General features: G+C 41.9%; 3 protein-coding genes across 9 annotated transcripts; 1 reads left to right on the top strand and 2 right to left on the bottom strand.

Annotated features, from left to right (window-relative positions):
* Positions 1 to 7,633: 7,633 nt before the first annotated feature.
* On the bottom strand, positions 7,634 to 56,667 carry atp2c1 (ATPase secretory pathway Ca2+ transporting 1). 3 transcript variants are annotated; one of them, XM_042106685.1, is made up of 27 exons: positions 56,513 to 56,667; positions 41,774 to 41,878; positions 37,667 to 37,783; positions 33,225 to 33,314; positions 33,011 to 33,046; positions 32,378 to 32,439; positions 30,607 to 30,715; positions 30,155 to 30,310; positions 27,663 to 27,731; positions 27,429 to 27,504; positions 26,613 to 26,679; positions 25,809 to 25,933; positions 24,063 to 24,160; positions 23,121 to 23,216; positions 22,889 to 22,978; positions 20,246 to 20,350; positions 18,283 to 18,439; positions 16,490 to 16,660; positions 16,022 to 16,119; positions 15,757 to 15,807; positions 15,379 to 15,545; positions 15,158 to 15,226; positions 14,543 to 14,659; positions 14,152 to 14,299; positions 12,584 to 12,679; positions 9,722 to 9,863; positions 7,634 to 9,259 (listed from the first exon to the last, which is right to left on the bottom strand). In XM_042106685.1, the coding sequence occupies exons 1-27, from the start codon at positions 56,534 to 56,536 to the stop codon at positions 9,123 to 9,125; spliced, it is 2,778 nt and encodes a 925-aa protein (XP_041962619.1). In that variant the 5' UTR covers positions 56,537 to 56,667; the 3' UTR covers positions 7,634 to 9,122. The 3 variants fall into 3 exon arrangements, with proteins under 3 accessions (XP_041962619.1, XP_041962621.1, XP_041962620.1); XM_042106687.1 differs by lacking the exon at positions 56,513 to 56,667 and adding an exon at positions 56,409 to 56,489; XM_042106686.1 differs by lacking the exons at positions 41,774 to 41,878; positions 56,513 to 56,667 and adding an exon at positions 38,993 to 39,250.
* A 103-nt stretch (positions 56,668 to 56,770) lies between these two features.
* On the top strand, positions 56,771 to 74,707 carry pik3r4 (phosphoinositide-3-kinase, regulatory subunit 4). 4 transcript variants are annotated; one of them, XM_042106633.1, is made up of 21 exons: positions 56,771 to 56,907; positions 57,975 to 58,749; positions 58,875 to 59,008; positions 59,409 to 60,024; positions 60,270 to 60,404; positions 60,610 to 60,831; positions 62,716 to 62,889; positions 63,692 to 63,837; positions 65,239 to 65,442; positions 65,619 to 65,820; positions 66,137 to 66,160; positions 67,127 to 67,224; positions 68,967 to 69,183; positions 69,828 to 69,993; positions 70,338 to 70,502; positions 71,901 to 72,112; positions 72,437 to 72,568; positions 72,832 to 72,932; positions 73,096 to 73,184; positions 73,612 to 73,732; positions 73,987 to 74,707. In XM_042106633.1, exons 2-21 carry the CDS (start codon positions 58,032 to 58,034, stop codon positions 74,155 to 74,157), a joined length of 4,047 nt encoding a protein of 1,348 aa, XP_041962567.1. In that variant the 5' UTR covers positions 56,771 to 56,907; positions 57,975 to 58,031; the 3' UTR covers positions 74,158 to 74,707. The 4 variants fall into 4 exon arrangements, with proteins under 4 accessions (XP_041962567.1, XP_041962566.1, XP_041962569.1 ...); XM_042106632.1 differs by lacking the exon at positions 56,771 to 56,907 and adding an exon at positions 57,208 to 57,502; XM_042106634.1 differs by lacking the exon at positions 56,771 to 56,907 and adding an exon at positions 57,247 to 57,270.
* A 144-nt stretch (positions 74,708 to 74,851) lies between these two features.
* On the bottom strand, positions 74,852 to 107,245 carry LOC121720490 (collagen alpha-6(VI) chain-like). 2 transcript variants are annotated; one of them, XM_042106625.1, is made up of 39 exons: positions 106,810 to 107,245; positions 106,044 to 106,137; positions 105,224 to 105,832; positions 104,354 to 104,914; positions 103,509 to 104,201; positions 101,795 to 102,358; positions 101,111 to 101,659; positions 100,187 to 100,768; positions 97,875 to 98,453; positions 96,481 to 96,839; positions 93,393 to 93,471; positions 92,730 to 92,890; positions 92,533 to 92,625; positions 92,344 to 92,397; positions 92,048 to 92,119; positions 91,896 to 91,922; positions 91,495 to 91,539; positions 91,161 to 91,214; positions 90,399 to 90,461; positions 89,666 to 89,731; positions 89,479 to 89,532; positions 89,334 to 89,369; positions 88,875 to 88,937; positions 88,599 to 88,661; positions 87,926 to 87,988; positions 86,006 to 86,068; positions 85,222 to 85,272; positions 85,040 to 85,075; positions 84,442 to 84,504; positions 84,127 to 84,189; positions 83,925 to 83,957; positions 83,770 to 83,806; positions 83,609 to 83,620; positions 82,874 to 83,367; positions 82,625 to 82,721; positions 78,248 to 78,925; positions 75,803 to 75,893; positions 75,552 to 75,652; positions 74,852 to 75,201 (listed from the first exon to the last, which is right to left on the bottom strand). In XM_042106625.1, exons 2-39 carry the CDS (start codon positions 106,114 to 106,116, stop codon positions 75,104 to 75,106), a joined length of 7,479 nt encoding a protein of 2,492 aa, XP_041962559.1. In that variant the 5' UTR covers positions 106,117 to 106,137; positions 106,810 to 107,245; the 3' UTR covers positions 74,852 to 75,103. The 2 variants fall into 2 exon arrangements, with proteins under 2 accessions (XP_041962559.1, XP_041962560.1); XM_042106626.1 differs by having other exon boundaries at positions 74,852 to 75,198.
* Positions 107,246 to 121,896: the final 14,651 nt, after the last annotated feature.

Raw genomic sequence — 121,896 nt, 5'->3', positions numbered from 1 at the left:
TTAAATTGTTTAACAGTGAAATATTGTAGTGAGGACTTTTATTTTGAAACAGCTTTTGGCAGAGGAAGCAGTTGAACAGGATGTGTAGTCTTAATAGGGCCAGTTTGTATGCTTAAAGCCTAAGACTGGCAGTTGGTCCAGGTGGCCCGAACACCTGCCATAGGATTCTAATTGCTTAACGGCCGTATTGTGATGTCATAATCATAATGTTAAGTCAATGGGGAAATTTTGATTAGTTTTTAATTAATAGTTTAAAAAGTATAAAAGTTACAAAGCTGAAAAATACATAGCACCCATGTCCTAAGTAAGACCTACGTAACATAGTTTGAATGAAGTTTCTACGTTAAACGGTTGAAGCTGCATTAAATGCGTTAGAAGAAGAAGAAGAATAAGAAGAAGCCTAGGAAGAACAGTACAGTGCATTTTCATGCACTGTAATAAAATGCCTAGGAAGAACAGTACAGTGCATTTTCATGCACTGTAATAAGAAGAAGAAGAAGAAGAAGAAGAAGCCAGGAGATTTCAAGATAGTGGATTCCATCCACATCAGTTGAGGGCTGCAACTTCACTTTTTAAATGACAATATCCTGGCCGGACTACTGTTGTCAGTGATATAAGTATTTGAAATGAACATGATTTCTTAATGTCTAGTGACATATCAGGGCCATTTTATGATTAATTGAAATATTTTTCTTACATACGGTTCCTTTAATGATAAATCCGCCCTTGTTCTTGGCTTATCAAACAGTTTCGTTTCCTAAACACATGTTTACAGCCTTATATGTGATCTGATGGACTTTAACTTTCGGTTTCCAGTTAGACATTGGATATAAACTAAACAAACAGCGCACCAGGTGGACACTTCAAGAAAGACTGCAAAGGGAACAAAACAGCAGACAAAACATCTTTTGGACTGGGCTACTGATAATTTTCTTGCTCTTCTAATGAGATTGGTGAGGAATTTAATTGTTTTAATTTAAGGCTTGCTCTACCTATATATATATTTTACAATAATGCACAATATATAGACTAGAAATACACTTTGAGCTAAAATAATGATAAAATGTAACTGCATCTAACATTAACATTTTGCATAACGATAATCTCCATACCTTGAAAATCTTTGTTATGAAATTACCTCAAAATAACTTTAGCTTTTTTTGAAGTTTAGATTTCTAAATTATAGTTTTTCAGTGGCTTTGGTGCATTTCTCAGATCAGAATTATAATTTTCAAAACTGCTTGTTCAATATCTAAATGTAAATCTGTAAATCAGGTTGCTCGCCCAAGTATACTTGCGTATACAAGGAATTTAGTCTCTGCATCTATCCCATCTGTGAATTAGTGAACACACAGTGAGGTGAAACACACATTAACCCGGAGAGGTGAGCTGCCTTACTACAGCAAATGCTTTAGTACATCCATGTGCCTGTCTTGATTGTGTACAAATGTCTGTTTTTTACAATTTCATATAGTTGTTACGCTTCAAGATGTCCCAACACATTAACAGTTAGTAAAAGTATTATAATACACCACATATACAGAGTATGGCGATTATTCCATATGCCTGAGGCTAATGAAGATAGAGGTATCTAAACCGATTTCTCTTAAATGGTTCCGACATCTTTGCGGCCCCAAACAGATTTATTTTTATTTCTGGTCAAAGAAATGGCCCTTTTAAGAGAAAAGGTTGCCGACCCCTGGTCTAGCATATACTGTATATATAACAGACAGGAACACCAGGATGTACAGAAAGATTTATAGTAAATCAAGCCTACAGTGCACAGCTCTGACCAAGGGGTGTTTTACTGTATTGATAATTTTTCCTTTGCACAATGCTGGAAAAGCCTTTGTTTTCTAACTCTGGCACAATGTCTGTCGACAGTAAAACGTTTGAAACATATCCATTCTCTTGCAATCAACACCCTCCACAGACAATAATGTATAACTTTGTAGTTTTTAAATAGTTATGCACATAGACAATAGTGTTGCCTTGCACATTGTTCAATAGAAAATACTTACAGAGTACACTCTAATATAATATATACCAATGCTTAATAAATGCTGTACTTATCATAAAATGTTACCCAAAGCAGTTTGACTATCTTGATCATAAACAGTGGCGTAAGGAATTGTCATTTTCATTGCACATTGGCAGTTTCATTGGTATAGATACTTGCTTTTGAGACATAGACTAAGCTTTTTGAGCAAGATACACACTTTTGCAGGTACAGTAATACACTGTGGTGCAGTTTGCACTAATTGTTTTAAGAAGTGCACTTACTGTTGTGCAAACGTTAATGGTGATTTGAGAAATGGACTAAAGCGACTGAGAAAATCTGTAAATTGAATGTGGGTGCAAGCTGCTGGAACATCGTGCACAAGCATGAAAATATAAAATAAACTATACAATGTTTATGTTAAATCTACAATACAGCATAGATCAAATGAAAATATTAAAAAACAGAATCATGGGTGTGAGGAAATTATGTTGCTAATATTTAACGTGAGGCTGTATTTATATCTGATTACCATTGATCACAAATAGGTACAAGGAAATGGGAGACAAAAGAGAACAATTTATATAAATTACATAATTCAGACCTAAAGGTATAAATACAGTTTTTTTGTTTGTTTTCTTCCAGTGTTGCTGAACTTGAACGACAAACATCATGGGAGTCAAAGGATTAAAATCTTACATAGAGGAAAATAATCTCTATTTGAAAGACCATTTTACAGGGAGCAAGTTAATTACCGATGGGTGTAATCTGTGCAGTGCTCTTTATGAAGCCTCATATCATGATTTGAAGCATGGTGGGGATTATTACGTTTATGAGAGTTTGATCAAGAAGTTTTTTGCGGCTCTGAAAAACTGCAACTTAGACCCCTATGTTATCCTTGATGGAGGAAGTGGCCATACTGACAAAAAACTGAGGACCCTCAAGCAACGTGCCTGACAAAGAATTAAAACAGCCAAAGATATGTCATTAGGGCGCAAATGTTATGGTGGAGGTATTAAACCAGCACTCTTGCCAATTGTTTTCAGCCAGATGCTCACTCTTTTGAAGATACCATTTGTCCAGTGCATGGAAGAGGCTGACTGGGAAATTGCTGCTTTGGCCAATCAGTGGAATTGTCCAGTCCTATCAGACAATAGTGACTTCTTTATCTTTGAGCTAAAAGCAGGAGTTTTACCCATTTCACATTTCGAGTGGCGCAAAGTTTCCGCCCAGAAGTTCATTCCAGCCAAGAGATTTTTAGTCTTGAACTTCTGTAAGTGTTTCCACAACCTGAACGAGCAGTTTCTCCCTCTCTTTGCTGCCTTAGCAGGGATTGACTATATAAATGTCCCAAAACACACACTAAGATGGGAGGAATTCTCCAGATATAGTGGAAAACATACCTGTCTTGATTGCATCCTCCATTGGTTGTCTGGCTTCCAGATAGGCTAGTGACAAATGGTCAGAAAGGGCTTTACTTTGTAGCTGCTTTACCAGGAATTATCATAGAAACACATATGATGGCTTGTTGGAAAGGTGGGGTTGTCCTGAATCCAACAATACCAAATATGTAAATATAGTATGACGAATCAGGGTGTTCTGTCACTCAATGTATGAGGTGTCCAAAATGAAAGAAAACGGCAAAACACTGGCAAAATACAGTCTTAAGTCCAAATCACATTATCAGTGGTGAGAAGAATGTTAACAAATTCATTGTTACTGCAAGGTAAGTTACATAAGGCAGTGGTTCTCAAAGTGGGGTCCGGGGACCCCTTGGGGTCTGCGACCCATAGGGTTTTATCATTTTAAAAATGTATATCTATGGATGATGCCCCTTTTCACCCATAAAACAAGCAAATTGTGTCTTTTTTCTCCTACCCACATTTAACTTCACTTAGGTCATGAAGAACCATTACTACTACTGCTTAGCTTGGCTTATTTGTTAGCCAGCTAGCTGATGAATGTGTAGGCCACAACTTCAGAGAATACAAATGATATGCTTAATTGTTACGGTTATAAGGGGGTCCTCGGAAAATGTTCTCCCCCAAAAGGGGTCCTTGAAACCAAAAACATTGAGAACCCCTGACATAAGGTAAGTGCTGCTCTATATTTACATTTAATAATGATACATTTCATATGTCCCAGTATTAAGCAATTCACATGAAACACAGATCCAAATGAATCAGGTTAACATTGGGATGGAACACCTTTATTAAAAGATTTATATTCACTTGAATTTTGTTTTGGTCAAGTCATTACTGAATAATGGAAAATAATATTGTTAGATTTTGTCTGTCCAGACCATCAGTGGACAGTAGAGCCTACACTGCTTACTTCACCCCTAAGTAGCTAAACAGTTAGTTAAACTACTAAACTAAACTACTTAGTAAAAACTACTTTCCCTAGCTAAGAAAGTACTTAGCCCTCTGACCAATGTTGCATGTGCAATTCAACTTGATTTGCATTTCAATGAAAATTCTGAAATGTATATCATTTTTCCTTTTCACTAGTCTTTTGAATTATGGAGAATGTCTTACAGGCATTGGATCCAAAGCTTTGTATCAGTTGTGAGAAACATTTTGAAAAGGGCAAGAAAAAAGATCCCTATGTCCAAAACCCCACAGTAGAAGGCCTACAATGCATACTTACCCTTGCTCAGCAGAGAGATGGTGATGTCCATAAAACTCTGGCTCCATATACAGATGATATTTCATCCAAAAAATCAGTGAGCAGCAGTAAGTTGCAAATGTTGAGAGCAGGGGTGTGCAGAGACCTTTGAAGGGGCAGGGGCTCAAATTTAAAAAAAGGGCACATGGAACAAACGTTTCAGAAAACGTGTTAACTTTATTTAAAACTTATTTTTGATTACAACCCAATAGAGAATACATAGGCTACATGCAAATTATATCAAAATAAAACATCTTCCATCTTATTGATTAAATTCAAAGATAATTTTAATAGCCTAGAAATCTAGACGCACCCTAGCGGCAGCAAATACGTTATTGCCTAGTCTGGCTTGTCAGGCTATAATTTTAATGTTTATCACAGTGAACTACCACCATTAGCAAGCTGGTGTCTTGCAGATTCACGTGCTGTGCGTAAGTGAAATGACGCATAATGTAGCCAAGGCCTACTGTAAACAGAAAACAACGTGTGGAATTGGGTTAGTTAAACAACTACAGTAGCCTATGTCGTCGGCTTATGACGATTTAGAAAAGGTTTGCCTACTCTGTTTTATTAACTAGGTCTGCTAGTAACCTAAACAGAATATGTTATGAACGTTCAGCCTTAGATTTTCGAAGCTGCCAGGTTATTGAAATGGATGGACCATGACATGGTTAAAACGGCTTTGATAGCCTACTTCATTAAACATAAAACAACTTTAAACATTTTATTCTCTATCTCTAAGCTGAATACTATTGCATGTTCAGATAGGCTAACTGCCAAGTGACCTTACTCCCAAACGTCTCCTGCAGCACTGTGCCTGCGTGCACCTTCTGAGAGTTCACTGAATGTATGACGTCACGGATTGGTGGCCGCAAGGCATTTCAATTAAAACAGAAAATTGTTATTTTTGTAAATTTCTAATTTCACAAACTATTAATGAGACATTTTAGGGAATATTCACGTTGGAACTAGCGAAAGTATTACACATTTTAAAAAGTAAAAAACGGGTCTTGTCAAAAGGGCACTTGGACATCAAAGGGGCAAAAGCTAGAGCCCCTGTAGCCCCCCTTCTCTGCAGGTGCCTGGTATTTGTAGGCTAAAGCCTAGTCAAGGGAAGATGGGGACCTGTTCACCACCACTTTCTTCATGCACTCAGCTCTTATATTTTAGATATGGCTTTAGGCCTATTATCTTACCGGTCATGTGTTATTTTGTTTATAAGGTCAGAATGAGTACATTTGCACTTCGTACGGTATTGCCTGCTCTCCGTTACATATTCCTTGTATGTATTCATAATCCAAAGGGTCAGGACCAATGATTAGTTATGCAAATGTCATCCCTTGTCATTGCAGAACAGACGTAGCAATGTCCACACCATGTTAAACACTAAATACAAATTATGTGATACATTGTAAGTGGTCTACTTATGGGGTTTGATGCATGAAATGTCAGGGAGGCTAGTCAAAACACTAAGCCACTGGCATTTGTCATATATGTATTTTTCCAGGAGAGCATGCAATCTCAAACACCTCTCTCTCTCTCTCTCTCTCTCTCTCTCTCTCTCTCTCTCTCTCTCTCTCTCTCTAGCGGACCCTTGGTTCACGAGGCTGCAGCGAGGCTGATGAGAGGCGCCACCCCAGAGTCGTTCCTCAATGGGGGGCCAATCCCCCTGCAGCTCTTCAGAGACCTCGAACGCGCCGTGCTGGACTCCCTGGATGACGACATCAGGGACCGGCTGCAGAAAGAGCCGCAACAACATTACCCAACGAGAAGAGCCCAAACTAGAGGGAACTTGGTAGAATTTGCCAGACAATTCGATCACGAGGATGAAGATGATACAGATTATGGTGAAAGGAGAGGCAAGGCGAAGTCTGAGGATGAGGAAGCCTGTGTCCAAATCATTACCCGACACAAGAAGAAGAGCAGGGCTCTCCGAGCTTGCAGCCCTGGTATTAAACTGATTAAGCGAGACAGAGTGATCTGGGACTGAGAGCCTTATAAATGTGTTGCACTCAAGATGAAAACATAATGGAATGAATATTTGCTTATTCATCTTTTAATATATTTTAATGTTTTTAGACTTGTTACTTTTGTTGTACCAACTATATTCACATGATGTATATATGATGAAATGGTTATATATGGTGTTTTGTTTTGTTTGTGTATTTTCTTTTAAAAGTCTCTGGATATTATAATATTTACCTTATGTTAGTTAAGGAAAGTTAGACTTTTCACCAATCTGCAAAAAAAATCTTATTAATACCTTGAGTTGGATCAATTTTAAACTGATTAAGGAAGTTTTGTTTTGTAATTGTTCAATAAAACCACTTGTTATGGATTTTTTATGGACTTGGAGTCATTTTTACTCAAAACTAATGGCTGGGATAGATTCAGCACCCCAAAAAAACCCCTAGTTAGACATCTCAAAAGCTAATATTGGTAAAAAAATGTTAAATGTTTTCACTATTTTCAACCAAACTCTCTGGGCACCTCAAACTTGATTGGCTCTCCAGGCGTTTCCTTGAGGATTTGCCAGTGGATAAATTGGGAGGTGTTAAGTTACCTATAGGAACACATAGAAAAAAAAAGCTATTGGTAAGAATTTTTTTGCAGATTGGCAAATGCCTAATTTTCCCTAACTATGTGTTGCACTTTAGATGATCTTATTATCTATAATGTTTTTAAATGGTAATATTTATGGTGTTTTTATACTGTACACCATATACTTTCTGCTTTGAAACTCTTTCAGTGCACTGCTCCAGAGTCTAGATGGATGGACTTTGCAGAGTATAAAAACAATAGCTCTACATCATCAAAGACCAAAATTGTAGACAACAATGTGAGTGAGTGCGTGTGTGTGTCATGACTAGAGGTTTCTGTTCTAGGAGGCCATATAATTTGATTTTCAAATTTTAAGATTTAGTAGTTTGTTTTCTGTCTTTGTATTGAAGAATTAATCTCAGCCACCCCATTTTAAGGTTTATTAAAAAATTTGAATATACAAGTTTATTCTCAATTAGCCACACATGTGCAAAACACAATTAAAAATAAATAAAAGATGAAAAAAAAAAAAAAAAAAAAAAACAATCTTTACAATCGTCATTCCTTATTGGGTGTTGGTTTAAGGGAACAAAACTGCAAAGCTGAACTAACCAGTTCACTTTGACAAAACCTAGAGGTTTTGAGTTGTACACAACACAAAAATGTAAGCTAGTGGCAGAAGCAAAAAACGTACCTCATGAACCTTTTCCCCAGAAGTTATAGTTCATGCTTCATACTCTCAAGACATGACCATCTACTCCAGAGAGCAGGTGACGATCTACAGTAGCCAGTACAGTAAAGAGAGTGCACCTACAGTATATAACAGTGTCAACTAATTCAAAGAGAACGAAACACCACGTCTCTGAAATGGGTGCTCAGGGCTTAAGCAAACAGTAACTAAATTGTGGTTAGCCTAGTGAGGGGCATGGCCAGTAAACAAACCGAAGTAATTAAAACAGGACTTGACTTAAAAAGAGTAATAAACCATCTTTGTTGTGTAAAATTATTATTATTTATATCCAAATAAGATGTAAAGAGGCCCAAACTCCCATCTGGGTTACACATATATATTTGCATGATGGAAAAAACTAGTACCACGTCAGGCTCTTTTGAGTTGTTAGTCTGACCCCTTTTATTGGGACCGGAAACCAGACATCCTTTAAACAAACAACAACAACAAAAAAAAAAACAACTCCCAGTATCAATCACCTTTAACTTTGAAAAATATATTATATTCTGCCATGAAAATATTCAGAAAAAAAAAAAACACAGACTATACACACCCTTTCATTTGAAGGCGCAGAAACCTTCCCCTACAAGCACTGCTCTAGCATGGAGAGCCGGAATGCGGAATGCAGATTGTTTTACGTGTTACAAAAAACTATGAACTGTGCTTGCAGTCATTTGATGAGAAATAAAAAGTCAACAGTCACTGTCTGAAGCCTTACAGTATCTCATAAATAAAAATGTTCTTTCAGACGGTGGGGACAAAAAGTCTCAAAAGCAGCACACCAAAGCTTTTTTGTTTTCAAAGAGCCTGGGGGAGGAGGGGCAGGGGCTGGGGTGGGGTTGAGAGAAAGGCTCAGGGAAGGAGAGGTGGTAACCCAATGGGGGACTCAAACCAGTGCACAACCACAGTCTGTCCATGGGGAGGAGTGAGTGCCGTCCCTGCCCTAGACAAGGACAAGATCAACCTGGTCACCCACTTCACTCTCTCTCGCTCGGTTCTTGTAGTCTGCTCAGTCAGCCTGCAGACGAGCACACACACACACACACACACACACACTCACAAACCCGCACACACACACACACACACACACTAACTGAATGACCGACAATCCAGAGGAAGAAAACATGGCGCCCAGAGCCACTGTCCAGTGTCCACCACGATCCTCTGCGTGCAACGCAACGTGCGTCATACTTCATGGAAAGAGTCAGTGTTGTCAGTCCCGTCACGGCCCTTTCTCCTCTCGCCCCTCAACCTCTCCAGCTTCTTGATCATCTCCGAGACAACACACACCGATGAGGTGAGGCCTACAAGAAACAGCAGGTCTGCCCAACCAAACACACACACACAAGGTCACATTTGTATTGGTTAATGCGTCATACATGTTACAAACTCAGTATGTAACAACCACAAGACCACTATAGCAGTTTCTGTATGTAACACCATGTCCTGACAGCAAGTGACATGAGTGACTGTCAGTGACAAAATCAATTAGATTGCCCAACTGTTTTCATCTAGAATATCTTAACTGACTGCAAGTTAAGCCGTGCTGTGAAGTGGAATATGATGGGGAACACTGTTTTGAACAGAACTGTTACCGGATGCCCTGCTCTATTTTCACTCCATCACTCACATTTAAATGGTGAATAAGAGACTGTTGTCAAATGGGCATATTGAATAAATTCAGTATGGACAGAGATGATTGAAGCCTACAGTATGTGAAAGTTAAGCAGCAGCGCTCACAGACTGTTAGGACCAGACGTAAGGAGGAGGCTTGTGCATCTTACCCAGGACGCTGAGGCTCTCTGTCTGGAAGACTTTCTGCAGCGGGGGGAAGTAGATGACCAGCATCTGACCCATGATGGACCCCAGCACGGCGTAGCAGAACATTCGGTTACTGCACAGGCCCATCTCGTGTACCATACGTGTCTGCAGGTGGCCAGGGAAGTGGGGTCAGAGGTCAAAGGACATGAGAGGTCAGGTTTACGGCTATGCCAGGGTGACCGCTGGCAGGCCTGTGCTCTGTATACTACTACAATAGAGTACTGAAGCCATTATGTAGCGTTGTCAAGGCAAGTAATTTCACTGGATCTAAACAAATCAATCTAACCATAGTTGTCAGTATCACCATAGCGGCAGCTTTCTTAATCTATTTAAATAGTTTTGCGTTTCCAAGACCTTACTATATTTTTTACACTGTAGGAATCACATACAACATATATTCATACCAACACAATCAAATTTGTGACTACAGAGTTTTGGTTTCCTCCGTAAAAGAGACCTGTATGTAACTTCACAGCATGTGGTTAAAATCCTTAAATTCACGGACGTTTCTTGGCTTTGTTTTTGAGGCAAAAAACGTCACTCTTAACAGCCACCAGTCTTTAATAAGACATGAAATATCCACTGCAATTTTGTTTCTTTCTATTACACCTGCCAGGGAATCCGTTTTATGTGGCTAAGCTGCTGCCTAGCAGGTAAAATATGTTTAAATGGCTATAGCCTACATTTAAAACAACTAATTAGCTAGATGCCACATGTCTACATTGATGATGCCACATGTCTACATTCAATGCTATTTAAGCCACTTCAAAAGTTTGTTTAGATCCAGTGACACTGCAGTCGTGGAAACGGAACGTCACACTTCGGTACTCTATTAATCTAGGTAGAGATGTAAATACAGTCACTATGATGTACACACATGTTGATGTACAGTATGAGGAATAGATTCCAGATTACAAGTATGTTCAATTCTAATCTGTTAAATAATATTCTAACTGAATTCAGGTATGCTGGTAACAGGGAAGAATGCATCAAATTATACAATAATCTGAACAGGAAATAAAGAACAGAATTACAAATTCACATTGCTGCATGGTGCTTTAACCAGAAACAGGCACTTCCCTTCTCACAAATACTGAACACACAGCAGATTGGAATCTGGATTAATTTGCCATACAGGGTGTGTATCCGAGTGTGTGAATTTGCATTTCTAAATTTAGGCATGTATGTGTGTGTGCGTAAACAACTGAAGTATTTGCATAGGAAGGCATATTTCCAATGCAAAGTGATTATTTGCCATTGAAACCATTTCACCTCTCTAAGGGATTTTTATTGAACTTTTATTATTTGCAACTCATAGGAGACAATCCACATATGTTTACCATGATTCACTTTCATTTTTACGATTACTAGTACCCACACATATATGTATTTTGTCATTTGTGTTGTGTAAAATCATATACACAGAAATTTGGAGCGATTTGTACTCCACACATGTTTGCCAGTCATTTTGTTCCTGATACTTTTGTCTGCTCATGTGAATAGCCACCTGCTGGTGCAGCTAATAACTGCATCTCACATTTGCACTTCTTCATTTTTTTTGAAGCAGATCAGGCGTGGTACAAAGTGCGCATAGATTCCACAAATAAAAGGAGGGAAGTCATATGAACATCTGATTTCTCATATGATTTACAAACACACAGGAAGCCACTCACAATGAGCAAAATGCAATTCACGTGTAGGAACAGAAATAAGTATAAGTAAGTATATATACTCCTTTGATCCCGTTTATCCCAATCTGTGAATTAGTGAAACACACTCAGAACACAGTGAACACACAGTGAGGTAGCCTGGGTGTTCCCATGCTGCCTTGCGCGCGATTTGATTCACGCTGCTAAGGCAGCCTGGAGACCATGGAGCAAATTTTCGCCTGAGATAGGGGACCAATCACAGAAAAAGGGGGAAAGCAAGACGATGATGAGCTATGCACAGACGCATTTGATAGACATCCGTGGCACCCAATAAACGGATCTGGGCATTTTTTTCAAATACGAGAAAATTAACGTTTGGTTCCCAGACTACGTCTCATTGAGAAGTGGTGGCACTAGCCAGGCTAACAGTGAGGTGAAGCACACACTAATCCCGGCGCAGTGAGCTGCCTGCAACAACAGCAGCGCTCGGGGAGCAGTGAGGGGTTAGGTGCCTTGCTCAAGGGCACTTCAGCCGTGCCTACTGGTCGGGGTTCGAACTGGCAACCCCCTGGTTACAAGTCCGAAGTGCTAACCAGTAGACCACGGCTGCCCCCAAATTCACAAATGTGTAAAAATGACTTAACAGGTGAAATTAAACTATATATTTAAAGGGACACCAGGCAACATTTTCGTGTTAATTACTCATCTTCGTAAGTCGGTATATGGTTAAATGACTCATTACAGGGTGAATGAAGACTCTCTCGCCCGCCCCTACTGCCTGTAGGAAGAATATCCTGTTGCAAGTTCAGTGTATCGTACCCGCTGACCGAAGCAGGATCAGTTTACAGCACAGAGGCAGGCTAACAAAACGCTAGCAATTGTTGCAAACGTGTGTATAATGGCAGAGCCGGCGAAGAAGCAGCGAAAACCCTTGACGGAAGATGCAAAGAAAAGGAAAAGAGCTTCAGACCGAGCGAGGGGGAGTTTCGTAGAGAAAAAGCATCAGGCTTGCCTGGTGTCCCTTTAAAGAGTAAATCATGCTTAATGCTGTTTGTTTTTTGTGGATGTGACTGGAAAGGCATATATGTGAATGGTGACATATTTGTGATTCCTTTAAGGATGGCATGCATGGCTAAACAAGTATTTGTTTATATTTGTATTTGTGTGTGCATGTACCTGCGAACGCGAGCTGAGGGCGTTGAACATGTCAAAGAAAACAAAACAGGTGAAGGTCATAGTGGTGTCCCTGGGCGTGATCACATTGTCCTGCAGCTGGTGGGGGAAAAACAAAGTCTCAGGGAGGTGCCAGGGCATTTGGTGACCAATCAACAAACCTCTCAACGTTCACGGCAACTGGACAATACACAGCTAAAATTAAACCACAAGTTTCTTTTAGACACTGCAAAAGATAGACAACAAATAAATATGCACGAGTGACACACTTACAAAGGACCTTTCAATGAACAAAGACAACGGTGGAAATCTTTGAGCGAGCAGAGCAAGCATACAAGGTATATTTGTATGAGTGGTTTGTAAATGAGGCCTAATCTTTCCTCTCTTTAAATGATTCTAAGACAGTACACTTTTGGTCACATTTAGTGAATATATTATTATAATCCACTAGCTGTATATTCTGTGTGCAGAGAAAAAAACATTGGTGATTCGTACACAGCCCTGGCTCTGTGAATAGGTAACAAACACAGGGGTGCACCCACACACACAAAACCGCACGCTAATTCCAGCCAAATAACAACTGGTAGTGGTGTTGTTGGTGCACAGGGCAGTGGGAAGTGGCTGAGGGAAGGAACAACTATTTGCATCGTCAAGAGCACTTGCATTTCAGATGCATTTGTTTGGCTGTGGAGTAAAAATTGTAACAATCTTTTTCCAATATCACCACTTTCGATAACACTTTACTTGACAGTATTGACATAAGAGTGACATGACACTGTCATGAACACATGACACTGTCATGACACATGAATCCTAATCCTAACCCTAACCTCTAACCCTAATTTAATAACAAATGCGTTATGTCAAACATTTATGACTTGTTTATGACACGTTCATGACCGTGTCATGTCACTCTTATGTCGATACTGTCAAGTAAAGTGTAACCCCACTTTCACTTGTTTTATTTTTAACTTCATCTTGCTTTGGTGAAACAAATAAATAGATAAACAAATAAAGTTCATCATGATAATATGCATTCTTAGTATTACTCATTGGCAACACTTAGTATTACTCATTGGCAACACTAGTGCCTAGCAACGGTTGCCTGTTGGAACATTAACATCAACACAGATAGAAGGGCAGTTATGCCCAGGGCTAGAACTAAAGCTGGGCTCAATAAATCACTGAGTTGACATCAAGAGCCGTGAACATGCAGCGCTGGAGGGGGAGGCACGAGGCTTTATTACACCGACATAATAAATATCACAGAGGAGGGTCACGCCATGTTGCTCTCTGCTCTCATACTTCCACAGTTTCATCCTCTGAAATGTCATTTTGCAGTGCATCCTCAGACTTGCAATGGAACGGTTTAAACATGGTTGAGCAGACACGGTTAGGAGGAGGAGATACCTGCTGCACAGATGTGTAATTAGTGGGAGATGGTGAGCATTTGGAATTTATTGGAGGTGTTTCATCTACCTCTCAAACGCAGAACAGGTGGCATACTCTTGTAGGTCCTGAGATAGTGTGTGTGTGTGTGTGTGTGTGGTAGTTCATGAGCGGCCCAGTACCTCTCTCCAGAAGACAAACAGGGTTCCGCACACTATGATGAAGGAGGACACCAGGATCTTGACGATCAGACTGCGGGTGATGATGCTGTCACGAACATTCCGCGGAGGCTTCCTAATGACATCAGGGTCCACTGGCTCCACCCCCAAGCTGAGAGAAGGCATTGTAGTGCATGATATCTGTGGGTCTGTGTTTATACATCTATAAAGCAGGGTCATATTCCCTAATGCACAATTTATACCTGAGCTAAACTACAACAAAAAAGTTAAGGCTTGATGACATTTGTGTGGTCACTGGCTTGCTAAGGCCATGCTAAGTCCTTAGGAGCATCTAGGTGATGATCTAGACAGGAACTAAAAGAGTGGATGGATGGTTCTCTGAGTCCTATGTTACCTCTGCGCGGGCGGTCCATCCATGATGATGTTGATCCAGAGGATCTGCATGGCATTGAGGGGGTTGGGGAAGTTCATGAGCGTGGCCAGGGAGATGAGGGTGAGGGCAGCAATACTCCTGATGAGGTGGATAGAAGACAGTAGCCATTAGGAAGGAATGTCCTCAGTACAGGATTTGACCACTAGGGAGCACTGCGTTACAAAAGTAGTCTATGAATGCACATACTTGAGTTTATTAGACAGTGCAGTGTGTGTGTGTGTACTGGCTTGTCTCCAAGGTACTCAAGAGGTAAACAATCCATTCCAACATTAAGCAACTTTTATAACGTTGGGCATTATTGTACCACATTCAGACCCCATAGGACAAATAATTTATTTTTGTCAATAAAAAATGACATTCAACGCCTTCCTGTTTTATTAGTGTCTCATACTTGTCTTCCTGCACTTTAACCAGTTGTTCCAGGAAATGGTACAACATGACTTGACAGAAAATCCCTTTTTTTGAATATGCAAATCACAGGTGTGATAGTTTTTGCACAAAGAGCTGCAGGTCAACAGGTGACCAGGCCACACACGACAGCACTGTGAGAAGCCCCCCGGAGCCAAAAGCACTCACGTGCTGAGCTGGAACCGCACAAAGTTCTTGATGTTGTTATAAATCCCTTTCCCTTCCTCAATAGCATACCTGAGGGCAAGACAGTGAGAGAGAGAAAACACAGAAAGCAAAAATCAGGGCTACTGTTGCCTTGGAGACCAGTGGACTAGTTCCAACACTGAGGCAATTACAAAAAGAACTTCAGAATAAAAGCCTAAAAATCAGCATTCCAATGTTCTCACATGATGGTCTGGAAGTCATCGTCCACAAGGATCATGTCAGCTGCTTCCTTGCACACGTCGGTGCCCGTCTGGCCCATGGCAACGCCGATGTCGGCCGCCTTCAGTGCCACGGCGTCGTTCACACCATCACCCGTCATGGCTACCACAGCCCCAATGTTCTGTAGTGACTGTGAAGAACATTTACACATCAGCTATAGCCACACAATAAGGAGAGACAAAGCCATAATCCTGAGAAAGGCATGGAAATCACCCTGGATTAGGCAAGTGCTAGTGAAGGCTTAACCGGTTGCCAATTCCTGACTAAGATAGTTATACAGTATGACTGCACCTACGATCTGATGTGTGATGTGAAAAATGCACTTTTGCTTTTGCCCTTACCTTGACTATCTTCAGCTTGTGTCTGGGACTGGCTCTGTAGAACACCACTATCTGTAAGACACAGCATAACAGTCAACCTACCAACCTTTAAGAGCAAAGCATTTCATTACGGATATTTTTTTGTTGCAATTTCAAAACATTTTGCTCTTTTCATAAAGTCAAGCATTCGGCTTCATTTCTTTGCACACTACGGAGGAAATGGTGGTGCATTTTTAACAGTTATGCGTGTTATAAAGTGGGGAGAGGTAAGGGCAAGGCGCAGTACCCTGGGTACTATCTGAGAGAGCTGCTGGAGGTCCATCTGGTCCACCTCTTCCCCAGAAAGGGACTGGGAACCCTTCGTGTACAGACCCAACCGACTCGCTGTGAAGGGGGGCAATTAAAGAAGGCAAATAAATAGAGAAATAGATGAATATTAAGGAAAAATGGGACAGAATTGAAAGAATATATGACTTGTGTGTTGCCATTTTGAAACAACATGGGATTGTGACAAAGAAGCAGACAACTGTAACCAGAGGACGGGGGGAGAGAGAAAGAAAAAAGAAAGAGAGCAAAGGAAAGAGACAGTGAGAGAGAAAGAAAGAAACAGAAAGAAGGAAAGAGAAAGAAGGAGAGAAAGAAAGAAAAAAAGAAAAAGACAGTGAGCGAGGGGGGGAGAAATAAAGAAAGAGATACAAAGGGTTTGGTACAGATACATCTCAGCCAAAGAGAGACTGAAAAGACCAGCCTTTACCAATTGACACAGCTGTCTCCTGGGAGTCGCCTGTAATCATCTTGACAGCGACGCCAGCGTTGAGGAGGGTGCCCACTGCATCCTTCACCCCAGCCCTAGGCGGGTCAATCATGCCCACCAGGCCCAGGAATGTGAGGCTGCCCATCTCAGTGCCTGATGCAAATGCCAACACTGCGAGCAGAAAGAGCGAGGAGACAGTCAGGGACACCCATGAAAATCAGCAGGCAAGTCACATGCTGGAGACAAGTAAAGCCTGCCTCACATTATCAGTCCCACGGGAACTATGCAATGAAAAACTATGAACTCAGTTTGGCCTGTCATTTTCAGGCTGTATAAATTTATAAAGGTTATTTGGCCGTGTTGGGCACTTCTGGGAATACTGGCACAGAAACCTCTTCCAACATTAGTTTGACCTCAAGAGTTGGGTAAATGTCATAGAAACCTAAGCCAGTATAATAATCAGTGATGAAGATAATAGTCTTGTGCATGTTTTTCTGAAGGTAGCTTTTAAAAAGATAATGTACATATTTTTATGCAGCCCATTCACACCTGACACATATGACTTACTGTTTTTGTGCCAAAAAAAATCTTATATTTTAGCATATATCTTCTTTCTTAAAAGAGACATATGTTTAAAGTAGGGATGCACGATATATCGGCGGCCGATATATTATTGGCTGATAAGTGAAAAAAGGAAAATATTATTATCGGTCCGATAACAGAATTCTGGCCGATAATTTGCGCCGATATTTTTTAAAGTCCTAATTTAGGCCTACGTAAGGTCCGTCTGGATACACTGAGCTACTTGAGCTTGGTTGGCTATACTTTTTCCTCAATATAATGTCAGCGTGTGAATGTATTTCACCACAAAAATCTGTGGATATGCGTTCATTTGGGAATCTGTGCATCTCAAAATCGTCTCGTGAATGATCCGCCATTTAACCTTACCAGAGCGGAGCTCAGCCCTATCTAGAGCCGTCTTGTGCTGGTGTGTTTGCACTTTACCGCGCTGATCGGGGAAACAAATAAGCAAACTCGTTAGTGGGACGAGTACATAAGAAGGCCTAGTTCTAAGTTGTGTTTTAGTATTATATTTGCATTACGTTAGCTTGGGTTTTGTATTAGACCTACTACCTAGAAATATGCTAACCATTCCTGCTTCAGTTCCAGACAGGTCATCATAATAAGTTATTAAAACCTTCGGGGCTAACCCCTTTCATTTCTGCTGCAGCAGGTTGTGCGCAACAGAGTAGACGGACATAAGATACAGTCTGAGGAGTTGCAGCTTTATTCAGTTGAAACTAAACATAAGTTTCCCTCACAAACTCTGATTTGGTCACTATACTGTAGCTTATTCCCAGCTGAGCCGTTTATGAGTGTTTAGTCCTAAATTAAAACGATTCTTACTCTCTAGCCACTCACTCGCAATTCACTGACGTCAGGTTCACTTAAAGGAGCCACACATACTGTAGGGCTAGACTACTGTTATGTTGTTGACTGCCGCACTATTGAGGACTATTATGAGTTCTGTCCATCATTTGGTGGTAGGTAAAATTACTGCAATAAAATTATGCTTATTAAATGCTTTCCCCAAATCACTTTTCACATTTTTTTTAAGAGTAATATTATTGGTTATCGTATCGGTATCGGCCACAACAAACTAATAAATATCGGTTATCGTTATCGGCACTAAAATTCCATATCGGTGCATCTCTAGTTTAAAGTTTAAAGAGACAGGCTGTAAGCCTACAGTGTAACTGTGTGTTCGATTAGAGAGGCTGGAGGCCACGTACCTCTCAGGCCAGCTGTGCCCATGTAGCTCTTCTGCTGCTGGAACAGCTCCCTCTGCTGGTTGGTGAGAGGTAGTGTTACTCCTTTACTGTGGTAGCTGCTGCAGCAGCGGATCACCTGCTCGTAGGCCCCCTTCATGAAGTAGGTCCCGGGCTTGTCCTGAATAGCAGGTCATATGACACAAATATATGTTCATCCAGAGTTAAATACGTACTGCATTTCTAAATGTTTTAATGAAATAAAAATACGTAACGTTCAGCAGCACACACACACACCAGCCTTATTCCCCTTATAAGCCAATACCATAAAGTCCCTGCACTGGTCACACACACACACACACACACACACACACCCGTCACCCGTAACTGTTAACAATGCAGTGCTCATGAGAGCATGCTGCTCTGTGACCATGCTGTTTGTGTGTCAGTGCCTGTGGAAGTGGTGTGTGTGGTGGGCTGTGTAAACATGCCCCGTTGCACCATACACTGGCTGTTTGTCAAAGTCGAGGATCCCCGAGGATTCATGCTTGGTAGAGCTGAGCCCTGCCGAGTCAAATCCTACAAAAATGAATCAAGGCTTCTTCTTAGCATTCGGAAAACACACAATAGAACAGACTAGCGAGTGTGCAGGAAGCTGCAGGTGTGCGTTACTGAAAATCAATACCTCCTGCCCGCTTCATTTTGAAAAGCAATGAATGCACTACCGTAATTCTCCCACTTCAAAAAATTGAATTATATATATATATATATATATATATATATATATATATATATATATATACACATACACACACACACACACACACACACACACACACACACACACACACACACACACACACACACACACACACACGTTTGATTTGTTTGCTAAAACAATCCACGGAGCAGCAACCATTAAGCAAAATTGTAAAGAGAAAAAAATAATAATTAGCTCGCAATCACTCTCATTGAATAAGATATAAATAAATACCCTTCCTAATTGCCTTCTTTACACGATTACAGTGTGAGAGTTGAAAGTTGTCAAAATGACCCGAGCCCATACTTCATTTAGGCTATTTTACAATGAAGGCGATGTTTACAAATAAATACATTTGTTTAGTACAGATTTTCTATCCTCCATAAATGTGTGCCCAGGATTGTGGGTGTTCCGAGCACACTTGAAAATTCAGCAAAACGAAAGACTCGGTCCTTGGTAGAATTGTATGGATGCTTGACATTGGAACAGTGGTTCGGTGGTGTTCAATGAGGTAGCATCCTTGAAAAGGCAGCCGTTGAGTATGCTTTCTTGACTTTGGGAAACGGTGACGGTGACAGACAGAGAGAGAGAGAGAGAGAGAGAGAGAGAGAGAGAGAGAGAGAGAGAGAGAGAGAGAGAGAGAGAGAGAGAGAGAGAGAGAGGGAGGGAGGGAGAGAGTAAAAAGAAAAGAATGTGAGAGAGATTGTTTGTTTGTTTAATTTAAGGCCATTTCCGCAACTAAGGCTATTTAATTGCCAGAGCACTGTGTGTTATAGAAACTTAAATATGTTTCTTAAAATCTATGCTAATAAGATATTCTAACCTTCAAAAGGTGGGACCTTTCTAAAAACATCAGCTATAGAATTTTGATGATAAAATTGTTGTCTTCTGGTTTTCAAGGCAGGGCAACAGATCAAAATATGTCTCACTGACAGGGGCGTTTTGCAAATTTGGCATAATGGAGGATGTTCACCACTCAATAGAAAGCTATGAGTAAATCTTGAATGTCCTTATACGGCATCTGGTATAGACTATTTGATCGTGTCTGGATTGAAAAGAAAAAAATAGTCTCTTCCTTACAGTAGGATGGATTTCGTATAGCTTGTTGTTGGTACATTGGTCCCATTCAGATTGCCACTTATCTGTGATGTAGAGGAGAGAGAGAGAGAGAGAGAGAGCAAGACACATGCTGCAGCGCTGCCACGCAGAGGCCAGCGGCCAGCTCACCTGCTGGGTACGGTGGACACAGCGGACAGCCATCCACTTCTGCTCCGAGGTGAAGGGCTTCTCCTCCAGCCGGACGTACTCCTGATGAACCCCCTCCAGACCCATCTACAGAACACACACAAACACATTAGACATGCAAACTTCTGACCTAACTGACATGCTAACTAGCTAGCTTATGTACTTGTATGTGTCTACTCCCTGTGAGTACACAGACCCCAATATGGTTGGAGATGGGATGCTGTTGCTTGTGGCGCAGGTCCCCCCAATAGATAGTTCTAGAACTTGCCCAGCCCCACTCTCACTGGCCCGGCCCCACCACTACCACCACCTCCATGGATGTTTCTGCCAGCTTGCCTTAGCGCCACTAGTGCCACCAGCGCCAGTCCTCCCCACAGTGACCGTGCTGGCACCTCCACTGGCACTGCCCGTCTGCTAGCCAGCTGCTTCCTTTCCCTCCCTCCTCCTGTTCTATAGCCTAGTCTCCTCTCCTCCCTCCTCCTCTTCAGTAGCCTACTCTCCTCCCTCCTCCTCTTCTCTAGCCTACTCTCCTCTCCTCACTCCTCCTCTTTTCTAGCCTACTCTCCTCTCTTCCCTCCTCCTCTTCTCTAGCCTACTCTCCTCTCCTCCCTCCTCCTCTTCTCTAGCCTAGTCTCCTCTCCTCCCTCCTCCTCCTCTTCTCTACTCTCCTCTCCTCCCTCCTCCTCTTCTCTACTCTCCTCTCCTCTCCTCCATCCTCCTCTTCTCTAGCCTACTCTCCTCTCCTCCCTCCTCCTCTTCTCTAGCCTACTCTCCTCTCCTCTCTCCTCCTCTTCTCTACTCTCCTCTCCTCCCTCCTCCTCTTCACTAGTCTCCTCTCCTCTCCTCTCCTCTCTCCTCCTCTTCACTAGCCTACTCTCCTCTCCTCTCTCCTCCAGTAGCTGCTGCTGCTACCGCTGCTGACTCACTACGTCTGGAGTGCCACTGTGCGTTGCTCCTCTGGGGCCGGTGCCCATCACTCTGCATCAGCCGAGCCAGAAACACCCCCAGCCCCACTCACCACACCTGCCCGCTAGTCAGCTCCTTACCAGCTGCCTGCCACTGCCGGCACTCAAACAATCTATCGGTCACCAGGGGACCAGTCTAAAGGGTACACCAGAGGGGTGTGTGTGTGTGTAGGTCTGTGTAATGAGGCCTTTGTCTTCTCCTGATGTAAGGGGAATTTGTTTTTGCATTTATTTTTTTTTTGCATGTTTTTGCCTCCGTGCCACAACACTGCAGGGGATTAAGTGAGCAGAATATTCTATTAACTAAAAGATAAACTGCGTAAGAAACGGAAGTCTGTAGACCTATGAAAACAGCCCTAGATCTGTGGATGTATAACCATGACAACCACTTGCATTTATTTTGGACATGAACTCAACTCAAAACATAAATATAGAAATATTACTAATACTAATCATATACAGTAGGAGTTTGGTTCCAAAACACTATATTCTTCATTTTAATGATTTTTTATAAACCATTTTTTACATTGTTTACAAGTAATTTCAGTGGAACTGTAGTTGGGTATTGTTGTTTGATTTATCTTAACTCAATCAAAACAACACAACTGCAATTCAATTTTATTGATATAACCTGAAATACGCAATTAAATTACATGACTTTTTAACGTTTTTGAAAATGGAGATATAGTGTTTTAGAACCAAACTCTTCACAATGCCATGTGTTATACCATTTGCCTACTCTATGTAGAAAGGAAACAACCTGTACTCCAGAGCTCCATCAGCTCTGCTATGCTGATAGATGCTCATGTCTGCACTGCTGCGCCTGCAGCACTAACACTCCTACACCAGCAGCAGTGGCAGCAGGAGCCGAGAGCCCTGGGCTCAGCTCCCAATGTGATCATGACAGGCCCCTTTATCAAGCAAATATTATTTTTTCTAGCATCTCTCAATGTGGCTGTAAGTGTATGTGCGTGTTTGTCTGTAAATATGTAAAGGAGGCTCCCAAAGAACATCTCTCTGTGTGTGTGTGTGTGTGTGTGTGTGTGTGTGTGTGTGTGTGTGTGTGTGTGAGAGAGTGAGTGAGTGAGAGAGTGAGAGTCTGTGTTGTGGGTTGGAAAGATGAGGATGTACTGTATGTATGTATGTTTAGTTTATAGCGTGTTTTATTGCATGACAAAATGAGGGTCATCAACATAGTGTATTTGATTCTAGATAGATAGATAGATAGATAGATAGATACTTTATTGATCCCCAGGGGAAATTCTATGGGGTTGCTCCCTAAGCAAATGTCTACATTTTTTCCAGCATGTTTCACTGTGTCTTTGTGTGTGTGTGTGCCAATATTTGGGTTCTCTAAAATGTCACCAATCGCTGGAGCTCAGCACTTCCTTACTGAAGCCTCCTGCACAGCACTGGAAGATCACCCGCCTGATCAGGTCAGGTCAGGAGGACTGAGTGTATTGGATTGGGCTGATCATAACACACAGCAGCAGTTTTTTAGCAATGTTGCAGGGCAATGTTTCTGAGTATTGCTGTTTGGGCACAGTTCCACTGACATTGGGCAACCATTTTTTTCAAACAATATTCCTCAAAAAGTTGCCCCATAGAGAGAGGGTGCCCACCACTGCCCAGTGCTGTGTTGAGAGTGCGGGTAGCATACCTTCATGGCCAGGGCGATGAGCGCTCCCTCTGTGGGCTTCCCCATCAAGGTGCCGTTCCTGATGACCGCATCGCTACACAGACAGCCAGCCTGGTTTACGGCAGGGGGATATCAGACAAGAGCACACCAAGGAAAACAGTTAGCCACTGGACAGCCATACCTCGCCAACAAAAGCAAAAGTGTGTGTGTGTGTGTGTATGGTGGTGGTGGGCGTTCCTACTCCCTCACTCACCTCGACGACCTTGCGAAGGGAGACATTGGAGAAGCCGTGCACCAGATCGCCGTTGAGCAGCACCTCTCCAGCACTGTTGTACCCCACGCCCGTCACCTGGGGGAGACACCGCGGTGAGACAATGGCTCAAACACACACTTAAATGAGGTTATCACAGGGTACACAAATACACAGATTTAATTAGTGATTTATCTCTGTAGGGAAATAAAAAAAAAAGACTATGGCACTGCCGGTGCTTTTACAAGCTGAGTTGTAAGCTAGAGGAACCGCCAGCCACACACACACACACACACACAAAAAAGGTTACGGCGTGTCCTGCCAAAACCCCCAGACTCGCCCATCCTCCGGGACTGCTCTATTAAGCGGAGCCTGTGGCCGCCACGCATCGTAAATTAAAGAATGGCTCTGCAGGAGGACTCCCTGCATCAGCCCACCACTGCCGCACGCACGCCTTCCTCCGCCCACGCCGTCCCGCGCCGGCAGACTCATGAGCCCGTGCCCGAAACCGCACTGAACCGAACCGCAGGGCGCGGAGATGAGCCCAGCGCATGATTGAGGGGCCGCTGCATTCCCCTCCCTCCTGGACAGACCCAGGAAAGGACAGGACACACACACCCTTAAGGAATGAGGACTGCAGATGAGGGGGGGGGGACCGAACAGAGAAGCCATATTTCACCCCGGTGCAAGGGGGGGGTGGGGGTGAAAGAAAGAAAGAAAGAAAGAGAGAAGGGAGAGAGAGGAAGAGAGAAGAGAATGAAGGAAGAGTGTGATGTCTCTCAAGCAAAGAACAGGAATGTTTGCTGATGAGGGGGGAAAAAACTCTTCAAGGGCGTTCTCCTGACTTGTGATTAAAGAGCGGAGGATTTCAATTTTATCCCTGAGCTATGCGGCTGTTTCAGATGTCAAAGGTCAAGCTGCTTGACCCCTGGTATGTGACCTTACTTCTGCATGTTGGCCATCGGAGGTGAACAACTGTGTCACAGTCATCTCATTCTTGGTCAGGGTGCCCGTCTTGTCCGAACAGATGACGTTGCAGCAGCCTATGAGAGAGGGACACACACACACACACACACACACACACACACACACACACACACAGGAGTTGGAGGTTAATAACAGGAAGCTAATAACAGGAAGCTAATAACAATAGGGTTTTCATTAGAGGTTTGTGTGTCAAGTGCAAACTCCCAACATCTCCAATCCACCACTAAGGATTTGATGGGTCCAAACAAGCCATTCAGCTAACACACACACACACACACACACACACGGAACAGATGGGGAGAGCAAAAATATTTATGCCCACACAGGCATTCTTCTCTCTGACAAACACACACTCATTTTTCAATATGTCTCACACAAAAACTGCCTGTAAACACATTTGTACCCATCTATTTGTCCTCTTGTCCTGCACACACACAGACACACGGGAGGGGTGTTTATGACATCTTTTGCTCTGTAATCACCCCCCCCCCCCCCCCCCAAAAAAAAAACACACAAACTGGGAGGGCTGTTTATGACATATTTTGCCCTGTAATCTGACCACGCACACACACGCACAACGACACTGGGAAGGCTGTTAATGACATCATCTTTTGCCCTGTAATCAGACTACCATTTATTACTACTAAATATAAACTGAAATCGAAACAATTATTAAACACAAGCAAACATAGTTAAACCAGCCTTGGCCAGAGAAAGCACCCCCCGCCGGCCACAACAGTCTGGTCTCACATGACACTCGGGCGGCTCAGTAATGTGATTGATCAGGTCGGGGGACGGCAGACTCACGGTCACCTGATCCACTCCTCGGGCAGCTAATGAAGGGTGAAATTCTCCAATCACTGCAATTTCTCTTGACCAACCCCCCCCTCCGACACCCACCTACCCACACACCCACACAGAGAGCTGTTCTGCCGATGATGGGTGAGGCTGTAGTGGAGGAGCAGTTCCTCAGCACTGTCTGATTACATTCAGTCAGCTGTGAGATGAAGCCTTCCTCCGAGCACACTCACAGCAGCCTCCTGCCCTCCCAATGCCCCAGCACTGAGCCCAACCAGGCACACAAATCACAGGGGCGTACAGGACACTGGCATCCGGCCCAGAGAAGAGCCTGGTGGAGGAGGAGTGGTGGTGGTGGTGGAGGAGGAGGAGGAGGGGGGGGGGGTGAATACTGGCTGAGTCCCTCTATTCCTCTACGGTAAATTAAGTGGTGGCTCCACTGAGAATCAAGTGCACTTCAGACATTTATTTCAGATGATATCCATGTCCTGTGAAAGGGACTTCAGCAAAGCAGCTTCAGCAAAGAGTTTGGTTCCAAAATGCTATATCCTCCATTTTAATGAATTTTCATAAATCTTTTTTTGTTTGTTTTCCAAGTAATTTCAGTGGAAATATAATTGGGTATTGTTATTTGATGTTTCTTTGCTCAATCAAAACAGAACTGCAATTGTATTGATATTACCTGAAATACACAATGAAATAACATAACTTTCAAAAATGGATTTATAGCTTTTCAGAACCAAACTCTTCAATATTCAGTGCAATGGCAGTGCCTAGGTTGTAGTGAGGCTTCCCTTTGCTGTAAGTTGTTTGGGGTACCAAAAAAATTGCTGTATAAATGTGACATGTTGTTGTTGTTGTGTCATCAGCACTGTGTTTCAGAGAGACAGGGAATGCAGGACATACTTAGTGTTTCCACGATGGGCAGCTTCTTGACGATGGCTCGCTTTTTGACCATCCTCATCACGCCCAGGGCCAGAGTCACCGTGACTACGATGGGCAGGCCCTCAGGGATCGCCGCCACTGCCAGGCTGGCACACAGAGAGAGAAAGAGAGACAGAAAGTGAGAGTGAGAGAGAAAGAGAGAGGAGAGGGAGAGAGTGAGAGAGAGAGAGAGAGAGGAGAGGGAGAGAGAGCGAGATAGAGAGAGAGGGGAGAGGAAGAGAGTGAGAAAGAGAAAGAGAGAGGAGAGGGAGAGAGAGAGAGAGTGAGACAGAGAAAGAAAGTGAGAAAGAAAGTGTTAATTAAAACCTGGTGACTGGGTGTGAAAGAGAGGTGTGTGAATGACACCATACAGTATAACCAAACCCAATGTCTACAGCTCATCACAACCAAAGTGAGACAACCTGTAACTGAAAGGGTAAGAGAATAAGTCAATTCAAGTCAAGAACACACACATACACATGCACACACACTAAATAAACTAAGAAAGCCGGACAGAAGAGTAAAAAAAAAAAAACCCTTAACTGAGTGCACACACAGTCACCTGGCCCTTTCCCATAATAAACCATGACAACTCAAACACCTCGCACACCCTCCCCTGTAGTCAGCCCATCCGGTTGATAACCCCGGCCAAGTTGCGCCATGGGCCGTGGCTACTCAAACAGACCCTGTGTGTGCTCAGAAACCGCTTGTGCTTGGGTCAACATTAGGAGCCTGCTGGCGCTCGGCCCACCTGCAGCATGCCAATGCCACCACCTCTGTGCTCACCTGACACCGATGGTGAACATATCCATGATGTGCTTGCCCTGCAGCCACCCGACCAGCATGATGACTCCTGCCAAAGACAAACGAGCAGAGACGGAAAGCAGGCTTATTAGCAAAAGAGGAAGGGACACCGGAAAAAACAGAAACTTCACATTTTTTTATGTTCCGGAACAGAATCGTTTATCTAAAATAATGGTAACCGGTTAATACAGTTATTTTTTTCGCTCTTTGACAATATTCCTGTGCAATATGACTTGCTGATGACTTGTTCACTTCCGGTCGTTCACTCATTGGGAGAAATGCTATAGAGAAGCTTGCTGCCAGCAAGTACTGTAGCCTAATCGTATGCTTAAGCTGTAGCCTGTCTCTCAAGCTCAATCATAATAGGTACATATTCTACCAAGTATCTCACAAATGTTTGGTTTTAAATACAAATTATATCTATTTAGATCTAGGCTACGAATTTCCAATGCATTGTTGTAAAAATCTGCTGGGTCAAGCTAACAAAAATATAGCCTTAAGGAAAATTATGTAGACTAACAATATAAATTGAATTCTTAATGATCACCCTACTTACCATACTTGTATGTCCCGCAGCTGACATGGAACGTTATTAACCAGTTTGTGAACATTATTTTTTTGTTCTAACCGGTTCAGGAACATCAATTTTAGGGATGAACCGAAAACCGGAAACGTTAAAATACTGTTTCTGTTCGGAACGAACCAATTGGGGAAAAAAAAAAATCTGGTTCAAAGCCCTGGAGAGAACACATAAAACCAAACGTGAGAATGTGCTGTGTTGACAGGAAGTGAGCTCACCTATGATGCCGAATGAGTAGAGAGAGAGCTGCTTTCCCAGCAGGTCCATGCTCTTCTGTAGTGGGGTTTTGGGCGCCTGTGGGACAGAGGCACAAGTGAGGGGACCAGAGGAGGGCTGCATTCTTACATTAGTTCACTTTAGCAAAGCAGAGTCCAGTACACAAAATAGGATTCCATTTCATATTGATCAGTCGTTCACGTGGTTATTTGGCTTTCAACAAGCAGGATTTTTACCTCCTCAGCCTGCATCATCTTGAAGACCTCTCCAAACTCAGAATTTTCTCCAGTACCGATGACAATACCCTGTAGAACACAAGAATTAAACATGTGCGATATATTAAGTAAATTCACAACATGCAAAGACTGGTAGACTTTGTCATTATATCATTTAGCCTGACTCCTCTATCTACTGTACATCTAACATGAACATGCTATTGTAGAAAACTTTTTTCTTTACATTACACTTATTTGGAATAAAGAATGTGTTCTATGCCAGCCTGAACTTAGCCCCACCCACAAAATTTGAGGTCGGGAAGTCTGGTCTGGGCTTGTTCCATTGACGAGCCTCTAAAACTTGAGAATTGTGCGGACCAATCTAATCGTCCGGGCGGGCTAAATGATGGACAGATGAGCAACGGTGCCTATTCCTTCACGTGACCTGAGTGCGCTTCGGTTGATTTTGTTTACAGCAAAAAGCTTGTCAGTAGACGTTTATGTCGCTATCGTGGCTGTTGTACAAGATAGTCTAGCCTACTGACAGCCCAATAACTTTTAAAAACGAACAGAAAACAGCATTTGTCAAGGATGTGTTGGCTACTAGGATTCACAGTAGGCTAATTTGTTGGTCTGAATGGTTAGGTCTATCCAGTTGTGTGCAGAGGCATTTTTCCCCTGTATCGGTTGAAACACGCGCCATAAGAGATATAAGGACACACCTTTCTTTAACTCTCAATTAAATTAAAAAGTGACAGGTGGGCGGGACTTCCGGTTGATTAAGGCGGGAATTCCGGCAAAGGTGTTTGATTTCCGGTGAAGGCGGGACATCCGGGTTTTGAACTTGTCATCAATTGAGTCTGACATGTTGTTTGAATGTGTCGGGGTGCTTTTGTATGAGTCATGTGTCTGGGGGAGGGGGTGGGGTGTGTGTGTGTGTGTATGCATGGGTGTGTGTGTGTGTGGATGGGTGTGTGTGCATGGGTGTGTATGGGTGTGTGTGTGTGTGTGCATGGGTGTGTGTGCATGGGTGTGTGTGTGTGTGTGTGTGTGTGTGAAATAAAAGTGGTGTAAAAGTATGGGTAAAGATAGCGGGACAAAGGGATGGGACAAAGTAAACATGGCTAGTTTAGCAACTCCTGAAACTGTGGGTCCTAGTAGCGAGCGGCTAAGTGGGGCCTCTAAGAGAAAACATTAAGAGAAGACACAAGAGAAGACACCAGAGAAAGCTATAGGCCTCAGTATAGGCATCCGTTGAGTATGGATGCTTTTGAATTTGGCAGGGGTGCTTTTGTATGAGTCATGTGTTTGGGGGGTGTCTGTGTGTATGTGTGTGTACATGGGAGCGGGTGTACACGGATGTGTGTGTACGTGTGGGTGTCTGTGTGTGTGTGTGTGTGTGTCTCATGTGCTGGGGATGTGTGGTGTGTGTCATGAGGTGATCATGGGAGTGTCATGCCTAGACAATTATCAATTGTCACTACCATGACATCCCCCACCAGGACACAACCCATGACCAACACATCCGTGTACACCCCCACACCCTGTACACACACACCCATGTACACACACACACCTATGTATAAGTATATATACTCTTTTGATCCCATGAGGGAAATTTAGTCCCTGCATTTATCCCAATCCGTGAATTAGTTATTTGTGAAACACACACAGCACACAGTGTACACACAGTGAGGTGAAGCACACACTAATCCCGGCGCAGTGAGCTGCCTGCATCAACAGCGGCGCTCGGGGAGCAGTGAGGGGTTGGGTGCCTTGCTCAAGGGCACTTCAGCCTTGCCTACTGGTCGGGGTTCGAACCGGCAACCCTCCGGTTACAGGTCCGACACACACACCCATGTACACATACACACAAACACACACACACAACCCGGCTAAAAAAACACGAAATTACTAAAAAAACATACAAAATGATCATAAAAAGTACAAAAATGACACTGAAACCTACAAAACTGTCAAATTCAGTATCTCACCGCACACACACACACACACACACACACACAACCCCCTACCCCAGACACGTGACTCATACAAAAGCATTCCGCCACATTCAAACAACCTGTCAGACTCCATTGATGACAAGTTCAAAACTCGGATGTCCCGCCTTCACCGGAAATCAAATACATTTGCCGGAAGTCCCACCTTAATCAACCGGAAGTCCTGCCCACCTGTCACTTTTTAATTTATTTGTACGTTTCTGCCATAGGTCCAATTCCATACTCAAATTCTGAATTTTGAGTATGGCTACGTCAATCTTGTTCAGTGGGAACATCAGACATCCCAAGTCTCCCGGAAGTTCCGGGAGTCTCCCGCATATTGATAGCGGCTCCCTGACAAAATCTGCATATTTTATTTTCACAATTTCTATCTAGGCCTTGGTGTACTGACTAGACATTATTGAACATATTAATCTGTATTTAGGCTAAAGTTTTTTGTTTTTTGGGGGGGGATGGGGGGGGCAACATGACAGAGATGCTGTGTCTGTGCAGTACCTTGGCCTTCCCACATCGCACCAGTGTGCCCATGAAGGCGACGTTGCTCCGCGATGTGATGTCTCCATTGGTGGCCGCAGGCTGAGGAGCGCTGGACTTGGAGCAGGGGGTGGTCTCGCCCGTCAGACTGGACTCGTCCACAGACAGATCAGTGGCCTGGGGGGGGGAGGAGAAGGGGGGGGGGGGGGGCAGAGGGGCTGGGATCATGGCCTGTGGTCATGCAAACACAACCACTGCTATTTTTGAACCTTGTGATTAGATACAATAGAGGCATGTGACTAGTCCTGAAGTGCAAGAGCAAAAAAAAAAAAAAAAAGAACAAAGACAGAGGGCTATTTTGTGTAACATGGACCGAGTTTTTGTTTGTGCATTTATGTCTGAAAGAGACATAGTATGGGTATGCATGAGTAAGGAACACAGTTCAAAGTGTGTGTGTGTGTGTCTGTGTGTACCTCAAACAGGCGTAGGTCAGCTGGCACCCTTTCTCCAGTGGAGAGGCAGACGGTGTCTCCGGGAACAAGCTCCCGTGCTAGCAAATGTTCCAAGTGCCCTTCCCGTATACTAGAGAGAGAGAGAGAGAGAGAGAGAGAGAGAGAGAGAGAGAGAGAGAGAGAGAGAGAGAGAGAGAGAGAGGGAGGGAGGAGAGAGAGAGAGAGAGAGAGAGAGAGGGAGAGAGAGAGGGAGGGAGGGAGGGAGAGAGTAAAAAGAAAAGAATGTGAGAGGAAAATGCCAAAATGATGTTGTTATGGCGAGGAGACCAAGTGAGACAGTGGTTGGCAGGGCGTGGGTTAAAAAAAGAAAAAGAAAAAAGGGAGACATGCAGAGATAGAAAGAATGTGAGCGAAACATTGTGTGTGTGTGAGAAAGAGAGAGAGATGGAGAGAGAGAGAAAGAGAGATGGCGAGAGAGAAAGAGAGAGAGATGGAGAGAGAGAGAAAGAGAGAGAGATGGAGAGAGAGAAAGAGAGCAGCGCTTTGTGAAAGCAGGCCAGAGGAGGCGTGTGAACTAGCAGACCTTGAGGCTAGTCTTGTCTGCTAGAATCTGGGTTAGGGTGAGGTGAGCTTTGCAAACTGGAGTGTGAATGTGCGCTTGTGCCTGGCATGAGACGCCTGCCCAGCATCTCACATTATCCAGCAGGAACAGCCACAGGACGCAGACTACCCCTCCCAACACACAATCCCCACCCCCACTGGCTGAACAATCTCCTCCCATTAGTAGTCGAGGCACAATGCGGGCCTCTGGGCTGGCAAGATGGTGCGAGTATTCAGGTGGTGGAGCTCGGGGATGGAGACAGGGTGGGGTGAGAGGGAGCAGCAGGTGACTGGGTTGGTTCGGGTGGGGTAGGGTGAAGTAGGGAATGGGTCGAGTTTGGGCCGTGGGCAGTTTGTCTATTTGAAGTGCAAATGTGAAGCCGTGGGTCATGTTTGAAATGGAAATTACACAGGGTCTGTCCATCACTTTCTCTTGTTCCCTTTTTCGCTCGTGACCAGCGAGATCACATTGTTATTTGTAGAAGAGCTTCTTTCACAGGGAGACGAAGGGAGAAAGAGGAGAGGGCACGGCAGCATCTACGGATACTCTCAGGAAGCTCATCAAGGTGAAAGTGGTTGTGTGTGTAAATGAGAAAGAGAGAGAGAGTGTGTGTGTGTGTGTGTGTGTGTGTATGTGTGAAAGAAAGAGGGACAGATAGAGTGTGTGTTTCATGGTGTGTGTGTCTTTTAGTGTTTAAATGTATGCCATCTGGATCAGAGTATTGCACAATGTAAATGTACGTTGGACACATTTGAGTATGGGTGTCTCATACAGTGCATGTGGAAGAGGGCAAATGAGAGGGAAAAATAGACACCAAGCTAGCCTGGGTTTTCCCATGCTGCCTTACACGCACAATTTTATTCACGCTGCTAGGCAGCCTGGATTCCATGGAGCAAATTTTCGTCTCAGTTAGGGGACCAATCACAGAACGGAGGGAGGGCAGCAAGACGATGACGACACACCGAAGCCGTTATGAGCTACGTACAGACGCATTTGATAGACATTCGTAGCGCCCAATCTGGGCATTCGTAAACCACGTTTCAAATACAAGAAAATGAATGTCTAGTTCCCAGACCCCATCTCAATGAGATAAGGTCTGACGTTAGCCAGGCTAACACCAAGCTATGCAAATAGGAGAGCGAGATCGTGGGAAGAGAGAGAGAAGACAGTGAATGAGTAAAATCTATTTACCAGTGACATTCTGGAGGCACGAGTTTCCCCAATTCCTCCAGTGACTTCTCAGATCGGTACTCCTGCAAGAAACATACTGACAATGAGACGGACAGAAAGATTTATTGCATCAAAAACTTAATGCATCACCAAATGAGGAGATTATGTACGGCAGTAATAATCTTAAAAGCTAACAATAAAGAAAAAGAGAGAGCGAGAGAGAGAGAGAGAGAGAGAGAGAGAGAGAGAGAGAGAGAGAGAGAAAGAAAGAAAGAAAGAAAGAAAGAAAGAAAGAAAGAAAGAAAGAGAGATATGCAGCCAAGCCCTTCCCTGAAGATAGGGCACAAAGAACGGACACACATATAAATAAAGACCTCAGCATGCACTCACTCCATTACACACACACACACACACACACACACACATACACACCAGGCTTTCAGTCTAAAGCCTTTTTCCAATTTCCTTTTTATTTTCTCCTTCATCTCACCAAAGGCTTTTGCAGCCACTCACATTTTGCTTCCCACACACACACACACACACACACACTTAAAGCATCACCAATTGCCAATTAACAGGCAGATATGTGCTAATTAAATTATGACCCTGACCGCTACTTTACACATAGATCAATACTGTCAAACATCAGCTTACCTGGACAAAGGCAACGGTCACAACGATAATAATGGCCTGTGGAAGAGGAAGAGAGATCAGATGACACCACATCTCTCTTGTTTAACCAAATTAAGTCAATTATTGGTAACATCATTCAAATGTATCATTTACTTCCTTTTCTTGAGACTTCTTTTGTTTCTTTATTTGACTGATTAAAGTAACCACAGCAACAGAGGGGCGATCATGTTCTTACCACTGTGATGCTGACGGCATCGTCAAACTGTCGCATCAACACACTGATAACAGCGGAGGCCAGGAGCAGCATGATAAGGGGGTCCTTAAACTGCAAGCAGTGGAAAGAGAGGGAGAGAGAGACAAACAGAGGGAAAGAGAAAGAGAGAGAGAGAGAAATATGGGAGAGAGAGAGAGAGAGAGAGAGAGAGAGAGAGAGAGAGAGAGAGAGAAATATGGGAGATGGAGAGAGAGAGCGAGAGAGCAAAGGAGGGAGGAAGAGAGAGAAATACAAAGAGAGAAAGAGAGGGAGAGAGAAAGAGAATGAAGTCAATAGGGCAGAGTGAATGAATAGAAAGCGAGAGACAGGGAGAGAAAACAGTAAGGGAGGTTACCCAAGGGTCTCAATTCAGTGCAAAACAGATGACTAATAAGCCCGACAACCCAGTACACAATTTCACAGAAAACCTACTTTGGGAAATGGCATAGGGGAAAAAAAACACACAACAGGACAAAGACACACAGTTGCATTCACAGATTCTGCAGCTCAAGCAGACACTGACGCAACAAACCCTCAAGGTCACCATGTGCTCCCTTGGTGGGGACTGGAGCATTACACTGATAACTGCATTCCTGAACAGAAATGCAAGATATTTTGGGGTGAAACATCTGACTGTTGACTGGATGAGGGGGAAGAAAGAAAAAAAAAAAAAAAAAAAAAAAAAAATTCACAGCATCCATGTGCTGTCTCACCGACAACTCCCCCACTTTGGCAGACAGACCTGAATAAATGTTTGCTAATTTGGCATGCCTGTGAGAAAGACATTTCTACAAGGAAAGACAAACAGGACAAAAACAGCACCAAATTCACCGCCATGTTTGCAGTGGACTCGAGGTATTTTGGAGAGCTCTCGTCTCGTGCGAGGCAGGAAATGCCTTCGTTGGGCCCACCACATCCTTTGGTGTCTGTGGAGATGACCACAATGGCTCTGCACGCTCATGAAGCAGACCCTCTGCTGAGAATGAGGGAACAAACAGGGCACTTTGCCACACCACAGTCAACACCACGTCACCAACAATGACCCACATCTGACACGTCTGCGGAGGCTGCACCTCTGGTCCACCAATTGTACTGTACACACAAGACGAAAGAGAACATTCTAGAAACAACCCCACCCACTCATCCACACACAAATCCCACCACTGGACATTTCAGGAATAGAGTGCACTTAAGGGACTGAGATCCTCAGCTGTGGGGGGCAGAGAGAGCGGCAGAGAAGCACCTGGTCTGGATGAAAGATAAGACCATTCTAGTATACAACACGCACGTGTGTGTGTGTGTGTGTGTGTGTGTGTGTGTGTGTGTGTGTGTGTGTGTGTGTGTGTGTGTGTGTGTGTGTGTGTGTGTGTGAGAGAGAGAGAGAGAGAGCTGCTCCACTGAGTGTTGAGTCATGCCGTCACCGCATGCCTCGATCAACACAATGATAAAAGGACAAAGGCTCTGCCTTCATCATCCAACATCCACACCGGTTCCTCTTGACTACTAATGTCAATAAAGTGAGACACACACTCTCAGTTACATTCCCCCATGTATTTTCAAGTTTGTGAGTGTGTGTGTGTGTGTGTGTGTATACACTATGTGCGTGGTAGTAGGATCTGACAATCACAGACTACCTTGTCTCTGGTAACTAGCAATTAGAGGGAGAGTGTGCAGCTGAGATGTGATTATTTCCTTTGACTGAGTAATTGAACAGGGCTCTGCCGAGACCAAAAGACAAGTGTGATGTAATTAGTGAGCTGGATACCAGGACATTAAAAATAAGACCTGATACAGCAGCAATCACCTGGAGGGTCTGGGAGAACTTATTTCCCTTTCCTCCACAAACAACACTTAACAGCGAACAGGTAGACAGCCAACAGGCTACCAGTACCAGGGTCTCATTTTGATTTTTTGCTAGTGTGAGGAAAATCCCTTTGGCATTTTAAACGTCTGTTGCTACATTAAACATGCAATCATGCTAAACTACTTAACTGCTTTTTAAAAATGCCACTTGCTTGGCTGAATATCTGTAGTACATGTATCTGTTGGAGATTTAAAGGAGATTTTGTAAGATATTTGGGAGATTTTCTTTGTCATTCCAGTATATGGGATCATGGCCAAGTCTGTCTTGGGTGGTGAAGTGTGGACAAATAATAGGGGCAAAAGCTCCAAGAATAGCAACACAGCAAGAGAGAGAAAGAGAAAGAGAGAGAGAAAAGAGAGAAAGAGACAGAGTGGAAAAAAAGAGAGCAAGAGAGTGAGAGAAAGGAAAGAGAGGAAAGAGAGAGAGAGAGAGAGAGAGAGAGAGAGAGAGAGAGAGAGAGAGAGAGGTGTTTTTGAGAAAACAAGAGCAACACAGAGGAATCAAGAGACAGACCGGAAAAAAGGGAGACGTGAGCTTGACTCAGCCTCTCTGCTTCCTCAAAGCGCTGGCTGCATCTGAAGTGACAGATTAAAGAGCCCTCTCCTTGTTGCTGTTCACGGAGAACCGCGGAGGAGCAGCACACCTCCCGACAGCTCTCTCCACCACCCCCACCGGCTCACTTTCAGCACGAGCGCTGAGGCTCTGACCCGCACGCCTAAATGCTGAGCGTGTCAGGCTGCTACACTACATTACCCAGGCTGACACGGAGAAGCCCTCCGAATGAGGGTGGGGTGGGGTTGGTGGGGGGTGTAGATGCAACCAGGAGGATGGTAATTGAAAGCTGGCTGACACTTAGGGTTTGACAAGACTGGCTAAGTAACAGTGAGGAAAGAAAAACTGAGGTGAGGTGGGGTGGGGTGGGGCGGGGAGTGTGTGTGTGAAATGTGGGCGGATTTTTCTCCATCATCCTGGAGATGATTTTGATTTGGGCATTGATTTGTCAGCAGCCATCCTACGCTACAATACAGAAAGCTCAGTGGAGGAGCTATTCAATGGGTTCAGTGTTAAAGAGAAAGAGATCACGATGTGGTCTGAAGTGTGTGGAGCCGGTGTTGTGGCAGACAGCGCCAGAGCAGTGGGAGGCAGGGCAGTGGGTGGAGGTGGTGTGTGTGTGTGTGTGTGTGTGTGGGGTGTGCAATCCTGGAGGGGTAGAGAAAAGGAGAGAGAATGATAGAACAATTGTCTTAAATTGTATAAAAATTGTCCTTAATTGTCTACAAATTGTCTTAAATCTTACATTTTAAGATATATTTTCTTAATCCATTGGCAGATAAATTTGCTTGTTTTTTATGTCTTAATTTAAGAAGATTTTGATTTAAGTCAAATAATCTTACAAGAAAGCTCAAAGTAAGTATCCTTATACTAAAAACAATACTAACTAGATTTTTTATCTTAATATAAGATTGTAAGACTTAGTGAGATATCACTTTTTGCAGTGAAGAAGAGGAGAGGAGGAAGAGCAGAAGAAGGTAACAAAGAGATACAAGGAAAGGGTGAAACTAGATTTACCGGATAACTGTAGAATTGCCGCATGGAAGAGAAAGAATGCGGGTGTGTGTGTGTGCCTGCGTGCATGTGTGTGTGTGCCTGCGTGTATGTGTGTACACACATGAACACACACAAAGAAAATCACACACACACACATACACTCACACGCCACATTTGGAGAAAGAGGTGTTGTGTGTATCCATAACATCTATGTTGCTGCTGCTATTGTCAACAAAGTCACATGACTGAATATTGTCTGAGCAATTATTGCACCTGTCAAATTTGTGTAATATGTATTCTGAATTGTGGACACAAATGAAAAAGTAAAATGTATGTGTGTGCATGGATGGATTATGTTAGAAATGAAGGGTCCCTGGCTCCACCCCAACTCAAAAAGCAGCAATGATTCCAACCACTGTACAATGTGCCCTTTCTTGTAGGACCTGCCACACTTTGTCTGTTCTGAGCAATTGTGTTGATCCTCAATTTGCAACGTACCATACCAGAAACAAAACAAAGTATTATGGATCTACTGGGGGTCATTTCAACTGGCGATGAAAGATCACAACAATGCTGCTAATGCTAGCAGAAGACATGAACAGAGGGTAGTGAGAATAGGAGGAACAGATAAGGGGGATTAAGAGAGGAGACCAAGAGAGGGAGGAATTCACAAAAAAATGATTGCTGGACAAATATGAAGGGGAAAAGCTCCCAATTGGTCTGCTATAATTAGGCACAGGCTATGGGTGTCGGAAGGCTGGCTGACTGGCTTAGATTTCAGCCTCCTCCTACAGATGACACTGGGCATTTTCAACATACTTCCTCTCGTCTGTCCATTTAAAGTGGCCCAAGGCCTTTCTTCCGCGCCACTGCCCACGACAGGCCTTGTAAAGACGGCCACAAACGCCTCAGCGGGAAAAAAAAAAAAAAAATGTTTGGTGGGGGGAAAAAAACTGCAGCCAACTGCAGTGCACTGTGCATCTCAGTAGAGATCTCATTAAGTCCTGCCCACCTGGGAGATGTATTTCTTCCACAGCGGTTCATCTTCACTGATGTCAAATTCGTTCCAGCCATGGTAGACACGGCGACGGGTCACCTCCTCGTGAGTCAGGCCAAACTGCAGGTCAGCCTAGAGAGTCAGAAAGAGAGAGAGAGAATGAGAGAGAGAGGGGGGGGGTCAGATGAGACAGATACGGTGACGGTGGCAATTGGTTTGCAAATGGGTTGTGACTTTTGACTCACTGAGGTGGAACAATGGCAGTAGTTGTTTTTTCATGTTTTTTTTTTTTTTTCAAACTAACAAACAAAGGCTTAGATGTTAGTGTGCATCAGGAGCATCAACCAGTAGGATTGGTTGATGCCGACACTGATGACCTTTGTCAGTCAGCTCTGCACTAGGGACTGCAGGGGCACTGCAGGGAGTCAATAGGGGAGATCCAACTAATAATTTGCATGCTTCCTCCATCCTGGTTCCTCCAGATATAGTTTCAATACAGAATGTTCATTAGATCATTAACAATGTCTCAATTTGTCAAATGCTCTCAAAAAACTAAGGAATAGGAGAGGACCTATGGCCTGCAGCCAGACCAACGGATACCCTGTCTCTGCTGAATTACTGAAGCTAAGCAGATGTGGACTTCTTAGTACTTGGATGGGAGACTTCCTTGGAAAACTCAAGTTGCTGCTGGAGGTGGTGTTGCATGACAGCTTCCCTCTGGCCAAAATATCAATCCCAAAGCCCCAGTGCAGTGTTACTGAAGGAGATGCCATCCTATGGATGAGACATTAAACTTGAGGTCCTGACTCACTGTGGCCATTGAAGATGCCATGGCACTTATCGCAAAAAGAGGACTTTTCACACTATAAATTAGGTCTATAACACCAATTATCAACTCTGCTATGCACTATTTAGTTTGGAATTCATGTAATCACACATTTAGCCTAGTTTAGATTTAAACAGATAACACATTAACTGTGATATTAACATTTGGAATACAAAGAATATACTGTAGGGCAATTCCAAAATTGACTTTTTGTCAGATCCATAACGCCAGTGAAATGCCTTGGCATTTGTATGATGTGAATGAGAATTCATTTTTTATGCATTTTTTCTCATGTACATTCTTCAGCCAAAAATAGCAAATGCTCACATTTCATGTAATCAATCACATTATACCATACCATCACATTTTATTGGCTATGGATGTTACAAAAAACGTAATTTTCCATGGAATTGCCCTATAATGACACTGAATCACGGAATTAAATGTAGGCTTGAACCAATGTCAGTAAAAAAAAAAATGTGTGGCCAATATCAGCTTGGGGGCAAAGGACCAACCTTCTCTGAATGTTGAAGGCCACGTGAGCTGTGAGTCCACCGAGCATGCTCAGTCATGTGCTCTATGGATCTGCTGGCGGGGCATATCATCGGACACTAAGGTCAGTGCAACACTGCTGAGACCCCATCTCTCTGACCATTGTAGATCACATAACATCGGAACTCACCTCCCCTTCTATCTATGCACCTAGGCCATGAGGACACGAGCAGCAATAGACCCTTTCATCAATAAAAACAAAAACAATGCTTGAACGTTCTATTTGGGCCCCAATCTACTTCCTCTACATTAAGATAACATATGGAATGTTAAAAAGGAAGTCTTGTGGGGCCAACTATGATGCTGATAATGGAACTCTCTTGAAAGGGTCCATACTGGTTATGGAACCAGACTTGTGACCAAATAGTGGTGACCACTATTGTGACCAAATAGTGGCAGGTTCCATCCCTCAATGGCAGGGAAAATGTGGTCTGAACACTCTTCTATGTCCATATACACTTGACTAAAATGCAGAGAAAGAATTTCCTTTGGATGGATGGATCTATCTATCTATCTAGATAAAATCCAACAGGACGGTCATTTTAATTAGGTTGAATCACAAAATCTCCACCTTAGGACCTCTAACAGTACTACCTATCCCCAATCAGTGTGCCAAATGTCACAACTCACAATAATGTACAATAATAACATATTACTTCACTGCTTGGCCCCCAAAAAGGTATACACACTAAAGGCTGTTTTATGCTTCTGTGTCGAAGCGACGGGCAGAGTCCTGTGCGTTGGCATGTACCGCCTCCAAGCCTTTTGCCGTCGCCTGACACGCACCTCCAAAAAATTGTAACCTCGCATTGAGGCGACGCAGACCGGACTGTGATTGGTCCACTCACCCTGGGTGTTGAGCCGGCTGCTTCAAGCAACCTACTGTGGGGAGTAGCAACATGCTAGTTTGCTGACATCAGCTTTTTAAACTCAGACATATTTTGGTTACAATGACGGGGTTATCCGATCGTAAAATGTCTATTTGTCAGTAGCGTTTTGAAACTTCCCCAGCAAGCAGTATTTTGTGGGTAGTTGTGGGAAGTCCGCTTGCTAATATAACATAAACTGGCTTGCAGACACCTCGCAAATAACCTCAGACTTATTTTCTGGTTACAATAACTAGGTCATTGGAACATAGTGTTTCTAGTATTTCTCGATAACTTCTAAAAAAAACTTCTCTCGATAAAATCTAAGCTAGAAAAGGCCAATCAAATAAGATTACTATTTCAGCAGTCTATGGAGTTCGCAGGCAGGAACTTCAAAAGGATCAAGGCAACGGCGTAGTCACAGTGTGGAGTTGACATAGAACCATAAAACAGCCGTAAGGGTGCCTTCACTGCTTCACCCCTATAATAATAAGAAAAGGTAAAAACACGTGCCTTGGCAGCTTGTCTGCTTGGCCGCTAATAAGAAAAAGTATAAAACACTTAGGATATTGTTTGACCCCCAAAAAAACAACAACATGCATGATCACTAACTACCTCATTCTACCCATCCCATTGTGCATAACTGAGAGGCTATTTAATAAGCAGACTGAGCGGGAGGGTCTAGCTAACAAGAAAAGTCAGAAGCAGAATAACACAGCTGCAGATAACAAAGTTATATCTGTCTGTCTGTGTGTTATCAGTCGTAATGCATGTCTCCAGTCTGTGTGGAGGTGTGATGGCGGTGTCAGGGGAGCTGGGATAATGGCAGCACTCTCTACAGCAGATGGCCTTGTCACAGGCACGCCAGAGGCCAGAGCCTACTCAGACAAATGGGTGACAAGGCAGTGTGTGCAGCTGAGGACAGACCAGAGAAAGGAGTGGGTTTCTTCTACTCTCTGTCTGTCCCTGTCTCTCCCTCTTTCTTTCTCTCTTTCCATCTCTCTGTCAATATCTCTGTCTTTCCATCACCCTGTATCTCTCTCTTCCCCGCTCTCTTTCAATCTCTTTCAATCTCTGTCTCTCTCTCTCTCTCTCTCTCTCTCACTCTGCCTCTGTCTCTTTTGAGCATCTGTCACTGCTGTCATAAGACTCTTCCCATTAGACACATCCTGCCATCCAGGGCTCTGTGAAGCTCCCTGGGCCTCAATTCATGCAGACTGGATGTGAGGAGACATCTGCTCAAGGTCACTCATATAACAAGTTATAATAAGATTTCTCACATGCTGTTCTCAGGCAAGGCCAAAAATGTTGCCTTTGTGGAACTATTACTCCTTTAAAATATGGTCTGACAAATTAAAACAAATTAATGCTATACATTCTAAACTGGTAATCAGTAACAGCTTAAAACTGTGTAAGCGATATATTTTGGTGATCTATAACGTTAACCTGAATATCACTTGAGTTAGCCCTGATGGTGTTTAAGTGTCGACAGCCTCAGAGTCGGAGTCTCGGAAGAGGACTGTGGGATGTGATGAAGAATGTGTGCTGCACTGATACAGCCAATCTACCTAATTAGCTTCAACTTCTGAGTGCAGCCAAAGCAGTGCATTTTAAGCAGATCCACATGACTCAAACTAAATCGTGGGGGGAAACCTTAACTTTCTTAGGAAAGACATTCCTGCCCTTAGAAATACACCAAGAATATGAAGAAACAACTAAAGCTAGGATGGCCAATTCGTACCACATGTGTCGTGGCATACATACAATATACAATGCAAGTCACTGGAAGAGTCCTGTGTGGCAATGTTCAAGAGATAACTCTTAAACTCCTTTAAATTACACATGACATGATTCACCATCCCACTAAAGAGAACTTACCTGCAATGTGCATACAACTTCGTTCACTGGTAATTCGCTGGCTTTTTTGGAGGTCAGTACTGGCACCATGGTCTCATCTTCACGATCTGGGGGACTCTCAACAAGCTGTTCAAACCAATACGAGAAGAGAAAAAAACAGAAAGCATATTTATTGAGGGGCAGGCATAAACTGGTCAAACATTGATATAATGGGACTGTATTACAGCCAGTGTACAGTGCACAACAATTTAAGAGATAATCCATCTCCACAATCACAAGATAATCCCTGCTGTGCATGGATTGGGTGGAATGATATTACAAAGATAAAACAGGGATTAGGCGGCAGCCTGGAGGTTAGCGAGCGCAGAGGAGTAGATGATTGCTCGGGTGTGATGGCCGATTGTTCTCTAGTGTTGTTGCATGACGCACCGATACTACACAGGTATAGTGATACCCTGACCTCCTACATTAAGAATGGTGTTTTAATTAGGTTGATAGAATTCCTTTGTTTGTTAGTTAAAACAAAGGAATTTGAGGTTCCATGTGTCGTCAAGACTATACTGATTCAAATTCTACTGATGTTTAAAGACCACTTTGTGGCTTTTTTTAGTTTAGTTTAAAATTACCAAGAAAAAGCAACAAAATGTAAAGAAACAACTGTTGTGACTAATGTCAAAAATGCCTAAGCTCTGTGTTGTCCAGATTTCCACTGAAGTTAGCATGCAAACCAACTAGCACCAGACCAACTCTCTTGTAAAATCACATTGTACCACGTGTGGCCACTGTATTTAATACAATACAGGTCACGGAAGAGTGCGGCTGCATTCAAGACAACTCAAGGCCTTCAAAATTCCTTCCAATTCCATTCCAAATTTCTTTCTACAACAGTCATTCACAACGTTAATGATAAAAAAAAACAAGGACATTTCTAAGTGATCTCAAACTTTTGAATGGTAGCGTAGCTCCTTTAAGGTTTTTGCCATGTTATCGATTCAGCATTTGATATTTAGGCATGGTATCATATCAAAGTCATTATTTTGGTATCGTGACCACATTATGTTCACTCTTCGTCCTCACTCTACAGAAACAGAAACACTGCCATGATGTCCTATGGTCATCAATCACATCACAGCAACAAAGGCTCAAAACTGAAAACCAGACAGCCAATGCCAGCCTCCTGAGACCTCTTATCCTCCATCCTTATGAAATCAGCTCCTGTAGTTTAGTAAGAAGAAAAAAAAACTCTTGAGAGCCTTGAGAGTCGAGATAAACGGGAGAGCGAAATCAGAGTAACGCAATCAGGGGTGCCAAAGTGGCCCATTGATTGGAGGGTGGAGGCTAATGGGCATCACATCTTGGAGAGAAAGAGGCTCCATGAAAATGATGTTGATGTGAGTGGCTGAGAGCGTTTCTGCACGGAATGGAATGGGGGCTGGACTGTGAGGCTGGAAGCACAGGAAAGAGGTTTTGGGAGGAAGACTGTTGGGGGGAGGGGAGTGGGGGCTGCCACCTGTCCCAGAGCAGCCAGACGAAGCAGTTCTATGGGTATGACGGAACGAGCCTTTAGGACTTCATTATAACCAGACAGGAGCTACAGTGAGCGCTCGTGCGCACACACACACACACACAATACAGTTACAAGTGGGCCATCTCAGAACACACAAAGATTTTGTTTTTTTATAGTGCACTTATTTTGGTTGGTCCTCATGCTCTCTCTCTCTCTCTCACACACACACACACACACACACACCCTCGAGCTCCATGCTTTATTTGGCTTGATTAGACTTTTAACAGAGTTTTATTAAGACTGGCAATAAAAAAGCCTATATAAAATGAATGTGCCTGGTAACCAAATGAACTCCATTTGTGTTGCCTTGGGTGTGTATCTGTGAGTGCTTGACTACAGCACTTGCCTGTGACTCCTAATGAAAGAAAAGAGCAAGCCCAGGAACCCCGTATGGGTCTAGTACGTGCTCCCCATCGTACAGTGCTGACTGACTCCATTGCAGTAAGGTTTTACTGGAGCAAATCCACACACACATCGTTATAAAAACAGAGCATAAGCCTGGTGATGAGGGGATCGTGCTGCTCGTGTTGTGTGTCAAAGGATTTTAGGGGCGTATTTTCAGACAGTGCTTTTAAAATGGGGCATGTATGCTAATGCTAGCATCCAGGCCTTTGTTGCCAACAGGTGTTGGGTCTCATTGTATGTTTTAAAGATGTTTGTGTATGGAAAGCAGCATGCAAATGTTAATGAAAATCAGGCAGCTAATAAAAAACCCAAGAGACAGGCAAACTCAAAGGAAAACAAAATAAAACAACAACCCAAGATGAACAAAAAAGACTAGTATGACACAAACGCCGTTTTTAAACAGGACAAACACAAACAAAAAAAACTGCATGACCAAAGTTGACACTGACGTGAAGGAAAATCAACCACAGCCCAAAGAAGCCAAACCACTGCGTATTGCTTACTGACTAGAGGGATTAACAATACGGCACAACCCACTGACCCCAAAACACGCCCGAAACCACCAACACAGACAGTTAACACAAAGCCTGACTGGCTTCGGCTACAGTAAAGGCACATACTTGATCAGTACTGGTGCTGTTTACAGGAAACTGAATGACCCATAAACAGGACACTGAATAATCTGAAGCTGTGGAGGCTAGAACGCCCCAACAGAGAGACAACAGGCTTACCAGCACCAGTGATGCTGGGTAACATGAGATGACAGGGCAAGGTGATGAGGACTTTTCTAGCTGTGATGAGACACAGGGGACTTTTTTTAACAATGTTGCTGGGGCAACCACATAACCGATCCCATGATGTGATCTGATTGGACAATCATTATTGTTTGAAGCACTTCAAAACACAACTGATGCCCAATATCAATGGGAATGCACCCAAACAACCAAACTCAGGAATACAGCCAGACAGCATTGCTCAAAACTTTGCCTTGAGTATCAATCTCTGTTTCTTGAGGTCACTGAGTATTGTCTATCAGAATGAAAAAAGAATCAGTTCTACCTAGCTGGAGTTGCTGCAGCCAACAGCTAGAGCTGCCAGGCAGGTACTTTGCTACACTCTATGAACATGGGGGCTCATGAACATGCCCCCAGACAAAGTCCTTTTAGGCAAGTCCCTCCACTCGGCGGCCATACTGCAACACTTTTTGGGCACTCATCGGGCATCCTATTCGGCAGAAATGCGCGTGCGCAATGCTTCACGACAGCAACCTTGCTCCAGCGGCGAGTTCACAACACATGATTGGCACGATGTCTTCACAACACACCACATGATTGGGGTAGCCATTCACACCACTGTAAGGCCCAAAGGAGCACACACACTCCTCCCTCTCCCCTGGGGCAGCCATGGCCTACTGGTTAGCACTTCGGACCTGTAACCCCGACCAGTAGGCATGGCTGAAGTGCCCTTGAGCAAGGCACCTTTCCACGTTCCACATACTCGACGCACCCGACCGGTAGCGCGACAATGTGACGTCACAGAAGCGCCGTAACCATTTATACTCGCGCGTCGTGGTCACGACACTAGTTGCAATATTCTCCTGAACAGAGGTGTCGCAGTTGTGAAAAGATTAACGCTAACTACGTTACACAGCAGAAGAAGCTGCATTAAGAAACACTAGGAGCAGAGAATGTAAACGGGCTCTGCTATTAGCTAGCCTCTGTGATGGCACTTCAGACTTTGGTTGCTACTATTCACAACTACCACCATCATTATCATCTAGTTTCCAAGGTGTGCGCACAGGTAGATAGATAGATGGATATATAGAGAGATACTTTAGTCATCCCGAGGGAAATTTTAATAATTTAAACAGTTTAGTTAGCTGGCTAGCTAGCTAGCAGCTGGCTGAGTTTGTGTAATTTTCTGAAGTGGAAAGAGATTTTGCTCAGGCCTTAATAGATATCCTTTGTTTGAAAATAAATCGTTATTCTTTCCTCTTAATTCCATTTGTTGCAACTCTCGCTGGTAACTTTGTTAACTTATCCAGCAAACTATTAAAAATTCACGACTGTAACAAAACACTGCAACTCTCGCTTGCCCTCGAACTAGTCCATCTTCCTGTTTCCGCTTTGTCGCGCTCGTCTGAAAAAAATGAGTGGTGCGCTACCTCGCACTACCTGGCTAAAATCCTGGCGCGCCAGCAAGATCAACGTCATTTTGACGTCACGGTGTCGCGCTACCGGTCGGGTGCGTCGAGTATGTAGAAGCCCTAACCCCTCACTGCTCCCCGAGCGCCGCTGTTGATGCAGGCAGCTCAATGCGCCGGTATTAGTGTGTGCTTCACCTCACTGTGTGCTGTGTGTGTTTCACTAATTCACAGATTGGGATAAACGCAGAGACCAAATTTCCCTCACGGGATCAAAAGAGTATATATACTTATACAATGTATTCACATGTCGACGTTTTGCAGAGGAAGGGGTAAAATATGTGTAGACAACGGCCATATTGGCGTTACAAACTATCCATTTCTATGGAGGATTTTTTGAGTGCTGTGTCTCCTCATTAGAAAGTCTCTGCCCCAGAGTCCTCAAAAATTATACAAATTGATTCATTAACCAAATAGTTGCTGATTAATTTAACAGTTACCAACTTATCGATTAATTGTTGCAGCCCCCAGTGTATAAGCAAAAGCAACGTGAGTGGTAAAGCAAAGAGCAGATGCTTTTATCAGCATTCAGGTATCAATCCAGGGTCCACTATTTCTTAGGTGTCAACACTGCCACTTCTCCACCACACCTTACCAATAGAGTGGAGAAGTCCCGCCCCTTCCGTTTGCCTCCATGGGACCTATCTTTAAAAAAAATTTGAACGGCAGTCTATGGCGAAAAATAAATTATTTTCTGGTCCCGGTTGACTTGTGCCTTGAATTACCCATATGATGTTTGTCAATTTTAAAGACAATTTTTCATGTAAAGACATTTGCAGTTTGTTTCGTAACTACTGAATTACAACATTGTGAAAGATCGTAATTCCAACGACTACAAACCCATCAGTCGCGCTAGTGACGTTAGCTCATTCACAGCCACACTAGATTGTACAAGCATACCAGCAACAGGTCTTAATTGGGCTTTCCTTGCCGAAGAAAATACCATGAGTCAGAGGATTAAACACATCAGGTAAGTTGTATTCGTCCATAGACTGTACATTACATACTGTTAAGTGACATAGCAGGCAGCAAGATGCAACCGTTAACTAGCATAACAGCTCTTATCGTTTCATTACGTTGGTGACGTACATCGTTTGAGACGAGAGATGTAGTCCACTGAGTGGATTCGCACAAAACCAACATAACTTTTGAAGTCTATCGAACAACAGTACTTTCTTGACGTGAAAAAATATCTTTTAAATTCACACACATCATATGTGAAATTTGTGGCACAATTCAAACTGGACCAAAAAATAATTGTTATCTCTCCATTAACTCCCGTTCATAATTTTTTGAAAGATAGGTCCCATGGACCGGAAGTAGAAGGGGCGGGACTTCACCACTCTATACTCTTCTGAAACTTGGGGGATCTGACTGATCATGATGGGTTTCCTGGGCTTTCAAACAGCGCTGAATAATTGAACTGATAAAGCCTCATTGTGACGAAAGCAAGTGAATCACTTCAGCTCAGGCAATCGATTTCTCTCTTTGAGTAGCTGCCACACAAATCAAATTGATGATAAAGGCGAACCGATACACTGAAATCTAGTTGGAATAAAAACATAAGCACTCCATGGGAAACCCAAGAAAATCAATAAGAGAGATAGATAACCACAACTGAAGACACTGTAGGCCTACAATACAATCAACTCAAACCACTGACACACTCACTCACTCACAGGCAGGAATGGCTGTGAGGTAGCTCATTGCTAAGCAGAGAGGGCTCAAACCAGTGCTACTAATAAATTAGTCTGGTGCACAGTACCTGCATCTGTTTTCATTCTGTTATTCTCTTCCTAAAAATTACAGCAACACCTTCCAGTCAAGTACGTCTCAATCACCGTCTTACTCCATTTACGGTACCTGTTCTTTCCTGATGCCTTCTCTGCTTTCTCTCTTTCATTCCTCGTCTTTCTCTGAAGACCAAGGCTAAGAGAAGACAGGCGCGTTTGTTGCATAAGAGGTGAGGTGGTGAGCCTTCAACTGAGAGGATTCTCTCTAATGAAGAGTGGCAGGAGCTTAGGCCAGGATCAGACGAACCTGCCTTTACCCCACAAAGTAGAGAGTTGATGAATGAAGCAGTCGAGCTCGTGTATAGTGGTTGTTTAGTCTGGACTATTGGACACAAGACCAGGGCAGGCTAACGTAATCTCATTCTCTCAATGTGGACAAATCGCAAGATGGCATGGCCATGCTTACAGTGCAATTCAAATCACCCAACTTTAAACATGAACACACAGTGGCAAGGTCACACACACACACACACACACACACACACACACGCACACACACACATACCTACAACACACAGCCTGCACGCCTGCTATATGACCCACTAAGTCAGATAAAATTGTTCATCCACTTATGTAAAAGAGCAGCGTTGCCCACTCCTACAGCGAGTGAAGTGGAAATCAAGTCACAGAAGGCCAAATTAGATTACATTTCAAGGATAAGAGCAAGGTTTTCTTTACTGTATACAGACATGATTTAGTCCTACCGATAAACTACACTTTTCTTTCCCCATTCTTCTTTGGACTGTCAAAAATATTCCCAGAAACTCTGTATCTCGGTACAGCCAGTAATTCGATAACAAGACAACACAAGCAGCAGAGATTCCACAAGAGGGTAAAAGCTACCTGGAATGACCTTCCATGTGAACATTAACAGTGGCTGACATATAGGTAGGCTACTGCCTATGGGCAATCAGCAAGAAGGCCTATCAACCTGCAGATAAGACAAAAAAAGATAAAAACACTCCTCTCCACAACCAAGTGTAATCTTGTAAAATAAAAAATCTAGCTGGTTTGTAGTAGTATACAGAGACTTATCCAACACTTTCTAAGTAAGATCATTTTGACTTAATTTAATGGGCAGCCTGTCTTATTTTAAGAAGACAAATTTGCTTAACGCACTGGCAGCCAAATTAGCTTGTTTCAAGTACAAGTTGTATTATTTTGCCTTATATTTGGAGCGCCATTTCTGCAGTGCACATGCACTCTACAGTGCACAGCACCACACCTAAGCAGTATAGAGGCTTTAATGGTGGAAACAAAGTGAAGTTCAACGCTCTGACCTCAACTACTGCCCGTCATGTGGGCCCGGGGGCCTGATGAAGGACGACTGTGTGTGTGTGAGGCTGACCTGAATGTGTGGCTCTCGTGTGGGCCCGGCTAAGGTCCAAGGCCACTGCGAGTGGTGCACACAGCCATAGCCACAGCCGCAGCAGCCCCCCACCCTCCCGCCGAGAATTCACACTCCATGAACATTCTAACTAAAGATTCTGTTCCGCAACCATGTAAGATTCTAAAATTCCATGTTCAATTCAATGAACCCTGATATTCTTTAGAATGTTTAATTTTCAATTCCAATATTCCCGTCACACCGGTACGACATGTGCAACATTGGGTCGAGGAAACAGCTAGCCTAGCCCTCAGGGCCTCAACTAAGAGCAAAGGTGAGTGACTAACCTCCATAAACACTGAACAAAGAGAAGTGACAGCTCTTTCCCCACAGTATCTACCACCCTTTACCCTATCTACCCCACCCCCTGTTTCGTTCTACCCACCTCCTTTTATCGCTCTGAGGAGGAGCGAGGAGGAGCCCGACAAAGGAAAAGAAAGGACAGTGTCCTCCACACAAGCCTTTAGAGCTGCAAAAGGAAGGTCTCGTTGACATCTAAACTAAGCAAGAAACTCAAAGGCCTTCTACTAACTGGCCACTGAAGAAGTGTTTCCAACCAAACAGAAGTGGGGCTGCAGCTGTCGCGCAAAGCCAAATTAAAAAGCTCAGACTCAGCGAGGATTTTTTTTTTTTTTTTTTTTAAAGAGCACAATCTATACCTGAGAGAAAAATAACCTCTGGAAAAACATGCCATGTTGACACAAAGCCCCTCATTAAAAGCGAGAACAAAACATTACAAAATAAAATGTGTTAGACAGATGACACTGAGGATATCTTTTGAATAAGCAGTCACCTGAAGTCAAGACTTGAGAGGCATAACACTATAGGAGTGATGCTCCAACAGCTGCTCTTCCAGATATCTTCTCTGCCAATTATGTTTTCCAGTCATCAACTCTCAGGGTTCTCATACATAATCCCCCTTCTCAACAAACACACACACACACACACACACACACACACGTCATCTCATACAATCCCATCTTTTAGGAGTGAAGCGTCTTTGTGGTGCCTCCCTTCATTCAACATGCACTCTTCAGTCTGGCACACACTGACCAATCCAGTGATGTCTGTCTCTCTCCTCCAGAGATCTCCCCTGCCTGGCCACTATTACAACACAGGGTGAGGACTTCAGATGGCCAAACAGCCAGCAGGTGTACCAGGGAGCAGAAGAATGGCACTCTGCAACTGCAGAACACTAAAGGCCCACATCTAGTCCTGCGCCTGTGTTCCGTGCGAGCCGCGCGTGACGCGAATTGCGTCTCCGACACGTGTAAATGTGCACAAAGCAGGCTTGTGCAAAATTCAGAATTTGAGAATGGGCCTCCATTCAATTCATGAATTGGAATTTGAATTGAATTGGCACCGCCCCACAGGAAGTTGAATTGGAATTGGACATGGAAGGAGGAATTAAATTCATCGCAATTCAAAGCAATTCCAGTGACACAACAGCAATAATGTGTTGAATCTCACATACATTCAGTGTTGGGACAGTTACTTTAGAAATGTAATTGGTTACTATAAGTTATAAGTTGTGTGATTGATGCAATCATATCTATATATTGTTAAACACTACCCTTAAATTACATATATGAATTTCCTTGAATTGTAATTCTAGATCCTGTTTTTGGCCTTAATTCAAATTCAAGAATTGAATTGGAATTTAGGAGTCATTCTCAATTCAAAAGTTGGAGTTTCACTCAAGGCACCTTCCCTCCCTCCCTCCCTCCTCTTCTCTTACCGCTCCTCTACCAGTCTCCAGTGCGTCCAGGCTATTTAAGTAGCTTATCGCTCACAAGGTCCCCTAAAAAGGACGGACTGGCCGAGGAAACTGCCACTTGTCTTGGACTGAGCACTAGTGCCGCATTCCTGGGGGACTGCTTTGGACTCCGGCCACACACCAACAGTGTTGTGTTCTCTCTATCACTCTTTGCGGAAACTTCCAGTTTCTCTGGAGTTCTGGGTGGTGGGTCACGGGGCATCGGGAAGTAAATATTTGAAACAGTAATTAGACAGACAGCACTCCTCTATCAGCTTTAGAGGTAACACAGTGGAATATGGGGCATTATTAAGAATGCTCTCTCCCTTGCACATAGCACACACAGATAGACTGACAGACAGACTAACAGACAGACACACAATGGATTCAAAATAGGTAATTCAACTCTCAGATAACAGCTGGGGCAGCACTGACTGACGCGACTGAGGTGCATGGTCATAGAGGCTAAAAACACTGGTAGGGTTGCACTGAAATATCGCCATCAGCCGATACCCACCTTGTTGACGGGCACTGGTTTGGCAATTACAGATGGCAGTGGCTGATGCTCATCTGGCATGTCGCATCAATTTTTTAAATAATAAAAGTCCTTTTTTTTTCTTGCAAACACCGTGCTCTCCCGTTTGTTCTTTGTGGGTGCATGATCCGTGATCATCAGTCGGAGCACTTGGTGTCTCCAAAGTTGTGTTGTGAACTTTGGAGACACCAAGTGCTCCGACTGATGAACGGACGGTGAGGCCCGATGTGTCGGAGCGCTCATTGATTCCATGCCGCACTAGACAGGCTACAGCCTACAGGTGTCATCAATTGAGGCAACTTGCCTATTTAAGACTAGAAGTGGTTAGGGATTATATACACTGACGAAGGCCTCAAGGCCGAAACATTTGCTACCCCTGCTGCTATGTGAAAATAAATTAGCAAAAAAGAAGCGATTTTGGAGTGCGACCGTTTTCTAAACAAATATTGGTATCTGCATTGATCATCAGACAAAATATTGTTTTTAACATCGGTATCGGCACAGAATTTCACCATCGGTGCACCTATAAAGCGCATCTACAGCTGAGGTGCGGTAATCCTGGGAGTCTCAGCTGAGAGCTGTTAAAGCTGGTAAACTCCCGCTGCCACTGCACCTGCGCTTTGGAGACCTCACCTATGCAATTTTGGCTAGCTGCGGCCTTATCTTAAAATGTCCTGTTCAGCTGCATCCATCTTCTGAGGCACCAAGCACTAGAGCCAGATGAGTACTACACACAGAGTTGTAGCCAAAACATTGCAAACATCAATGGCTCTTCCAAGAAGAGGGTAGAGGAAGAAGGTCTGCTCACACTCGTGTCACTCGATGGAGCAAAAGTTTAAAAAAAAACTGAGGTTTCACAGATAGCGTCACTTGATGTGCGATTCTGGTTACAAAATTGCTTTTGTTTTGCATGCTGTCTTGCTCAAGTGACAGTCAAAGGGTGAATGTCTCTTCATGAAGGCGACTAGGTTGGAGACAAGACAGTCCTGAGGTATGGCAAAGCTGGCAAACACAATACAGTCAGTAACCAAATACAGTCAGTAACCACACACACACACACACACACATTTTCATAACCTGAAATACTCTCCATGAAACTGTAATTTTGATGACATGGAGTCATGTTAAGTACAACTGTTGTTGCTGTACCACTTTCCATTCTGGTTATTCAATGTGTAATTTTGCGAATATAACAGCTATTAGACTTCATCATGATGTTGCTATTTCATGACGATATATATGCTATTAGGCTAGGCCTCAGGCCTGTGCCAGGCTATTGTTGACGACAAGTTTCTACTGTTGGTCGATGGACCTGTCCATCGAGAACATGTTCCACTATTCAATCTTGGTGTGTAAATAAATATACATGTAGATGAAAAAAAAAAGTACATTTTAGAGGACTGCACTGGCAATGCTTCTCACTTTGAGTGCTGCCTCCAAAGACACACAGAGCAGAGGGGGAAAAAGATGTGTTACAGATTGAAAACACTGTTCTTTATAGATCAGTGATTGAAAATGAGAAGAGTTGGAGACCGTTAACAGCTGAGACAGCAGAGGTATGACTTCAATTAACACTCAGATTCACACTAATTTGTCAGCCAGTATGCTGTTCTATGCGCTATGGTGAGAATAACTCATTACTCTGGGTGAGTAACTGACAACTGAAGGATCATAGAATAACTGAGGCAGGGGCTACCAAGAAGAAGCCAAAAGACTAGCCTATGCCTGAAAAAGGATTTTAGAAATGACATACTCACATTTGGTTAAAAAAAAAAGCTCAAAGATGAATGCATTTATATATTCATTTAGTAGACGATTTTATCCGGAGTGACTTACAAAAAGAGGAGTAACATTCAAGCTACAATGCAGAGAAAACCTCAGGTGGCAATAATTCCTCCAACAATAGTTGAAAAAACAACTAAAACACTTTAGGTGATATGAACTTAAAAGTGACAAGAGTGACCAGAATTATCCATAAGCACAAGGGTATCCATAAGGGTTCAACATAAGAACTGGCCCAAGGCAACCAAAAGAGTTTGCCGGGCAAGTTGGCCCGACCTACCTACTGACCTATTTGGGGCAGTGTCAGTTTTTCTGCCCATCACCACAACAAGTCATTTCAGTTCACCTGATGCTAACTGGTTGAAGCTCAGGCTACTAACAGAAAAAGGGGGTTCAGTACAATGTAATAATATAAAAAGTGACTGTTCAGAGACAGTAGAAATACAGGGGGGTAGTACAAATCAGATGCACTGGCCAGAGGAAAATCTTACGTTGGACCCAGTCCCTGATAATATCAATGAGGACTTTATATCCAAAAGGTTACTAAGAATGGTATTCAAGGAATTGCAGAATAATCTTCACATATTTAATGCTCAGAGAGAGCACATTTAAAAATAAAAGTAGTTAACCTACTACAGATGAATAACATTTTCATTGCTTGATTTTTTTTTGTTTTAAAACACTTTGGAACATTAAGCAAAGTCTGAACCATGAAATATTTCTTCAACAAAGTCAGGCTCCTATCCTCCATCATTTCTTCACGGCCTTAGGAAATAAACAGTGTGCTATGCACAGTGATTCTAGGCACGTCTCTGAAGCCATTGTGGCCATTTATTTTGTGGAAAATGCCATTAAGATCTTGGTAGGTGAGGTAAAGGGCACTTTAAATGGACTCCAAATAGGTGGAAACTGCAGCTTTGGTGGATGGGGTTGAATCTGGTTTATAGAAAATCTCTGGAATTTCAACTCAGTGCAGGGCAGAGAAACATTTCTGACAGATGGCAGTGAGATGTCAGTCCACAAGCACACTAGACAGAGAAAAAAGGTGGATCGAGACAGATGAGAGAGAGAGAGAGAGAGAGAGAGAGAGAGAGAGAGAGAGAGCGCGCTAAGGGTGGACGATGGAGTGGAGGAAGGAGGAAGCTGGTGTGCAATGTGTGTATGTGTGTGAGCGAGAGATAGCCTACAAAGAACATGACAAAAAAGGGAAATGAGAGAGGAGGCAAAAAGTGATGGATGGACAAATGAAGATGAAAAAGAACAAGCAGAAAGATGGACAGATGCAGAAGCAGAAAGATGGAAAGGGTGTAAAAAGGATGGATCGAGACATAGGCCTAGATTCCCTCCTGGGAATTGCTGAGAGAAGAGTAGAACAAGAATGAGGGCGAGACAGCAAGAGAGAGAGACAGAGAGAGAGAGTGAGAGTGAGAGAGAACAAGTGGAGGCAGTAATCAGAGATGTCAGCCAGGCTTGCAGCGTCTGCTAGCCACACATCGCACCCTCTCGCAAAGAAAACCTGGCAGTAGCAAAAACAGTCCTCCTATTCTCAGCACCACGTAGCTAGCCTAAGCTACTTCTCTTGTTAAGAGCATACACATTTATGGCCAGTCTACAAACACTCAACAGCCATTTTCAACAGTCGCCAATAAATGCTCCTATACTCAAAAGACACAAAATAGTACCAACATGGTTACACACAACCTTTATGCAGTAGCATAATTAGAACCACATTAGAACTTGTCATTTTTCAACTGAAACAAACAATTAGTCACACATTTAAATACTGCTACAAGACAGATTAGCCTGTATGATAGGTTGAGGAGCCGGGCTTACACCTTACCATCTTGTGCTTTATGTTGTCCGGACTTTCTACAGTATGTGAGCAACTCGGAGACACGAATCTCCTGCGTAAAAAGTGCATAGCCTTGTTATAGGCAGTCCATTACCATCTCTCCCAATTGGGGGAGGATCTACATCAGAGAATATAACCAAATTTAGAGCTGATTGCTATGCTGTGTAAGCCCTATGTTTAGCTCAAAAGGATGAGTCCAACTCTGCAACATGTTGTGCATGGCTTGTGAGAGGACAAGTAACAAGCAAACCCCATGAAACTCCTCCCACAACCTTGTAGCATATAGGCCCTAGGGTTTCATACCTTGAGTCTTTTTTTTAAAGGACACAATGCAGAGTTCAAAATGACAGCCTTTCAAGTCACATGACTGGACTAGAAATCAATTTTGACTGAACTACATTTAATGTGACATAGTTTGTAGACCTGACTTTCTATTCAGTAAATAGACAAGGACATGTGTGGCAGCCATGCGATTGCCTATTGTGATGAACGCATCAACGCATAATCCATACACTAATGAGGCCAGACACTTCAATGCAATGACAGGAGTCAGTACATGGAACTGTACTGGCATAGACTGAGGCTGAAGTTAAGACAAAGCATCTTACTCTAACTTAAAGGACCTCGAACAAAGTTGCCCAGCCCTTGATCAAAGAGTTTAGTTTAGTTTATTTAGTATTAACATTATTTACATTAGTTACGTGCGTCAACTTACAGCTGGCTTGTATGTGAAAGCCTCGGGGAATGTCTAATTGTTCAAGTGAGCAACATATGAAAGTAATGTTAATCTAACTTAAGATAGCGTTACCCAGTAATTTAACCCAGTTACCCAACGTAGGACGTGGTACGAGAGTGTGTCTACAGGACCATACCAGATACATTAATCCAATTTATTCAGTGTTAGCTGAGATGTAATATGGAGTAGCGCTGGCTAACGTAGTAATGTTGACTAACTGTGCTGGAAGTTACCACTTGTTTGGTGACAATCCACTGTCATCTAGCTAGCTAACGATCAGACCTCCAGCTGCTGTAAAGTGAATCATGTAAGTTAGCTAACGATAGCTAATATCTAGCTAGTAAGCTAGCTATCAATTTTATCATTAGAATAGGGCGCCCATGTCGGCGGTAAGTACGATCATTTGAAAATACGGATTCGTTTCATGTGACTATCGTTTACGTTACAACTACCATGTGCGGGTGGTCTTGGTCACAGCGAGCTCGGTAATTAAATAACAGGCAGCAACACAAAAATCAATGAAAATTCAGAACCACTGAGGGACAACACACTATGCCCTTTTTGAAAGAATACAGTTGAAATATCTCCACTGATGCCAAACACATGATTCGTTCAAATCATTTCATAAACACTCACGTACCTCAACCTACCCTGATACAACAGCGCAGTGAAGGCTACGAGAAAGCTCTAGAAAACCTGAACAAAAGCATTCATATCTGGAAGTTCGGAAATTTCTAAACTTACCAGCGGATCCCTTTTCTTCAGCATCTTCCGTGAAAACCACCGTAGCCACTGACGGCACGGAATGAGGTCAACACGTTTGAGGCGTAAATGGGCGGGACAATGTCTTGAACCAAAATATGAAAAATATTACAAAAACACGTGAAATATCCGATGGTTCTCACTCGGTAGTTGAGTGTCAGGTTCGAATGGACGTACTCGGATATCCCTCTATGTCGCTACAGACTATTACACTTGTTACATAAACTACAGCCAGCTTCAAATAGTGTGGAAGAATTGTAACCTTGACAAACTGGTCTTGCTATGTCACCGTATCAACTGTTGTCGCACTTGCAGCAATGCGTTGCCACCTGGTGGAACGAACCGGAATCACCCAGAGATCAGAAAGATTTTAGCAGGTATAATTCGTTCTATTAACTAGAACCTTACCATTTATTGAACACCTTGTTGTAAAATTGGGTGTCTCAGCAAAAAGTTAGGGAAGGATGCACGAATTTCTTCGTTGGACTCCTGGCCATACTGTCACAGAGCGAGACATTGTAGTGTTGTATGGTATTGCATTGCCCTTTTATGCACACTTTATTAATGAATAGTTGCAGCGTTGTTTTCGGCTTAATTGTATTGAATATTGGCAAATTATTCACTGAAAATGTCCCTGACAATAAACCGGAAATCTGAATTTTGCACACGGAAGTAAACAGGAAGTGATTTTCATTTTAGCTGTAGCAATTACGCATCAGAAAGGACCCTGGAGAATCGAGGTTGTTTCATTTGGCATGCTATTTCCACTTTCGTTTATTTTGTTAGATTTTGCATAATTATGATCTTCCAATCAAAATGTTAGCATGACAACCGCTAACAGCAGCTCATAAAAGCTCGCCGCCTGGAATAGCACAGCATAGCTACATGCTAACTAGTTAGCATAACACATTGACAGTTATTTTGCTAGACCGCTGGAGACAGTGGTGCCTAGTGCACTCTAACGAAAAGCAGGTAAACAATGACTTGCATGTTATTACATTGCGCTGAAGTATTTTTTGAATTATGAAAACTCGACCATGTTGTTATGTGGTCAGCGTGTGTAACGAGTAGCCTACAGTTTGTGAGTCATTGTTCTCGTCTTGGCTTCAATGAACATGGCGTGTTTGCTAATGCCTGTCAGTTAGTTGCTTTGTTTGTGTTCTGTGAAATATCCAGTGTCATGTCATGTTTACTTAACGAATCGTTTCGTGACATTTTGTTCTTTGCTTAATCATGGGTTTCTCTTTGGGCAAACATCTTGCTGTATCGTTGTCAGGCAAACATGTTAACGTTAGTGCTGTGAAAAATGGCTATTTCAAATGTTTTATCCAGCCATTACAAACCGACGTAATATATGTAGTCTTTATGTGGGAGTCAGAGATACTAATAGGATGTGCTAATCAGTTATATTTGATCCAAAACTGATGTATTTTCTGTTCTTTAGTGTCTCTTTATTAGGACTGCAACTGACCAGCCTGGGTTGGGACTCTGCTAATGCAAAATGGGGAACCAGCTCGCTGGGATTGCACCCTCTCAGATCTTGTCTGTTGACAGCTATTTCTCAGACATCCACGACTTTGAATATGACAAGAGTTTGGGCAGTACTAGATTCTTCAAAGTTGCTAGAGCAAAACACAGAGAAGGCCTGGTGGTGGTTAAGGTCTTTGCCATACAGGACCCTTCCTTGCCACTTACCAGCTACAAGCAAGAGATAGAGGAGCTTAAAATCAGACTGGCCTCTTGTCAGAACTGTCTACCCTTCCAGAAAGCTACCCTGACAGAGAAGGCAGCCATACTTTTCCGCCAGTACGTCCGTGATAACCTCTACGACCGCATCAGCACACGGCCATTTCTGAACAACGTTGAGAAGAGGTGGATTGCTTTCCAGATCCTCAATGCCGTGGACCAGGCCCACAAGTCTGGCGTCCGCCATGGCGACATTAAAACTGAGAACGTCATGGTGACTAGCTGGAACTGGGTGCTGCTGACTGACTTTGCGAGCTTCAAGCCCACATACCTGCCTGAGGATAACCCAGCTGACTTCAATTACTTTTTTGATACGTCCAGGAGAAGGACATGTTACATTGCCCCAGAGAGATTTGTTGATGGAAGCATGTTTGCCACAGAGAGTGATCAAACCACTCCATTAGTGGACCTCACCAGTAACAGTCAGAGGACAAGAGGAGAGCTCAAGCAGCCCATGGATATATTCTCAGCAGGTGTGAGAATCACAGTAGATCAATAAACTAACCAAGCTCTACTGAATTGATTTGTGGAATGTCTTCAACATGTATTTCTCTAACATGGAATTGAATTAGCATTCTGAATCATATTTCTTTTTCAGGTTGTGTGATAGCAGAGCTGTTCACAGAGGGTATACCTCTGTTTGACCTCTCTCAGTTGTTAGCCTACCGCAAAGGACTTTTCCAGACAGAACAAGTTCTTATGAAAATTGAGGATCACTACATAAGAGAACTGGTAATATTCCTTATGTACAGTTTTTACATTACATTCATGTTTAAATACGGTGTGTTCTAAAAAGCTATCAGAACTGTTTCTGCAGTACTTGTTATGTTTTGCTCTGTAATCTTAAAGGGTAACTTTAAGTAAACTAACTAATGTAAGTTTTGTACAATCCAATGACAGCGGTTTTGTGTATAGTTGGGCTGAGATGGGTTTTTCTCTAGCAATTATTGACTGTGCCTAGTGGGTAGTAAATGTATCTAAACAATGCTGACAGCACTGTTATATGAGGTAAGTCTGTGCAGTTCTTTGTTTAAAAAAAACTTTGATGAGGAACTTTTACTGGTGATTGTGGCTTTATGACTTTGTAAACACAATCTTCTACTACTTTATTGTCATGACTAAATGATCACAGGTGGCACAGATGGTCCAGCGTGAGCCAGAGAAACGTCTTACAGCTGAAGAGTACTTGAAGCAGCAACGAGGCAAGGCCTTCCCGGATATCTTTTACACCTTCCTGCAGCCGTACATGGCCCAGTTTGCCAAGGAGACCTTCCAGTCCGCGGACGAGCGTGTGCTGGTAATCCGCAAGGACCTGGAGAACATCCTGCAGAACCTCTGTGGGAGCAGTGGCAGCGGGTCAGAGAAGGCCGACAGGCAGGAGAAGGCCTCCCTAGAGCTGGGCAACACCAAAGAGCATGGCCTGGTTATCCTCGTGTCAGTCATCACCTCCTGCCTGCAGACACTGCGCTCGTGCGACTCCAAGCTGGCTGCGTTGGAGCTGATCCTGCACCTGGCCGTGCGGCTGAGCTCGGAGATCCTGCTGGACCGCATCACACCCTACCTGCTGCACTTCTGCAATGACCCAGTGCCCCGTGTGAGGGCCGAGGCTGTGCGCACCCTGGCCAAGGTGCTGGCACTGGTCAAGGAGGTGCCGCGCAACGACGTCAATATCTACCCAGAGTACATCCTGCCTGGCATCGCACACCTGGCCCAGGACGAAGCCACTATCGTCAGGCTCGCATATGCAGGTGTGTAGAATTAGCTACACTACATGATGGACAAAGGCAGTGGAATGAATTTGTAAGTTCACTGCAATCAATCTACTGTAGACTGAAATATTAAGAGTGGCTTTAACTTTGACTTAATCGACAAAATGAAATAGGTAAATCAGGCGTTAATGTGGAGCTCTTGTTTTTCAGATCCCTTTTAAAATGTATTTAAATAGGTAGGCAATGAGTCCTACAAAATTGCTTATGTTTTCCTCATCTTCCAGAGAACATTGCTCATTTGGCTGAGACAGCATTGCGCTTCCTGGAGCTGGTGCAGGAGAATAATTTAAACGCAGAGCATGACCTGAACGGTGAGGACGTAGAGGAAACCCTGCACCCAAATGAAAACTACGACTCAGGTAATTTACGTTCCTCAGCTCTCTGGTCACAAAGTACTGAAATTGCACCAAAACGTGCCTCCATGGACTTACTTAATGGGCTTGTTGATTGTTTAACGGGCCATAGTCAGCTGATTTACCGCCTGATGTACCAATTCGCTTCCTACTGTGCTTCTCACACATTTTGCCTTTGTGTCCCATCACAATCGCCCTACCAATCCCCCAGAGCTCCAGGCCCTGCATGAGATGGTGCAACAGAAGGTGGTCACCCTGCTGAGTGACCCCGAAAACATCGTCAAGCAGACGCTGATGGAGAATGGCATCACACGCCTCTGCGTGTTCTTCGGCCGGCAGAAGGCCAACGACGTGCTGCTCTCTCACATGATCACCTTCCTCAACGACAAGAACGATTGGCACCTGCGAGGAGCCTTCTTTGACAGCATCGTAGGTGAGTGATTTCAACGGTTGCCCTGAGGATGACAGAACTATGTACTGCACATGTTTATGCTCTTGTAATACACAAATACATTCAACTATAATTATGGTATGGCACTCAGTCCTTTTAATTGCTATTGTTTTGCTTGTTCATGTCTTTTTTCATCTACATCCAGCTTTTATGAGAAACTAACTAGATGTGCACAGATTGTGCTGAATATTACATAAATGCATCCCACCCATATCAGCCCTTTATTACCCTTTCCTGTCCTTTTTCCTCTCGTTAACGCTCCCAACCTCTACCCTCCCTTTTGCCCTGTTTTCCTTTTTTGTAATCCTGCTCAGTTCGCCTTCTCTCTCTGTCTCTCTTTCTCTCTTTCATTCTCTTCTGTGTTCTCTCCATCTCTCCTCCCCGCCTCCCCGTTGTCCTGCTCTGCTTTCTCACATCCCCTGTGGGGGGGGTGGGGGCTCTATTTTGAGAGGGACCAGCGTTTACGGGAGTATGGTATAGCTCACCATGGATCCCTCGCTGCCTCGCTGTTACATTTGTTAAAGGTCCAGCCTTACACATCCTGTTACATTTGTTAAAGGTCTAGCCTTACACATCCTGTTCCATTTCAGTCCTCTCTTTGCACACCCCTTTTGTTATCTGTGGTCCCCTGACTTTTGCCCTCATTGTTCTGTGAAAAGTCTTTTTTTCTTCAATCTGAAAAGAGTTTCTTAAAGGAACACGGCAACTTTAGCTTAGTCTACCACAGTTAGATAAGAGGATGCATACTGCAGTGCACACAGCGTATTTATCGGCTTGGAAAGTTGCTGTTTCTCATTTTACGTTGTTATGTCAGTGTGATAAACAGACACATAAAAATTGAGTCATGTAAATGAGAACATTTATGAGTTGTTAGGAAGTCTTATTTACCGGTAGTCACTTTTGGGAGCCATAGGCTAACTGGTGTAACTCAGCTCTAGTGAATTATGCTAAACTGGGCTAACAAGCAGGTGTCAGACTCAGACTGGGTTATTGCACACACAGAGAAGAGAAGGGAATGTATCCTCTCATCTAACTCTGGGGTAGATGGCAAATTGGCTTTGATGGTAATTTTGATACCATAGATTTAGAGACCCAGTCAGATCAATAGTATGAAGAATCAGGAACAGCGTTTATTTACAATGATGCGCATCAAGGGAGAGACAGCATGACTTCACCTAAAGATCCATCATCTGCTCTAACTAGACAAGGAAATAGTTAGGGTTTAAGTATCCTTCCAGGCTGACAGGAGATGGCGTTGGTCATCCCATCTCACTTGGACTACACTGAATCAGACTCTGATTAGTGGCAACCTGGTAATCCGGAGCAGATAGCTACTGACGCAGCCATGCAGAACAGTGAAACACTGCAAAGTCATAATATTCCCGTTTATCTCTAAATACAGTCACACACAGATATACACAGGGACAGTACAAATATCATAGTCATTATAGTATCAAAGTGACCCACTAATGAGAAATGCAGAACATTAAACCACATATTGGAATATTGGGCATAATGCAGAACATTAAACCACATATTGTAATATTGGACATAATGTTCTATTCCACTTTCTCTCAGCTTATTTACCCAAGAGTTGCGGTGTTCCTTTAAAACCATAATTATGGGACTCAAAGGAGCTACCTAACCTAATGCAATGCGCCCAGCCTCTCTTTCTGACTCTCAGTGCCCAACGTGTAACATTATCAGGCACTGTGCCTCAATTCAGGCATGTCTGTGGCCGTTTTAAGATAAGAAAATAGATCATCATATATTGCATATACATAATGGATTTGAACGTTTTTTTGATCACTTCAAGCATAGACATTTTTCTTTTTCAGCTGTGTAACGCCTCTCGTCCCTCCCCAGGTGTTGCAGCCTACGTGGGCTGGCAGAGTTCGTCCATCCTGAAGCCTCTCCTGCAGCAGGGCCTGAGCGATGCCGAGGAGTTTGTAATCTATAAGGCCCTCAACGCCCTCACCTGCATGTGCCAGCTAGGCCTGCTCCAGAAGCCACACATCTACGAGTTTGTCTGCGACATCGGTGAGGAAAACGGACGAGCTCACAAGCATGAGGATTGCTGTTGGCCTTTTCAGCACTGTATGGTGTTCTCAAGTGAAGCTTGACTTTGGATCGCTGTAGCAAATTGCAAATATAGCTGTAGATTGCTCTGTGACTACACTGTGTAACACCGCATTCATGGAAGTTTTCTAAACTCAAAAACATACAACTTTAAACACACACACACACACACACACAGAAAGCATCACATCACACAGTTCAGTAACATATGCACTAAGTTAATCCAAAGACGATAATGTACAAGGACACATAGCAATGATATGCTGTGATTTTATGTAACGGATAATGTATAGAACACTGGTAATTATTGGGAAAATAAGTCCCTTCGGCGTGAACCAGACGCACTATTACACGGCTACTTGCCAAAACGAAATAATAAACTCCCCACGATATGACTAGCCTACATAGCCTAGCCTATTTGTTACCGTTCATCGTGGCATTTGCTGAGAAACAAATAGTTTGCAACAACACACGCTTAACTTGAATCAAACATTCTTTAGAACACAGCTGATCAACTGTCTGCTTTCACTTTTAAATGAAGTTCTAGTCCTTGCGTAGTGATATGATATGAAATACCTGAATTAGAAGCACAAATTTTGTTGCCATTGACAGCGGTAATTTTTTTTTTTTTTAAGTGGTCCTTTCCTCCTTGAATCCCATTCAAGTCAATGGAGCATTCTACTTGCCTTGTTAAGAGCCGTGTAATAAATATGTGTTAGTGTAACATTTTGTTCTGAGCTAGACCTTTGCTTTCCTCTGCCAGCACCTTTCCTGTGCCATCCCAACCTATGGATCCGTTATGGGGCTGTGGGCTTCATCACAGTGGTGGCTCAGCACCTGAATATAGCTGATGTCTACTGCAAGCTGATGCCCCATCTCACACCTTTCATCACCCAGCCCATCATACAGGTAGCAGCACTTCCACCTCCTCTTGAGATCAGATCGGGTAGCCATATTGTACAATGTTATTGTGATGGTAGGGTTCCCACAGGTCATGGAATTCCTGGAATATCATGACATTTTGGAAAGTTTGTTCCAGACATGGAAAGTCAGCTAATTGTATCATTTTTGGGGCAAAGTCATGAGATATCAGGGAATTTTGTTGTAGCAGTTTAAAATGTACTTGCCAAAATACATTAATCCAAATATATTTCATCAAATATTATCTGGTTATTAGCTTCACTGCTTGCGTGAGTACCCCAACTTTGTTTATTCAATGCCCATTTATCCATCCTCGTTCTAAAAAAGTAAAAGATTCTTCAACGCTGCATGGCTGCTCTGAAATCAGAACCCTTGACATACATTCCAAATAGTCTACAAGAAACCTCAAAGTGTTACCTTTCATTTGAGACCAGGATTATGCTTCTACACCAAGAGGTTGTCACAGTAAGCCTTTTATTGTCAGTATGCATTTTGGTTAACCAAAAGTCCTATGGGGAGTTTCCATAGGGCATTTTACAAAACACATGAGCATACCGTGGCAAATAATGGTCTAAAGTACTCATATTTCGTTCTATATTGATTTACTTTGAGATACAGATTCACAAGACCTGGTTGTGGGCCTCAGTTGTATTTCCAAGACAAAATAAATGACCAAGAGGGCAAAATGTGTTAATTTCCCGAGATGTACTAAACCGCCTAAAAAAAACAACTATCATTCTTCCCTTTGCCACTCTCTGACAGTTCATCACACAGTCAATCTATTGGTACCAAAATTATCTACAAGGCCTCTGCTTTCAAAAGAGGTCAAGCACTTGAATATAAATCAAAGTATGTGGAAACTTGTTAGTAGGCGGTGTGCAATTTTAAGCAAAAACTCAAAATGGGGGGGGGGGGGTAAAGATGGACGACAGGGCCTTAAACATCACCGGTTGCATCATTTTTGTTGTCGTCTAAACAAGGCCTTGAGTGGGAACCCTGTCATAGACATATGGGTTGTCAAGGTCCGTGGATAAAAGGGTTAACTTTAATTTGGATTAAAGTGTCTCCTAAGCAAGCATAAACCTAAACATAAATTAAAGTGGCTCCTAAGTAAAAAGTGTCTCCTAAGCAAGCATAAACATAAATTAAAATGGCTCCTAAGCAAGCATAAACCTAAACATAAATGAAAATGGCTCCTAAGCAAGCATAAACCTAAACATAAATTAAAGTGGCTCCTAAGCAAGCATAAACCTAAACATAAATTAAAGTGGCTCCTAAGTAAGCATAAACATGAACACTACTGATAAACACAGTGCTAATGATTCACAGTGCAGAACAGTCTATGTAATGTGTTTATTCTCTGGTGTGGTCCACATGGTGCCGTGTCAGATCGACAAGGAGATCGTGCTCCTGAGCGTGCTGAAGGAGCCGGTGAGTCGCTCCATCTTCGACTATGCGCTGCGCTCCAAAGACATCGGCAGCCTCTTCCGCCACCTGCTGCTGCGGCAGAAGAAGCGCAATGGCATGATCCCCGAGTGCCCCATCCCTGAAGACCCTGCTATCGCCCAGCTGCTGAAAAAGCTTCTGTCACAGGTTTGGAGATCAGGGTGTTTTTTTTTTCTTTTCTTTTCTTTAATACAGAGTGATCGAGTGTGTTGTTTGTTTGGAGAAATTTCTTAGGCGTTTATTATATTATTTATTAGTCTATTTATTATTTATTGTTTATGGGTTTGCTCACCATCATGATTACTGTTTTTTTTTTTTTGTAGGGAATGACTGAGGCTGAAGAAGACAAGCTCCTCGCTCTTAAAGACTTCATGCTAAAGTCGAACAAAGCCAAGGCCAATATTGTGGACCAGAGTCACCTGAGTGACAGCACCCAGAGCGGCATTATTGACCTGGGAACGCTGGGCATCACGGGCCGCCAGGTGGACCTTGTGAAACCTAAACTAGATTCAGAAGACAAGAGAGGTGTGTATGGTGCCAATGATTCCTCATCTGTTTGCTCTTACGACATATCTTAGTGAAATAAACATGCATTTGAATTGATGATTGTTTATTTAAAATACAAGAGTACTGTTTTAAAATAACTTGCCAAGGTTCATTTGGAAAATGACACTAAGAAAACATATCTCTGTTCTATTTAAAGCAGACCTTTGCGTTTAAGTTGTGTACTTATTGAAGAAGTAGGAGATAGTGGAAGAGAGTGCAGGTGGTTCTGTTGAAGGATATTTTATGTGTTTGTTTGTTGGTGTTGAGTCAAGCCATTTCATTTCCTAATTTACAGCGGATCTCATCAATCCTTCCTCTGGTATATCAATGTAGTGATTTAGTTCCTTAATAGCATGGTGTTCATTTGTTGTTATTGGTTTTCGGTTGAAGCAAGCAATATGAGCCAATTCTATATTATCAAGCCACATTTCATTCTAACATCTCAAATGATTCAGTTTGTGCCATTTAACAATATTCTACTAGCCCTTGTAGAGTGGAAGCTATATCCTGTTAATTGCATGAGGTTTATTACTAGATACTAAATGATATGCTGAGCGTGAACACAGATTATGTATCTCTTTGAGTAGCAATGGGAAATATGTTTAGAACACTATCATTTCCTGCAGTTTAAATGGCTGCTAACAGCACCCTTTTGTTGCAGTTGGTATGTTACAGTCGCATGGAAGTGTCCTGCTGGAATGTTGGACTGCTGCTGGTGACTGGACTAACACAATTACCCACTTAATGGTTAACACGTGTCTCTGTAGAACTAGATGCATTTCCCTGTAGTTTGGCTTCCCACCCTGATGTGGCATAAAGTGCACTAGTTAAAATAGCTTAAAGTTAAATAAATAAGTTGAAATAAAAATATGGCAAATTTGTGACATAAAACAATAGTACCGTACTAAACACTCTGAGGTGCATTTTTATGTCATATGCTCCTGTACTGCTTTGGTAGTGGGGGCCACAGAGCAAAGCAAACGTTTAAAACCACAAAAAAGCAACAACTCAAAGAATGCCTAAGTTCAGAATGGGTTCTGTGGTATATATCAGCTTTCACTTTGTCCTTTAGACACTTTGTGCTGTTTTGAGCATAGAACATGTAATGTGTTACCAGGTGTCTGCATTGAAAAGTCATGAAATTGTTCTTTTAATTCTGTAGCATTTTGTCTACATGATGATAATGGAAGATAAATATAGAATGATGTTTTAGCAAAACAAAAAGACCACAGTCATCAAAATAAAATGACTAATAACCGTTACTATTCTTGTTTTATTCCACAAGCCCGGAAACACACAAAGCAGGACTCCAATGTGAATGAGGAGTGGAAGAGCATGTTTGGATCCTTGGAACCTCCGACCTCAGCTCCTGCACCACCCACGGTATGTTTGGGTTTTATTCCAGCTAGACATCAGACAGCTGGCTCAGTGGACCCATCAGGACCCGGTGCTTAGGCGCTGTTGGCTGTACAATAGCATCGCTTCTTAGCCCCGATTGATGTATGTAAGGGATAACGACCGCCAGGGTGTCCCATTATACAGAATGAATGGATGAGGGGGAGGCAAAGAACTGCACGTCGGGGCTAAGTTTCCTCAGCCCAAGTCCGTTTATTCCGCACAACAGGACACCTCGAAGGGCGTAATCCCGCTTATCACCCGGTTGCCATTATAGGCAATAGTCATACTTTTATAGCATGTAAAGGAAACTAGCAATTCCGTTTAAAAAGAAGCAGACTTTGTTGTACAACTTTCTTTGGCCCTAACAGCGATAGGATGGACAGTTAGCTTGTTTAAAGTTGATAACATTGTTGCGAAGTTTGCTTCCTGGCTCAACTGTTGTCCTACTATGGTTGTTATAGTTACCATTCATAAGCATTGATATGGAATGGTCATCAAACTTTATTTTTGCCAGATCTACTTGATAGGTGTCTCGTTATTCAGAATTAATAGCCACCCCACCTGCCAATCAGAAAAGAGTATTTCTTCTCTCCGGGTGATAACCCATCATAATCAACTGATAATCTTTGACATACGATTCTCTTTTCTCTTCTCCTTTTCTTCACCTCCATTTAGTCTCCATATTGTTCACCTTATCCTCTGTCCCCAAGTGTTAGCTGCTCAAGTTTGTTTGTTTAGCAGTTGCCACAATGTTTATTTCTTAAACATGGTTGGCATATTTTGATGATGTAAAAATAAATTTGTATTGATTGTTTATTTAAAATACAAGGATACTTGAAGAACTTGCGAAAAGTCATTTAATAAAATGAACTTGTTTGATGTTGAGCCAGATGACCATCAATCCAATCCTCTGGTATATCAATGTGGTGATTTAGTTTATTAAAAGGAGCTGTTGCTGTTGTGTTTGAAACAAGCAGTATGAGCAAATTTTAAGAAACCGCAATCATAAAGCCATTTCCATTCTGTTCTCAAAGGATTCTGTTTGTGCCTTTTAATGATCATGCATGGGGTTATTGCACTAATTAATCTCGTGCTGTGCTTGCATCCAAAGAGAGGTTGACCATGTGCAGCTGTGTTTGAAATTGTTTGGGATGTCAGATGGCCAGGGCCCACCCAAGCTAACATGATATCACAAACACTGCATGAACTTGCAGCACAGTTGACACACTTGAACCGGCAACTCCTAGGATTGGGTGCTAGGAGGCTAGAAGCCATGCGTGTTAACATCTGTTGCTAGCAGCAGCTTTGGGGGGCAGCCGTGGCCTACTGGTTAACACTTCGGACCTGTAACTGGAGTGTTGCCGGTTCGAACCCCGACCAGTAGGCACGGCTGAAGTGCCCTTGAGCAAGGCACCTAACCCCTCACTGCTCCCCAAACGCCGCTGTTGATGCAGGCAGCTCACTGCGCAGGGATTAGTGTGTGCTTCACCTCACTGTGTGTACACTGTGTGCTGTGTGTGTTTCACTAATTCACGGATTGGGATAAATGCAGAGACCAAATTTCCCTCACGGGATCAAAAGAGTATATATACTTATACTTAGCACGTCTCTTTCGGCAGTTCCAGCAGGGTGGTTACGTATTCACTGTACAGCTGCTGTTCCGGCTGACTACTGTTACACTACTGCTCTGAATGATTCCACTAACATTGTTGTAATCTGTGTTAAAGCTGACCGAGGGCAGCCAGCCCAGGAAGTCCACAGCGCCCCCTGCTGTCCAGGTGGCCCAGTCTGTGGGCGGCACGTCCACGTACCAGCGGCGGCTGACCACGTGCAAGGCGGAGCTGCAGCAGTTGGTGCAGCAGAAGAGGGAGCAGTGCACGGCCGAGCGCATGGCCAAACAGATGATGGAGAGCGCCGAGTGGGAGAGCAGGCCGCCGCCGCCAGGTAAACCCAACTCTCACTCCACCTGTACACACCTCAAATCATTTCATGTTTGACAGTTATCATTTAGTACCCCTTCAACCAGGGGCGTCACTAGAACCCTTTTACTGGGGCACGTACCCCACTGTTGAACTGCTGTGCCCAAGTAAATAAACTAAGGTTTTTAACTAGCCTCTTTGGCAGCAGATTATTATTATCATTAGACTGGACTGTGCCCCAGTAGAGTTCTGGGTCTAGTGACACCACTGCCGTCAACCCTGATTGCTTATACAGATGACCAATGCACATAGTATCCATCAAGACACTCATTACTACAGGGCTTAAAGATCACAGAAACTGCATCCGAATTCAGGAGTGGGACAGGCCATTTAAGATCAGATCATTATATATGATATACCCTTTTATTACTTGCCCAAATTCTCTTGACTAATAAACTGGATGAGAGCTGCTGATTAATGCATCACCTACACCTTGACTATCGCCTTGAGAAACCTTTTGATGACCATCACCAGGAAACATCTGGTCAAGCACATATAGCCCGGCTGGCCTCCTTTCAAAACAATCATCATCACTGAGGCACTAACGTGCCCAATGCTCACCATGAAATATAGGCTGTTTGTGCTGATTTGGTTTGTCGTTTGTCTCAGGGTGGCACCCCAAAGGCTTGCTGGTGGCTCACCTACATGAGCACAAGTCCGCTGTGAACCGCATCCGCGTCTCCGACGAGCACTCCATCTTTGCCACCTGCTCCAATGACGGCACTGTCAAGATCTGGGACAGCCAGAAGATGGAGGGCAAGACCACTACAACCAGGTACAGCAAGAAACGTTGGGCTGGACTGAACAGTCATGACTGGGCATCAGTCAACATTAAGAGTAGATGCAGTCATTTCCTGTGTTTTAAAACCACAGGACAGTGTTTTATGCAAATTTAAAAAGAAATTTTGCAAATTAATGTTTAACCTTAGTAAATAGTCTGGAAATTGCAGTATTCAGAATTCAGTGAATATTCACACTGACTTTGTTGTCTGTTACAGTCAGGATATGAAATATGAGGCACTATATTAATTGCACTGTACTATGTTGCACCCTGCATAATGAACAGCATTGCTTTCATGAGGAGAGTAACAGTGACTGTGCAAATGGTTTGGATTTCAGGTCTGTGCTGACCTACTCCCGCATTGGGGGACACGTGAAAACCCTGACGTTCTGTCAGGGCTCGCATTACCTGGCTGTCGCCTCAGACAATGGATCTATTCAGCTGCTGGCCATTGAGGCCAACAAACCCCCCAAATCGCCAAAGGTGCAACCTTTTCAGACCAGGTGGGTGCTTTTGATGAGGCATTTTCAGGGTTCCCACGTGTCATGTAATTTCTGGAATATCATGGAATTTTGGACAGTCTATTCCAGACATGGAAAGTCAGGGAATTTAATCATTTTGGGGGAAAAGTCATAGAATATCAGGACATTTTGTTGTAGCCATTTAAAATGTACTTGCCAAAATACATTAATACAACAATTATTTCCATGCAGACTTGGTGTATATCTGGTTATTAGCTTTACTGCTAATAACCACAGCTTGAGTAGCCCATATATTCATCTCCCGCTCTAAAATGATTCTTGAACGCTACGCGGCTACTCAGAAATCATTGGTCAGTATTTTGTACCATTCATTAAATAGTAAGTCATGGAAATCCCTTTCCTTGACTTTCCCTGACAAAAGGAAAGGTCATGGGATTTTATTATTTCAACTTAGTGGGAACCCTGCATTTTTGATTTGGACGCTATGTTCTAATGCTCATCTGTAAATGGGTAGCATGTAAATTTTGTCTTGCACCAGACTGTTTGATATGCTCTTTTTTTGTTAACACTTTTTGGAAGTTGACAAATACAGCTGCACCCAGCTGTTGTGTGTGTCATCCATTCTCAGACTAAACACGCATAAACATTACATGTGTCTTTTTTAACTTAGGGAGGGCAAGTTTATTTATATAGCACATTTCATACACAGGGAAAATTGAATGTGCTTTACATAAACAAAAGTAAAGAGTACATAAAAGCTTAAAAGAGCAGTAGTTTAAAAAATGTTAAGTAAAGCACATAAAATAGAATAGTTAAGACATAAAAGACAGCATAGGACAAAAGACAGAGTGCAACACAACAAAGTACTGGAACTCAGCCAACAGCTTAACCTTTGTCATGATACCTCCAGTTAGCCTGTTGTATTAAATTTAGCTATAGACCAGCTAACCCAAACAAAGCCTGAAAATCCTTGACCATCAGACAGTCTCTCAACAAGTTGTTATTATTACTGTGACAAAACCTCTGACCGCCTTTAATTATCAGCACACTTCCCACATCAGCACATCTAAGACTTACGTTTGGCATTTCAGTGTTGAGCTCACGGTTGACCATATGTAAAACTCTGTTTTGAAAGCCAAGGCCTGTATTCCCTATTTACAAAACAGTTTATCTTACCAACAACAGCAAATAGCTAGAGGCTTTTCCTTTTTAGTCTGTTGATGGTGAGCAGGCTTATGCTAAATGGCCTATCACCAGTAATGATAAAAAATAAAGAAATAAAGATGATGGGCTACAAATGAAATGATAAAAAGAATATGCTACCCATAGACAGAGTATCTTGGCAAAATTGAAAATATGTACATGACCGGTGTACTCGTCAACTGTTCTGTATTAAGCTGTGTTTGTGAACCTCTCCAGGTTTCTAGACCAAAAGGATGATGGTTGTGTGGTGGACGTCCACCATTTTAACTCGGGGGCTCAGTCGGTGCTGGCGTACGCAACCGTGAACGGATCCCTGGTGGGCTGGGACCTGCGCAGCAACAGCAACGCCTGGACGCTCCGCCATGACCTCCGTCTGGGCCTCATCACCTCCTTTGCTGTGGACATGCACCAGTGCTGGCTGAGTGTGGGTGAGCGTCAGCTCTTGAGCGCATTGTGGAGCTTTATTTACAGGGGGGCTTTCTTGCGTCCAGTAGTACTCATTCAATCTGACCTTACAAAGCTCAAAACAAAACCTTAGCTTCAGGTATCTATGTGTCTTTGAGTAGTTTGCTGATGCTTTATGAATGATTAGTTAACATTAGAAATTAGTGGTCAATCACCTTAGTTCTATATACATACATACATATGTACGTATGTATGTATGTACGTGCGTACATACAAACGACATACATACATATGACGATGCTTAATTTAAAAGATCCTCTTGTTCCACTTTCCTCTTCCACTCCCAGGCACAAGTAACGGCACCATGGCTTGCTGGGACATGAGGTTCCAGCTGCCCATATCTAACCACTCCCACCCGGCACGAGCACGAATCAGACGGCTGCTCATGCACCCTCTCTACCAGTCCTCTGTCATAGCAGGTATGTCCATCTGCCTCTTGTGTCTAACTGTTAAGCTGGAAAGCAAAGCAGTGATGTGTAGCACTCACGTTGCTCTGCTGTTTTTGAGCAAGAAATATGAGACAATAGAAGGGCTATTTTAAAGGATTCAGTGTGGACTGAGAGCATCCATTGCTACACAACAGTCACTCACTTGGATGCAGTTAGGATGCCATGTCATGTCCGCCTTTGCTCCTAGTCACTGTTGACTCCCTTGACGTCCTTTTTTTTTTTTTTTTTTTTAGCCGTCCAAGGGAACAACGAAGTGTCCATGTGGGACATGGAGACGGGAGACAGGAAGTTCACTCTCTGGGCCAGCTCAGCTCCCCCGCTCTCTGAGATGCAGGTACTGTGTCCCTCTTCCCCTTCCGTTGAGCCTGGGAAAAGTGGCTGTCTTTGCCCATCTGCCTGTCATTGGCCATCTAACAGAATACTCTTTATAACAGTCACTGCACTCTTTCTGGTGTCCCTCTGTGTCTCCTAATGTCCATTGTTTTTGTCTAGTGCAGCCATCTCCTCACAGTGTTCATGGGATCTACTGCAGTCCCGCGGATGGAAACCCACTGCTGCTGACTGCTGGCTCAGACATGAGAATCAGGTTTGTGTCGATTACATCACATCTCAGTTCCACAATGTTCTCAAAACTATGAGCTCAGTGTTTTGTGTAGAAGCTTTTAGCATGACAAGCATATTTTCAACAGTGAGATTTTATGGATATCCATTGGTAATTATCGGTGTCAGAAGAGCTTACCCATATCTTCAAACTAGGTTTTGTACCACGTAAAAAAAAGTCTTGTTTGTACAGTCTCATTCCTTACTTACTATATAACTGTACACATTGTCTTAATCTATAGCACTTCTCCTATGATGCTACCGCTGTAATACAATTGAATGTCTTGCAGAATATCATGCTTTTGTTACAGTTGCACTCAACAGAAAGTGTAGTTGCAGACACCTCTATAATGATAATTTCTTTATATGAATCATTTGTTCTGTCTCATGATGGGATGTGTTGCGGTTGGCAGGTTCTGGGACTTGGCCTACCCAGAGAGGTCCTACATCGTTGCAGGAGGGGCTCATGACTCGCTTCACTGCCCTTCAGTGTTCTACAATCGCAAGATCATTGAGGGCACAGAAGTGGTTCAGGTGTGTGAGCCAAGCTAGACTTTTTCTGACTCTTGTTTATTTGAGAACAGTTGGTTACTCATGGGCCTTCTTTGATTGTTTAACACTCTGTAAAGCTCTATGAGACATGTGCAATGTTTTGCCGCTCTATAAGTGATATTAAATTGAATTGAATTGAGTTGGTGACCTAAAATGGGGGAAAAAAACCTCTCTCTTAATGTATACCCCTCTTTCACTCATTCGCTCTCTCTCTCTCCCTCACATACACACTATAGGAAATCCACAGTAAGCAGAAAAGCGGGTCGACTGAGGACGCCCCTCGCCGAGGCCCCGAATCGCTTCCCGTCGGTCATCATGACATCATCACTGACATCGCCACCTTCCAGACCACTCAGGGCTTCATCGTCACCTCCTCCAGAGATGGAATTGTCAAAGTCTGGAAATAAGAGTTAGGACGCCAGACGGCCCATTTTCCAGCTCGCTCTGTCACCTCAGTTAGTGCTGTAGAGGCTACTGTACCTGTACATAATGTGTGTAAAGTGAATTAATATAATGTAAGCTCCTAGGATCCATTTAAAAAAAAAAAATTAAAAAAAACTTTTTGCCAAAAAGTCCAAATGTTTGCAATGTGAGCAATTTCACAACAATCATGAATTGTTAGTGTTACAAAATGGGGAAAAAAAATGTCCGCACATATTTAAAATAATCAGTGTGAATTGTGAATGTTAATGTGTGGCTATGGAGTTAGATGTCACTGAATATGCAAAACTGCCCTTTTATTTTGGAGAATGTTCTTGCTCAGATTTGCTTATTTTGGTTAACTGCTTGTGACGAAATAATAGTGAATGTGGCGTTAATTAGATTCATGCTAACCCTTGAATTGGCCACTTCAGACAGCACCATCTGAAACCGTAACCTCAATATTCTGTAAATATGATTTTCCAAGCACCTACATAGGTCATCATGTCAATGGTAAATAAACACCCTGTGATGGCACCATGTGGCTTCATGTGGCTTAATATGGCATCAGTTTGCTTGTTACAGCCTTATGAGGGCACCTCTTGGCATTCTGCAACCGGTTAATGAAATAATTCTGTCAGTTTTTTAAACTTTTGAACATTCTATGTATTTATTTTCCATGAAAAGTAAGTGCATTGACAATGTTTTATCCTAACATTCCACAGCAGGTAAATGAAACACTTTTGTCCTTCATATGTCATTTTATCCCATATATATATTTACCATAATGTGTATTAGCAACATTTTCTTTTCAATATTTAACAGTTATCTAAAAAATATGCCTCTTTCTAAATGCATCTTGATGATTCCAGGAAAATGATTCTTGTTAATTTAACCGATTCCTCTCATGTTAAGACTCGTGGCAGCTTGTTTTCACACATTGGGCCTTCCGTTCTTCTTGTATATACGTTTTCTCCTGTATATACCGGGAGCGTGTGAGTGAGTTCCATCAGATGTTCTCGTCCTTCCTGCTAAGCAAAATAATGAAAGAAAAAAACTGATTGATAAAAGAAACTGGCAAGGCTATTTAATCACATTAAAAATAACTACAAATCATAACATACTATAACATACACATAACATACATTATGTGAAAGAAACTGAATGTTACCATTTTTTAAACATATTTACATTCATTTTGAAGAATGTCATCTTTGCTCAAGACTGCTGTCCAGGTACAGTTTATAGGAACAAAATACAGTCTCGAATGTGGGTTGGAAATCCTTTATATGATTGGTGGTGCTAGAAGGCACAGGTTCTAATCTTTACACTAGATCTGAACAGTTGCTGAGAAATGTACCTTTAGCCTCCAAATACATACCTGGCCTGATCACAACAAGATTCTCTACGGGAGGAACGTATTTTGGAGTCCTTTGGTCATTGAGGCGGTCCTCTGCTTCCAGGTATACAGGAAAAGGAACACTAGCAACAGAAAGAAATTGCTTTCATGTTCGATATAAATTTGGCCCATTCTCGTGATAATTGAAGTTCAAACATATCTTTCATTCACTTCTTAATTAATGCATAAATTAAATGAAATATATATACATCCTACTCCCACTCCCGTTTTACCTCTCAATGTTAGGTCCAACTGCTGCCTGTGGGCCAAGACTACCTGGTCGTCCGACACACATCCCCGGTACATGATAATCATTTAATCCTCCTGCAGGAAGAGCGACAAGGGTTCTTTAGTGGCCCACCAGGGCAAGATCATTACTGAGTCAGTGGTCAAGGAACTGTTGGAACCTACAGGACAGAAAGGCTATGGAACCTTTTGCAAGTGGATCATGGATGATCAACAACAGAATATTGAATACTGACTTTGTGGTCTTGCAGCAGGAGCACATGTGGCATTGGCAGAGTACTATGTCTAAGATGGATTAATGATAGTGAAGCCTATAAAAGATTAAAAGAAAAAAAATGATTCTGGAATTTGTTAGTCAGACTAAACATCACCGGACTTAATGTCCTTATGTGGAGTCAGTGGCTTCTCTCTGCCAGTATTACACATGCTAATTACCAGACATGTGGACTCGAGTCACATGACTTGGACTCGAGTCAGACTCGAGTCATGATTTTAATGACTTCAGACTTGACTTGATAAAATTCGGCATGACTTGCGACTCGACTTGGACTTGAATACTATTCACTCGAGACTTGACTCGGACTTTGCCTCTTTGACGACTTGACATGTCTCGAGTCAAAAACTAAATTTCCTGATCGTGGACCAGTCACCCCAGAGATGCTTTCCCTCCGCGACTTAAAAAAAAAAAAATAGCGGAGACAAGCGGCCAGTCCAGAGCACAGTTCAGTGCTGCCGCTACCCCCACATGCGTTACGCACTGTGTGTAGGGCACCAAGAGACAGAGAAACGACCAACATTTAGCCAATAACTTGTAGCTTTACTGCAAACTGATTTGCACTCTTGTTAGAGAACGTTTACAATGTCAAAATGCACCAACAGCATGTTACATAAAGATGATACTTTTCGAGTCCTCTCCATTAAGATCCAACTTGAACTTATGCTAGCCTACTGCATTTAATTGAGAACCCCATATAAGCACGCACGAGAGGGAGAGAAAACGAGTGGCAGGTTCCAGCTGACTTGTCATTGTTGATGATGATTGATATTTTCTTTTAAATATAAGAAACGTATAAAAGGAAATCATGAAGGCAACAAATACGAGATTTGGGGAAATTGCGGATTTATCCGGTTCTCACTACTGTTATAAACTATGAGATCCAGGTCACTATGACATAGGCTGCACTCACTGTGATTTAGAAAGTGGACAAGAATATGAAGAGTTGTCTTTGCCTTTGTGTAATGGAAATGGTGAGTCTTGAAATAGGCCTATTCAATAATTTGTTTACATGAAGCACATTGATATGCCGATTGAAACGCATTCCACTCAGCTAGCTAGGTGGCTACTGGCTACCAGGCTCATAATTCACATTTAATTGCAAACAGAAAATGTCAAGCAAGCATCATGTCATACATGCATCTATTTCCAAAGGAATGAAAGCTGTTTGTGCCAACTTAATATCATGCTTATCATTGTTAATATTGTGCTATACATGTGGCACAAACAATGTTTGCGTTTGTAAATGTGTGCATTTACAAATGAGATAAACAGCATCAAATGTGTAGTATTTCTTAAGAAATTAATACTTTAAAACAAAATTACTGTGATTATTATCTTTTAAATAATATAAAAGTGTTGACCTTGGCTTCCCTTATGAGTCGCCACTGGCAGACAGCCTAATAAATTGTTTGCAGGCAAATCTGTGGCCTAGTGCAGTGAAATGCCATCAGTCAAATTATTACTCATACTTACAGTGGGCTCTGCAATTTGGAAAAACAATATATATATATTTGTCATGTAGCTATCCGTTTTGTACAGATTACTCAGGCATGCACATGTGTATATTGTATGCGCATGCATATATTGTAAAAGATTTCAAGACAGAAACATTGAACATATTTTAATCTGTATTTATAAAATAAAATTCTGTGGATTAGATGGAAGTGTTAAAATTATGATCGATAGTCTAATAATGCCATTATTAAGTGAAGAGTACCTGATGAGTTCAGGACTTGAAAAAGATTGGGACTTGGACTTGGACTCAACTTAGCTTTGATGAGACTTGGACTTGGACTCGACTTGCCCTTCTCTGTATTTACTTGGGACTTGACTTGGACTTGAGTGCTAAGACTTGGGACTTACTTGTGACTTGCCAAACAGTGACTTGGTCCCACCTCTGCTAATTACCACATGCTTAAGGGCTGATGTATTGATATTTGACAATTTTATTTTGTTGGAGGGTAAGCAATAATAGCAACCTAGCCTGAGATTGACTGGCATTTATTCAACCAATAACTCGAGGCCAGTGATTATCTCAGAAACAGCTATCGGAAGTTTACAGTTTGTCATTCTCTGCAAGAACAATTATTTTTAGAATTTACTTGAAATGCAGCACTGGTTGCTGTTACAAAAAAGTGAGGTGTATGCTGCTTACTTTTCAGAGTACCCAAGAAAGCCTGCAGGAAGCGACGTGCGTACTCCATCTGTCCTGGCTCCCCCTCTCCCAAGTGGAGGATGTGCTGATCCAGCGGGGAACTGGCCAGCTCCTTCACTTGGGCGTTGAATTTGCGTCCGGTTGTCATAGCGAACACCCCCACTCCTTGACACTTGGCCATCCTTGAGACCTGGTCGAGCTTGGCTCTGTCCCACCCGCTGGTCTCCTCACCCACCACAGCCAGCACCATCTTGTGCTTGCGTGGGCTCGGGGCCGCGGTGCTTTTGTCGATGACCCACTCCACGGCGTGTCCCAGACCCGCCTTGCCACCCAGCTGGTGTACGTCCTCCAAGAGGTGTCTCCTCATGTCCTCGGTGTTCGAGTAGGTTGTATAGTCAAACTCCCTCTGCACTGGGTTGTCTGTTCCCAACCGTCCATCTGGGTGATAAGTGGGGGACGTCTGATACAGAGCCACTCTGGCCTGTTTGTCTGACCTCTCTGGCTGCTCACTCACTTTTATCTGCTTCAGGACCGAAGCCAACAGCTCTTTCACTGCCACATACTCATCTGCTTTCATTGTCCGAGATCCATCCACCAGCAACGTCAGATCAAGATCCAAGTCTACATTTAGTTTTAGCAGGTCGATGTCACTGCATTCTGGATCAGGTTGGCAAAAATCTGGAGATACAAACACAATGTATCTTCATCAAACAGCAAGGCAATTTTCTTCAATCTACCTTAGTCATAGCTCTTCTAGAGAAAATGATTATTTGACATTTTTTTTTTACATTTGGCATAAGCATTTCATTAAATGTTCAAGATATGCACCTTTTTTTGTGAACAGAAATAACATGGGCACGGTGGGTCATGCAGTGTGAGAGTGAGATCAAGACCTTTAATTACATAATGGCAGTTTAATCTGATGCTTTTATCCAAAGCAACTTACAAAAAAAGTCCATTTTTACAAGGGCAAGTCTCCCTCTCATGAACATGCCCCCAGATATAGTACTAGCTGCTCTAGCTGTTGGCTGCAGCAACTCAAGCTAGATAGAACCGATTATTTTTGTTAGTTTCCATACTGACTGTACTCTGTGACCTCGAGAAACAGAGATCTATGTGAAAAATCGCAGGAATTCTCCTTTAACCCGAGTTGCTCTGGGGAGACTTGCCCTTGTAAAATGTCATTCTATGAAACAGGCATCATTTGCGTCCACAACAGTTGATGAGATGCATAAGGCACAAACTAGAGCCAAAGTGCCCTTGAGCAAGGCACACAAGCCCTCACTGCTCCCCGAGCATTGCTGTAGCAAGGCAGCTCACTGCTCAGGGTTAGTGTGTGCTTCACCTCACTGTGTGTTCACTGTGAGCTCTGTGTGTTCACTAATTCACGGATGGGATAAATGCAGAGACCAAATTCCTTGTATACACAAGTAAACTTGGCCTAAAAACCTGATTTACATTTACATTTGCAAAGTGTGCTTCTAAAGCCTAACAATAGTAATTCAAGGGTTCTTGTTAACATGATTTACAAGAAAATACTATTATCAAAGAGTATCACACTATTTTTAACCATTTTTCACAAGTGCATGGCCATTTTCAGGTGTCCGGGTTGACCGACATGACATTTACATCTGTTGGATTCCCTGGTTGTTGCGTTGTGTTTTAGTTCTAATGTCTGTATTGAAGATGGTCAATAAAGCTTGACGGCGGGATCAGGATCGGCGATTGAATGATGATTTATTGTAGATGGTAAAACAATGAATCACAGAACACAGGCTAAGTCTCGAACAGTAGCCTAAAACTGCACAGTCTAACAGTCGTAGTTGTTATTCATTATCTTGAATTTCCCCTTGGGGATCAATAAAGTATCTATCTATCTATCTATCTATTAGAAGCGTGCTACTTGAGCTTCCCGACAGAAGATGCTCCTCGAGTCGCTTCCTCGATCCATCTCAGAGTCAAAACCTAAGGCAAAGCCTGTTATACTGAAACATACGAACATAAATCATGCCAACGTGGCAGGTGCCAACCAGTGTACAAAACCGGCTCTGACCAGATGGTAATACTAGCCCGAACAGAACAACATGCTATCTCCTTCCTATGTTATCACTGATGTTCCTGAGCACCAGGCCAGTATGACCTTCTTGATGTTAAATAGACACAGGCCTAAGCCTCCCTTAGTGTCCACATCTGGTCAGGCTTTTGGTATTAGACAAAGTTATGTACAATGGTAGGACCTCTCACCGTTATACGCATACTATACTTGAAATGAAATCACAAAATGTTTTTTTTTATTAATGTCTGCATGTAGAGCACCCAAGAAACTAAGCAGAAAAATTCTGACATTCTTTTACATTGTTTATTTGTTGTTTTTTCATTACTATGAGGGTGTCCGTCAAGCTTAAACTTACCACCCCATCACGCAAATTAGACAGGAATAACTGTTTTTTATTATAGTTGTAACACTATCATTGTTCAGCAAATTACATTTCTAATTGAAGGCATGTATGTTAAGTCAAAAACTTGACTGTTACTGTTACTAGTAAGTAAGTACGTAATTTTAATTTGTATAGCACATTACTTCCAAAGTGCTTCACAGTTAAAAGAAAAGACAGAGTTTAAAAGATGATTCTAGCACCAACTACAACTGACACCTCCAGATGCATACATTATTGTATAAACACAGATATTTGTGCATTTGACAATAGAAACAGCTGTTTCAATCATCCCGACATAGACATATGCCATTATAGCCGGTTTTGCTTTCCAACAAGCATGCAATATGAAAGTCTGGGATTGTGGAGAACACTAAATGGTCTACTAAATAAGCATGAAGTGAACCTTTAAATTAAAAATGTATAAAATTAATAATCGAAAAAATGTAACCGCTTATAAAGTTTACGACCATCAAAACTCGCCTTTTATCGCCTGTAACTCCATGGTAAAAAGACATAACAGGAAGATATTTGGCTGACAGAAGGAGGTTAAAATGCTCTATGTTTTGACAAAGGATGTCTGTCTATCATCATTGCACTCAAAGAAAACTGGAATGTTTCATTTGTCCCGCGTTTCAATCGTCCTGGCTCTCCCCTGGCATCAATCCAAAATTCCACACACAGCACAGAGACTAGAGCCATTTTATTATGAAATCTACCACCCTGTCACATACCATCATTGTGGAAAAAAGTATGCCTGAGGTGGGTGAATATGATTTTTTTGGAGGGTGATCATGTCTTTAATGTGGATAAAAATGAAAATGTTGACATTTTTATAGTGGAAAAGGCACCCGTTTCATAGAATGACCCAAAAACTGACATGTGAGTTGCTTTGGATAAACGTTCTTAGCCACTATGCTACCACCACCCTGTGAATGGATAAGTTCTTGTAACTGTGTGTCTCCTCATGTGCTTATATATGTGCAGTTACAAAAACTCAATATGGTTCCTGGCAGAGCCGGACAGAAACGGAGTACATTTACTTGAGTACAGTACTTGAGTACAGTTTTGAGGGATCTGTACTTTACTCGAGTATCATTTTTGGGGAGTACTCATGACTTTACTTAAGTACATTTGAATGGCAAATGTTGTACTCTTTACTCCACTACATTTCTATCCATAACCGTGAGTACCCGTTACTTCTTCTAAAAAAAAAAAGGAAAAAAGAAAAATCTCGGAAACCCTCAATTTGTTGTTTCCCTCTCAAACGTGATTGGATTGTGCAGGCGCCACTGATTGGGACAGCCTATCAGCAATCACCTTCAGCTTTCCGCCAAAGTCAACTCCATGGTTAGATTTAGATAAGAGACGAAACCATGGACGAAGACGCAGCAGGTCCATCCCGGGAATGTGCCAACCTGTGGCCCCACCTCGCCAGACTATTTAAATTTTCTGAACAAGTTAATGATAGTTTTTGCTTCAAGTGTTTCAATTACAAAATAGTATTTTGTATTTGAAATACGTATTTGAAATACGTATTTGAAATACGTATTTGAAATAGATGTATTAGAAATACTGCCTATCCTTGGCAACATGCTAAAAAGATGAAAATGACTTGATTTTACTTTCAATTCCTTTTACATTCTCCAAGGTATTAACATTAACATTTTTCATAACTCCATGTAGGATGTTTCTGTACATAAATGTAAGCACTGTGGCAGTAGTAATGCAATATTTAGAAAATGTACTCTTGTACTCTTGATACTCAAGTACTTTTAAAAACAAGTACTTCGGTACTTTTACTTAAGTAGACATCTGACTGTTGTACTTTTACTTGTACTTGAGTAAAATTTAGCAAAGGGTAGCTGTACTTTTACTCAAGTAATGAAGCTGTGTACTCTGTCCGCCTCTGGTTCCTGGATGCCTCTGTTGGCAGACTTACCATAACAGATGGCACAGCGCTGGATCTTCATCAGCTGATTTAACTGGTCTGGTCCCTCTCGAAGAGTTTGCACTATAAAGCTTCTTGTGTCATCTGCCTATAAAGACAAGCAATGCATGATTGGTCCATTCATCTCAAGCGTCTTGATATTTTGCAATTCTCTGGCAAGATCCAGTCTAAATCTACCCAAAGTGTCTTACTATAAAGTCATTCATCTTTTATGAAACTGGGCAAGTTGAGCAGTGTTACCTCAAATGCACGCTGGACATTAGGGGTGTTTCTAAGGGCGATCACTGCAGTTTGGATGTTATTGGCTTTGAGCTCCAGCATGGCAGTGTTGATGGCATTGGCGTCCTCAGAGGCACCATTGGAGAAGAAGATGGCCACCTTCCTCATCAGCGCACCCCATCTGGTTCGTTTAAAGGAGTGCCTTGCCACAAACTGCATGGCCTCACCAATATTGCGCCTGCTCGAGCTGCGTTCGAGGGTAGTGCCATTCACTAATTCCAAGAGCTTGTCCTTTTGTCTGTAGTCTGAGAAACGGATACGGTGTTTGGTGTTGGAGTTGTAGGAGACCACTGCGACCCGTGCTCCCTTGGGACAGTTGCTTTCAGAAATGGAGATGTCCTTCAACAGGTCATACATGCTGCTGCGCATCCTTTCAAACGCCCGCTGGTCCACATCCTCGGACATGTCCAAGCCTATGACCAACTCAGTGGGATAGACTGGGCAGTCAGTCTGACCTGCAAACATTCAAATCTCTTGAAGCTGTATAGCTTAAAAAACACAGTTTTTCAAAGAATTGTACGCGTATCTCTTTATGGGCCGTTTGAGTTACGTTTGAGTGATAGGTTTCAGACATTGTGTGACATGTATAGATGTGTGTTAGCAATTGAAAAAACGGTCAATATTATTTTCTATATGCTATCATATGTTTAACTCATTAGCATACCGCTTGGGCCTGTACAAAGTGTAGCTACTTACCATTACAGCATACTGTTCAGGAGAGAGCATACAACAAGAACATTTATCAACCAAAAGCTTTTAGATACATTTTTTTATAAAACATGAACTAATATAGTACAAGGAACAGCAGGTATGGACAGATTAAAATACTGTGGTGATATAGATAATATTGTACTCACCACAATTCTCACGAATATAAGGCAGCAGGTGGCAAATCTTCAAAAAAAAGAAGAGAAAGCAAGCAAGTTTATATTTGATATTTCTTGACTAAGCAGTGTTAAAATAAAGCTAGCACATAATTATGTGAATATAACAAACTTATAGATCTCCTTACGTCTGTTTTATTGCCTGGAGGTCCTCTATGGCCCTTAAAACACCAAGACATAAAGTATGGTTATCTGGTGGACAGTCCACGGTGGTATGAAATTCATTGTAATGCAAGTTTGAGGTGAGGGATAGAATATAATAGAATAGTTTATTATGTCAGTACTTTACAGACAATGAAAGGCAGTTTAGCAGCCTTTTTTTTGTAGTACCTGGTGTCCAGGCTCTCCGACTAATCCAATATCACCCTCTCTGCCAGGTCTTCCAGCATTTCCCTTAGGTTACCCAAGAATAAACACAACAGTAAGTGTAGGCCAAATAAAAAGATTTGTTTAAAGCATAGTTTTGCTTTCTGGACAGCACAACACAACACAACAAAACATGTTGTTCATGGCCACATATGCCCTCTGTTTATTGCTTGTTTATAGACAAATAAACAAATAAAAATCGTTATAATTTCTATGTGTGCTACTGCAATATACTTAAATATGTTTTAGATATTTGGACAAATCAATAACATCACTCACTCCTCGTCCCTGGTTTCCTTTTGGGCCTGGACCTCCAGACTGGCCCTTCACACCATCCTCACCCTGTACATCAATAAATAAAAAAATCAACAAGTCAATCAAAGCCATCTAAGTGATGCAAAATCGCTCAGTTGCCTTGTGTTCTGAGAAAAAACAACAACAACAACAACAACATATGCACATTATCAAGACACCATAAGGCGGGGATCCCATTGCGCCAAGCAACAGGTTTCCTATTGTTCTCTGGTTCGGCAGCGGAACGGTTGAAGAAGCTGAACGTTGACCTTTTTAAGCGCAATCTGAGCGTATTTAATTGTCAGTTTAGGCGAACCGTTTGTGTTACTTAGGAACGAGATAGAACTTATTATGGTCTGAGCGTTGCGTTACGCTTGCCGCAATATAATAAAGTGTATTTAGAGTTAATGAGTCAGTTTCACTGGGGGATGATTAGGGGGCCAGATTGAATGAACCATTGTAACGTTGCAAAACGTTATATTGTCAGCAATTTCAAGTTGCAGTGTCAAGAATAGGACAAGAATGTGTGCAGACAGAACATACGCTGAGTGAAAGGCTAAAAAGACCTTAATGTCAGACTTACCTGCAATCCAGGATAACCAGGAAAGCCTGGATCTCCCTTTTGAAAAGAGAAAATATATTTATATGAATGACAACATTTTGAAAAACGTCAATATTATGCCATACCTTCATACCAGTGTTCTATTATAGCTTGGCTGCCTTTGGACTTATTAAATAGTAATGCCAAAACTGCTGGTTAATTACCTTCAGTCCTTTTGGTCCAGGTGGTCCATATCCATCCCTACCATCAAGGCCCTGTAAAAATACAATTGTAAGTAATAGTAAGATAAGCTAACTATATCATCAATTATCATGTATCGGAACTCCCCCTATTACCGTTGGTCCCGTATTTCCACCGTCTTGCGTGTATGTGTCACTTAATATCCCTTTCTATACAAACCAAGATGGCGGATTCTTAAAGAAACGCAAGCACACACACCATAGGTGTATCTAAATTAGCTATGTACCAAAAATGACATTGTACCGTGACTCGAAGAGCTGTAAACAGTGTTGTAAGGCTGCGTGTACACATCCTCTTGGAGCTCCAGTGGAATTTTAATTTCATGACGAGAATTCTCGGTCTAACCGTTCATGTGCTGTTGAAATGGCGTAAATAGGCGACCCATCAGGCCAGCACTATAACTCAGAGCGTGGTAAACAAAATCAGATATTTCAGGCAGTAAATGCTCCCTGCAAATCTACACACCTATGGCTACTGAAAAATGTAAGGTTCATTTAGCAAATGTTATTTTGAAGTGTTAAAAAACATTGTTGTTTTAGAATTTCCGAACAAAAGTGGTGATAATTGGGGGTGTTACGATACTGTGAAATAGGATATTTTGTCAGTTGTAGTATCTTCATTTGATACACTATTGTAGTTATATACTTTCACATAATTAATGTTGCCTGATGAACAAGATTACTGTCTCCCAAGAGCATTACTATATATTTGTTTGTAAATAAATCCAAATAAGCAAAACAGACAAACCGGGGGTCCTCTGGGGCCCAATGATCCCTCGGCTCCATGGACTCCAGGATCGCCTTGCTGCCCCTGAAAGCACACGTCATTATTGATCCCTAATGCCCCTGAACACACACGTCATTATTGATCCCTGGTAGAAAATGATTCCCAGGCAAGCTTCACATACTAATGAACAGAGAATAAATAAGCAAAATACAAACTACAAGATGCCAATGTCATTCTTTAACCATTGCTTCACTTATGTTTCTTTGTCTGTTCTGTGTTTTAGTTTGGTTTTTACTATTTAGTTTGTTTTATGTTATTTGTCACTGTTTGTGTTGCATGAAACGCTATTATGCAACAGTTAGAGCCGGTCCAACTATTTATTAATTTCTGATTGGACGAGAGGCATTCCATGAGTCATCACGAGTAGGGGTATTCCAGGGGTATTTAAGCCTTTATATGAACCTTTTCTATTTTCGGAAAAATACAACATTGTGTGACTGGGGTCATAACCTCGTAACTCACTTTACGGCTGAGTAATAAACTTTTTTCTAAAAACAATGCTAACATGACGTAATGAGCATGCGACTTAGCGTCACACAAGAGCAAACCTAGCATTCATGGGCATCAAAAAAAACTTTTCCCCAGTGAAAACATCATCATTCCGCATCATTCACATCACGTAATGCGTGAGTCAGAGGTCGGAATCTGGAGCTAGATTTTGCTAACAGAGTTGCCCAGTTAGGGGCTCGTCATCACTTTTGTCCTCACGTTGTAGTTTGTTTGTAGTCCATGTGGCCTTTCATGTCCAACAGTTTTAATGTGAACTTTTTGCCGTTTGTCTCACTTGAAAGCTGCATATGATTCTTTCACGAGCATCTTACACTATATTTTAAGCAAATGCAGTTGTTTATTTAGGATTAGTGAGTGTATGTTTAAACCTTTGTTGTGGCATCCGTGTTTGTCACACATTCCGACGGCAAAGCACATGAACACTCGCTGTGAGAAAAACAAAGTAATCACAGGGGCGGTCCTTGTCATTCCCAGGTTCAATGAATGCACCAAAAGTAACCATATGGTGCATTCATGGCACCTTGGAATGACAAGGACCGCCCCCGTGATACCCAGCCGTGTGAATATCCTTTACTAACTCTTCTTCCACTCGTGCCATATTGCTTAAGTAACCACTCTGCATTGAATGATTCAATGTGAATATTCCATTGATTCGTAGCGAGAGAGCAGCAATTTCATAACGCCACATTTGAGTGAGAAAATGGAGTAAATAAAGAGTAAGTGAATGTTCAATTTAATATGAGACATACAGGCAAGTAAGTAGCCTAAGTAAGCTATACAAATTACTGTGTGCACAATATGGCCTCTCTAACTAAACTTGGCTCTTGCCTGGTGTTGTGTTTCTTGGCTCGCTATGTTAGTGGGAGGAGGATGAATGAACAAAAATCAAAATAAACAATAGAAAACACAATTTTGTGGCTTTAAACTAAATTAGTTGGTAATGGAACTGTTGTATGTATAAAAGCAATATGACACTTGTGGTTGTGTAGCTGGTTAAGGATATCATCACGGCTTTAATTCAGCGATAGGCAATATCCTTTACCCACACCACTCCCACTCATATTGCTTAAATGACACCACCAACAACAACAACAACAATATTATTACTATTATTATTATCATTATCATTATTACTTTTTTACTATTATTACAAGTACAAGTTCAATTTCAAAATCTTCAAAGGTGGGTAAAAATACTTTCTACATGGTTTTGTATTATAAAATTAGGCAAACTGAGTACAAAAACTGAGTATGGATGGATAAAATATGAGTGGACAAAGTAGCCTATGAAAGAACAATAAATTAGACTTGTCTACCCCAGGTGAGGTTGAGTTATGGATGGATACTAGTGAGGTTAACTTTATCCACTTACTTTTTGTCCTTTGTTCCCTGAATGGCCCCTGAATCCTCTTGGTCCCTCTACTCCTGGAAACCCCTACAATGAGAAGGATTATTTTGTGGACATGATGAAGTCCATATTCTTTTTTTATTATTACTTAACCAGGGAAGAAAATCACATTGAGATAGGTATCTATTTACAAGTGAGCCCTGGCCAAGGTAGCAGTACACAGTGAACATAATAGAGGCAGACAAAGTAAAAAGAAGTACATAAACAACAGTCACATCACACACATACACTAACACACACACACACACACACACACACACACACACACACACACACACACACACACACACACACACAACACAACAACAACAACAATACAACAATAAAACAAAATTAAAAGTTTCTTGAGATAATACACGCAACATTTAGACATACAGGACAAGACTGCAGATCAGCAGATCAGACAAGACAAACACAGTGCTGCCATCTTGGATGTGTGTCTTCTTCAATATATTTGCCATTTCAGACATTCAAGAAATGCTATGTTTTCTGTTTTCCAGCTTAGCTCCATCTAAAGGCTTTTTATTATTGAAAACAGAAATATACAATAGATGCTAAGAACACATACTGTATAAGACATGTGCATTGCTTTAGAGATGTTTGAGTCTACATTGACAAACGGATTTCTAGAAATTACCTGCGGGCCTGGTAAACCATGAGGACCTATAGGTCCCACAAAACCTGGTAATCCCCTTGCACCCTAGAAGACAGACACAAAAAATAAATAAGCCTTTTATCACATAACATTTTAAGATATACTTCCTATCAATCAGTTATTTATGCATGCGCCAAGTTTGTGAAATGTACATGTCTGTCATGTGAAACAGGTTCTATGTCCAAAAGTGCACCTGAATAAAAAGTGCACGGAGTCCCGAAGTATACAGAAGTACTTGTGGGACCTCTATTCATTTACCTGAGGTCCTGAAGGACCAGGGGGACCCTCAATACCAGAGTCACCTGGACTTCCTATGCGTCCCTGAAGTCAAAAAGAGAAATCAGACAAGAACCATGTAATACATAACACAAACGTTTTACACTAATACTATATGGATTTACATTTTTGTATTTGTATTTTCTGGATCACCTTCATTGCTGATTTTTCAATTAAGATTTAGATATGGCAATTTAAAAAATAATTCCTAATTCATAGCTCTGTCTCTCTCTATATATACACACACACACACACAGTATATTATTGTTCTTACACACCAAAAACCAATATATGCCAGTCTGTCGGTCACAAAGCTGTGCAAGATCAAAATGAGTTCAATGATGATAAACTGATTGACTCAAAAAGCAGTGAAAATGCACTGTGTTGCATTGAATTGTTAATGTTGCTAATAACATCAATAATCTATCTGCGGAGTTGTACCTGCCCCCCTGGTTGACCTCTCCTGCCATTGGGACCCTTATGAAAAAAATAGAATGAATGAGTCAGCAATGCACAACAGAGTGATGCAACAGTTATAATATAACAGAAATAAACATTCAATGATGAGAGAACAGAACACACTTACATCATTTCCGGGTAATCCCTCCTCTCCAGGACGGCCATCTTCCCCTGCTTCTCCCTTTGGAAAAGAACAGGCATTTTGAAGTATTTTGCCAGATGTGCATTATTAAACACAATCATTTGAAAGCAGGTTTACTGTAATACAACACATGCGTTTTATAGTTTACTGGTTAGCATTTCTGTTCACATACCCGTGCTCCCTGGCTGCCTTGGTCTCCTTTTGGACCTTCAATTATGTTGTCTCTCCCAGGCGCTCCCTAGAGACATGTTTCAGTAAACAATGAAGAGAAATGAGCCATTATCAAGCATTTTTAAGATGCACCTCCTCATTCAGTTATGTTGATGTATGCATACCATGTTTATGAAATATTGTCTGTCATGTGAAATATTGTGTTCTTTCAAAGAACTTCAGAGTACTAAGAGTTCACAGAACGGTAGTCCTGTTAAAGAGGAAAATAACTGTTGAGAGGCATATTTGAACTGCCTTTGTTCAGCATTTGCAGCTAGATTCAGCATAATAAACCTAGCTTGATGCTAGTCTCTGCCAAATGAACATGCATTGCATTTCTGTTAGTTTGGAACTGTTCCATTAGATTTACAATGAGCTATGGCCATAAAATTGGCTACACATCTAAAGAACCCCAATGTAAATTGTTTTGAAAGTGCCTGAGTTGGCTGACCTCACTGAGGTCATATTGTCATAGTCAATTGTCAAAGGCAAATCATGCTCTCATCACTTGTCCTACCTACAACATTGTCCTACAACGTACTGATGGTTATCTAAAAACAGATGAACAGGGTCTTCACAATTGTTCGTTTGCTTAAGACTATTTGGAAGTGTCTGGCTATTTGTATGAGCTAATTCATAGTACAACATAAATTTCAGTTCCAACTTTCCACCACATATTTCCACGAGTTACGTACAGGATCTCCTCTTAATCCTTTCTCGCCATAAGTCCCTGGACCACCTCTGATGCCTGGATAACCCTGAAATGCAGAGGCAAACAGCAGGTCAGGTATAAGCATAGAACTCTGCTGAAAAAATCATGTTTCTCTATACCTACAATGAGATCCATGAGTATTTGGCCGTTGATAGACATTTTCTAATTATGTCTCTGTACGCCACCACAATGGATAAGAAACAAAACAAGCAAGATGTGTAGACTTTCTGCTTTAATTCAAGGGGCTGAAGAAAAATGTTGCATCACCATCTAGGACATTTAATACATTGTCACCCCATGTTTGAGGCTACTAGCGGAGATACACACTTCTACTTTCTCTCCCTTCTTTCCTTTCATGGCCCTTCCAGTGTAGTCACAGGGGGTGTGCGTTGCCTTGCACTTCTTATTCGCCCAGATAAACAGAAATTTCATCTTTCTTAATCTGTTTACTCTTGGGGTTTAGGTCCCCGTATAGAGATTAGGTTTATTGTTCATAATAATATATGGTTATGGATACGCTTTTGTCCAAATATATATATATATATGCTGTATATATATATATATGCTGTTCAGCAGCCTTAAACAATTGTAACACAGGGTTTAAAGCAAGGACGGGTTATCTTCAGTAGATATAATGGCAATAGATATCAAGTCAATAGATATTTACTTTTAAATCTTATACAACCTGGCCTAAACCTGCATTCAAGCAAGGCACATCATCCAATTAGAAATGTGATCATGTTACCGGATTGCCAGGATCTCCTCTCTCTCCAGCCGTGCCATTACTTCCAGGATCACCCTGTGTGCAATACAAAGGAAGCTTGTACGTTATGATACTGACAGCAGCATGTAGTACAGTGAAAGCTCACTCTCTTGTTCTGTAGTGCAGGGAAACACTGGGAGTAGGTACAGGTGCTGTCAACTTAGCAACCAGTTTCTGTGAATAGTTGTCTGGGTACAGAAGCTGTCAACTTAGCAATCAACTTCTGTTGTTACCATTTACTATAGATGCAGTGCAATCAGAGAGGGTTGAAGCAGAGCAAGGATCTTTGGTGCAATAGTGAAATGGGATAACAGACCTGATCTCCATGCACACCATCCAGGCCATCTTCTCCAGGTGTCCCCTATGAAACAAATGTCAACAACATATTTAGGATACTAATTGTCCTGAACCCTTTACATCCACATGGAACAGTGCCCTGATTTGGCAGTACAAAATTTAAAAAAAAAGTAACAAAAAATGGTAAAATGGTAAGAAATGGCGCTGGACATTTTCTGCCAGGAAAATGGGAATAGCAGGAACTATTTTTGACATATTCAAATATTTCTACTAATGAAGAATATGTACTGTTATTTATTTAAGGACTAAAGGAATTGTCCATAGAAATACAAAATCAACAGAGTATTGCCAGTAGGCTAATTTTTTTTAGATTTGTTTTGTTTGTTTTTACAGTGTATAGAGTTAATCTCAATTACTCACTTTTTCACCACTGTAGCCTCTTCCACCCTGAAATAGATAAACAGATATATGCACTGGTCATTCATGATCACACATGCAGTATATCGATTTACCTAGCAATCAGGCCCTGCTTGACATATGACTTTGTAGAAAAGCATCCACAGCATCTGTACCTTTATACCTCTCATCCCTTGGCATCCCTGGTCTCCTTTGGTTCCATTCAGTCCTGGAGGTCCTCGGCCTCCCTACAGAGATCAAGACAGTCCGTTAAATATCAAAATGTTGTTCATATTTAATCAGTTTTAATCAGATTACACCCAACACATAGCTCCATACACTATGTTAAGCGACCTTGGGTTTGAGAAAGGCACAATATAAAATAAACTTCTCTTCTCTTCTAAAATGTGTAACATTTAAAGCTGCATAAAATGACATTTTTTACAAGTAGATGTCGTTGACAAATACTTACACTGCTTCCCTCATCTCCAGGGAATCCCGGATATCCTGGGAGTCCTTTAATTCCCTGTCCAATACAAATACAGTTACATTAGATGCAATTACAAGACAGAGCACACCATGATAATCAGACTGATACATCGTCCTTGTCAATTTTGTAGCTTTCTTCCTCAACTGTCCATGAGAACAGTGAGAACCTCACCTTCGGTCCATGATACCCTGGGGGTCCAGGGGGCCCTGGTGGCCCAACACAAATGCAACTTATATTGCAACACTTCCTCAGAACCACTGAAACCTGCAGGGCAGAGCAACAAAGGTTTGAATGATCTGATGACTGAAGTTTTTCGAAGGTGAAGAAGGTGAAGGTAGAAGCAAACGTGAAGTGGCCAGCTCACTTACTAGGTTTGTCTTTATGGCATTAGCTATGTTATCCATCCCAATGGAAAAGTGCTGCTTGTACCTGTTGACTTCACCAGGACCTGCTAAACCAAACTCAACCATTTGAAGCTCATGAGCGTTTTGGGTTCCCTCTAAAGCCACCACCAACAGCGTATCTATTCCTGTAGAGCAAAAGATTAAGGTGAAGTTCCTTTTGCAGTTCCTTACTTTTCCAATTGATGAAGCTGTTTGCGTTACCCATTAATAAAGAGAGAGTAACTGCACATTCCTTTCTCTTCACATACAATATTTAGGCAACAACCTTCATCAACACTGGTCGTGAACAGAGAAAAACAGAAATTCATTTGTGGCTATTCTTTCTTTATGATATTATCCTGGCCAGCACTCCTATTTGAGTGTGGGTTCCTTCATGTTTCTTATTTCCCAATAAACATCAACAAGCAATCAGAAGATACAATGCAATTTTCTGGATACTTCTGGAAGTCATACATATATGCTGAAAACTCTGCGGCAAGTGCAAGTTCAGTGTTTGCAAAAATGTTGGGAGGCTGTTCCACAGGCCAATAAACAGATGGAAAATGTTGTGATGTTTTAAATGCATGGTGCCATTGTTTACTTTATGTGTTATCGCTACGAATTCCCAAATATGTCCTGATATCCTACCACTTTTCCTTAGCCTGTCTGATTCACTTTTCAGCATCTCCACTGAGTTATCAAGTCCATCTGAGAAAATGATCAGTGCCTGAAACAGGAAACATAGAAAAATATACAATACAATACAATATTTATTATAAATATACATTATTATAAAGTATATGTACATTGTACATTTGGTGGATGCATTTGTCCAAAGCGACTTACAGCAATGGAATAACATTTAGCGATTAACATTTAAGCATTTTTTAGATTTAAGCTACAGAACTACACTACAGACAGCAATACAATACAATTGAAGTTATTAGTGTAGTGGGTAGAGTATGGTGTTGAGTAGGAAGTGCCACTTGGTGTCTGGCGACGCAAGCCAATCGCGTGCCGAGTGTAATTAGGTGGCACAGGTGGCATGTCATTTCAAATGGTGGCGGGAGCCTGCCAAAGATTGCTTTGTTGGTGGTGCAGTGGAGCTGGGAGGTTGTGTTTGTTGTGCGGCCGTGAAGTCGGAAGGTTGTGCGTCGGTAGTGCGAAAACGTGAGGGTAAGTTAATTTCTTCTAAGCGCTCATCTTTCCCGTGTTGTAATTTCACATGGTTGATTTCACGTTTGTTTGTTTTGTAGTGATTTGGGGTAGCCTGGCGGGCCATCCTATATCATTGAAATGTATAGTCTGGAACCGAACCATTCACCTCGCTTAATCCAAGGGGCGGGCAGAGAATTGTCTTTCAAACTGCCTAGGCATGCAATAGGCCAGCGCTACGACCATATCCGTATCCGGTCGGCAAAACGGCAAATACATCCTTCTTCGAAAGGAATGACTTAAGTGCATTGTGTTGCTCAACTTTCAAAGAAAAGCACAAGTCCAACTCCTCCAAAGTTGACGCCAAGGCCGATTCAAACAACCGCTCTTCGTTCGCCATAGCCACCTTCCTTGTTGTTCACCGTTGCAGGACTGTCGTTATCCTGTTAAGCCCGCCTTAAGACGCTCTAACAAAATAGAGAGCTGTGATTGGATGACATCCACGGCGTCAGCCAATAGAAATCCCTATGGTTTGATACTAGACGTACAGGCTGAGCAAATTAATTTGCCGCCGCTAGGGTGCGTCTAGATTTCTAGGCTAGATTTGGGGCTTATCGATCATTAAACCGTATGCAACGTGCCTACATTGTCTTTTGGGAGTTTGCTTGGTGAACTCTGAGTAACACGGGAAGTGTCTGGATCGCAGTTGATGTAAGTTGTGACTTATCTCTCGCCATGGCTAACCATCGGATGTTTGTTGTATCGTTGACCCTTACCGCTGCCCTTGTTTGTTGGCAGATACTGCACTGAGCCACCGACGCTCGCATTTAATCCTTCCTACAGAAGCACGGGCACTCGCGTTAAACCCTCCTGCGCTGCATTGTTACAACTTCATGGGAAAGTTTCACCAACCTTTAACTACACCGGTCTCAATGTAAGTTCCCTGACTCAGTCTTGTCCTTGCTGCCGCCTTATAATTTTGCTAGATGACTGCCTGACTTGGCTGGCTATTGTGTTTGCATTGTAGCCCAAACAAAGCGTCAGCCACTGACTGATGGACGGCCGGTGAACGCGCGTCTCTCCAGTCCTGAGGAGGACCATTTTAGGAGTCACAGCCACTGTTTTTCTTTCGTTAATTTGTTTATGTTTTCTTTTTGAGTTTGGTGGGGCAAACTTCAGCATTCAGCATTTTAATCGGCTCGACTTTGCGCAGCTTTGGGCCTACAGACCATAGGTGAGCCACTACGTGGCCCAGCGCAGGAACTCCTGTTGCTCGTCTGTTTGTGCTAGCTCTGTGTGTGTACAGTATGCGTGTGTGAGTGTGTTGGTTTGTGTGTCCATGTTTGTCTGTGTTTGTCTATTTAACCGCTTAGGGCTATGTGCAATATATTTGTCTGAGGACAGTCCTTGTTTGCAGTGCTGAATGTGTGCGGTGCAGAATCAAATAACTATCAGTGTGTACAAATATTTATCTAAACTTGTGTGCAGTGAATATTGTGTGCAATATACGGTGTAAAATCTATTAGTATTATTATTTCCTTTATGGAAATTTATTTTGTTTTGAAGTGATCACCTGTGAATATTGTACCACGCTTGTTTGATACTTAGCCTATTTATTGACTGTCCAACTACAGATTGTTGCTTCATGCCTGAGCGGCTACTATTTATTGTATGTATTGCCTCAATTATTTAATACATTTTCTACTTTTGATTACATCAGCCCCAATTGTTCCTTCACACGAACAGCCTGCATTAAGGCATTTAAGAGGTCAAAAGGTGTTTTGCGCTCAGTAGCGCCCCTTCTGGTTACATTAGGATTTCAACATTTAAACTTTTTATACTACAGGGTTACAGCTACAGCGTAAGAATAATGTTTAACTACAGTGCAGAGGAGAATACAGCTAAGAGTTATGCTAGTACTAGAGGATAGGATTTATTGGCCTGCACTACTATATTGACTGTCTATGCACAATTGCACAATTTGAACCCAATTTTGCTGCTCTTATTTATTCATTGTATGTGCCTTCTTATTTACTTTTTATTGTTTACTTGAATGTTATGTTTGTCTGTGGAATTAATTGGTAAAATGATGTATTGTCTCCACCGTGGGATAGTGAGAAACGTAATTTCAATCTCTTTGTATGTCTTGACATGTGAAGAAATTGACAATAAAGCAGACTTTGACTGACTTTGACTTTTGACTTTGATAGGAGTGCCATATTCTAATAGAAGTATAGAGGAGGAGAAGTGGTAGAAGATGAGACAGAGAAGAGAGGGAAGTGAAGTGAGGTGGGAAGAGGTGTCTGAGTTTGTCAGAAGTGCTAAGAGGAGGTATTCTTGGAAGAGTTGTGTCTTCAAGAGTTTTTTTTTGAAGATGGAGAGGGGACACCACTGCTCTGATGGAGCTTGGCAGATTGTACCAACATCAGGGGACCACAGATGAAAAAAGTCTGGATTGCCGTGAAATAAATTCATAATAGGCATAACAGGACTTCTGTGTACGGGTTTTGTAGCTTGATGACACTGTTCCGTTTGGTAGATCTGTTATATGTTCTCTTACAGATTGTAAACAGATACTCACCTTTATTTCTGCCTGCCTTGGTCTGAAGAGTTTCTCAAAAGACTCCAGCAGCTGTTTGTTGAAAAAGGTGTCCTCGCCTATTGCTAAATTTGTCACTATTTTGTCAATATCGGGGTTGTCGGGGTTGTACTGGGTAAAGTCAAAAAATTCCAGCATCTTCCCCTTTTGATCCACCAGACGGAAGGCGATCCTTGGATTAACAATGTTATTAGGAGGAGCACAGCATATGCCATCCAGAGATGATATGTCTCTGATTATCTTAGGCAGTCTCTGCTTCAACTGGCCCTGTCCACTGAAGAGAGTGGGTTTACTCGGCCTTCTGGTGATATCAAATCCAACAGCAATGTCCACAGTACATCCTACAAACAATACAGAAACTCAGTTAATGTTGGGAAGTCATTTTGTCTATTTGATATACATTCTAGGGGTGTGCTGGCATGTAAAAGCTGAGCACTCAAATTACCAACTGCCATGCCACCTGTTCATCTAGCTGGCTGCAGCCTAAGTATCTTTTTAAGTGTGTGTGCTGGCACTACTGTGAATTTGGCAGTTGGAATAAGTTAGAAAAAGGAGTTACAGCTTGTGTTCAAATATTATTACAACGGAACCATCATTCCGCTTCAACTAAGGCTTAATAATGATCCTTAACATTATAACATTGACATTTTTATCCCTCAATGTGTTTTGAAAGATTGAATCGGTATAAACCTGATCAGTCATATAATGTTTCCATTGACATCATTTACCAATACCAGAAACTGTCAACAGTTATTTAACCTGGTTGAACTATGAACTAATATTATGAAAAATACCGAATATCCATTTGTCTGCATATATTTTATTTTTATTAACATTAAATTAAGCTATTTTAATCTAGGTTACACATTACCTAATGATTAGCTCAAGGAAAAAAAACATTAAGGTTGTTAAAGAGATTTCATATAGTAAAAGTACTATATGATGAAGTCTAAATAACATTGCATTGCCAATGAAATAAGTGAGGTAATTTACCTAAAGTAACATTGACCTAATCTAGCTCATTATGAATTCATCATGTGTTCAGTATGTAAACATAAGGAATTATGAATTAGTTTACGATTTGTACCTTATGAATTCATCATGAGTTCAATACACATTAAGAATTCATCATTATAACAAAGGAAAACACACTGAAAACACATACTAAAAAAACTCTGTTAATGAGGAAAAGGATATTTGTTAATCCTTAAGTAATGTTGAAAACATACTTAATAATGATGAATTGAGTGTTTTGTTAATACTTAACTATTTGTTAATACTTAACTAACTTAAGTAATGCTTAATTGTGTACCCTTATTGTAAAGTGTTACCAATTAACTGATCAAAATCGTAAAAGCAGTCATAGCGTTACTAACCAGCTTCCAGATGACTCTGCTTTTTTTCACACAATATCTTCAACACTTCTCCCAAGTGACGGTGGAGTTCTGTAAAGCTACTTAGAGTAAGTGGTTTGCGTCCATTTGCCTGTATTTTATGGAGCTGATCACTGTCTATTCGGCCAACTCCAATGACTTCAATATTTATTTTCATCATTCTGAGCTTATCTGCAATCTCTGGGGCATTTTTCTCATCTGTGACTCCATCCGTTAATAATAATAAAACTTGAGGGACACCCTTTCGACCTCCATGTTCAGGCAGAAAAGAATACTTCCTGACGAAATCCAGCCCAGCTGCAATTGAATTGCCTTCTTTTATTTGTGTGATAGATCCAATGTTCTCCCTTATGTCATTAGCATTGTTATAGGTATTGAGGTGGAATTCTGTTCGGATGTCTTCCTCTTTGCGGCAGAACTGGACCACACCAACCTGGGTAAAGTTTGGACCTATTCGAAGACTCTCCACCAAATCCTTCATAAAGTTCTTCATGAGTGTGAAGTTCTGGTTGTCAATGCTGTCAGACCCATCAATAAGCATCACCAAATCCATATTACATTCTGAAGGGGAACAAGAGAAAGAGACAGAGTTGGCTCTTGATTATTAAAGAAAATGTAATAAAATAAAAGATGGCAAATCATTCCGCAATTTCCCTAAGGACAATAATTATACTCTACAGATATCACCTTGACACCTAATCACCTTGATTTTGGTTGATAATTTTCAACTCAACTTCTGAATTTTTTAAAATTTAAACTGATAAATTATTTATCTTATTTTCCTCAAAAAATCTGAACAAAAAAAATAATAAAATAAATACATTTTAAAAAGGTGCTTATATGCTTCCTAGCATGTTTACAATGACTCTTCTTCTACATCAATGACTCAATGTTCCATGATTCATCTAACAAAGTTTTCCTGAAATGTAACCTGCATACTGTACACAAATCACATTAATCACAATATTTTGATGAAGTAGTAAAATAATATTTTAATAATATTTTATTAATATCAAAATTAAGAATACAAATGCACACAATACTAAGATGGTGGAAATTTATTAAATAGAATATTTAGATCTGTTCACTTCAGAATCATGACGGAGGTTATGCAGGATGAAAAAAGACTAGAAAGGAATACCCAAAAATGTATGATAGTAACCCTTAATGATTTTGGCCATTTTTTCGTAATCTTAATTTGAACCCCTGAGAAATTGCTGTCCTGTTGCCTTAGCCCAAGACTAATCACCTACCTCCATTTGTAAATAATTGACAATTTGTTTATACATTTGCATTTTTTCTACTTTTAACTATGTATTATGGGCTTACCATTAATAAACATGTGTGTTATGTACAATTAAACATGGCAAACAATACTTTTATGTATCTTATGAATTATCTGTAGGCTAAGTAATCTATTAGTGTTACCTAATGGCTAATGAATATAACTAACCACTTGTCAATAACTTTTGAGTGGTTTATTAAGCTTTTACAATATTTTTATATTACAATATAATTTTTATAAACTACTTATAAGTAATCCAATAACATGATCTAACTAACCATTTAGTAATACCTTGTAAATGGTTTGTTAATAAACCTTATTATAAAGTGGTACCGTAATTTTGCTCAAGATCCAACATATTTCAAAACATGTTATAATGTGAATAATGCTTTTTGCAGCCGTGGCCTACTGGTTAAGGTTTCGGACTTGGAACCGAAGGGTTGCCGGTTCGATCCCCGACCAGTAGGGAAAATGTGGGCGGGGGAAATGGTTGAGCACTGCTCTCCCATGTCCACATCCACGGCTGAAGTGACCTTGAGCAAGGCACCTAACCCCTCACTGCTCCCCGAGTGCCGATGTAGCAAGGCAGCTCACTGCTCCAGGTTAGTGTGTGCTTCACCTCACTGTGTGTTCACTGTGTGCTCTGTGTGTTCACAAATTCACAGATGGGATATGCAGAGACCAAATTCCTTGTATACGCAAGTATACTTGGCCTATAAACCTGATTTACATTTACATTGTTGTATAGTACAGGCCTTACCTCTTAGCATAGCAATATGACAATTAGTCTCATTGATTGCTATAGTAAAGTTATTATTTATCACATCCCATTTGTTTAATGCTATAGACGTTTGCTGTGCATTGCCATTTGAACATAACACATCATTACGTCCAGTGAATAAAAGCTTTTACAGTTGAATTCCTATGCATCTAACTGAAAACAATCTGCATCTCAGTGATTTAATGCTGGCTGGATTCATTCTCATCAAAGTATGAGGACAAATCTTACCAAGTTTTTCATCTTTGCAGATCTCTTCAGAAATGTTTCTGTCTGCTGTTCCCAAGGCATTCAAATTATCCACATAGAACACTCTGTTGGGGTCATCGGCCATTGTAAGCAGCTGATTTGGTAGTTGTTTATTTTCATCCTGCTGTACTCCAATACCAAATATCCTGATTCCTTTTTCACGCAGCTTAGCAGCAGTATTTTTCAATTCCCCAGCATCTCTTGCCTCTCCATTGGTCATAACTATGAGAAACTTGTGCACCAGTTCATTTCTGCCACCACTGAATTCACTGAAGTAGTCTAGAGAGTAACTCAGTGCTTTGCTTGTGTAAGTGTCACCACCCAAAGGCTTCAGTTCTGATATGACTTGTCTCAGCTCCTTATTGGTATTATATTCATTCAAGGCAAACTTGATTTCTGGTTCAGTGGAGTAAACAATGCCTCCAATGCGCACAGCGTTTTCTCCAACAGAAGAGCTGTTCACAATGGATGACATGAGGTGTTTCATAATCTGAAACTGTTCATAACTGACACTCTGTGAACCATCTACAAGAAAGATTATGTCTGCGAAGTCGATGTCACATCCTGGGGAAAGGGAAATCAAAAGAAGATCATTAGCACAGAACTTTATTTCAATTTCACATTTCAAGTAAACATGTCAAGATGTAGGTATCTGGACTACTCTCTCAGTGTCTACTAATACAATGAAATGGAACCTCAGAGTGGAAATCTTGCTTTGTACTTTTGGCAACCTTAAATAACAGCTTCTGAGCAGGGATGAGTAATGATTGAAATAGCTGACCTAAGATACAGCAAAACAGCAGTACTGAGACAACGTTGCTAACACAGACCAACACAACACATCTTTGAGTCCGACTCCCACCCTTAACCACTTCAGGAAAAACAATTTGAACTGAAATCACGAACCTTGCTTAAAATGACAGATATCAAACATGATATCCTGTGATACTGACTGCAGCTCCTCTGGAGCAAGATTCCTCCTGAGAAAAACATGGGTGCCAATGGTGTCCATTTGATTTTTGTTTGCACTGCCAATGCCAATGGCATAGATGATGACCCCCTTCCGCTTCAGCATGCTAGCAGCATCAGCGACGTCATCCTGTGACTTCCCTTCAGATATGACAATCAGGATTTGTAGGACTCCAGGACGACCGCCCATTGACCTATCAAAGAACTGGGAAACATACTGAAGGGCTTTGCCAGTCTCAGTGCCACCGCCCAAGTGAGGCATGTCTGCAATTTTCTTGTGCATCTCGGCTTCCTCATAGCTGAGAGGAAATACTGTATGTGGCTGTGTACTATACTCTACTATACCCATATGCAGTGCATCCGGTCCAATCACTGACTGTTTCATGAGAGACTCGATGAAGAATTTAATCCTCAGAAACTCTGCTGGCACAACTAGGCTTGAACTCTCTACCAGCATGAGAACATCTGCCTTCATATCCTTGCACGCTGTGAAGGAAACAGTTGTATATCTGAGCGAAAATTCTTGAAAGACAGATGTACACACATGAAAATGCTTCCTTCATCAGTTAATGCAATACATACAAAAATTCTAAATATTACACATGGCACGCATATTCTCACCTGCTTTGGAACACATGTTTTGAACAATGCGATCTTTGATTCGGAATAAACCATCAAAATCATTGACTGGAAAAACATTCAGAGGATCACCAGAAATATCTTCCAGCTGTTTTTCATCTGCACCCCTGACTCCTATTGTGTAGATTATGACTCCTTGTTCTCGCAGTACCTTTGCAGGTTCTTCCACGGGATCATCCGACTTCCCATCGGTGATTAAAATCAAGATCCGGGGAATGTCAGGACCTGGTCGATTCGCAACAGCTGCTTGAAATCGGGGCTCCATATACTTCAATGCCAATCCTATGTTTGTACCACCTCCATCCAGATAAACCTTATCCACAGCTTTGTCAAGGGCAGCCCTGTCTTTGGTTTCTGTCAGGTCAAACTCAGGTATGGGCTCATTAGCAAATTTCACTAGACCTACACGGACCTGGTTAGGTCCAATATGGAATGTGAGCAAAAACTCCAAAATAAACTTTTTCATCATCTGAAATTCCTTTTCGTAGATGCTCCCAGATTCATCAATTAAGAAATAAATATCTGCTTCTTCAGTTTTCCGACAACCTAGGAGGGGAAAAGGGACAACACTTTTTGTTACATAGGAATCATACAACTTGAAAAATGAATCTTGTGATCAATGCTATGCACGGCTTATTTTCAGATCTTTTTAGGGTCCAAGCATTCAAAAAACAAGGAGTTTTTAGCTAGTATGTTAATACTGGTTAAACAGCACTACAGTGCAATCTTATTGGCATGTTGTCACATCAAATTAAACTGCTTTTTAAGCCACTGACTAGGTTCAATGCCATTACAAGTGTTGCTCATTACACTTGTCCATACTGTACACTGCATTGGCTAGTAGGGACTGTCAGAGACCTGGAAGAACACAGCTGTATAAGGCATTAAAAAATAAAACATGACACTGTCATGACACATGAACCCAAACCCTAACCCTAATCCCAACCTTAACCCTAAACCTAAGCCTAACTCTAACCCTACCCCTAATCCTAACCCTAACTTGTTGTGACAAAAACCGAATGTCACTTAATAACAGACGTGTTATGTCATACGTTTATAACTTGTTTATGACACGTTCATGACAGTATCATGTCACTCTTATGTCGATACTGTCAATACTGAGTGTGTTTCACTAATTCACGGATTGGGATAAATGCAGAGACCAATTTCCCTCACGGGATCAAAAGAATATATATACTTATACTTACTTATACATTGCGCCGATATATATTTGTTTTTAATCATCAACGAACACCACTAACCACTTGATGAGATACACAGTTTTGAAAACGAACGTTAAGGGTTGTTTTTAGGACATGTTTGTGTATGCCTGCCACTCTGAAGCAGTCAAAGGTGATTCTAAGCGAGTCAAAAAGTCAGAGACAGGACCAATCGTAAAAATGTCTGTGTCCACCACTCTAGTACATCCAAAACAAACCAGAAAAGGGACTCAAAGTGCTAAATACCGGAATTATCCTTTAAGGAGAATAGCAATAATAAACAACAATAATGTCAATTCAATCAATAGCCTAATGAAAATAAACAATACTATAATATACAAACCATGCACAAATGTCAAACTACGCCTATGATTTTTGCTCATAGTGCATTGCTAAATTATTTCAGAATATTAAGCTTTTGTAAAAAAGCTAATCCAAGCATTGCAGTTTTATTATAGTTGGCTGTTCATATCTACCTTGTTTCAAGATGGCTGATCTGAGAAAAGGAATCCCAGCACCTCGGAAAGGAATCCCAGAACTTCGAGAGTCTGGGGCCCCAGCTGTGACGAGCTGGACAGGATGGTCTCTTTGCTCGGTTTCATGGCAAATAGTTGCTCTTAGATTCCTCTGTATTGTGTTGAGGTTCGCAAGATCTTCAACAGTGAAGACAAAGGTCCGAGAAGGATCTGAGGCAATCTGCAGTAATGCCGTCCTGTTGGAATTTACCCCTCCCACAGTGAAGATTTTGACCCCCGACAATCGTAACTTCCTTGCTCCCTGGCTGACGTCATCGGTAGAATTTCCTGTTGTGATGACAACAGCCGTCTGAGGAACCCCATATTGGTGTCTGCTGCCTCTTCTTTGGGTAAACACATCATTTTTTACAAATTCTAGTGCCTCTCCTGTATTTGCAGTTGCACTGTTTTTATATGGAAGTCTCCTGATGTGATAGAGAATGTCCTGTTTACTGTTATAAGTATTCAAGTACATCTCAGCTTTGGGTGTATCGCTGTATAGAACCACACCCACTCTCACTTTATCAGAACCGATGTCCAGACCAGCTACAATGCGGAAAAGGAAGTTACGCACAAGATTAAATTGTTCACTTCCTGCAGTGCTGGATTGGTCCACAATGAATACAATGTCTGCCACAGTGGCTGAGAGACATTCTGTAAAAGAGATGATCATGGAAATGTGTTGTTACAAGGCGATGGTCAATAATAATGAATATAAAACTAGGAAATGTATCTTGCTATGAATATGGTAGGTTATTAGAATCAACAGAGAAAATATATGATAATGATATACCGGAAATAGTTACCATCAGTTACACTGAAAGTGTCCATAGATTCAATTATATTCTTAATATCCTGTGGTGTCTGCCCAACAGTTTTTTCCACAGTTTTGGACATTGAGGGATCTGTGGCAATGATCTGCATTTCCTCAAGGTCAGCGTTACCAACCCCGACAGTGATCACATTTATACTTTGGTCTTCAAAAATCTGTGACTGTCTCAACACACTGTCATCTGATTTCCCCGACGACATCAGTATCAGGTACTGTCTAAAGCCTGGGTACAGACGGGCTCCAGCCTTTGGGGTGAGCAAATGAGTGCGGGTGTATTCCAAAGCTGCGCCGATGTTCCGTGCTCCACCGCTTTTCAGTCTGAAACGTTTTAGGTGGGCGAGGATCTCTTCTTTGGTCTTGTAGCCATTCAGAAGAAATTCTACTTTAGTGTCATCACTGAACTGTGCCAGTCCCATGCGATTTTGATCGATATTCACATTGAGTTGGTTGGCCAGGCGAGTAAGTATCGTCCTCATCAACTGGAACTGTGGAGGCTTCATTGAACTGTCCACCAGAAAAAAGACATCAGCAAACTCTGAAATGAAAAAAAAAAACATATCACTGGAATATATTCACATGGTGAGTAGTAAGATGTCTGCAATTGGTAATTGTACCTCCCAGTAAATGAAATATGTTACAATAATACATTCAACTGTGCATAGAACTGCAAGCATGCAAATTCACTGTCAAAACTGACAAAAAACATATGGAAAATAACTTTGTCCTGAAGTAAAGGGCGTTTCCCCTGTTCACCTGTGATGCATTTTTCTGTATAAAGAACATGGTATAAAAATATGCAGAGACAATCTGAAAGTAGAGCAACAGTGGAGATTTTTCACTTAACCTTGGAACTCTTCTGTGATTTGCCGTTTGGCCTCCTCCACGGTGGTACACAGCACCTGGACGATGTTCTGAGAGATGCCCTGAAGAGCGCTGAAGTCAGAGACGCTGTACACATGCTGGTCATGGGGCTCGTTGCCAATCTTTCTCAACTGTTCCGCATCTGCATCTTTTATCCCGATAGCATACAGTATGATTCCACGACGCCTCAAGTCATCCGCGTGTGGCTCCACGTCATCTTGTGACTCACCGTCTGTGATGACAATGGCAATCTGCGGTACCCCCTGTCTTGCTCGACTCCCTGCTTGCTCAGTAAATTGCTCCTTAAGAATGAAATCTAGTCCCAAGCCAGTCATAGTGCCACCACCCTTATAAGGCAATTTTCTGATGTATGAGAGAATGTCTTGTTTGTCTTGATACGTGTTCAGCAGGAACTCCGTCCTTGGGTCCTGGCTGAACTGAGCCAAGCCAATGCGGACTTGATTGGGACTGACACTAAAACTGTCAATTAGAGTGTAGAGAAAATCTCGGATCCGCTGGAAGTTCTCCTTTCCAATACTCCAGGAGCCATCGACCAGAAACACAATGTCAGCCCCAGCCTCCTGTGTGCATACTGGTAGCACAAAGACAAAAGAAAAAGGTTTAGTGATTATCTGAAAATCAACAGTGAGTTAAACTTAACTTCGCTTCAGCTTTGAAATGTAATTTATTCATTGGTAAGCAGTCAACAGTGTTTTGCAAATGTTGTGTTTTGGCCAACTCTGTTACAGAAACCTGGTGTTTCATATTTGTAGCTGATGGATTAATTGTTTATAAGAACAAACCTGTTTCCTGTGCAGCACAGAAAGACACGCATGTTCCTATGAGCGTGATGACTAGAATATGTGCCAGCGTCATTTTCAAGGGCTTTCTGAGGTCCTGGAGTGTAAACATTTTGAAGATTTAAATGGTGAACAGTATTTCACATTGTGTGTCCAATCAGACATTTTAGCATGAAAAACAAACACTAAAATAAAACGAGAATAAGAAGATAATTTACCATAAGAGACGATAGTAAGATAAAATAAGAAAGAAGATAATTACTAACCGGCTGAATTTATCTCAGACATGGACCAAATACAGTACATAGCAAGACAATTCTAATCATTGATTTACAAATATGAGTTTCAAGATGGCACTCTGTATAGAAGACCACAACAATGGACTTGTATTTGCATTTTGATGGACAAACAAAAAACCTTTAGAAAAATATCTGTCCCAAATGTATAATGGAATATAACATCTTATAGGCAACATAGGCTTTTTGCTGAAATAAACAAGTTGAGAAGAATGACATAAAATGGGATCAAATATGATATGAGACAATATGTACAGATTTGCAAATGTAACATTTGCAACTGTAACATTGACTGAAATATGCCATGCTCTCAGCACTCACTTGAGTTACTCCAGACCAAGCAGAAATATTTTTCTTCACAGCAGTACAACTTTTATCTTTACAAGCCAGAGAGGGACAAACACAACCGTGTTCAGTAGAAACCCACAGCATTACAGTGTGTGTCATTTTAAAAAGAATATAGACATACTTACATCTGTGCTGTGCTAATGGAAGAGAAGAGTTCGCCCATCCAGTTCCACAGCCTGAGATGATGTGCTGCTCTCATGGATTGGTGAGGGAGCTTCCAACCCCACCACACGCCTACTCCACTTGCAGCTCAGCCTTTTTCTTTTCTTTTCTTTTCTTTCTGCACACACATGTCCTTGAGTACTTGAAGACTCACATTTTCCCTTGTGTTGACCCTCCCCACCCCGCACCCCCAACACACACACATAATTCTGTATACACACAGCTCTGGTATACACTCTACTGCAAAAATGTACTTAATGCAAACAGATAAAGCTCCATATAAACAAAGACAAGGTAAACATGTGGCATAAAATTCATCTAAATGTTGCGTTTGCATGTGATAACAAATGTTTTTTCATTGCTTAGAAAGGTTTGAGGTCTGATTCATGTGAGTACTTAAATGTGTATGATATTTGATATCAGATATTCATCCAATAACACCAGTTGTTGTGTTTGATTAGGACATTGGAGTAATTGTAAGCTGTTTAAACATTAAACAATTGACATGTAACGTTTGTGGTAAATATTTGTGATCCATGGGGTTCAGCTAAAGATCCTGCCATTTCTAGCTGTCAGTATAGACACAATGATCCTACCAAAGGCAAATGGAATGCTCCACTGTAATGCCACACATACAATGTTTCTTTACAACATCCTAACAAAGTAAACTGTTATAGATTAAGTAATGGGAGAGACTGTGGTTGTAATAACACAGCTGAGGCAGAGTGTCTTACACGCTTAGAGAATCAACTGACAAAGTGCAACTGGTCTCTTGAGTAAACCTGAAGAAACTTCATCAAATGTTCCAGTTGCTGTACGGTAATAACAGATCTTTAATAGGAGCAGGTGACGCTAAGAATTTGTTCCATGCAATGCAATGAAAATGCATTTCAAGAATACGTTCTCTCAAAGTGAGCAGATGGCTAATCAATACATGGATTTAGAATCTATTGTGATGGGATAGTAATGTCATGTTTTTGTTTGTTTAAATTTCCTTTTGATGGTGTTTCATTACACTCTTAAAACAAAAAGTCTAAAAACAACAAGTTGTGTTATTTTCAACACATTCATTAGAGTGTAAGAGTGTAATAGGAATATCTATGAATGTCTCTGTGAGTTCAGTGAAAGACAGCAGGTCATGTCCTGCACTTGTCATCCCCCAATAGCCAATTGATAATTTGGGGCTTCTATTTCATGGTGCAGAACAGTAATCATTTACTGGTGGTTATATGTGTCACTGCTCACATCGTCTATGTATAAATCTATCAAGCATGCCTACAGTAAGACCAGAGATTCAGAAGGGTATGATGTTTACATGTTGTTGGTGCAAAAAACATCACATTTTGCAAGTCTGATCATTTGGCTGTGTCGACATGACTACTGGACTGACTGGGAAATACCAAATTAATTCCTGCTGTTCACTCTTTGTTTTCTAATTGGCCAGTGTTGCATTTGTGAAGGGACATTTGTGCACATGCATGCACTGCCTGAATTAGTGAGACTAACCCCCTGCATATGGTTGCATATATTTTAGGTACACCTGAGATACATCTGATTCCTACAAGTGGTTTACTTGCCATTACACAGAGCTGTTCAACGAGCACAGTATGCAATACATATGACTACAAGTGCAAAAAGTTTAATGAGACTTTATATTTGTTTAAAAAATCAGTATAAATCAGTCAATGTGTGAACATCTGCACTTCTGGACTATAACATGAATGTGAACTTATTTGCCCTTTGCCAGCTACCAAAAATGGAATTTGTTTGGGGATTAACCTGCACAGTGGAGATCAACTTGACAGAAACCAGAACAAATCTTCAGGAACCAAATATTTGTGGTCCATGAAACAAACAGCCACCCTGTCCCGTGCTAGCTTTGCAGGGCCTATACTTGGTCAGCAGACAGACTGCTATGTTTAGACATTTAGAAGTAGATGTGTCTGGTCCCTCACCCATGGAGAAGTGCCATGGAAATTAACTGAGTCACAGACAAAAAGACAGACAGACACACTTACACACACACATAGCTGATATTTTCCTGTACAGTTTGTTTTTTTCTAATTTACAGCAGTTCACACTTTTCATGAAATCAATAGATTTTTATGTGTGCAGCGCGTGATAGGCAAGTCCTTCCACTCGGCGGCCATATTGTAATGCTTTTTGGGCACTTATCAGGCATCTATTTCGGCAGAAATGCGCGTGCGCAAGGCTTCACAACACCAACCTTGCTCCAGCGGCAAGATCACAACAAATGACTGGCACGATGTATTCACAACACAGACAACTGCCATATTGCCGTTACAAACTAACCCTATGCATTTCTATGGAGGATTTTGAGTGCTGTGTCTCCTCATTAGAAAGTCATGTGGATAACTGATAAATTATCTCCATCTTATATTGTAGGCCTATCGTACTGTGTTGTGATCCATGCTGTGCAATGTTTTTAATCTTGTTGAATGTATTTAATGTACACATGCAGCCCATAAAATCTTATAATATAATTGTATAATCTTGTTGAATGTATTTAATGTACACATGCAGCCCATAAAATCTAACTTTAAACTTTTTTCAAAGAGGAATTAACCCTCCTGTTGTGTTTGCAGTCAAGTTTGTCCAATTGACATTCATGATGATGACAATCATGATGACTATCATGAGGGTCCATGATTTGGTTAACACAGGACATCTGAACACACAAAGCAAATGTTGATCATTTTCATTTGAGTGTTTTATTTAACTTTAAAACACCCATTTATTATGACCACCGCCGCGGTCATATAGGGATTGTCAAAGTTTTTTTTTTTTTTTTTCCCCCGTCATCTACTTCCTGAATTTTTGGTCAACGATACCCAGGACACCGAACCACCGTGTGTGTGTGCGCGCGCGGGCACATGAAATTTGGTGGGTATGTAGCCCCACTAGACTTTTACGGAAAAATTTTGTTTCGTCCCCGGGGGCCACTCCCCCCCCCCCCCCCCCCTGTGCTGGGCCCCCCGAACCGCAAAAAAAGCAGTTTTTCCTAAATAACTACCTGAACCGTGGCACTGAGGATGAAGAATCTTTTATGGTATGTTGGTCTCAAGGGCCCACATCAATCTGGCCCATAATCACTCATAATCACCCCCCCCCCCCCGGTAAAAAATGAAAATGCAATATTATTCTGCTTTAATCGCCCCTATCTTCAGTTAAGATGTTCAGAACTGCACCAAATTTTATGTGTATGATTGACCTGGCATTCTCTGGGGGTATGCCAAGTTTCGTAGAATTTCATCCATGGGGGGGTCTAAAAAAAATTAGGTTATGTGTACATTTAGTGACGGTACACTCATTGGCCTGTAGATGGCGGTGCACACATATACACATGCACACACACACAGGCACCCACATACTATCGGTATTAGAACGGCCGATACATAATTACAAATTCAGTAGGATTAAAAGAAAGCTAAAATAAATATTCATCATCATCATCATGGCTGCATTTCCAGTATTGGCGATAAGTAGTCGTTTGTCCACTAGATGGCGCATCGTTGCAGTGAGACGTAATTTTGTTGGAAGTTAAAAGTGGGTTGGAAAAACAATGGACGCTTCCTACAGGACTGTAGTTTACCGCAGAGAACGTCTAATACACGGGTTTCCCGTTTACCAACAAAAACCTAAATAGTCGGCTGCTGTAAGCTACAATCAGATTTTTTTTGTATACCCCTGTTGTCTCAATGATAATAACATCTCATTTCAGACTATATTTCAAAGTTTGACGTTCATTTGAATTATTGATATAACATCGTATTTTGTCATTTTTGGCGAAGACATGCATTCCGTTAGGGATATTGAACATATTGTAGCGTCGCCGCAAAAAGACAGTGTTAGCGTTCTCCCGCGCAGGGCATCCTGGGATACGAGAGCGAACATTTGGGGGGTTTATGTCTGTATTGCACCTTAGTTTTGAGTGTAATGTTAGCGTCTTTATTGTGACATGTTTCCCTTTTAGTTCTCCCTCGTGTGTGATCCTTTTTGTGTGGAGGCTGCGTCCTCCCCTGTATGTGTAGTGTGTGTTTCTACTTGACCTTCCCTGTTTGTATTGTGTTCTGTGTCTTGGTCTTGGTCTGTGTGCTCTCGTTCTCAGCTAATAAACCTTTTGATTGGACAACTGTGTCTGTCGCTATCAAATCGTTACATTGGTGTCAGAAGCGACTTTCGAACATGGCCTCCACCCAGCGAGAGAAGCTGGGAATGGAAGACCATACCACTGGGTGGAGGCCCACGTAAGAGGATCCAGACAGAGCTCTTGTAAGAGCTACTAAAAAGCTCGGGGCCTTCTATTGCTACTGCCGACGGAGGAGAGGAGCTATCGTCTGGAGCTGCCTGCGGCCATGGGAGAAGATCTTGCCGGACGAGGGGCCTGAAGAAGCGTTCGCGGAGAAGACGACGCTAGCCTGGGCGCTGTCTCCACGGCGAGCCGCGACGCGTGAGCAGAGCCGAGGGAGTGCGGCGAGGAAGAGGTTCCTAGACGATGGACGGTTGGCGGAGCCGCTGAGGGCAGCGAACTCACGACGGTGGGGCAGCTTCGACGGAAAGGCCCTCTGAACTCTGAACTTTAAAACTTTTGGGTGCGTGTGAGAGGCACCGTGCTGTGTAGGCGCCAGTTCTATATGGCCTGTTGGCCGGCGCCTTTTAAAAAAAAAAAGTTAGTTGTGTGGAGTTCGTTAGCATGACCATCTCGGGGGTCGTGCCTTCGCTGAGGCCGCGAGGGAGTGGAACGGGCCGGGAGCAGAGCAGGACGACTCTGCGAGGAGGTAACACGAGGAGGGACGCCGAAGACGGTAGCTGCAGCGGGAGAGCTCAGCGCGGTCCGGTTGCTACGGAGTCGGTGCCTGTCTGTCCTGGTCGGCGACTCGACGGAGCGGAGTGGCGTTGGTGCAGCTTCATCTGGCCCCCTCGAACCCCGGTGCTTGGTACAGTGTCGACGGTTGAAAAGGCCACCTAGGGCCCTGCCAGGAGAGGAGGAGTGCCGTGGTGACACGCCGCGGAAAGTGCAGCCTGAGGGCGGCTGCTGAGAGGGAGCTGGTGACGAGCGGGGTCGGCCACGTGGCTGCTAGCACGCCCGAACTGGATTGCTAGCAGCGTGGCGCCCCGTTGAGTGAGCTCCTGCGGCGTGCACCCCACGTGAGTTGGCAGTACTGTCGCACTGGACTGAATGGCGGGCGATGCGCGCCGACGCTAGCATGTGGCTACCTCGTGGTCGTTGCCGAGGACGGCAATGGCTTGTTGGGGGAGCTATGTAGCGTCGGCGCAAAAAGACAGTGTTAGCGTTCTCCCGCGCAGGGCATCCTGGGATACGAGAGCGAACATTTGGGGGGTTTATGTCTGTATTGCACCTTAGTTTTGAGTGTAATGTTAGCGTCTTTATTGTGACATGTTTCCCTTTTAGTTCTCCCTCGTGTGTGATCCTTTTTGTGTGGGGGGCTGCGTCTTCCCCTGTATGTGTAGTGTGTGTGTCTGCTTGACGTGCCCCGTGTGTATTGTGTTCTGTGTCTTGGTCTTGGTCTGTGTGCTCTCGTTCTCAGCTAATAAACCTTTTGATTGGACAACTGTGTTTGTCGCTATCAAATCGTTACAATATTTAACATTCTCGAACCATCGTGATTTCGAATTGGTGCAGTTTTCAGCACAAAAACTTATTTTATTCTTTTGCTCTTTTGCATTGCTCTATGCTGTTCTATGGTGCTTTCTGCCTCTTGGTTGCGCACGTATGTTATCCTGACGTTCCATAGAAATCCATGTATAAGGATAGGATGATATTCACATGAAATGTAATTCCCATTTCTTCTTGAAGCCGAAATAAATCTGAGGGAGTTTATCGGACATGCTTGTTTTTTACTGCAGGTACGTTAATCTTATAATATCAATAAGGACCTAGGTAATGTTACCGTTAGCGTTGGTTGAGTGATGGAGGCAAATTGATTGATTGCATTTGTAAAAAACTATAAATGCGGTTATACCAAGCAAATACACCTTCATTTCATTATGGCTGCTTTAGCAACACCATAGGTGCCAACTCTCACGCATTGGCCGTGAGACACACGCATTTGATTAGTTTCACACACTCACACGCCACACCCCCGATTTCTCACGCTGAAGTGTCAACCCGGTCGGTCAGATGCCTGAAAAATGAGTTTAGCCTATCTATAGATCTACCTGTTGAGCCACGGTTATGCTTTCAGAGACGGTGACAGGGTTCAAGAGCACCCCCTGTCTGTGGAATTTTCTAAATTTTCTCTCATTTGCGATGCTACTTCAGAAGCCTTCAGGTATGCTTTGAGTATTATTGAGTATTTTTCACGCTGAAGTGTCAACCTGGTAGGTCAAATACCTGGCAGATGAGGTTCAACTAAACTAAACCTATACATATGATATCACACATCAGGTGAACGTGCGGAATCTAAGCTTTCCAATGATATTAGCGCCAAGTTGCTGTGATAAATGGTTCGCGAGAAAATTAGCATTGAACCGACGTGCAATTTATAGGCTAATCATATTTGCATTTTGCACACAGCTGCACACCCATTACTCTCGGTTTAATATTTCACTAACCCTTCACACAACACGTGGCAAACCCAATATCACAATAAACAGCAAACCGTACCGAATACGAGGATATAAAGCATGCCTCTGTGCAATAAGTGGTTCCTGAGTAATCCGGTTTTGAAATTGCAACACATTTCTACATAGCCTCATTGGGGCGAAACTATAATGTATTCTAATGTAAACTATTTGTCAGTAGGCCTAGATACATTTTTGTAAATTGCTCAGCCATAGATTATCCCACTGTGGTTCTTATATTGTCAGGTTCCAGCCAATCCCATTACAGATAAATGAATATATTTATATTGGCATGCTTTCTAGTGACATTAATGCAAAAATATGATGAAAATCAAATAACGAGACACAAATATTGATATAAAGCCTGACATAAGCCATATGCAAACATTCACATCATGCAGATATGGATACATCCTGAAAAAGGAAGAGCATGTAGGCTATAGGGTATGGCCATTACAATGACCAATATATTATCTTAAATAAACTAGCTGAATAACACAGGTGACCACTTCTGCATAATTTCATGGAGTGCTGAAATGTACACACATTTTTGAACATTTCTGAACTGTGAAATGTAGCATATGTTTTTGTGGTTGTGAACTTATTGCAATATCACCATAACTATTCCACCTGTGTGTGCATGGTTATAATTCTGAAGTGCAAAATAGCTTAGGCTACAGCACAAATATTTCCATAAAAATAAGCAAGTCTGACCTCTGAATTTATTTTGAAAGTGCACCTGATTGATGCATTTAAAAGTTAAAATATACAAACATTTCTTAAATTCTTACAAAACACCCACCCACTTTTTAAAATTGTTAGTTTGGACCCCCTCACTTTTGCCGTGCGAAATACCAGTGCTGTTTTCAGCATCTGTTTAGTGCTTCATTGTCATTTTCATTGGATTCACGGTTTAGTTTGATATTTAATTTACTTTTGGACTGTTTGATTATATTGTTAAATGTTGGGACTGATGGGAACTGAAATCTGGGGAGGTATTTGATGATCACTATTACGTTCCATGTAGTTGAAAGAGTGTCAGGATTTCAAACAAACCATCCGCTTTCATGCGTTCATTGAACGTCTGTGGTGCTGTAATGGAAACCTTATTGCGTAGCCAAGTAGCCTATTGAGTTATTTTTAAATTATGCATGATTTACTTTTTATTAATTTCGTAGGCTGGCTTTATTTTGTTATATAGAAGTATCTAAATAACCTGTTAAAATGTACCAGAATTCAGGAAATTGCATCTAGTCCAAAAAACATTTTCTGGGGGAGGACCCCCATACCCCCCCTCTGAAATGTCCCACCCACTTTCACAATGCCTCCAACGCCCATGGTCCTAGTAGTAGGCTAGATCCCTTTGATACCAATGTTCATTTAACTCTGGGACCCTGGCCCTGCACGGGCCTTCCGGGCCCAGACCCAGGGGCCCAAGGTGTCAGGGGGCCCTGAAGCCCAAGCCTTTGCATGGAATCATTGCCTCAATATCAACACATCAGGAAGAAGGCTATGAATCTGATTGAATTTAGTATTGGCCATCCCCAAAATGCTAGCCTGACGAGCCAGACCCACATTAAAATGTAGGGTCTGGGCACTCACCGTTCGCAGTGCTCAGTCCGAGGGGCGGGATAATCGGTTGTCTTTCAAATTCCCTCTGCACGCAATAGGACAGCACTGAGTCCCATGCGTTTTCCCACCAGCGGAGCTAGTTGGCTAGTTCAAACTTTTGCCATCTCAAAACAAGCTTAACTCGTGTCACACTGTTGGCCAACAGCAATGTCCATCTTCTTTGTTTTCAAGTAGCAGGGAATTCAAGCCAAACCGTTGCAACTCTGCCATCAATCATTATGTTATGCCCCCCTAACGACTCTATAGACGATTTGATTGGCCTGATAGAAGTTTAATTTTTCAAGCTCACAAGCCAACGGAGAGTTGCTAGACTAGCCCTGGAAGCAAATGTAATTTGCTGCCGCTAGGGTGTGTCTAGATTTCTAAGCTACCAAAATGCACCAGAATACAGGAAATCACATCAAACAAATGAAAAAAATTCTGGGGGAGGACCCCCAAACCCCCCTTCCACATATGCGACAATTAGTGGGGAGCCCTTAATACATGTGGGCCCAGGGGCCCGAAAGTTCATAATCCGTCCATGCCTGGTCCCTATACCTGAGAACCACTGATGTACGTTTTTTTTACTGTACGGTATAATGCTGAATGAGCCAAACAAACATTTCCGCAGCAAAATTTTGGTTGGCCCCACCAAATCTCACTCCAAGGTTTTTTGAAAAGTTGGCAGCCCTGCAACACACCTTAAGCTACTGTGTAGTGGGTCCCATTTAGAAGTGGCTACTTCATTCGCGCTTTCCTTGACTCATGGAGCTGCGTGAATTTTATTACAACTTTTCGCCACGATATGGCAGTTTAAGTCCGCTTGATACTGTAAGGCGTAAGCCATTGGTTTCCAAAGGAGATTCTATTTGTGTCGCCAGCATAGCCTATTGACAATTTATGTTGTAAATAGGCCTACCTTATAAGCCTACTGTACCTGTAGCTTAGGGAAGCTAACAGCTTTCTATTAGGATCTAGTTTGTTAGTTACAGTTTTGTCATAACTCCCTGATGCATTTTTGCATTTAGAATAGCCAGAGCGTGGATATCTCAATCGGAAAATTAAACAATATCGGGTGCCTATGGACTAGGCTGGGTGAACCCAGCCTGATCTGCCCGCTATTTATTTTTTGATTTCTTAAAAGATTGAGCTTGGTCTGGTGAAAGCCACACTAGCCATGGACCTCAGTTACACAATGCAAGTGAACATGAATCAGCCTATATTTGCACGAACATTAACGGAAAACAGCTCTTCAACTTTGGCCCGTTAAAATGTGTATGAACAGTCTAGCGACGCATTTCATCAAGGCCCATTTGGACATGTCAGTTATTTGCACCACTGGTTAGATGTAAAACAGACTACTGTTACTTAATTTGTGCATTAACAATAACGTTTCAGACTACTGTTACTTAATTTGTGCATTGACAATAAAGTATTACATGAACTAAAGATGACTAAAATCTTATGTAGAAGAAGAAACATTCACAAAAAATCCATCCATCCAAAAATGACCTTTGTTTTTGATAGCTGTTGAAAACGGCATGGAACTGACAGAGATGGTTTTTGTTTATAAATAAATAAATAAATAACATTATGCTGATACCTTTTGCTTTTCCCAAATACAATGTAGCCTACAGGTGTAAGTGACCTTTCATCAATCCAGTTGCAATCCAGTGATAAACTGCCCTACTTGTGATTGTTTAGAGATTTTAAAGGTTTTATAACAATGCTACATCTTCTTTGGCTATTCTACAATCTATTCACCTTTTCAGCACCAGTAGGCTACTTTCTGTGCAGCCGCACACACACACTCAGGCATGCCAAACAAGCATACACAAAAGTTTCAAGAGTGGGGGATGAAGTAAAATATGGAGACAAATTGAAGTGTGATTTATTTTCGCGGAACAGATGTACAGGACTGAGCGGCGGTCATATTTTGTACCGCTATGCGGTACATCTAGTTTAACATTAGAACACCTATTGTGTGGTGAGAAAATGGTCTGTGTATAAAATTCCAGGAACATACCTGTTGAGCAGATGGACTGTATCTGTGCTTCTGTACATTCACACAACCCCCCCCCCCCCCCCACACACACACACACACCCCTTCATTCCCTCTCATTGCTTCTACTGTATGTCGGCCCCCTTCGGAACCTTTCTCCAATAGAATCTTCCCCTTTCTGACTTGCATGAGCTCAGGTCAATGAGGCCTATTACAGAGTTGGATTAGTTTCTTAAAAATAAACAAAAAATGTCACTTCGCCAAGAGATTGCAAGTCCTACAGGCAGGATGTAGAAGTCATAGTGGTCACACTGGCCCTCATTTATGAAACAAACGTACAACCTAAAAAAGGCGTAGGACAGGTGTTTGCTCATTTCCACGCAAAGCATGGCATTTATCATTTTGAACGGGAGTGGTGGCTATGCCTGAATCTCACGTCTCAACTCGTGTACAAAGCTTTTGAGGTGGCATAGCTCTTTGCAGCTGCAGCAGTAAATCGGCAGAGGATTGGAAAGTGAAGAGTTGAATTCATGGAATATCTTAGAGCAAAGACTTTTCCGGCACATTTGTAGCCTAATTTCTGTGTTATGTTGACATATTTAATCATGGCTTAAGATAGCCATATGTGGAGAGAAAGTGCATGTGTTTTTATTTAAGGGCAAATGGTAGGTGTTGTTTGTTTTTTAAATGTTTTTGTAGTATGATGCATTCTCTCTGCGAAAATAAAGTCAGTTACACACTAACCATCGCTATATTTAGATAAAAAAAAAAATCCTCTGCACTTATTATTTTTATATTTTTCAGAGGCACTAAGCCAGGGGTGGGCAAACTTTTTCGCTCAAGGGCCACATTGGGTTTTGAAACTTGGCTGGTGGGCTGCCCCAAAGAAAAAGAGAAAGAAAAAAAAACATTTCTTGAGAAATACTGCTAATTTGATGGTGTTTAAATCATTTAGAAATGGTGCACTGTCACTTTAAGAGCATTGTGTCTACACATTCTCATCTTTTCTTTTGCCAGCTCCATTCAAATATAGCCAATTGCTAGTGCTGTGCCTATGGCTGTGCCCTCTCAATTTATAAATGGTCAGTAGTGACTCTAACTACTGTTGCCTTCATGATTTCCTATTAAAAGTTTCTCATATTATAAGAATAAGAATTATTATAAGATATTATAAGATATATGAATTATCAACATGATCTCTGCATGCATGACAGTTCCTCTACCACTTCGGACACTGCAGGAAGTACACGAGCTGGTCTGACGGCCACTCGCCAAGCTCACTATACTCACTGTCGGGGGAAAAGACTTTGTTGTGGGACAAAAAGGTAATGGGTCTTCTGCTCTGAGTGAAAAGGGTCTCCTTGATACTGTAGTAGAGCAATTGGATCGCACCAGAAAGGACAGCTGATCTTCCACAGCGGATGGGTAGCACCAGACTGACCCCTGGCTTGCACTGAGACAGAGAGTTGTAAGGCCCAAGGAACGACAGCCACTGTAGGGGGCTCCCCACAGTAGCGAACCCAGACTCCCACCTACTGGGTGCTGACAGTGCAATAGAAAACTAGCTTTGTAAACCAGACTTTTGACTTGATTTCTCTTCGTTCAAAGAGTATGGCAGTCAGGCTTGTGCAAAATTCCGAATTTTAGAATGGATCTCCATTCAATTCACGAATTGGAATTTGAATTGAATTGGCTCCGCCCCACAGGAAGTTGAATTTGAATTTGAATTGGAATGACAGGAAGTGGAATTAAATTCATGGCAATTCAAAGTAATTCCAGTCACACAACAGGAAGAATGTGTTGAATCTCACATGCATTCAATTTTGGGAAAGTCACTTTGCACTGTAAAATCAAATAGCTATTCTTACTTAAATTTAGTTAGTATAACTCAGTTATTGTCTTTTGTTGATTATGTTGATTTTGCTTTTTGAGATTACTTGGCTAAAAGGAGTAATTTAATGTTGAGGTGGAAAAGTGAACATGATCATTTAAGTCAAGTAAACTACTTGAATTGCTTAAGTTTTGCTACACTGTGAAGTTAGTTAGTTAGTTAACCTTACTTAATCTGTTAGTTAACCTTAGTTTAAAAAAAAAACATGCAAACCGATTGTCTTGAAATTACAGACTAATCTGGAATAGGAACTCCAAGTTGTGCAAACAAATGCTTACTTTGTGTAGTACACTTACACTATGAGAATTCCTATTTAAACTAACTTGGCCATTACAAGTAAAGTATATTGTGTGTTTATTAAACACAAGGTGTGCTACCTGATGTTACATTTCCCACAATGCATTTCCAGAATGCCACTGCCCTGACCCACATATTTGTAAAGATATCACATATTAATCCTTACTGAAATTCAATCTTAAATTACAATAAAGTGACAGTGACACTAACAGTTATATACTGTTGGTGTGTAATTTATGTGGATGCATCGCACAAGTAGATGACTATCCAAAACACTCTAATGCTGTGGGTAGAACATCAGCAACGTTACGTTTATTTATATATTGTTTTACACTCTGAAAGTACTGCACAGAGAAGGGGAAACCTCACTATGTACCACCAATATGTGGCACACACCTGGGTTTGTCCAGCGGATCAGGGAACCCCCTAATCTTTGATGTCCACAGTGAGTCAGGACTTTGTTTTTCCATTGCATTCAAAGGCCTGATTTCTGCAGTTCAGTGTATACATGATATTGTTAAGGCATTGGGGTTGATATTAATATCCTGACCAGAGAGGAGAGTGTCATTTAATGGACAGCCACTAACACCACCATTTCTAGAAGCAACATAAGTTTGCAAGGAGATCACCCAAAAATCCTAATCAAGCTCACATTTAGCCTCAGTAACTTAGGAGAAAGGGTACCTGTATGTATGTTTTCCAGCTACAGATCTGTGTCTGTCTATAACTGTCAGCACTAGATCACATGATTAGTCTGTTTTGGATAGTCATTGATGGGGTGATGTATCAATATAAACAGTATATATAGCCTTTAGTGTCACTGTCACTTTGTTATTGTAACTTAGGATTGAATTTCAGTAAAGATTAATATGTGATCCCTTTAACAATATGTAGGCCGGGCCTGTGGCATTCTGGAAATGCAATTTTGTCATATCAGTTAGCTGAATTGTGACATTAGTTAGCACAACTTCAATACACCTGTTGTGTTTAATAAACATGCAGTATACTTTACTTGTAATTGTAATGACCAAGTTAGTTGAAATAGCAATTCTGTGTACTGTAAGTTCACTACACACTTTGTTTGCACAACTTGACATTACAGACAAATCTGGAATGGGAATTGCAAGGACAATAAGTTTGCATGTTTACTTTTCTACCTCAAAATTAAGTAACACTCATTTTACGCAAGTAATCTCAACAAAAGACAAAACCTGAATTCTACTTACTAGAACATTTTAAGTAGGTAAAACTATTGTTTTACAGTGTGGAAATGTAATTTGTTACTGTTTTAAGTTAAACGTTGTGTGTTTAATGCAATCATATCAGACATATACTGTGAAGCTTCATTGATTAAACACTACCCTTAAATTATGTACGTATATGAATTTCTTCGAATTTCATTGAATTTCAATTCTACTTCCTTTAATTCAAATTCGAATTGTAATTCTACATCCTGTTTTTGACCTTAATTCAAATTCAAGAATTGAATTGGAATTTAGGAGTCATTCTCAATTCAATTCTGAATTGTGCACAAGCCTGATGGCAGTATGATCATCTGCTGGTCAATGACGAACATTAGGTTAAAAGGGAAATCTGGTGTTAAATGGGTTTTACAAATGTTTGTTAAGTACACTTCATTGACAGTGTAATTAGGCTCTTAACATGTAAAACAAGGCATTGGCAACATTGTATGTGTGCTGAAAGTTTATTTAGAAGCAAATTTTTTTTCATTCAGTGAGTAATTATTTTAATTATTTCTAATATAATTTTGAGTTTGCAATAAAAAACACAAAGACAAAGTGATTTCAAGAAAAAAACAATGTTTTATAAAATGTTCATCAGGTCTTTTCTGTGTCTTCACAGCATTCTTTAATCAATGGGTATTGAAGATTCACCAGAACAAAACTTAAAATCTTGAATGATTTCAACCTTGAATTGGCATGCTCATGAACTCTGCACCTTGCAATGTTTCTGGTAGCTATGATTTCACTCTCAGTAAATTTTTCATTTTCCATAAATGGTGGAATGTTTACTGAGACACAGGGCCATGGGAAGTGAGTTTTGGTTGGTGGTGCTGTAGTCGGTGGGGGAGGGGGGGGTGGGGGGTGGGGGGTTGTAGTTTGCCAGGAAAAATAGGCTTTATTGAAATGGTAAAAAAGTTATTGTATTTTATTTAAATGCCTTTCTCTGTTAATGGACAACAGCATACTGACATTGCCTGACACACAGCACAGGCATACATCACTGTCAAGAACATTATGGCTACACTACAGAAAAAATGCGACAAAATGTCGCAAACCACAGATTGATACTAACGCAAACAAAGTAACCGTCTGCTATCTGACGCTACACTAGTAAGGTAACAAAGTTGCTGTAGCCTTGCACCGAAATCGACGGTGAACACGTGAAATATAAAACTGTTGAACACCAACATTAATAAAATGTAATAATTATTGACGCTTCTGACATGGGTGTCAAAACAGGCTAAAGACCCTATCGCACAGCATATTAGACAGAACACATTGACTCAAAACATATGCATAACATAGGCCTACGAAACACAATATTCAGTGGCGTGCACAGACATTTTGGGGGAGGTGCTCAGGAGGGGGGGGGGGGGCACTTTTTAGCGCACGTGGACTA

Source organism: Alosa sapidissima, chromosome 10 (genome assembly GCF_018492685.1).
Source record: "Alosa sapidissima isolate fAloSap1 chromosome 10, fAloSap1.pri, whole genome shotgun sequence".
NCBI lineage: Eukaryota > Metazoa > Chordata > Actinopteri > Clupeiformes > Clupeidae > Alosa > Alosa sapidissima.
Note: the sequence above shows the minus strand (reverse complement) of the source record. Positions and strands in the feature narration are given on the sequence as shown.

What these genes read in the sequence shown, in the direction of transcription:
- pik3r4 (XM_042106633.1), top strand. Translation starts at nt 58,032, where the DNA reads ATGGGGAACCAGCTCGCTGGGATTGCACCCTCTCAGATCTTGTCTGTT. An exon ending in CCCCGCTCTCTGAGATGCAG is followed by an intron (nt 72,933 to 73,095) that starts GTACTGTGTCCC and finishes TGTCTAGTGCAG; the next exon opens with CCATCTCCTCACAGTGTTCA. An exon ending in AGGGCACAGAAGTGGTTCAG is followed by an intron (nt 73,733 to 73,986) that starts GTGTGTGAGCCA and finishes TACACACTATAG; the next exon opens with GAAATCCACAGTAAGCAGAA.
- LOC121720490 (XM_042106625.1), bottom strand. Translation starts at nt 106,116, where the DNA reads ATGACGCTGGCACATATTCTAGTCATCACGCTCATAGGAACATGCGTG. An exon ending in GAGGAGATCCTGGCAATCCG is followed by an intron (nt 90,462 to 91,160) that starts GTAACATGATCA and finishes TCTGCATTTCAG; the next exon opens with GGTTATCCAGGCATCAGAGG. An exon ending in CTGGTCCTTCAGGACCTCAG is followed by an intron (nt 88,662 to 88,874) that starts GTAAATGAATAG and finishes TCTGTCTTCTAG; the next exon opens with GGTGCAAGGGGATTACCAGG.
- atp2c1 (XM_042106685.1), bottom strand. Translation starts at nt 56,536, where the DNA reads ATGCTGAAGAAAAGGGATCCGCTG. An exon ending in TGACCGTTGCCTTTGTCCAG is followed by an intron (nt 32,440 to 33,010) that starts GTAAGCTGATGT and finishes TGTTTCTTGCAG; the next exon opens with GAGTACCGATCTGAGAAGTC. An exon ending in CTGACCTACGCCTGTTTGAG is followed by an intron (nt 30,311 to 30,606) that starts GTACACACAGAC and finishes TCCCCCCCCCAG; the next exon opens with GCCACTGATCTGTCTGTGGA.